General features: G+C 47.6%; 5 protein-coding genes across 5 annotated transcripts in view; 4 read left to right on the top strand and 1 right to left on the bottom strand.

Annotated features, from left to right (window-relative positions):
- Positions 1-30,651: 30,651 nt before the first annotated feature.
- RPRML (reprimo like) lies at positions 30,652-31,014 on the bottom strand (the record flags this gene model as incomplete). Its single annotated transcript, XM_080712161.1, has 1 exon — positions 30,652-31,014. One exon carries the CDS (start codon positions 31,012-31,014, stop codon positions 30,652-30,654), a length of 363 nt encoding a protein of 120 aa, XP_080568287.1.
- Positions 31,015-50,624: 19,610 nt separating this feature from the next.
- Positions 50,625-55,429, top strand: LYZL6 (lysozyme like 6; the record flags this gene model as incomplete). Its single annotated transcript, XM_080713238.1, has 4 exons — positions 50,625-50,763; positions 52,467-52,625; positions 54,311-54,389; positions 55,360-55,429. The coding sequence occupies 4 exons, from the start codon at positions 50,625-50,627 to the stop codon at positions 55,427-55,429; spliced, it is 447 nt and encodes a 148-aa protein (XP_080569364.1).
- A 3,216-nt stretch (positions 55,430-58,645) lies between these two features.
- On the top strand, positions 58,646-71,893 carry RDM1 (RAD52 motif containing 1; the record flags this gene model as incomplete). Its single annotated transcript, XM_080714095.1, has 7 exons — positions 58,646-58,741; positions 59,097-59,276; positions 63,286-63,408; positions 64,324-64,492; positions 66,153-66,251; positions 68,875-68,960; positions 71,786-71,893. The coding sequence occupies 7 exons, from the start codon at positions 58,646-58,648 to the stop codon at positions 71,891-71,893; spliced, it is 861 nt and encodes a 286-aa protein (XP_080570221.1).
- A 4,031-nt stretch (positions 71,894-75,924) lies between these two features.
- LOC308275738 (leucine-rich repeat-containing protein 37A2-like) lies at positions 75,925-113,294 on the top strand (the record flags this gene model as incomplete). Its single annotated transcript, XM_080714094.1, has 12 exons — positions 75,925-76,058; positions 78,908-78,979; positions 80,398-80,469; positions 85,791-85,862; positions 86,681-86,761; positions 97,131-97,202; positions 98,678-98,752; positions 99,922-100,040; positions 102,771-104,575; positions 104,910-105,014; positions 112,966-113,108; positions 113,198-113,294. 12 exons carry the CDS (start codon positions 75,925-75,927, stop codon positions 113,292-113,294), a joined length of 2,847 nt encoding a protein of 948 aa, XP_080570220.1.
- A 19,378-nt stretch (positions 113,295-132,672) lies between these two features.
- Positions 132,673-142,511, top strand: part of PLEKHM1 (pleckstrin homology and RUN domain containing M1) — a gene marked incomplete at both ends in the record, with an annotated part of 49,001 nt that continues 39,162 nt past the window's right edge. Inside the window, 2 exons of the mRNA XM_080713554.1 lie at positions 132,673-132,720; positions 141,905-142,152. Of these exons, the coding sequence (XP_080569680.1) occupies positions 132,673-132,720; positions 141,905-142,152 (296 nt within the window). The remainder of the gene's footprint in view (positions 132,721-141,904; positions 142,153-142,511) is intronic.

Raw genomic sequence — 142,511 nt, 5'->3', positions numbered from 1 at the left:
CTCACAGGCCCTACCTGCCCTACCAGCCTTAGCTTCAGGGCAAGGCAAAATAACACTCAACATTTCCCAGAAGAACTGGAATCCTGGTCAGTATTAGCCCCACCTTGGTCTTGTTCCTTGTGGCCAGAACTGTCTTCTGCCTTACTTCCCCCATTACTGTGTGTGTATTCCATCCCACCTCCCTCCCTCACCTGTCTTAGCAGCAGTATTGACCTTTTCAGGCACATCGGTCATGGCATGACTCATGACGCCCATTTTCTTAATTGTCATAGATTTTAAATGAGCTTTGTGTGTACTTATTTCACACTGTGGTCAGTGGGATAGCCATCGTTTCTACCCCACTGGGCCAAGTGGGCCCTAGGTTTCTAGGAGGGCAGAATCTGTGTCCCCTTCAAAAAGGACCGATGCCCCGCGGAGTGAGAGCAGCGCCCTGGAGCAGGGATGGGCTTGTGGCATCCTCAGACGTCGGTCTAACTGTGGGGAGTTTGAAGTTTCAGCACACCTAGCACAGAGCTCTCCACAGGCCATACGATGGGATTTTAGACTCACAGACCTGGGTGCCTGAGGAGCCTGCAGACAACACTCTTTGGAGGAGGTGTGCAAGTTCCAGCTGAGCCATTTGGACTTGAACTCTGTGGGCAGAAAGCTCCCAACACCCCACTTCAGGTGGCCAGTACTGCAGCATCTTTGCAGCATGTGCCCGTGTTTCCACACTTGCCTTTGTGGCGCTTGCTGGTCTGAGGCGCCTTCGTCCTGCACCTTTGGAGCCAGCTCCCCCAACTTTGGGATCAAACTTATAGAGGTGGCATGTGGGCCTTGGCGCCTGGCAGGGGAGCAGCATCGAGTGTATCTGGAGACCCCGGGGCAGTGAGACAGCTGGGATCTCATGACTAAGCTCAGGTGAGAAACACCTCAGCCTGACAGGGTGCTTCTGCTTCCTGCAGCTGAGAGCAGGGGAGGGTCCCAGGCTGGGAGGGTGTGCCCTCTAGTGGAGCTGGGGCTGAGTTTCTGGCCAGTTGGAGCTGGCTAGACACTCCAGCAGGCAGCCTCTGCCCCCTGGTGTAGGAGTGAGGCACACCCGCTGTGGTTTGATAGCAGGTGGTTTGCTGAGAGGGCTTGACTTTAGTACGTGGATGTTTACTTGAGGTGTGGTCACTTTAAGAAAAGCCAAATTCAAAGCCCAAATAAATAGAAGAGTCATGATGCTATAGTTTCAACTGTGGATTTTTCCTTAAAACCACTTGCCCTATTGAAATTTAAATAGATTCAGTTTGTAAATTTGGATTTACACTCATTGTTTTCAGAAGAACCAGCTGAATAAAGTTGAGATCTATTTTATTTAGAAAATCATACTTTGTAAAAGAATTTGACATTCATTTTGATTAACAACCCTTTTTTAGTTTCAAGGGCTCTCACACACCATTTCAAGACCAAGGGCTTGGCCGGCTGCTCCAGAAACAGCCAGTAAACTTAAATTTACAGATTCCTGGGACTTCTACCATACCTCCTGAAGCAGAACTTGTTTTTAGGCTTGAAGGTAATTTTGATGTGTATGTTTTAGAACCATTCTCTCCCAGACAGAAGGCATTTATTTATTTATTTAGTGTGGCTGGGGATTGAACTCAGAGGCATTCTACCCCCAGCCTGATTTTTATTTCTTATTTGGGAACAGGTCTCACTAAGTTGTGGAGGGACTCGCTAAGTTGTTGAGGCTGTCCTCAAACCTGTGATCCTCCTGTCTCAGTCTCCCAAGTACTAGGATTACAAGTGTGCACCACCACACCTAGCTCCAGAAGGCTTTTATCTTAAAGTTGATAGCTCCCCCCACCCCCGGCAAGGTGATTTTACTTTTTGCAGAAAGGGTCTTACCACTAGGGAAGTCAGGTATGCCAGCACACTGGACTGGAGCCCACCCAGTTTTTACATTCCTAACACATTTCTGCACTGTATTCTGATTGGTGGGAGCTTGGTTTTAAGTCTCATGCAGTTGGCTAGTTCAAAAGATGATAGCATCTGAAAGTGTATGTTGAAGTCGCTCAGCCTACAGGTGTAAAGAATAAGACCTGTCAAGTCCAAAACAGTCTTGATTATAGTCCGCCTTATTTGTTTATAGTCTACCTTATTTCATGAAAGAGCTAAGATAACTTGGGGCTGAAAGTGTAGCTCAACAGTAGAGCACTCGCCCAGCATCTGAGAGCCTCTGTGTTTAAGCCCCAGGATGGCAAGGGTGTGTATATATATAGTACATATATATATAATTTGGGGGGGGGTATGGATTGAACTCGGGATTTCTGCCCTAGAGCTTTACCCCCAGCCCCAATTTATTTTGTATTTGGAAACAAGGTCTCACTGAGTTGCTGAGGCTGACCACAAACCTGCAGTCCTCCCGTCTCAAGCCTCCCAGGTACTGGGATTACAGGTGTGCACCACCATGCCTGGCTGGGGGGAATATATTGAACCAAAACAAGGAAATAAACATCAGAAAGTAAATTTAAGGACCACAACCAAGTCAAATTAGAGCAGAACATCCCTGTGGAGAAAAGCCGGCATGCAGCTCAACCTTCCTGACCGCCGTGGTGTCTCCTGCGGTCCTGAGCCCAGCAGAGCAGCGCGGTCTTACTGGCAGGATGGTGGGATGTTGCCTGTGCTCAGGGGACCTCGGTCCGTGGTGCTGCCAGCTTCCCGTAGCCCTCACTGGGAGTCAGGTAAGTCATTTTCCTGCATCTCCACCAGTCTTCACAAATGCTCTGAGTTAGGGCCACGGTGTCCCCTCTGTGCAGACTAGGGGCTGAGCTCTGGTGGCTTTCTGAAAGCCCTGTAGGGCGTCCCAGAGAAAGGGAAGCCAGATCGCAGCCTGCCTCCCTCCCTCCCCTGGAGACTCAGCTGGGGTGTGGGGGTCAGACTGTATGACGACCAGGGTGGCCCGCTGACCCTGGATGCACAACAACCAACATTTACTGCAGACCATTCCAAACTGTGCTAAACCATTTTCCTAATATGAAAAAGGGTCTAGAGGATGGCACCCTCTTTAGTGGAGGCTGTATCTGTGTCTTGCCACCAGGGGGTGCCATAGCCCCATCTGGCTTTTCAGCCTGGAGTCCTGCCCGGCAAATTTTCTTTTTTCCTTTTTTTTCTTTCCTTTTTTGGTGATACTGAGGATTGAACCCAGGGCCAAGCTACATCCCCAGCTCTATTTTTTATTCTATATTTTGAAACAGGGTCTCAGTAAGTTGCAGAGGGCGTACTAAGAAGGTGAAGCTGGCTGCGAACCTACGGTCATCCTGTCTCAACCTCCCAAGTACTGGGGTTACAAGTGTGGGCCACCATGCCCTGCTTAGATCCAAATTTTTTTATTGAACAGTGACTCTCAGCTGCTTTGGGGGCTCTCGGAGTCACAAAAAGTGACCCCCAGAGCCCCCAGCTAGTTCAAATTTCTAGGACTCCCCTTCCAGCCCTTCCCTTGGCACACAGGCACTGCAGACAACAGGGAAACATTTCACAGCATGGGTGGCCAGTCCTCCCCTGCCTTCTTGTGCCCTTTCATGGGGCACATTAGAGAGGAGGGGATGGGAGGGGAGCAGAGTGGGGTGGATCTGGAGGGTGCCTGACCCCCTTGTGTGTACTTGGTAAGTTCCCTCCCCACCCCAACATAACACACACTTCATCCCTGTGTCCCTCTAGCACCTGGCTCTACACTGGGATCCCTTAGGACCTTTGAGGGTATTTTACCTTGACAATTCCTGATCGTGCATTGCCCAGGTGGTGGCAATGGGCAGGTGTGGCCTGGAGCAGACAGGAACGTCAGTCAGCCCAAGGCTAAGCCCATGACGCTGTGGCCTTCCCTCCAGCTACACTGAGGAACCGCTGCCCTAGCCGAGAGTTTGGGGGGAGGGTGTGCTGTGTGGTTTGGATAGGAGCTAAGTGTTTTGGCCACTAAGTACCTCTCACTGACAGTTGCTGCTGCCTACTGAGTAAAAGCATCGCAGTGTGACAGGCCAGCCCTTCCCTGGCCATCCAGGGCACCTGCAGACCCCACTGCCTCTGCATGGGCCATGTCCTTGGCTTTGGAAGGTGCTGTGCTCTTTTGCATATCTACACCTTTGCATAAAATGTTTCCTTCTGCAAGTGTGACAGATACCTCCACAATCCCATGGAAGCCTCCTCTCCCTCCTCCCCGCCAGGTCTCCTGGGGAATGCGAGCTGTTCCTCACAGCAGGCACCTTTGCACACCCCCAGCTGTGTAGACAGCAGTTAGGCAGGGACTGTTGGGTAAGTGGCCCGCAGGAGGGCACTGGGGCCCCGCCCTGCAGGTGACAGACTTGGAAATGGGCGTGACAGTCCAGCAAAGCTGCTGTGGCCAGGCAGGCCCTCAACAACAGCAATGGGCAAAGTAAAAGGGACAGAGGTGTGGGACCCCAGAGGGAAGATGTGTCAACCAGGACTGGACCAGGGGAGGTCGGGAGAGTGATCATCTTGTTTGCATTTTAAAGCAGAATGGCCTAAAGCCAAGCAACCCCTGCCCACTGTAAGCAGGACAGTTGGCCCCCTGGGTAAGTAAGCTAAAGGCTAAGGCAGCCCTGCATTAGCAGGGCCCCCAGAGGGAGGGACGGGTCCTCTAGCCTTTGGCCTGCAGTGTGGTCTCGCAGCTCCTGGGTGCCTGGGTGCCTGTGACGTGGAGGATCCTTCCAGAATGCTGGCAGAGGCTTGACCAGGCCAGGAGGGAAGTCCTCCAACCTCCCCAGGAGAGAAGGCCACAGCACCAGGCAGGACCTTTACCTTTGTGTGTTCAGGCATTCGGGACTTAGCACTGTGTCAGCTCTTCCAGGACAGATGGGCTGAAACCCACCCTGCCCTTAGTGGTTTGCGGTGGATACAGAGTGTGCACCTGGCACCAGGAGGCAGAGCCTGGCTTCTTCGAGTGGCAGACACGAGGCTCTCCCCTCAGCCCAGCTCTTCTCGTGGAATGAGTACTGCCTGTTCTGTCCCTTCCCTGGTGGACTTGAGGCCCAAATGACCTAGTGTTTGTGACAGACTCCAGAGGTCTGCAGCAGTGGTTCTCAGCCTCGGCTGCTGGCCTGGGATCACCTAGGGCTTAAAAACTCTCACCACTGGGCGTGGTGGCGCATGCTTGTAATCCCAGTACCTGTGAGGCTAAAACAGGAGGATCGCAGATTCGAGGCCAGCCTCAGCAGCTTAGTGAGGCTCTTGGCACCTTAGTGAGACCCTGTTTCCAAATATAAAAATAGTCTGGGGGTATAGCCTGGAGGTACAAAGCCCCTGGGTTCCACCCCAGTACCACAAAAAAAAAAAAAAAAAGAAAGAAAGAAAGAAAGAAAGAAAGAAAGAAAGAAAGAAAGAAAAAAGAAAAATCTCTCACCAACAGAGGCTCTGGCTACTTGGTCTGGACTTCAAAGTTATTTATTTACTTACTTATTTATTTATTATACTGGGGATTGAACCCAGGGATATTCTACCTCTGAGCTACACCCGCAACCCTTTTTGTTTTTTATTTGGAACAGGGTCTTTAAGTTGCTGAGGCTAGCCTCAAATCTGGGTTCCTCCTTTTCTCAGCCTCCCAAGTACTGGGAGCCTCTTGCTCTAAACGTCTTCCAGGGGTCAGGGCTGTTCCTATTCAGTTGGAGAGAGGACACACGCCCCAGGGATGAGGGTGCAGAGCAGCTGGAGTGGGGACATTGACTAGGCAGAGCCTCAGGGAGTGAGGTGACAGGCACCCGAGGAAGAGTAGGGAGCTGGGAGGAAGGGGCGTGGCGCGGGAGTCAATAGACTCCAGTCAGCTGTGGCTGCTGAAGGCGGAGGGCAGCCGCCGACAGGACCGTCTGCCCAGAGCCCAGGGAAGACGTGGCTGCTGCCAGAGGCCAGAAAAGCCCGAAATGAAGCTGAATCTTTGGTGGGCGGTAACTCATCAGAGACGAGCAGGCATGGCTTGGGCTTCTCTCTCCAGGTTGGGCACGGCACCACTTGGGCAGAGGCCGCCCATGCTCCACTCACCTCCTGGCACCTTTCTGCACCTCTGCTAAGAGTTCCCTGTGCCCGGGGCATGTGCTGCAGGCACCAAGACAAAGCACCAAAGAGGGGGACCTCCAGGGCGGGCAGAAAATTCACCACTGCCCAAGGACCTCTGCAGGTTGTTGTGAACGTCACAAGATAAAAGCCTGGAGACCAAGCCCCGACTGCTCCCGGGTGCTGTCCAAATCCCTGTTGCTATGCGCCTGGACTGGGTGTGAACTCAGCGTCCATGGTGATTTATTCCAGGAACACACACACACACACACACACACACCGCCAGCAGAGGGCAACCTCTTTGATCTCTGGGAGGCCCGCAACAGGCAGCCTCAAGAGCTGAATTCCAGAATGGGAGCTGTGGTCACATCCTCCAATGGGAAGACAGTGGGAATCACGTTAAGGTCACTCGTTTGGAGGGAGCTTCGCTTAAGGATGAGGGGAGCCTGGGATAGTCACTTGAAGAAACAAACCAGCTCACACCACACTATGTCCCCTTTTAACACACCAAGTCAATTTAATAAGTATAAGAGATGTCATAAGCCAGGCCTGGTGGCATATGTTTATAATACTAGTACTTATTAAGCTGCAACAGGAGGATGGCAGGTTTGTGGCCAGCCTCAACCACTTAGGCCTTCTGCAACTTAGACCCTGTTTTAAAAGATAAAGCCAGCCGGGCATGGTGGCACAGGCTTGTAATCCCAGAGCTTGGGAGGCGGAGACAGGAGGATTGCACAGGTTCGAAGCCAGCCGAGCTGGCTTAAGAGACCCTGTTTCCAAATTAAAAAAAAAAAAATTATGTGTGTGTGTGTGTGTGTATAATAGGTCTGGGAGTATAGCCCAGAGGAAGAAGGGTTTCCAGGAACCCCAGTACCACCAAAAAAAAAAAAAAATGATATAGCCAGGCATGCTTGTAATGCCAGCATTTGGAGGCTTATACAGGAGGATCGCAGTTCGCAGACAGTCTCAGCTACTTAATGAGGCCCTCTGCAACTCAGTGAGACCCTGTTTCAAAATAAAGAATAAAAATTAGGGCTGAGAGCCGGCATGGTGGCGCACACTTGTAATCCCCATGCTTGGGAGGCGGAGACAGGAGGATGGCACTGGTTCGGAGCCAGCCTTGCTGGCTTAAGAGACCCTGTTTCCACATAAAAAGTAAAAAAAATAGGTCTGGGATTGTAGCCCGTGGGAGTGTATCCCGGAGGTAGAAGGGCTTCCAGGAACCCTACTACCATACACACACACACACACACACAAAAAAAAAAAAAAAAAAAAAAAAAAAATTAGGGCTGGGGGCGTAGTTCCACGTAGGATGCCCCTGGGTTCTATCCCCAGTGCTACAAAATAAACAAATAAATAAAGATTAAGTAAATGACCTGGGGGATTAGCTTGGAGGTAGAATTCCCCTGGGTTCACTCCTCAGTACCAAAAAAAAAAAAAAAAAAAGAAGAAGAAGAAGAAAAGAAGAAAGAAAGAAGAAATAGGACTGAGGGTATAGCTCAGAGATAGAATACCTTTGGGTTCAATCCCCAGTACCCCTGCCCACACACACACATTTAAAAAAAAAAAAAGGATACAGCTGGCACATTGGTGCATACCTGTAATCTCAATACTTGAGAGGCTGAGACATGAGTATAGAAGATTCGAGGCCAAACTTAGGAACTTAGTGAGATTCTGTTTCAAATAATAAAGCCTAGAATAGGGCTAGGGTTCTAGTTTAGAGGTAGACTGCCCCCAGGTTCAACCCCTAGTACCACAAAATTGTAGTAGTAGTAGTAGTAGTAGTAGTAGTAGTAGTAGTAGTAGTAATAATAATAATATAGATAAAAGGGGGCTAGGGCTGTAACTTTGAGGTAGAATGCCCCTGGGTTCAATCCCCAGTATCAAAAAAAAATGTGATGCCATGGAGCAGCAGTAGGGCAGGTGCTGGAGGTTTGCGCAGAGGGTAGGAGCATTGGGGGGCAGGTGGAGGAAGGGGGCTCCCTGGAGGGGAGGCTGGGGGCAGGACAACCCGTGGTTCTGAAGGCATGGAGGCTCCCAAGACGGGAGGCTAGAGGCAGGACAACCCATGGTTCTGAGGGTGAGGAGAGGCAGCTGGGTGGACGGGCGGAAGAGCTCGTTGTCCGTGGGCCGAGTTCGGTGTGGACTGTGTGTAGAGCAGGGAGCATTAAAGTGGAGTGGGCGGGGAAGAAGAGGAGAGGCTGGGAGGTCCTGGAGTGAGCCGATGGAGGAATCCTTAGGTGCCCGGCTGGCACCAGAGGGAAGAATCCTGGTGGCTCCTGCCCTGGAGTCTGTGGACCCAGGACCACAGCCCAGGAAGGGGAGCAGCCTCCTCTTTGGGCTAAATATGCCCAGGAGAGTGTGCTGGGGACCCAGGAGTGCCCCGAGACCTGGACTCTCCCCACCCAGACCAGAGGAAGCCACCAGTGGGGCCAGCCCTGGGGCCGAGGCTGGTGCTGCCAAGCGCCCTGCCTCCTCAAGCTCTGCCAATGGGGCAAGACCTAGCGGGAAGGTGTCAGTATCCGGGTGAGGTGTGGGCCAGCTCTGCTCTCCTGGGAGGACCTGAGCACTGTGGACCTTGGACACGATCTTCTGAAGTTCACCATGGTGTGAAGGGGGTGATGGAGTGGTGTTGGACACAGGGGGGCAGCATGGCTTGGAATTGCCTCTCTCCCTTCCTCCTTCCTTTCTTTTTCTTTTACTAGATATTGAACCCAGAGGAATTCTACCACTGAGCTACACTCCCAGTCCTTTTTTTTTTTTTAATCTTGAAACAGGACCTTGCTAAGTTGCTGAGGCTGGACTCACCTTCCATCCTCCTATCTCAGTCTCCCAAGTACTAAGATTATGGGGGCGGGGTGCACTACTGTGCCTGGCTCCATTATTTTTCAATGTGTCTGAGAGCTCACAGGGGCTGGCGGCAAGCCCCCAGTGACTACTCTTCCTATCCCTGGCCCCCAGCCCGTGCTCTCCGATGCCCCTTGGAGGTGGGGAGGAGGCCACTGGCTGAGGAGGCAGCAGGGGAAGGATAAGCCGGTGAGAGGAGGCAGGGAAAACAGAATCGTTAAGTGTGTGCTCAGTGCCAGAGCCCAAAGCTCTGTTACAAATTGCTCTTTCCTTCATGCTTGTCCAAGAGAAAGGCCCAATTAAAATAACACCTATTGGAAATGGAAGAGTAACTGCGACAGGCAGCTCATTAGGCCCATCTCCGGGAGCAGTCTGGGGGCCCTGTGAACTGCAGGAACCTCCCTGTGGAGTCAGATGGCCACAAGCAGCAAAGGCGCATAGGACGGGGGCTGTCCTGGCATCTCGCCCACCATAGGCCTTGATCAGTGACCGACTGGTCTCTGGAGATCCTCTGGGATGAGGTGGGGTAGCAGTGGGCTGAGCCAGGGGGCTGCCAAGTTCCAAATCCCAGGACTGAGAAACAGTGGGGCTGGAGGGAGTCTTAGGGACCTCCAAGCCTGGGGGAGAGTGGCTTGCCGACCTCCCCAGCCAGCCGACGGTGTATCAGCATTAAGAGTGGGGTCGTCTACCAGGCCAGTGCTCATACTGGAGCCTTACTCTGCTGCTGGGAACATTCTCACCCTGGCCATGCCACCCATTTTGACCACAGTCTATGTTTCTGACCCAGCTACAGCATCACCCATCCAAATACAGCCTGGTGCTACTTCAGATCCTACCATGCACAGCCACCCAGGGGAGCAGGAGCTATGCCAGAGGTTTTTCTGGTTTGAGGGCATCTCTTGAGTTCCTTAGATATTGACAAAAACTGGCATTCACATTGCCAGGTCGAGGTGTCCTTAGGAGGAGGCAACGTAAGTGGACGGAGCCCACAGGCTGGTGGGAACATCAGGGTCCAGAGGTGCCTGCTGGCCGCCCACAGTCAGTGGAGCCCAGTGGTGGGTGGCATTCTCCCCACAATTACCCATTAGGGCGCATCTCATCTACCCAGAGTCCGTTGCCATGACAACATACCCATCGAGTTCATCCTTAAAGAGTCCCCCCTCCACAGCTCTCTGAGCCCAGGCTCCTCACCCAGCTGCCCAACCAGCCCATGCCACTAGATAGCAGGTTTAGCAGTGAGCTGTCAAGCTGCCAGATAGAGCCTCCTGGGAAGTGCCTGGTAACTGACTAGCCCTTGAAAAGGCCACATAATCACTTCTTAATTGGATTAGGAATTCTCTCCCATGGGTTCTTTTGCTCCTGGGTAGGAGCCACCTCCCTCCTCTCCTCTGAGCTCAGCATTAGAGATCTTCCCCCATCTCACCTCCCAGGCCAAGAGGATGCTAACCAGGGCTGCTTCTCCAAAGTCAGGTACTGACCAGGGGCAAAGGAAGGCTCTGGTTTGGGGAGGGGAGAGGCAGGTAACCTCAGGAGGAAAAACTGCCCCAGTCTGGGAACTCAGGTGTCGTCTTCCCTCTCTCCCACCAGCCTGGCCCCTGGCCTCTGCACACCGCTCTTTCCTCTGGGATCCGGCCTCCCAGCTCCTCCTCTCTAGACACCACCTCCTTCACAGCCCAGCTCCAAATGCACTCCCACCAGGAAGTCTTCCTTTCTAAGCCACTTTCCCCTGCAGCCTTGCAAAGTGGCTATATTTGGTTCCCGCAACATAACTTGGTATATGTTGCGTCAGGGAGGGGGGAGATTCCTGAAGTTATTTATTTTCGGAATCTATTTTTCTTTTGGGTATTTTTTCTTTCTATGGTGGAAAATTTTTGTAGTGAGCATATGTTGTTTATCTGCCCAGTGTCCCCTCCTTGGACTACAAACCCTTCTCCCCTGCTGCTGGTAACACTACGTCTTTTTCCTTTTGAAAATCTATTCTGTGGGACTCGGCCGTGGCTGCCTCTTCCAACAGGGGTAAGCACCTGAGGCAATTCTGGGCTACCAGAGGACTGGCCAATTAGTAGGCTGCCATGGTTGGCTCTGGGATGACCATGTGACCATGCAGAGCCAATCAGATCCTTCCCTGGTATTCCTGTAGACTCTGCTGGTTCCTTGACCAATTCCCCGTCGCCCCCACATACATACACCCCTGGTTCTCACTACAACAGTTGGAGATGCTTGGATTTCCAGACTGTCTTGCAACTGGGGGTTGTTAGTCACTGATTCTATAAGATTTGGGCAGGAGTTTTTGGGAGAGACATCTGGGAAAGGGTTTCCAAAGGAATTGACTCAGCTGGCAGGACCACTCTTGTTCTGATTCAAACTGATCACTGTGAGATCAAGACATACTAGCCTACAGGCTTTTATACTGCAGCCGTGTGTAGCAGCTGCCTGAGAATGAAGCCTACCTAGGGAGGTAGAAAGGAGAGAGAAGAGAGGAGAGCGAGAGAGAAGGAGGAGGAGGAAGAGGAGGAGGAGGAGACCTTCCAAACCAGATCTTGACTCCATCATCCAAGCTATACCCTCAGGACTACTCGGTCTTGCCAGCCCTCGACCAGCGGTCCCTGGTTCCATGTGTCATTTGAGTGTCGTGTGTCTTGTCTCTCCCATCCTACCCCACCAGATGGCTGAAGAGCTCTCTGGAACAGGGGGGGTGTCGCCACCATCAGACTAGGAACTGGCTGAGGGCAGGAGATCGAACTCTTCTATTAGACTGGGGATCCAGAAGCTGCCTCTCTTCATGTTAGACCAGGAACTGGAAATCTAAAATAATCTCTCCGTGCCTCGTGAAGCTTCACTGGCAAGACGATAAAATATGGAGTCCTAGCTACAGCCCCATAGAGGTGGAGAACCGGAAGAAGAGGGTGACAGAACAGTCGGCAGGAGGCAGGAGGGGCCGTGCCAACCTTCAGGAGACAAATGATCAGTGGCCCGGATCCCGGTCCATCGGGAAATGCCTTTCGACAGCTCTTGCAGTAGTCTAACTCAGGTCCTGTCCCCTCCTGGGTAGCAACTTAAGCAGAAACATGTGGCCAGGAAAAGCCATAGAGCTTTCCATCTTTCTCTTGTTCTTTGACTCTACATAACAATGAGTCCCTTTATTGGGAAGCTTGTCAAGTGTGAGCAGACGCACATAGAGGGGGCGGCCCTGTGTCTGGCTCTTGGCTCCTGTTGAATGGGAGTAGCCCACATAGCTGACAGGCCATTCTCATTCTCTCTCTCTCTCTCTCTCTCTCTCTCTCTCTCTCTCTCCTCTCCTCTCCTCTCCTCTCCTCTCCTCTCCTTTATTTCTCTTCCTTTCATACTGAGAATTGAACCCATTCAGAGGCATTCTACCTCTGAGCTACACCCCAACCCCTTGGAAGCAGGGGCCCGGCTACGTTGCTGAGGCTGGCTGTGAACCTGCAATCCTCCTGTCTCAGCCTCCCATGTACTGGGATCACAGGTGTGACACCACGCCTGTCCTGTCCTGGCCTTTTCCACATGTTGCCCTGTCTTTCCACCCATCACCCTTGTCCAAAGATTAAAGCCTTTTAAACAGCACCTAGCCCTGAGCAATCATGGAGGAAAGGTGCTAATATGGGGTGTTGAAGAAGGCAACATATTCCCAAAAGAGTTTGGGAAAGCCAGGCGGGGAGGAGAAAGAGTCTGCGTATAAGCTGCAGGCGGCAGGCGTGACAGTAGGGGCTGGAATGGCAGAAAGCAAAGCCATGGCACACACTTGTAATCAGTACTTGGGAGGCTGAGACAGGAGAATCACAGGTTCAAGATCAGCCTCAGCAACCTGGTAAGACTCTTAGCAAACCTAGCAAGATCTTGTTTAAAAACAAAAATTAATAGAGGGTTGGAGGTGTATCTCAGAAGTAAAATCCCCCTGGCTTCAATACCTAGGATTAAAAAAGAAAAGGGTGCCGAGGGCCGAGGCGCAAGGGACACCATGTGCCTGCGGGAGAGGAGGGGACTGAAGGAAGCCTGTGAGTGCAGGTTGAGTCTACATTTGGTAGAAAACCCGATGGGGAGATGGGCCAGGTCCTGGACAGGAGAGAGACATGATAAAAATAGTGCTAATGATCCAGACATCTGTATGTGGGAGGACGAGCACGCTGGGGAAGGGGGGCGGGGCGCACGCCCTGGATGCTGCCTGGGGGGTCAGGAACGGGGTGCACACCGTGCTTATGCAAGTGGGATCTGGTTGCACAGCTCCTCAACTTCTAGACGAGGCTTTGTACTTTAGAGGAAGATGGCGGGGGTGCTGGCTCGGTCTCCGCCAGGGACTGTTGGCCCTAGGAGTCAGCTGCTTCTTGGAGATCAGTTGCTGCCAGAGAGCATCAGTGGGCCGCCCACCCACACGCCACACTGTGCGGCATTTCTTCCCATTGGTAGTGCCCAGCCTGAGAGCATCAGAGCAGACAGGAGTGCAGAGCAGGCTTGCACTTAGCTGAACCAAGTCAGAGGGCAAGGGAGAGAAAGGGAGGGTCGTCAGCCTCCACATTTCCGGGCATCCATATCACGCACCAAATAAGGAGAAAGATGGGGATGCATTTGCTCAATAGCTTGAGACAGAATCTCCATAGCAACAATTACCCAAAAATCTAGTCCTGACAGTCGCAACAGCAGGAGCTAGCGAAGAAGACTCTGGGGGTGGGAGACATGCGTGGGGGCTCAGAGAGTGGCTTCCTTTTCTTCTTAAACTGAAGGAAGTGCTAATGGCAAGAACCAAGGCATCTCAGAGCCTGCCAGAGCCAAGCGTCACTGGCAGCGGGATCTGATAGGAGCCTTAGAGACGAGCGATTCAATCTGGGGACGTGGCGCATGTCTGTAACCCCAATACTTAGGAGGCTGAGACAAGAGGATCATGGCTTCAAGAACAGCCTCAGCAACTTAATGAGGCCCTCGGCAACTTAGTGAGACCCTGTTTCAAAATTAAAATTAAAATAGGCCTTAGGGTGTAGCTTAGAGGTAGAATGCCCCTAGGTTCAATTTCCAGTACCACAAATCCATCAATCAATTGATTTAACGAGTGCTTTGAGCCCTGGGTGCAGGACACTCCAGGAGGGATGTGCTACCCAGGCATGCCAGCTAGGTCACCAGAATGTCACCCCTTTCACCACCCGCTTGGTGGACAAGACTTCTCCCTTTCCTGTAAAGGTCTTGGGTGGGCTGAGAAATGAACCCAACTTCTACGGAAGTCAAAGATTGTAGGGACTTTGAGTCTTTTCAAAGATGGAATGCAAGCCCAGAAAAGGCTCAACCATGACACGGGTCAGGAGAACTGAACTCTAGCCCACTCAACCCCACCTCCAAAATCTGTCCTATCCCTCACTTCCCCAGCGTGAAATGGACAACCTACTTTCAAGAACTCTTATGAGGCCGAGTGAAGAGTGTAAGATGGGAAATGCTTTCACCAAAGTCCAGTGTAGTACTTCTGTGAGAAACAGAAGGCTCGCAGGTTGGAGGCCAGCCTCAGCAACTTAGTGAGGCCCCTCAGCAACTTACTGAGACCCTGTTTCAAGATAAAAAAAAAAAAAAGCCAGGCGTGGTGGCGCACGCTTGTAATCCCAGCATTGGGGAGGCTGAGACAGGAGGATCGTGGTTCACGGACAGCCTCAGCTACTTAGTGAAACCCTTTGCAACTCAGTAAGGCCCCGTTTCCAAATAAAGAATAAAAAATAGGCGTAGGGTGTAGCCCGGAGGTAGAATGCCCCTGGGTTCAATCCCCAGTACTGCAATAAATAAATAATATAAAAATAAAATAAAATAGGGCTGGCAATGTAGCTCAGAGGTTGAATGCCCTCGGCTTCAAACCCCAGGATTGCAAAACAAAGAGAAAACCAGGGAATCCCAATGCAAAGACAGGTGTCCATGTGGCCCCACAGAACAGCCAGACAAAATAAGCCACACCCAGGGCTTTCCTCAACAGGCAGAGACATTTCCTAGGTTGGGGGAGAGCCTGTGGAAAGGACGCAGTGGGCACCTGGAGTGTGGCCAGAGAGGTGCCAGGGAGAGGGGCGCGTGGGGTGGGTGGGGGCTGAGCTGCGCATGCGTTGTCTGCCTCCCACCAGCAGACAGATGGAGATGCTGGCAGAGTACGCTCGAAGGCAGGCTGCAGAGCGCGTAGCATCCAATTTTTATTATGTTTTTAAAAGAAGTTTGGCTTAAAAAGGAAACCCATTCTGTTTCCTTTTTGGAGAACCCCAGATCCAACCCTCCCCACCCAACCCCCACTTTTCAGGTTTTCTCCTTGTCTGGCGCTGGGGTGGGGCCACCAGCTCTGCTCAGATCCCCGCAGAGCTCGAGTTGTGGTCATGTCTCTAGGGAAAGGAGAGGTTTTTCATCTTCATTTCAGGGACCGAGAAAAAAGGCAGTTTGACTCTCTTTAGAACAAAGAAAAGGTTCTTCTGGGTCTTGCCTGCACTCAGAGGCCCAGGTTTTTTGGAGAGGGAGAGAAAAAAAAAAATAACTCTTGGCGGCTTATGAATATTCTAAGTGCCTCAGCCATGTGACTGCCCGCGCTGTCTGAGGTAGAGGACAACCAAGACTCTTATACTGTCTCCTCCCAAGAGCAAGAGCGGTGCCAACTGCTGAGCTGTGCGCAGGGAGTAGCCGGAGCCTTTCTTGAACATGTCTCCTGTTCCGGGGTCTCTCCTTTGCCATTGCACCCTTGACCCCCAAATGTACCCCGCTTCCCTTTTTATGTCTCCAAACACAGAGAAGCTTTGCATCCCTAGAGGTCTGCCGCGGTCATCTTCCTACCCTCAGAGTCAACTTTCTTCCCTCCCTTTCTGGACTGAGCAGGAAGAGGCTGGTGTAAGAGGCCATCTGCAGGAGGCTGGGGCCCTGCAGGGCCGCCGGCCGGTCCAGATATGGTCCTCAGCACTGGGGTCCAAAAGAGTTGTTGGCCCAGGACTCGCCAAAGCAGGTTGCTGAGGCTGGCCTTGAACCCCGTGATCCTCCTGCCTCAGCCTCCCCAAGTAGTGGGGTTACAGGTATGTGCTACCATCCCCCGCAGTGGGTAGCCTCTCAGGACTGACCCTTGCTACCAAACTCAGTGCTGGGCAGCCAGAATGCCACGTCCCAAATCATATGCCCACCAAGGGGCTGCATTCAGAATGCATCCAAAGAACTCTCAGTGGTCTGCTTTGCCTAATAGTTCAGGTCCATAGGTAAAAACGAAACTAGCCCCACATGAACAAAAGTATAAGACAGTTTAACAACAGTTTGATGGAGAAAGTAATTAAGATACAAGAAAGCTCCACTTCAATACGCAAAAGCAACCAAGATCACAGACGCATGCAAGATCACAAGAAAAACCACAACATCAGGGCCAGGGAGAGCCCCAGCATCCGGAGACCGGGAGGCCCTGCCACCAGCATCTCTGAAGTCTGGGTCAGAACAGATTGGTACCCGGCAGTGTATCTACTCTACAAGTTAGACCTGAGAGAAGGGCCTGGGCTCTCCTCCATTTATAGGGACAGCTGCCTGGGCTTTGTGTCCACCGACCAAGGCAAGCCTTTGGGTAGTCGGCCCCAGGTGACTAGCCGTGCCTGGTGGTCAGATGTCCCATTAGCCAGTTTTTTTCTCAGGTGTGTTGGGCTCATGATGTATTCCATGACACACAAAAAAAGCAATACATTAAGGCAGCAGAATAACCAGTACATGTGGTAGAAGAGTAATCGGTACCTCTTGTAGCAAGAGGGCGTAATGACCTCCCCATCACTAAAAGCAAGCTGAGAAAATCAAGGCTAAAAGTTTAAGGAAATTCAGGCACGGTGGAGCATTTCTATAATTCCAGTACTTGGAAGGCTGAGACAGGATCACAGTTCACCCCAGCTGGCCTCAGTAATTAAACGAGGTCCTCTGTAACTTAGCAAGACCTGTTTCAAAATAAAAAAATAGAAACAGGGCTGGTAGTGTAGCTCAGAGGTGGCATGTCCCCAGGTTCAATCCCTAGTACCATGCACATAAAAAAAAAAAAAGCTTCAGGGAATCCAGGTGTGGTGGTGCATGCCTGTAATCACAGTATTTGGAAGGCTGAGACAGGAGAATCACAGGTTCAAGGCCACTTCAGCAACAAAGCAAAGTCCTATTTCAAAATTAAAAAAAAAAAGGGCTGGACATATAGTTCAGAGGTAGAATGCCCTGGGTTCAATTCTCGGTTTTAAATAAAAGAAAGAAAAAAGAAAAAGTTTAAGGGAAGGGAGAGAGAAGTTGAGGGGTAGACTCACATATACACTACAAGTTCAATAATAAGAAAACAAGCAACTCAACTTAAAAACAGGACAAAAGATGCAACATCAGAGCCAAGCATGGTGGCGCACACCTCAACTCACAGCACTCGGAGACTGAGGCAGGAGGATTGCAGGTTTGAGGACAGCTTTAGCAAGAAGTGAAACTCTCATCAACCTAATGAGATGCTGTTTACAAAAAAATAAGAATAAAATAGGGCTGGGAGTGTATCTCAGAAGTAGCATGGCCCTGGGTTCAACCCCCAATACTGCAAACAAATTCATCACCAAAGAAGATATAAAGATAACAGAAGTACAAGAAAAGATGCTCAAAATAATTCATTAGGCAGATCCATCTTCAGCCCACGATGAGATGGCATCACGCACATACTAGATGGCACACACAGAAAGCAAAAGAACACGACAGTAGCAAGTGCTGTCGAGGATGCGAAGCAACCAGAACACTCGCACGTTGCAAAGTGCAGCACACTGTGGAAACCAGCCGGGCGGTTCCTTAGATGTGAAGCATATACTTCCCGTGTGGCTCAGTCATCTCACTTTGGTGTTTACCCAAAGAAATGAAAACTTAGCCGGGCGTGGTGGCACACGCTCGTAATCCCAGCATTCGGGAGGCTGAGACCGGAGGATCGTGGTTTGCGGCCAGCCTCAGCTACTCAGTGAGGCCCCTTGCAAGAGACCCTGTTTCAAAATAAAGAATAAAAAATAGGGCTGGGGGTGTAGCTCGGAGGTTGAATGCCCCTGGGTTCCATCTCCAGACCCACACACACACAAAAAAAAAATTAAAACTTTTGTTCACACATACACTTAAAAAATAGAGGAATATTTATGTTGGATTTATTTATAGTCACCCCAAACGGGATACAACCCAAATATCCTTCAACTAGAGAGAGATAAAAATAAAAAACTTAAATTTAAAAACCTGTGATTACAGCCGGGTGTGTGCAGTAGCGTGCACCAAATAATCCTAGTGCTAGGGAGGCTGAGGCAGGAGGATCCCTTGGGCCCAGGAGTATGAGACCAGCCTGGGTAACACAGGGAGTCCCCATCTGAGAAGAAAGGAAGGAAGGAAGGAAGGAAGGAAGGAAGGAAGGAAGGAGAAAGGGAGAGAGGAAGGAAGGAAGGAAGGGAAAGAAAGAAAGAGAAAGGAAGGAAGGAAAGAGAGGGAGAGAGAGAGGAAGGAAGGAAGGAAGGAAGGAAGGAAGGAAGGAAGGAGAAAGGGAGAGAGGAAGGAAGGAAGGAAGGGAAAGAAAGAAAGAGAAAGGAAGGAAGGAAAGAGAGGGAGAGGGAGAGGAAGGAAGGAAGGAAGGAAGGAAGGAAGGAGAAAGGGAGAGAGGAAGGAAGGAAGGAAGGGAAAGAAAGAAAAAGGAAGGAAGGAAAGAGAGGGAGAGAGAGAGGAAGGAAGGAAGGAAGGAAGGAAGGAAAAGAAAGAAAGAAAGAAGAAAGGGAGAGAGGAAGGAAGGAAAAGAAAGAAAGAGAAAGGAAGGAAGGAAGGAAAGAGAGGGAGAGAGAGAGGAAGGAAGGAAGGAAAAGAAATAGAGAAAGAAAGAAAGAAAGAAAGAAAGAAAGAAAGAAAGAAAGAAAGAGAAAGGAAGGAAGGAAGGAAGGGCCTCTGATATATTCATCCAATAGAATATTACTACACAGAAATAAAAAGGAATGAACTACTAAGACATGAAACAATGCTGGATTCATTAAGTGCCAGAAGCCAGAGTTAAAAGAGACTTGTATTTTGTTTATCCGACATTCAGGAAAGGAAACCCCACAGGAGAGAGAAGAGCTCAGTGGTCTCCAGGGTGAAGGGAAGAGAAGATTTGACACAGCGCAGCAGGAGAGGGTCTTTGGGTGTAGAACTGGTCTGTGTCTTGTGTTGGTGATTTCACAACTCTCAGCATTTTTCAAAATTCATTGAACTATAAAATCCAAAAGCAAATTTTACTGTAGATTTAAAATGAAAACAAAAAGATTTATGATGACTACTTTGGAGACAGTTTAAAAAATGAGAGGGAGAGCCGGGCATGGTGGCGCACGCTTGTAATCCCCGCACTTGGGAGGCTGAGACAGGAGGATCGCGCAGGTTTGAAGCCAGCCTCAGCTACTGAGTGAGGCTCTCAGCAACTTAGTGAGACCCTGTTTCCAAATAAAGTATAAAATAGGTCTGGAAGCGTAGCCTGGAGGTAGAAAGCCCCTGGGTTCCACCCCCCAGTACTGCAATAAATAAATAAATAAATAAATAAATAAATAAATAATAAATAAATAAGCAAACAAATAAATTATTGTTTTAAACCCAAAAGTTTAGGGGGTAGTTTGTTAGCAGCTACAGATAACCAAAAACAATCATTTTCAGTGTGTGCAGGGTTCAGTGCTTGCTAATCATTTCCATAAATGACTAATGGCCTTTCAACAACACTTAGAGGTGTGTATAACTGGCTCCCATTTGACAAATGGAGAAACTGAGTCTTGAAAAAATGTCACACCGATACTAAGGAGTAGACACAGGGCTGAGTCTAGGGCTTCTTATGCGGCCTCCACGCTCCCCTTCATTGGCTTCTGGGGTCCAGCGTGGGCATCAAGGGTTGGAAACACAAGGGATTTCAGAGCGAACCACGCTGCCGGACCTTCCTGGCATGAGCTCCCGTACACTTTCTCCTCTTTCTCTTTTTATTCCTTACTACCAAGGAGGAAAGTGAATTCTGGAAAGATGACCAGATAAGCCGGTGGATGACATGGTTGGGGACTCTATTATAGTTTGACACATTTCCTAACAGGCACTAATTATCTTCAGTGTTCAGTTGTCATTTGAGAACCTGTAAATGCCACATCAGCCCACTGCCTCTCGCCTCCCAGACAAAAGGACACCTGTTCTTGACAAGAAAGTGCCTTGTTCTCCACCAAACATCACACTGGAGAAGCCTGGGCTTCAGGACAGGTGGGGAAGGACCCTTCCCTCCCCAGAGCCCAGGCAAGCTTCTGATGTCTCTGGGCCCACCAGGTGTTAGGGACCAGCTAGTCCCTGCCTCCGTTTCACAGATGAGGAAAGACAGGCCCACACAGAGGTGAGGCTTCACTAGAAACCCTGACAGTAAATATTAGGCAGGCGAGGACACGGCTTCAGGCTGTTCCTGTGGTGCTCTCTCAATGCCATGGCCCTCTGGAGCCTCTTCTCTAGCTTCAAATAAGTTTCTGGGCCTCTTATAGAGGTGTTCTGAGTCCAGCAGGCTCCCGAAGTACTGAAAACAGCCAGGATTTGTTGAGAACAGGACGCGGCCCAGGAAGTCAACATTCAGGACTTCAGCACCACGGACAGCAGCAAGGTCCTCGGATCCAGAGTTTGAGCCCAGATCTCCAAAATGAACATCTCCCACTCTTGGGAATGACAAGAAGAAATTGGAAAAAAGGGGTGTGGGGGGAAATAAATCAAAAGAGCACTTGGCCCTGATGGGAAGGTCTGTGATCTGGCCTCTAACTGCAAATTCTTGAAGGGAGCATCCTACTTCTCTAAGGTGATGTGGCCTTTCAGAAACAATTTAGTTACCATGGCAACCTCATTCCAAGTTTCATCTCCATGGCAATTCATTAGAGTTTTTCACCCTCTGGTATATAGACATGTGACTATCCATACATACATCCCAGAAAACTTGATATAAAATCACATTTTCAAAGTGGAGTATCTCATTATCCAAGTCTGCAGTCAAGAGCAGAACAAAGCACATTCTAGGTTGGACAGAACTCAGGGCACAGAGAAATGACCCAGCCCGTCTCTGGGGCAGCTCTGCCTTCTCGCAGCTACCACAGACCTCTCCTAATCGCTAGAGCTTGCTGCGTCTTAAATGCACCATGGACACTAATAGTCAGTCTCTCTCTCTCTCTCTCTCTCTCTCTCTCCCTCCCTCCCTCCCTCCCCCCCCCTCTCTCTGGTGGTACTGGGGTTCCTGGAAGCCCTTCTACCTCCGGGCTACACTCCCAGACCTATTTTATACTTTTTTATTTTTGGAAACAGGGTCTCTTAGCCAGCGCGGCTGACTTCAAACCTGCGCGATCCTCCGGTCTCCGCCTCCCAAGCGCAGGGATTACAAGCATGCGCTACCATGCCCGGCTAGTCTCTCCTTTTCTGTGTTGTCTCTAGCGCCCTGTTGGTAGGAAAGGCTCAATGTTGCCCAAGCTAGTGAGACATGCTGGGGTGAGGCGGGGGGAGGCTACTCCTTCTGACTACAGCCTCTGCAGCACCCCCAGGGGTTCCCCTCCTGCCTCCCTTATCCACTACGTCCCAGTTAGGGCACCCCTGCAGCTGGTAGGCAAGGTAGCAAGAGTGTCCAGAGAGGAGACAGCCACTGCTTGAAGGTTGGTCCTACCCCATCCTGTCACTGAGCCTCAGTTTCCTCTATTTTGCATTGGGAGGGTGACAAGGGACCCTCCCCATCCTGCCCTGCAGAGGGGCCAGAGCTGCTTTCCTGAGCCCAGAGACACTGAACATCCACGGATGCCGGCGCCCCTGCTCTGGACTCTGGCTCAGCTCTCGCCTGGTGGCCAGAAGCTCAGTTTAGCAGTTGAAGATGGCAAGTGATTCCATTCTGTGCCAAGGAGAGTGTGCTCAGGAGAAAATGCCTTAACATGGAGTTATTTATCGGACAAAAATAAATAAAGAGGCTTGGTGGTGCATGACGAGGAGACAGAGATGGCCCCACGCTCAGGATTTCTAGGCTTGACCTGTGAGTTTAAACTTACAGGCTTGCGAGGCCCCACCTCCTTTCCCATTGTAAGAGAAGTGCTTGTTACCCTTCCCTTGCACCCCCTCATGCCAGCTCTCCTCCACTCTGCATCCCTCCATCACAACCCCTGCCCCAACCACCCCGATGGTGCCATGTGAGAAAACAAAGACAGGCTGCGAAGGCAAATTCATGGGACCAGGTCCTAGGCTGCCGTGGCCTGGTCATACCCGACCCCTCTGAGAGCCCATGATCTTGTCTGTAAGCCCCAACATATAGGTTTGCTGTAAGAATTAAATAACAAGGTGTTTACAAAGTGTCTGGCTCACAGAGAGAATTCAGTAAATACCAGTCTCTCCCCATGTTGCCCCTTCTTCATCTCCCTCATTTCGTAAAGGTGATTGCAGACGCCCTCCTGGAGCATGCAAATGCTTTCTGCAAAAAATGATCCTGAAACTAGGCGTGGAGGCGGATGCTTGTTATCTCAGTATTTGGGAGGCTGAGGCAGGAGGATCACGGTTTGTGGCCAGCCTCAGCTACTTAGTGAGGCCCTTTGCAACTCAATGAGACCTTGTTTCAAAATAAAGAATAAAAAATAGGGCTGGGGTATAGCTCAGAGGTACAATGTCCCTGGGTTCTATCCTCAGTTCCACAAGAAAAGAAAGAAAGGAAAAAAAGAAGAAAGAAAGAAAGAAAGAAAGAAAGAAAGAAAGAAGAAAGAAAGAAAGAAAGAAAGAAAGAAAGAAAGAAAGAAAGAGAGAAGAAAAATTGGGCTGGGAGTGCAGCTTAGAGGTAGAATGCCCATGGGTTTGATCCCCAGTACCACAAAATAATAATAATCATCATCATCATCATCATCATCTTTTTTTTGGTGGTACTGGGGTGGAACCCAGAGGCTTTCTACCTCTGGGCTATACTCCCAGACCTATTTTATATTTCATTTAGAAACAGGGTCTCACTAAGTTGCTGAGAGCCTCACTAAGTAGCTGAGGCTAGCTTCAAACCTGTGCAATCCTCCTGTCTCAGCCTCCCAGGGGTGGGGATTACAAGCGTGCGCCACCACGCCCGGCTAATAATAATAATCTTTAGACAGCTAATGGGAGAGAAGCTGGGACATGAGGACATTAAATATGGTCAGTCATCAGCTGAGATTTTCAGGCACAGGCGCCCATTGGAGCCGCTCCACTTCCCTGAACAGAGGCGCAGAGACCTGGAAACTACAAAATGCCCAGTAATAGGGATCCGTTAAATAAAGTGTGATATGTGCACAAGGTTTAAAAAACAGGTTGAAAGCATTAAAATGATGTGTCTATGGCTATTAATTCCTGACATGAGACTTTACCACCATACATTGTCAAGTGAAAAAACAGTGCCGTATACATGTTCAAAATAGAACATATACTATGAGAACAGTTTTGTAGACAAAAAAATCTCCATCAATTCCTAAACAGATGGAAAAATACATCCAAGCTATTCATAGCAATTCTTTGTAGGATATAGGATGGTGGCTACTTTTTGCCTGTGGTTTTTGATACTATAAGCATTAGTGACTGCTGGGCGTGTAGGTGCACACTTGTAATTCCAATACTTGAGAGGCTGAGACAGAAGGATTGCAGGTTTGAGGACAGCCGCAGCAAATAGTGAGACTCTCATGAACTTAGCGAGATCCTGTTTTAAAATAAAAATTTCAGGCTGAGACAGGAGGATTGCACGGGTTCGAAGCCAGCCTCAGCTACTTAGTGAGGCTTTCAGCAACTTAGTGAGACCCTGTTTGCAAAAAATATATATAAAAAGGTCTGGGAGTATAGCCCGGAAGTAGAAAGTCTCTGGGTTCCACCCCCAGTACCACCAAAAAATAATAATAATAATAATAAAATAAATAAATAAATAAATAAAAATAAAAATTTCAAAACTAGAGCTGGGGCTGTAGCTGGGAGGTAGCATACCCCTGGGTTCAGTTCTCAATGCCACAAGAAAAAGAAAGTCATAAAGACTTGAGTCATAATTTTAAAAGTATGGTGAGGTTGAACTCTGCGGTTTTTGTGGTCTCTTCTGAGCTGGCATTCAAGCACCTGGCTTGGCTTGGCTCCTCCTCAGGCTGGGTCTGTGACTCGGCGTCTCCTGCTGGCCTGGTCTAAAGACATCCTTTCTTGACCTTGAACCTCACATGGATCCAGATAGAACTGCCCGTGCACTTTAAAACACTTTTTTCCCCACTTAATTCACTGTGTTTTCCAGAATGTCTCATATACTTTCTCACTTAAATTCTCCAGCCACTCAGAGTTATCAGTTAATATGCCCCATTCTACAGATATGGAGACTGAGACTTTGGGAGGTTGGCTTTCTCTGACAGCTGGATACTGTGGCCCAGGCATTCTGGCTCAAAGGCTTGTCTCTGCACGTGCCCACCCGGCCCCCTTTCCCTCATCCAGCTTTCGCAGAGTGATCATTCTCAGTCCAGGAGTCGGGGCACACCCTGGTGCCTCCCCCGCTGCCAATGGCGAAGCTTGGGGAGGTAGAGGGGCAGGGCCCAGGGCCTGGCCTTGAGGAAGCTTCACCCTTCCAGTGATGCCTGGGATGGAGCCGCAGAGGACGCAGGCTGCATGTGGGGAGGGAGGGACCACCCCGAGGCGGGTAGCTGCAGCTGCTTTCTTCACAGCCCCACCGTTGTCGCCACCCTCAGAGTGTGTGTGTGTGTGTGTGTGTGTGTGTGTGTGTGTGTGTGTGTGCATGACTAAACCCAGGGGTGTTCTAATTCCGAGCTACACCCCCAGCCCTCTTCATTTTTTTGTTTTGAAACAGGGTCTCGCTAGACTGCCGAATGTCTCACTAAGCTGTTGAGGCTGTCTTTGAACTTGTGATCCTCCTGTCTCAGCCTCCCAAGTACTGGGATTACTGGCTCCTCCTTCCTCTCTCACTTCTCCCTCCCTCCATCCCATTTCCTCTCTGTTCTCCCTTTGTATTTCTCTTCTTTCCCCTTCCCTTTTCTATCTTCCTCCTCCTCCTTTTTTTTTTTTTTTTTTTTTTTTTTTTTTTTTTTTTGGTGCTGGGAATTGAACTCCACCCCCAGCCATTTTTAAATTTTTATTTTGAAACAAGGTTTCACTAGGTTTCTGAGAATCTCCCTATGTTACTGAGGATGGCCCCGAACCTGTGACCCTCCTGTCTCAGTCTCCCAAGTACTGGGATTGCAGAGACACCCTACTGTGCCGGCTTCCTAACACTCCTTTGCTTTTCTGTCTAACGGGAATAAGGAGACATCCTTACATGGAGCCGGGCTCTTGGCCAAGGCAGAGGGGAACCTGGGACAAGAAAGGACCGCAGTGAGAGGGGTGGCGTTGCACACAGCATCGCCAGGGTCCTCGCGGAACTTCCGCCTTGATGCAGCCCACCGCTACCCACGCTCCGCAGGAAACCAGCACGCTGTTTAATGTGGCCGTTGGTGACAGATGCTGGCCTCTGCCCATCTGGCTGCATTATTGTTGACATCCAGAACTCATCCCGGGCTTTCTGCCAGTCATTCCCCTGCAAAGTGAGCCCCAGGAGAAGCCCAGGTTTACCTGTCTCAGCCTCCCAAATGCTGAGATTGCAAGTGTGCACCACCACCCCCGGCCAGTAGAGGATAGACATGCCTAGTCTATCATAACAGCACTGGCTCGCGCTTGGTAAGACCTGGGTTTGCATGTTGCCTCTGCCACCCGCTAGCTGAGGGTGAGACCTCAACCCCCCTGCCTACCCTCACAGCCAGATGAAGATCTTCTGAGAGCTGGTTTCCTGACTCTTGCTTCTTTTATTGTTGATGAAAATTGTTGAAATCTAGTGTTCCCGTGGACTAGACTCACCCTTACCATGCACTGGGGTGTACCTATCAGAGGACCTGAGTTTAGGTAATAGAGCTATCACCGCAAGAGGAAGTAGGTGCTGCCCCAGGACGCTGCACCCAGCTGCCATCTCAGACACCTGAACACCTGGCCTGAGCTGCCAATCTGGACACATGCTTTGTGTGACAAGAGGATCACGAGCTCCACTCAAAGGACACTATCAGAACCCCCCCCCCAAAGTCCTTGGTGGTGCTATTATTATTATTATTGTTATGCCTTACTGGGGATTGAACCCAGGGGCATTCTACCTCTGAGCTACACCCCCATTTTTTGTGGTACTGGGGATGGAATCCAGGGGCATTTGACCTCTGAGCTATACCCCCAGCCCTATCTTTTTTTTTTTTTTTTGCAGGTCTGGAGATGGAATCCTGGGGCATTTGACCTCAAAACTACACCCCCTGCCCTATTTTTTATTCTTTATTTTGAAACAGGGTCTCAGTAAGTAGCTGAGGCTGTCCATGAACCGCAATCTTCAGGTCTCAGCCTCCCAAATGCTGGGATTACAAGCCTGCGCCACCACACCCAGCTCTATTATTATTATTATTATTATTATTATTATTATTATTATTATTTTAGTCTTTTTATTCTTGAAACAGGTCTCACTGAGTTGCGAAGGGCCTCGCTAAGTAGCTGAGGCTGTCCATGAACCGCGATCCTCTGGTCTCAGCCTCCCAAATGCTGGGATTACAAGCATGCGCCACCACACCTGGCCTCCACCCCAGATCTATTTTTTATTCTTTATTTTTAAACAGGGTCTCACTAAGTTGTAGAGGGCCTCACTAAGTAGCTGAGGCTGGCCGCGAAACGACGATCCTTTTGTCTCAGCCTCCCAACTACTGCGTTTACAAGCATGCACCACCTGCCTGGCTACCCTATTTTTTATTCTTTATTTGGAAATAGGGTCTAAGTTGCAGAGGGCCTCACTAAGTAGCTGAGGCTGGCTGCAAACCCATGATACTCCTGTCTCAGCCTCCCAAGTACTGGGATTACAAGCATGCACCGCCACGCCTGGCTCAAGTCCTTGGTGTTAAATGTGTGCGTGCATTCTGCATGCATTCACATGCATGACCGTGTATACCTTTTCACCAAAACTGGAGTGCTGGATGCAGAACATTCTTGTCCATACCCACCACTTCTCATTCTTCATTCTTTCCCCCTTGAAACCGCCAACACTCAAGGATGCTCTCAATCTGCGGCTGAGTTGGAGTGCAGGGAGGGTGATTCTCAGCAGCCATGGCTGCATATCCCTCTGTGTGAATTTGGCTGAGACAAGCAAGTGGGGAATTGAGCAGATCTGGTGATGTAAGCCCCCTCCTGTCCCCTGGTCCAGAGCACATCTTGCTGGTGAGGGTACAGCAGACCGAGAAATACATCCTAATTCAGAGCACAGGACACTGAGGGCTTGATCTGATCTCTGAGACATGGAACCAGCTACCCCCACCTTGAGGCTAGTGCCGGGCCTGCAGGGCCTGCAGCCGGCAACTGGACTCATGCTCACCCCGGCACGGTACGGAGCCCGTGGGAGATTCACAGCTGACACCGGCTGAGCGAAGGCACTCGAGCAAGGCCATCAACTGAACCTCAGTTTCCTCCCCATAAACAAAATGAGGGGGATGGCTGCTCCTCTCTCTGACCACGGCCCTAGCTGCGTGACCTCAGGCAGCCCCTTTGGGCCTCAGTTTCCTCACCTGTGAAATGGGGGTCAGAGTGAACCCTTCCTAGCAGGGGTGGGACCTCAGTGCCTAGCACATGAGGCACTAGACATGTTATTTCCATCCGTGTATGAAAGTGCTTAAAACTCCAAAAATGTTTTGCAAATATGAATTCCCATTTTCTGTTCAGGGATCCCATTTCAGAGAACCAATTCTATTTGACTGAGAAAGAGTTCAGACAAATACTCAAATTGCTAAGTGCAGTGGTTCGTGCCTGTAATCCCAGCACTCAGGAGACTGAGACAGGAGGATTGCAGGTTTGAGACCAGCCACAGTAACCTAGCAAGACTCTCGGCAACCTAGTGAGACCCTGTTTCAAAATAAAAAAATAATAAGGGCTCAGAGGTGTGGATTGGAGGTAGAATACTTCTGGGTTTAACCCTCAGTAACACACACACACACACAATTAGCAATGATCATAATAATTATCTTATTTTTTGCGGCACTGGGAATAGAACTAAGGGGCATTCTACCTCCAAGCTACCTCCGGGCTACAATCCCAGACACCTATTTTTTATATATTTTTTTAATTTGGAAACAGGGTCTCTTAAGCCAGAGAGGCTGGCTTCGAACCTGCGCAATCCTCCTGTCTCTGCCTCCCAAGTGCGGAGATTACAAGCATGCACCACCACGCCTGGCTCATAATAATTATCTTGAGTGTCTATTAAGCGCCGGCTACTTTACACGTCATCGGAACTGGTCCTATTTTGTAGATAAGGAAACAGAGGTTCTGAGAGGTTGAGCTACTTCTCCAAAGCCACAGAGCTAGGACGCTGAGCAGCCAAGATTTTAGACTAAAACCTTAGGCTTCTCTCCTCTGAATCAGCCCCTTGTGCGATCTGGCCCCTGCGTTCTGGACAGGCCTCCTAGGAGAGCTCTTGCTCCCCAGGGGTTGGGAGCTGGACAAGGCTCTCCATCCTCCCGGCACCCAAGGCTCAGTAATCCCATCCAGCGTGGGAATGCTGTGCCTCTTTGGCATCCATCACTCATGACTCAAGAGTTCCCGGCACTGCCTGAAGTTCACATGAGGTGGCTCAGTTAACATCCTGCAGGACTTCAGGGTCTCAGAACCAAGGAGGGCTTCAGATACGGTCCCTCCACCCTTCCCAGCACCTTGTTCCTTCTTGGAGCGTGAGCTTGTGTGTGTATGTGTGTGAGCGTGCATGTGTGCCTAAGTGCACACTTGTATAACATGGGATGGAGGGTCAAACATGCATGCTAGTACACAGACATGTCTTCACTATCCCCCTTCCCCGCAAATCTTCCCAAGGCTCTTCTTTGCCTGTAAATTTGGGAAATTTAACTCTTGAAAAGCCCCCTTTTGGCTCCCATCCTATTTAGAAGCAGATCATTTTATTTAAAAAATTCTGATAGTGTTCATCTAAGGAGCAGATCATTTTATTAGAGAAAATTCTGGTGGTGTTCACCTAAGTCAGCCAGGCAGGCTAGAGAAGACGTGTTCCTCTTGCAACCCACTTCGGGTTCATTACAAGAGCCTGCAGGTGTCTGAACAGCATTCTCCGGGCCATCTGTGCCACCTGGAGCCAGGTGTCCAGGTGGCCTGCATCATCAAAGGTGTTCCCCTGATCAGCTGGGCCAGCCGCTAGTCACACCAAACCATCCCAGACCCCTCCCTCCACACTGCGGACTTGTCCCAGAGACACTTAACAAGCAGTGTCTAGTCCCCTCCTCACCGGTCCGGCCTGTCCCACCAAAAGAACCCACAGGTCTGAGAGGAACAGCAGGATGCAGAAGGGGATGGACTTACTGCCGTGTGGATGATTCTGACCACAGAAGATTGCCCAGGAGCCAGGAAGACCCCAGATCCTCCAGTCAGTGGCCATCTATGATTCTGCTGAGATACTCCCCCTGTCACCTTCTCCCCTTATGGAACTGAAGAGGTTTTCCCTACACCTCTCCTCACAGAGCCAGGAAAGGCTTCGGCCATCTTCCCTCTCCTCCTCCTCCGTTTCCACTCACTGCAAAAGCGAGAGGAGTGGGCGAAATCCATTAGAGCCCCCCCAAAACCTCCCAAGTACAGGGGTGGCTGAGTGATGGGCACAGGGCTAAGGAGGAAGCAGAGGCCACGAAGCCGGGTCTCCTCTCAGGTCACCCAGACCAGCCATTTGCAGATGGCAGAGCTGCCCCCTCTCCTTGGCCAGCAAGCCCCGAGGTTCTTACTGCGAAACCTCGCTGTAAGGGAAGGTAGCAGCCATGGGATCCAGTTGGCACCTACAGGAGGCCGTGGGTTTCCAGCCACTGAGGCATCATATAATGGTAAATTCCAACCCCCGGGAGACATGGCAACCAGAGGCCATTTTCTCCACTTTAACCCTCCTGGAGGACACAAAGAGACTCCTTCGCGGTGTAGTCGCCTACCCTGTATAACATGCAGCAAAACGAGCCCTTAGGTGGGGCTTTTGGTGTGATCACTACTTTCCAAGCTAGATTTAATTTTCCCACTCCTCCGGCTGCCCAGTTGAATTTTATTTTTTCACTATCACGATATATTAATTTTACTGTTTTCCCCTTTTGTGGACTTTATTCATTCACTGATTCGTCGTCCCACCACCACCACCACCACCACCACCACCACCACCCCGTCTCACAGAAGAGACTCAAATTTCCAATGATTTAATTAATTGCACCAACTGTCTGGCCAGACGGAAGGACCTGCCTCCTACGCTGTCGGCATAGAAAACAGTTCCTTTTTCCTTTCCCGGCTTGGGAGCCCCAGAACTAACACCCGCCGTCCCCCCCCCCCGCCCCCCAGCGACCCACAAAACGGCTCTGGCCGGGTCCGACACTGCTGGCCACTAGTCCGCCGGCCTCCCCCCCCCGCCCCCGGCACGCCCACCCTCTCCCACACACCCCCGCAGGCACAGGTGGAGAGCTGCCGGACGCCCCGACGGCTGCTGTTTTATTACGAAATGTCTTTCCAGAAGCGAAAGCAGGCCGACAAGCTCAGGGAAGCTCCGGTTCTCGACCCCCCCCCACCGCGCTCGTGCCCTGCCCCGCGTCGCCCCCACCTGCACCCCCAGGACTCCCCCGCGGGCGACCCCGGCCGCACGCAGCTCCCCACGCACGTCCACCGGCCCCGAGCTTCTTTTTAAAAAAACACAGCTGAGGACCCTGGGCCGTGGGAGTCCTCTGCCGCCGGCGCCCCCGGGGAGGCTCGTCTGTCCTGCAGCCGCGGCGCTCAGTACAGCCCCAGGATGGCGGCGCCCACGTCCTTGGAGGGCCGGCGCTCCTGCACCAGAAAGTTGATCATGCTCTCGGACTTGATGAGCAGGTTGCAGCCCAGGAAGAAGACGCCGAAGACCACGGTGAGCGACAGCACGCAGACCACGGCGATCTGCGCCACGCGCGACACCCACAGGCTGCGCTCGTCGGGCGCCAGCCCCGCGGGGACCCCGTCGCTGGCGGTGGGCGGCGCGCCCCCCGGGCAGCAGTCCAGCCAGGCGCCCAGCCCGTGGCTGCGGTTCCCCAGCGCGGCCGCGGCGCCGCCGCCCACGCCGCCCACCTCGGCCACGCCGCTGCGGTTCAGGAAAGTCGCGTTCATCGCCGGGGTGCACGGGCGGCTCTCGGGCGCGCTCGGGGCCTCGGCGCCTCCGACGCGGGAGGGGAGGCCGGCGGGAGGCCGCCCACGCGCTGACCCCGGCCTGGGCGCGGGGCGGGAGGCGGGCGGGAGGAGCGCGCAACAGGCGGTGCGGGAGCCGAGAGGGAGCGCGCAGCGGTGGCCCAGCCGGAGCCGAGCCCGCCCGGCGAGCCGGACACGCCCAGGCCACGCCCCGACCGCCCAGGCCACGCCCCGAGACCGTCCAGGCCACGCCCACCCAGGCCACGCCCCGCGCGGAGAGCGCGAGTCCCTGGCGGAGGCCCGAGGGTGGGAGGTGCTGGGTCGCCTCCTCTGGCCCGCGAAATTCGACCTTTTCCTGCAGCAACTCCTGTCGTGGGCTAGAAAATCTTCCCAACGTGCCCGTTCGAGGATTCGGTGCCCTTAGCGCGCCAAGTTCCTCTGGAAGCCTGTCCTAAATCTGGTCTCAGCTCTTTCTTTTAGCCGGGGTAGGCTTTTCCTAGACATCAGAAGAGGAGCCGTGACCCCGGCGTGGCCAACTCCGCTGGGTAGTGGCCGTGGGTCTCTCTTCTGTCCCGCACAGCCTCGGCAGAGGACCTTCCGGCTGCTTCCCTCCCCTCGCCCCTCCTCGTGCTGAGAGTTGAAGGGTGTCGCTTGCAGAAATGTTCTCTGCCTCTTCTCCTCCCTCCACCTCCCACTCTGCCCCCATTTGATTTTTTAATTAAAAATAAGTTATTAGCCAGGGTGGAGGCGCACGCCTGTAATTAGGAGGCTGAAACACGAGAGAGAGAGAGAGAGAGAGAGAGAGAGAGAAGAGAATGAGGAGGAGGAGGAGGAGGAGGAGGAGGAGGAGGAGGAGGAGGAGGAGGAGAGGGAGGGAGGAACTGGGGCTTAGGGGAATGAAGGACGATTACCCCAAAAGTATCCAGAGCTTGCTATAGCAACCGACTCCGCCTCTGTCACTTGTATTTCACAGAGACGCAAAGGCAGGCAGAGCAGTGCGAAACTTCACCCGGCTTTGGGTGCACCCCGATGGGGGCTGTAGGGACTCCCTAGAGGACAGGCTCCCTAGACTGGTTAGGAGAACATGATTACTTTCCCAGTTGATCCTACTTCAGAAGTAGGGACAGAGTTGGGACATAGTCCATTACTGATGAGGGCTGGTTGCTTCGGTCCTGGGCTTTTGTTGCAGGTTCCTGGTCAGCGTTCTGTTTTCACACACAGTCTGGCCACTGTTTGTAGATTCAGTCTCTTGGGCTCCTTCGTGTCAGGTCTGGGATCCCGCCCCTCCTGGACCTGGCCAGGCTCCCTGCCCAGGGCTTTCGGCTTCTGCCTGTCCCTTCTGTCCCACTGGTCCCAGCAAAGTTTGGTTGCAGCCTGATGTATATTAACTCTTAATTCTTTTACAGCCCTGACAGGTAAGTGCATTTAGTGATCGATTGCTCCATCAGTCTCCACAAACTGAGCAAACATTTAGCCTCTCACGGTTTCCAAGGGCCCGGGATCTATAGCCGGGATGCCCCTGGCTCCGGGACTCCTGAGGCTGTGGCCAGGGTGTTGTCCAGGCCACAGTGGTCTGCCTGCTGGTGGCGGTGGGCGTGGCTCAGCACTGGCCAGAGGAGCCGCAGTTCCTTGTCACTGGACCTCCTCACCCATGGGGTGCTTGAGTGCCCTGGTGACAGGCCAGCTGTCTTGCCTCAGACTCACTACTGGAGGTTCCTGGGGGTTGAACTCAGAGGCATTCTACCTCCAAGCTACACCCCCCTTCCTATTTATTTTATTCTTTTAATTTTGAAACCGGGTCTTGCTAAAGTGCTGAGACTGGCCTCAAACCTGTAATCCTCCCATCTCAGCTTCCCAAGTACTGAGATTACAGGCATGCTTCACTTACAGTCCCTCTGGAATTATTTTATTCTTTTAATTTTGAAACAGGGTCTTGCTAAAAGTGCTGAGACTGGCCTCAAACCTGTAATCCTCCCATCTCAGCTTCCCAAGTACTGAGATTACAGGCATGCTTCACTTACAGTCCCTCTGGAAGAATGTGCTGGAAGGTGGGCAACCGGCGGAAGGGAGAGGAACAGAAGAGTGAGACTGCAAAATGAGCCCGTTAGCTCTCTCTGCAATCGAATCCTCGCTGAAGGCGTAAGCCTCGTGGAAAGAAACCCTTTGCCCCATTTGACAGGTGAGAAAAAATGGGACTCAGAGAAAAACTTGCCTAAGGTCACAGTGCTGATTAGGGCGTAGCCACGATTTAAACCCTCCTATCTTACAACCAAGCCCAAACACTCTCTAATGGTGTGTGTGTGGGGGGGGGGGGGTTTCTTCATTATTATGGAAAGACTGGAAGCCCCAAGGCCTAGGGAGGGTCTTGGGACTCTAAGGAGGTGTCTGTCAACTGGGTTCCCGCCCCTTCTCTAGTGACAAGAAATCAGGTGCCATGGTAGCGCACGCTTGCGATCCCAGAATTCGGGAGTCTGGGACAGGAGAATCACGGTTTGAGGACAGCTTCAGCTACTTAGTGAGGCCCTCTGCAACTTAGTGAGACCCTGTTTCAAAATAAAGAATAAGAAAAAATAGGTCTGGGGTATAGCTCAGAGGCAGAATGCCCCGGTTTCCATCTCCAGTACTGAAAAAAAGAAAAAAGAAATCAGGTGCCTCTGGGCCCAGCTGCCACCCACACGGGACTATTTTTACCCTCTACCTCAGCGGCTGTCTGTATCCCCAAGCTCTGGAAAGGCCATCTGGGCAGTCTGGCTCTCAGGAGTTGCCACCGGAGACCACATGCCCTGGCGTCCCCACAGCTGTCCCTCTGGCACGCCTAGGCCATCGGGGTCAGTAGGTAGTCCTCTTCCTCAGACTTGGAGGGAAATAAGCCTTCCCAATTAGTACCATTGGCTAGATGGACCTATGGGAACTAAATTGTCTACATCCACAGGGTTTTTTTGGGGGGGGGCATAGGGGAGGGGTGCTGGATATTAAACCCAATAGCATTCTACTTCTGAGCTATATCCCTAGCTCTGTTTATTTATTTGTTTAGAACAGGGTCTCACTAAGTTGCCGAGGCTCTCCTCAAACCTACAATCCTCCTGTCTCAGTCTCCCAAGTACAAATTTTTCATGGTCCTAGGGATTGAAGCCAGCACCTCATTCAGGTAGGCCTTTTTATTTTTTATTTAATTAATTTATTTAATTTGCAATGCTAGGGATGGAACCCGGGGGGGCATTCTACCTCCAAGCTATACCCCCAGTCCTATTTTTTAGTCTTTTTATTTTTTGGAACAGGGTCTCACTGAGTTGCAAAGGGCCTCATTAAGTAGCTGAGGCTGTCCACGAACCACGATCCTCCGGTTTCCGCCTCCCGAAGGCTGGGATTACAAGCGTGCGCCACCACGCCCGGCCTTGGTTTTTATTTTGAAGCAGGGTCTTACTAAGTCGCCCAGGTTGGCCTCAAACCTGCAATTTTTCTACCTTAGCCTTCAGTGTAGCTGGGATTCCTGGTGAGATCCTGCTGCACCTGGCTCAAAAGCAGACATTTTAAATTGTTCACATTTTAAACAAGGTTAATAGAGCACTCTTTGCATGCACCATTTTAATAAAGAGGTAAGGATGACGTTATTTGCATATTTGACTGTAACTTCCTCCCCTACTTAGAGAATTGCAAATAGATGGTCATCACATGACAGTGTAACTGAGATGCCTAGAGCCCTGGAACAGATTTTGTTTTGTGAAGTGGTTTCCAACAGCTCCCCCTCTAGGATCCTGTTTACACTATTCATTTCGCTGGCAACTCTTCCTGGAACAGGCAAAGGTTGCCTTCTGCCCAGTTCCTCTCCAAATGGTCTCACGTTTCAGATTGGCAGAGGGGAAGTTAATGGCATTTTATTGCATCTGGTAGAGAATTATAATAAGCACAAGTTGCCCTGCTCAGCCTTTGCCCCCAGTGAGATTGCCCCTGCAGGATGCCTCCTGCTCTCTATCCTGCAAGGGGGTGGCAGGCAGGCGGAGGCCCCCAGGCTCTACCCCAAGCAGCAGAAGGAGCGCCTGGGGGAGGGGCTCTCTGCAGCAGTGAAAGGGACAGTGCAGGGTAAGAGACAGCTGAGAGCAGAGAAGGGTGTCACAGGTGCCCTGGAACTTCATACCCCAACCTCCTGCCACCTGTCCGATTTATGTTTTAGAGGTCATTTGGATTTCAGAGATCTGGACTCTATTGCTGCCTCTGTTTCTAGCTGGTTCTGTGACCCTGGACAAGTCAACCATCCTCTCTGGGCTTTTTTTTTCGGTACTAGGGATGGAACCCAGGGACATTCTACCTCTAAGCTATACCCCCCAGCCCTACTTTTTTATTCTTTATTTTGAAACAGGTCTCACTGAGTTGCAGAGGGCCTCACTAAGTAGCTGAGGCTGTCCACAAACCGCCATCCTCCTGTCTCAGCCTCCCCAAGTGCTGAATAAAGGCGTGCGCCACCACGCCTGGTTCTCTGTGGGCTTTGAGTGGCTCCTCCATTCATCAAGGGAGCTTGATCAGAAAACCCCCAAAGAAATTTTATTTACATAAACTTATCAATTGGCCAGAGTCTTTCTTCCCCTACTCTGTGCATGGATAAGCCTGGGACCCAGACCCCGTGCCTGCTCTGCTCCTAAATCTCTGCCTGGATCTCGTTAACCCATCTGTCAAATGAGGAGGCTGGTCACTATTTCCATTCCCCAAACCATGCTCTCTGGATCAGTAGTTCCGGGAGGTCTGAAACAGAAGAGACACTGACCTGAATAGGTTTCTTTGCTGCCGGACTTCAGCTCCTGGTGTGCTTAGTAAATGTCTATGGGAGATGCAGTGTGTAGCATGGTCAATGGGACCTTTTTTCTTTTTTTTTTTTCCTCTAGCACCAACTGATATTCTATATTCTAATGCTCCCTTCAGCACAGCTTGGGAGATTCCCCATGACCTCCCTAAGCCTCAGTTGTCTTCCCTATAGAACAGGGATGGCGATGGCAGCTGTCTCCTACAATTGTCGGGTAGGTTAACTGAGGTAAGGGCTGGAAGCAGGCCTGGCGCAGAATAAGTGCTCAGTAAATGGTGGGAGCTATTATTTATAACACGGTCTTTCCTTTCCTGCTCTGACATTCTGTGCTTCCAACGGCAGCGTGTAATTAAACTCCAAAGCATCTGGCTTCCCGAGGAGAAAGAGCAAGGCTGGAGGAAGGAAAGAGGAAGAGGATGCTCCTTCTGGGTTGCCCGTTTGTGCAGCAGCCTCATGCCACGACGGGAATGTGGCAAGACGGACCCCCAGGGACAGGCTCCGGCAGCCGCGGCGGTGAGCCCATTGTCCCCCGTTTGCTTCCCACAGCACGGGGAGAAACTGAGACTGCAGAGGAGAGGGAGGCGACGTCCGCACTGCTTTATGGTTGCTGTGGTTTGAGCATGGCTTGAGGTTCCCCAGGGGTCCACGTGTCAAAGGTGTGGTCGCAGGGTGGTAGTGCCCGCAAGTGGTGGAACCTTTAAGAGCTGAGGCCTAGTGGGGGCTCCCTGGGCCCTGGGGGGCCCTCAGAGGACACGGGGTGGTTCTTTTGTGACGCAGCAGTAGTGCTGGCCCGGCCCTCCCCTCTCTTTCTACCTCCTGCCTCTCTTTGGGTCCACTCGCTCTTCCAGCACTCCACCATGACAGGATGCCACCCGCCATCCTCCCTAGAGGCTGGACAGTGGGACGCCTCATCTTGAACTTTGAACCTTCAAAACTATGAGCTAAATACACTTCTTTACTTGTCTCGGGTATTTCATTATAGAGACAGTAAGGAACAAATACAATGGCTAGGCAGCAGAACTTGGACTGGACATGGCGGTCACTTTTCTTTCTCTCTTTCTCTCTTTTTGTTGTACTGAAGATTGAACTCAGGCACATTCTATGTCTGGGCAACACGACCAGCCCTATTCTATTTTTATTTCTTTATTTTTATATTTTGTGGCACTGGGGATGGAATCCAGGGGCATCCTACCTTTGAGTTACACCCCCAGCCCTATTTTTTTTTTATTATTTATTTTGAAATGGTCTCACTAAGTTGCGGAGGCCTCACTCGGTAGCTGAGGCTAGCCTCGAACCTATGATTCTCTTGTCTCAACCTCCCAAGTGCTGGAATTACAAGCGTGCACCACCACGTCTGGCCTGTTTTTATTTTAAAACAAGGCCTTGCTGGGTGGATGAGAGTCTCACTACTTGTTGCGGCTGTCATCGAACCTGCGATCCTCCTTGTCTTAGCCTCCAAGTACTGGGATTACAAGCATGGGCCACTGCTCCGGGCTTAATCCCACTACTTTTAAATATGTGTGTCATATAGGGAAGCAGTGCAGGGAGAGCTGAATTGGAAAAGGTAAGCAGGACAGATCAGACAAGAAGGGCAGGCCACAGAGGAACGGCGTGTGCAGGGGCTCGGAGGTGCGAGGCCGCGAGGGAGAGAACCAGAGAGAGTGAAAGAGAGTAGGCCGCCAGGCCGCCTCGGCTTCCTCCAAATTGGCGGGGGTGGGAGAGGCCCATAATCAGTCTGATGTCTACATTGCCCCAGATTTAAAACAAAAGGAGCTCTTTCCTACATTTTTCAAAAGTTCAACCGTGAACATGTATAGATTTCACAAGAGGAGGAGAGAAAAAAATACTTTGGAAAAAGAAAGGAACGTGGTCAGCCATGAAGTCCTGAGGAGGACCGATCAAGGAGGCTAGAGCTTGGAGGCTACTTCGATTGATGAGGCAAAAGGTCATGGATAAATAATCCCCCCTCTTAGTGGTGCATCCCAAAGAACTGAAAACTGGTACCCGACCCACATCTGTCCACACCTGGTCAGAGCAGCACTCCTCACAGTGGTCAGAAGGTGGAAACAGCCCGCAGGGCCTTCAGTGGAAGGGTGGATAAGCAAAATGTCATTTATCCATATAACAGGGTGTTATTCATAGGAAGGAACGAAGAACCGACCGATGCCACCGAATGGGTGAACCCTGAAAACACCAGAAGCCACACACAGAAGTCACGTACTGCACGATTCCATGTGTAGAAACTTCAGAACAGGTGAAGCCACAGAGACAGAATGCAGGCTTGTGGGTGCCAGGGGCTGCGAGAGAGGCAAACTGGAGAACGTCTGCTTCACAGGCTGCCTCCTTTTGGAATGACGAAACGTCTTAGAGGAAGGCATAGTTGTACAACATCGTGAGCATACTAGTTCCGCTAACTTGTTCACCTTAAAATGGTTAATGAACGTGGCTGCGCACGCTTGTAATCCCAGTACTTGGGAGGCTGAGACAGGATCACGGGCTCGCGGCCAACCTCAGCTACTTAGGCTTTCCGCAACTTCGTGGGACCCTGCTTTAAAAAATTGAAAAGTAAAAAGGGCTTGAGGTAGAATGCCTCTGGGTTCAATCTCTAGCATCCAAAGTTAATAAATAAATTAAAAGGTTAGTATTATGTTATGTGAACTTCACCTTCATTAAAAAAAAAAAAAAGAGCCAGACATGGTGGAAGGTACTTGTAATCCCAGTGTTTCTGAGGCTGAGACAGGAGGATCACAGGTTCGCCACCAGCCTCAGAACTTAGCAAGGCCCTCTGCAATTAATTTTGTTTCTAAATTTAAAAAATAATTTTAAAAATAGAGCTAAGAGTATAACTTGGGGGTAGAATGTCCCTGGGTTCAATCTCCAGTAACACACACACACACACACACACACACACACACACACACACTTGCACACCTGTAATCTCAATACTAGAGAAGCTAAGACAGGAGGATCACAGGTACAGCCTCAGGAATCTAGCTAGATCCTATTTCAAAACAAAAAATAAGTAAAAAGGGCTGGGGTGTAGCTCATAAGTAGAATGCCTCTGTTTTTGTCTTCAGTAACACAAATGAGAAAGGAAAGAAGGAAGGAAGGAAGGAAGGAAGGAAGGAAGGAAGGAAGGAAGGAGGGAAGGAAAGAAAGAAGGCAAAGACAATGGGGTCCGCGAGACAGTGAGAGGAAGGAAGCTGGGGAGATTCTGGAGCCGACCTCCCCCTTGCACTGGGAGAGGCGGGCACAGGAGTGGGGGCTGGGCTGGAGCCGAGGGGCTCCGGGTGGAGTAGAGAATGCCCGTGGGCTGTGCATGTGACAGATTCAGGCAGATAATGGAAGCATGGACTGGGACTTAGAAGAGGGGTAAGGGCTGGAGAGAGACCCATCAACTGTATGCAAGCCGGGCTACAGGCTGGGATACAATGGTGTGCAGGATAGTCCCTGCCCACAAAGAGCTCCATCCGGAGAGGGGCAGAAACAGAGAAAGTTGGTACTGACAAGCCAGGGAGGAAGTGTGGGCAGAGGAAGACAGCACAGCAGCCTTGGCGGGCGCCAGGAGGGGAGGCTTGCCGCCAGCCAGCTGAACACAGGAGAGGAAGCTCCGCTGTCTCCCTGGCGAGCGAGCCGCGTGGGAAGCCCTTCCCGCCTCTCACACACTCAAGGACCCTGGACAGGTTCCGCAGGGTGAAGGGCGGGGTGTGTCCTGGTGATTCCTATCTCCTGTGTCAGGGTCTACCAGGGCTGGAAGCAACCTCACACTCCTAGGTCAAGATGGCTAATTGCCTGGGGACTAAGCCTGCCCCAAGCAGGCCTGGTGGGACCGGCTCTGGCTACGCTGTTGCATTCAGACTTTAACTAAGTCTTGTCTGGAGGAGGTGGGCGCTTCTTGTTAAACCCCATCTGCTTTCTCTGGAGGAATTGCTCTTCCCCATTCCAACCAGTTACAGTGGGAGCTGCCACTCATCGCCCCCTCTCCCAGACAGAAGGGGACACAGGATCGATTGTGGCTTGGTATCTCTTCTGCTTGGTCTTAGTGATTAGTACAAGGCTGGGTGTGCAAAGGAGCCCTGAGAGACTGTTAGATGACCACCCCAAGAACTTGACTCCAAGGACTCACACCTTTTTTTGAGGGGGTCGTACTGGGGATTGAACCCAGGGGCATTCTATCTCTGAGTTACACCCCCAGCCCTATTCTATATTTTTTAATTTTGAAACAGAATCTAAGTTGCAGAAGGGATTATCCTGTCTCCATCTCCCAAGTACTGGGATTATAGGCATGCACCACCACACCTGGTGACCCACACCGTGGCAGCATCTCTCCCACAAGGATTCTGGGCGTGGCCACGTGACTAAGATCTGACCAATGGGACGACTGTAGATCTAATGCAGAGGTGTGATACATGCTTGCCCCTGGGGCTGGTCCTTTTAGAACATTCACTTTGGGGACCTCGCTACTATGTAAAGAAGCTTTTAGACATCCACGTCATTTGCTCCAGCAGTTCCACCTCCAGGAATTTATCCTATTGCAATGGTTTTCAAATTGGGTTCCTTATGGAACATTAGGGTTCCCTAGAGGTGCTTGTTGATTCTTCAAAAATGATTTTAATGTTACAGATGCTGGGGCAAAGAAATTTTTTTTTATTTTTTATTTTTTATTTTGAAACAGCATCTCACTGAATTACAAAGGGGCTCACTAAGAAGTAGCTGAGGCTGTCCTGGAACCGCAATCCTCTCAGCCTCCTGAATACTGGGATTACAAGTGTGCGCCACCATTTGAACTTATAAAATAGGTTTATGCTAATAGAATAGCCCTCTCTCCTGATGCTTACATAACTTTTATAGAAGTTGCATTTGAAGAAGGTGGTCCTACTTCTAAAAACAACTAGTATGAAACCACTGTCCCAAGAAAACGTTCATTTTATACTAGGAGGTTTAGCTTCAAAGGGGACTCACCATGAGTTGTAGCAGAATTCCGTTAACTATGACTGATGGGCCAAATCTGGACACCACCTGCTTTTGCATATAAAGTTTTATTGGAGCGCAGGCAGGCTTAAAAGTGTAGGCCTTGTCTGTGGTTGCTTTTGTGCCAGAATGACAGAATTAAGCAGTTGCAACAGGGACCTTCTGGCCTGCAAAAGCTGAAATGTACACTACCTCCCCTTCCCATAAATCTTTGCTACTTCCTGGTATAGTAATATAAAACTTGGAACCAACCTGAATGGCCAAGAAAAGGGGGACTGGTCAAATTACAGTATATCCCTTCAACAAGTGGAATGGGAGTCCCCTGTTGACAAATTACGATGTATCACAGTAGCTCTCCAGCTCAGCCGCACATTGGGAGTTTTATTCCTAAAACCCAGCCCTAGCACAGATCAATTAAATTTGACTCTGGGGATAGAATCCAGACAACAGTATTTTTTAAAGCTTCCCTCAGAGATTCTAAGTGCTGTAGGCGAATCTTCAGTGACACAGAGAGATGGCTGCTATATACTACTATGAAGTAAAGAAAAGCAAATTACCTGGGTATGCACCATATGAGTCCTCTAGAGTAAATTTTTACATGCACGCGCCCAATGCACAGACACACATGCATGAACAATAATGCCACACTGACGGTGGTCAGCTCTATCAGAAGAAGCTATGAGAGATTTTGATGTTTTTTCTCCTTGCTTATCTGTATTTTCTGTGTTCTACAATGAGCACTGTATCTCACCAGTACAAAAAAGATGAAACAGAGCTGGGCGTGGTGGCACATGCTTTCTCTGAGAGTAGAGAGGCTCTCATTAACCTAGTGAGACCCTGTTTCAAAATAAAAAACTTAAATAGGACTGGGGGTGTAGCTTGGAAGTAAAATGCCCCTGGGGTCCAATCTTCAGTGAGAAAGACACACACACACACACACACACACACACACACACACACACACACACGATGAAAAGATGAAGTGGTCAACAATTTAAAGACCTCCTTTTTGCTTTGGGAAAACAGAGACGAGTATATGAGCATCTAATTAATCAGACAAGGAGCCCCCAGGCCATTGATGGGCACCCTGCAGCCCAACAGAGGCAGGTCCCAGCCCCCTGGAGCCCCCAGGACTGGACAAGTAAGGCAGGGGCTGCAACCTCTAAGCCTCCGGCCATTGAGAGGACCATCTGCCCTCCTTGCAGGATTAAAGGCATGAATGTACAGTGTCTGGCACACAGTAGGTATGCAAAAAAGGTCGCTTTTTTTCTCCATAAGCAGCTCCTGGAGTCAGCCAGTCAGCCTCTTGCGGTTCCTGTTGAAGGAGCAGGATTGGATGCCAGCACTGGGCCTGCCCAAGTCCACCCGCAGCCCCTGGTCCCTGGTGCTGTCTGCTTGGACTCAGCGTCTCTGCGGCCCCCAGGATTTTCCCGCGCTGCCTTTAAAGATCCCGGCTGCCCAGCAGTGACCTGTTGCCCCGTCATCAACACAACCCATATCCACTCTCTTCTGACTGCATCCCGTCTGCATAAAGTGAGGGCTTCAGTCTTCCGGGGGTGTCGGGGGGAGGCTCCTTTGAAATAAAAATAACAGAAATAATAGCAGGAGACCGCACGTGTGTCTGGGCTCCGGGGCTCAAGCTCTCCGCCCCGACTCTGCAGGTCAGTAGTAGCGTTCCAATCCCACAGGTGAGGCCTACATTTGTGACCTGTGGACTTTCCATTATGCAATGTGATTCCAATATTTCAAATTCTGGTTTAGAGATGGGAGTCTCACTATGTTGCCCAGGCTGGTCTTGAACTGCAGGGCTCAAGTAATCTTCCCGCCTCAGCCTCCCACATAGCTGAGACTCCAGGTATGCGCCACTGTGCCCTGCTTACATCTTTTTAAAGCAAAGAATAAAAAGGCAGCTGTCGCCAGCCACTTCACGGCCTCCTGGGAAAAGGCAGTCTTGTCCGTGATTCATCATCCTAAGGATGCTTTGCAAAGCGCCAAGAGGCCACTGGCCTCTGAGTCCGTGCCTGTCCTTGACAACGGAGCAGAATAACCCTGCCGATGCGTCTTTCTGGGCTGATGCTGTGCTTAGCTACCGAATGCACCCTGGGCTGCAGGAACAGGTGCACTGAACGGTCGGCCCCTGGCCAGGCTCTGTAGCCCCACCCCTGCGGGCGGAGTCACAGGCTCGGTCCTGCCCAAGCCGGAGCCCCAGGACCTAGCACAGCAGAGATGCAGCCAGCCATGGGGGTCTCACTATGTTGCCCAGGCTGGTCTTAGCCCTGGCCTGAGCTGTGAGTGCCCTGGTGGCTTTGGCCTTGTATCCTACAGGTATGTTCTCTTATTTTTTGGTGACAGACTCTGATTTTTTAGCAAGGCCCATGGATATGGGAAATGAAGATGGTTTCCTATCCTCTTTGGGTGTCCCTGTGACTCAGTTCCGGCTAATAGGATGCAGGTAAAGTAATCTGCACAATTCTGGAAATTGCTTTAAAGAAAGGATGTAGCCCAGGGGAAGAAAGCCCCTGGATTCCATCTCCAGTAACACACACACACACATACACACACACACACCCATCATTTGTTGTTGTTGTTGTTGTTGTTGTTGTTGTTGTTACTGGAAATTCAACCCAGGGGTATTCTGCCTATTCTAGACATGTTCCCCCACCAACCTATTTTATTTTTTAATTTGAAACAAGGTTCCAATAGTCACAGGCTGGACTTGAACCTGCGATCCTCTTATCTCAACCTCCTAAGTACTGGGATTACAGGCATGTGCCACCACACCTGGCCCTAGGCAACCACTTTTTTTTTTTTTTTGGTGGTACTGGGGTTCCTGGAAGCCCTTCTACCTCTGGGCTACACTCCCAGACCTATTTTTACATTTTTATTTGGAAACAGGGTCTCCTAAGCCAGCGCGCGCGGCTGGCTTCGAACCTGCGCGATCCTCCTGTCTCTGCCTCCCAAGCACGGGGATTACAAGCGTGCGCCACCACGCCCGGCAGGCAACCACTTTTTAATATTTATTATGATTCTGTGGGTTGGCTGGGCCCAGCTGGAGATTTCTGCTGGCGATAGCCCCATAACTCCCTGGACCTCAGGGTCCTTACACCAAAGTGGGGGTGATCTTGTGCCCCCAGAATGGATAAGATAATGCCTGGATAGCTGTGGAGTCATCCAGGTAATCAATAAAGACAGGATGATGGAACTGGATAATCACCATGGCTGAATCCCAGCTAAGTACCTGGTCTAGGCATGAGCATCAGCAGCTGTAAAGGCACAGAAGGGAGCCACCAGACAGGCCTCCTGGGCAGGACACACCTACCGCAAGCTAGTCTTGCCCCGAAATTAGCATCAATGTGATCGGGCCTCTAGGTTCAGCTATGCATTTATAAGAAGTGTGTTAAGCTACATCACAGGTTTGCAACCAGCAAAACCCGGATGGCAGATAATCTGCAGGATACGTGCCATGCCAACTGCAATAATAAATTACAAGGAAACGCCAGCAGCACACGCCTGCAATCCCAGCACTTAGGAGGCTGAGCTCGGGGAATAGGAAGTTCGAGGCCAGCCTTAGAAACTTACTGAGACCTTTGGTAACTCAAGAGAGACTCTGTTTCAAGAGTCTCAAGAAAGAGTTTCAAGAAAGAAAAATAGGGCTGGGGATGTAGCTCAGAGGTAGAATGCCTCTGCGTTCAGTGCCTACTACTAGTACTACTACTACTATTAATAATAACAATATAAATAAGTAAATTACAAGGAAAAGTCAAATAACTGAAAGGAACCTGTGGATTAAAAGATATTTAGGTTCATCAACCAATCATAAGTTATACATTTTATTTGTATCTTGATTTAATCATTATTATTTGTGTGTGTGTGTGTATGGAGCTGGGGATGGAACCCAGGGACATTCTACCCCAAATTACACCCCCAGCCCTATCTATCTTTCTTTCTTTCTTTCTTTCTTTCTTTCTTTCTTTCTTTCTTTCTTTCTTTCTCTCACAGGTCTGGGGATGGAACCCAGGGACATTCAACCTCCGAGCTAGACCCCCTGCCCTATTTTTTTATTCTTTAATTTGAAACAGGGTCTCACTCACTGAGTTGTGGAGGGCCTCACTAAGTAGCTGAGACTGTCCACAAACTGCAATCCTCTGGTCTCAGCCTCCCGAATGCTGGGATTACAAGTGTGCGCCACCAAGCCCAGCTTTTATTCTTTATTTTGAAATAAGATCTCACTAAGTTTCAGAGGGCCCCACTCAGTAGCTGCAGCTGGCCGAGAACCCGCGATCCTCCTGTCTCAGCCTCCCAAGTACAGGGATTACAAGCATGTGTCACCACACCTGGCTTGGATCTTGATTTAATTAAACAGTTAAAAATGCCTTTTGGCAAAGGCCAACCGGAAAGCTGAGTGCTGGCTGAATGTGTGACAGCATTGCCCACTGTGCGTGGCCGTGGGAGTCCCCTCCCCTGCGCAGACCTGGATCTTCCCATCATGGAGATGAAGAAGAGGCCCTAGGGTCTGGACGGCCTCTTTAATTCTGGCCTCCTTTTTCTTTGTCCTCCCACTTGAGCCTTTGCTCAGTGTCCGCGTCGACCCTGTCCCATGCCCACAGAGGTAAAACAGGCAGGAGAGGACGCGGGGGGGGGGGGGGGGGGCAGCAGCCCAGGGCTCTTGGCTCGGGCAGATTCCTGAACAGAAGGAGCCACCCTCCTGCACGATCTCAGGCGGGCTGGTCCAAGCCAAGGAAGGACAGGAGATGAACTCTGGGAGGACCCGCCCGCCCGTGGGCGTGGACGCCGGGCTGAGTCGCCAGCTCACCAGGGTGCTTGACCTTATTTTCATTCCTTCGGGCTCCTGGCACATTCCTTGGGCCTGAGTCTGGGTCTGGTCACCTGCTCAGGATACCGACAGAGTCAGGCTGCTTTAACAGACTCCTGTAGGAACAAATGAACTGGGTGGCTAGCTGCTCCCTGTCACCTGACCCTAAAGTCCTGGTGACTGGCCTCGGGCCCTGCCTTCACACACTGCAGCTGCTGAAGCATCGACCCGAGCGCAGGACCTCGCACGTGGTAAGCGCTCAGCACAAGGGGGAGAAGGCAAGCGCCTACTGGACCTTCAGGCGCTTAACCCTCTCCTGAAGCTGCAAGAACCTTCAAGCTCTCGCTCCACAAGGCTCGACCAGAATAGCCACCATCTGCTTCCAGCGCCAACCAGGGTAACACGTGAACTGAAGAAGAGAGGAGAAAGACAATTCCGTCCAAGCGAGTACTAGAGGATAGTAGCTAAGCCCACGCGTTGCGGTCAAACCTGGATTCAAATGCCTGAGTTGCATCTGACGGCTCTGTGACACGGGCTGAGTTTCTTACCTCTCCGCAGCTAATTTTGCAAGGATGCTGGGAAGGTGGACCATGCCCTGCGCCCCGCATTCACGCCACGTCCCTGCAGCTCAGTCAGCGGCAGCAATTGCGTAGGGCGCTCCGCTGCCAGCTCCCCTGCCCCAATGCACCTTCTCTCCCTCCCCTCCTCATAAAAAGTGTCGTTGTGGGTGTAGCTTGGAGGTAGAATTTCCCTAGATTCAAACCCTAGTAACCCCCCACCCTCCAAATCTACAGCGAGGTCTCCTGGTGTTGAGGGACCAGCATGGCGGAATCAGGACCAAAGAGAGCATGGTTCAAATCCCAGCTCTTCTGAAAACAAAGCTAATATTTAACCCCACTTCCCAGGCTAAGAAGCCTTGAGGAAGAATTTTTGTAAATGAGTCCCGGGAAGTCCTACTTCCTGTACACGGGCAGCTCCTGCCCTCTGGTGGCCACTGGACAAATTGCACAGCAATTATCTTGGTCCGTTAGGCAAAGAAGTGGAGGGAACTTTCCCCATACTGGGCTCTCGGTCATGGCCAGCCCGGAACTTCTTTTCACAAAGTTTATTTTGTGCAATTATGTTAATTTTTAAATGTTTTAGGCCCTTTTTAAGGTGTTGGCATGCATAAACTGTACCTATTCATAGAATACAAATTGATAACTTGTGTGCGTGGTACTGGGGATTGAACCCAGGCGCATTCTACCTCCGAGCTACACCCCCAGCCCTCCTTTATTGTTTATTTTGAAACAGAGTCTCACTAGACTAATGAGAGCCTCACTACTTGCTGAGGCTGTCCTCGAACCTGACACCCTCCTGTCCCAACCTCCTAAGTACTAGAATTACAGGCACACACCACCACATCCAGCTAAATTGAAAACTTTTGGCAAATGTATACACCTGAAATTATCATCACCCTCAAGATCCATCTTTCCCAAAGCTCCCTTGTGCCCTTGGTCATTTCTCTTCCTGCCCCTTTCACTTCCCCGTTCTCAAGCTACTACTGACCTCCTCTCTGTCATTACAGATCAGCTTACACATTCTAGTTTTCTAAATGAAATTATACCATACTGTGCTAGCTAGCTTTCTGTGACTAGAATGAATACCTGAGACAATCAACTCATAAAGAGAAAAGGGTTATCTTGGCTCAAGTTTCGGGGGTTCCAGCTGTGACTGGTTGATCACATTGTTTGGGGCTGTGGCAGGGCAGGAGTATGTAGCGGAGCAAGCCTGCTCACCTCATGGTGGGGAAGACACTTGCCCCTTGGAGGGCACGCCCCCAATCACCTAAAGACCTCTCACTAGGCCCCACCTCTTAAGGTTTGCAGCACCTCCCAATAGCACCAACTGGGGGAATCAAGCCCTTAAGATACAAGCCTTTGGGGAACACTTAAGATTCAAACCGGTCGGGCGTGGTGGGGCTGACACAGGAGGATCACAGGTTCCAGGCCAGCCTCAGCAACTTATTAAGACCCTTAGCAACTTAGTGAAGCCCTGACTCAAAATAAAATAGAACTGGGGGTATTGCTCGAAGGTAGAATGCCCCTGGGTTTAATCCCCACTGCAAAAGAAGGAAAGAAAGGAATCAAACCATAGCAAAATACTTTCCATATCTTATCCTGTGTCTTCAAAGCCTCAGCAAGTAGTGAGACTCTCATCAACCTAACATGACCCTATTTCAAAATAAAAATTAAAAAACAGGAATAGGAGTATAACTCAGAGGTAGAATACCCCTGAGTTCAATCCCTAGTACCAAAACAAAACTACTGGCCTCTGGCCCTGAACTTGAGAGCTTCCTTCTAGAAGCTGAGCCTCTCCACTTGGTTCCAATTCAAGAAATACAGGTTCGGCTGGGCGTGGTGTAGCACGCTTGTGATCCCAGCATTCAAGAGGTGGAGATGGAAGGATCGCGGTTCGAGGACAGCCTCAGCTACTTAGTGTGGCCTTTCGCAACTCAGTGAGACCCTGTTTCAAAATAAGGCATAAAAAATAGGGCTGAGGAGTAGCTTGGAGGTACAATGCCCCTGGGTTCCATCCCTGGTGCCTAAAAAAAAAAAAAAAAAGGAAAAAAAGAAAAAGAAATCAAATCATAGCAAGATACTTCTCCATAACTTATCCTATGTCTTCAAAGAAAGAAATACAGGTTCATAGACATCCCAGGTCCTTGTGTCTGGTAGCACCCACCAAAACCCCTTGGGGGAAAGTTTCCGGCAAGGTGGTCCTGTTCTCAGCAAGGATGGGACATGGGCAGATAGAACCCTGGCCACCCGGCCGGCTCTCTTACACACGTCAATTTGCAGGGTTCAAATCAGCCTATTTCCAGGAGAGTGATGACGTCACAGAAGCGGGGTTCCAGAAGGCTCTTTAGAACAAGGACAGCCACCAGCCAGTGCAGGAGCCAGTGAGGAAGAGGTTCCCGCCCCAAACCGCCCTGTTCTGCAGATCCTGGGAGCTGGGGACCGGGAGGCATGGGAGAGAGGTAGGCTTCGGAGGGGGTGTGGCTTAGGATGCGCGCGCACGGGGACCCCCGCCTTCCCTGGGAGACCCCGGGAGGCTGGAGCTCCCGCTTGATGGGCTCCAAGACCCCTGTCTGTGGGAACCTTCTGAGTCAGAGTGGCAGAGGGTTGCAGGAGACGACATACTAAGTGGTTATTATTTGCCAGAAATTATAACTTAACTGGGCATTATGTAATTTCACAACTCTGGGGCGAGGGCAGTGAGGAAAACAAAATAAATGTGCTCAGGAAGCAAGCGGGGCAGAGAGCCCGTCCTGCCCACCAGCTGCCCCGCAGAGGAACCCAGGCCTCTGCCCTGTGCAGCAGACACCTCGTTTCAGGGAAACCAACCCCGTGGGGGACACAGCCCCGGCCTCTGTTTCCGGCATTGGCCATTTGGGAGCACACAGGCTGGGTATTTTATACGCTTCCCACCCCGTGCGACTTGGTTTTCTCAGGATTAGACCCGAACTATGCATCTGTGGCCAGAATTCCAGGTAAGCAATATTGTGCGGGTCTCAGGCACCTAGACGTGGATGTCACCTCTAGAGGCACACAGTGCCCCTCTGTCCCTCACTGGCAACGTTAACTTTGATTGCAAGGGCACAACACTGTCTGGAGTCTCCACTGTCAGTGACTGTTCAGTGCAGCTACTAAGTGATCTGTGAGGAGACTCGTAAAAGCATTTACTTATCCAGTTCTCCCTCAAGCTGGCCACCCCTTCAGACTTGGAACCTGTGCTAATTCCTGCACAAACCAACCTGTGTTGGCTGCAAGACGCTAATGGGTACAGGGTTTCATTTGGGGTTGGTGAAAGATTCTGAAATTGACTGTGATGAGTCAGGCGAGGTGGCACACGCCTGTAATCCCAGTACTTGGGAGGCTGAGACAGGAGGATCACAGGTTTGAGACCAGCCTCAGCAACTTAGCAAGGCTCTCAGCAACTTAATGAGACTCTGTTTTGAAACAAAATAAATAAAATGGGATGGGATGTAGCTCAGGGTAGAATGCCCCTGGGTTCAATCACTAGTACCACACACCTACACACAAAAGATACTGACGGTGATGTGTTTTATTTTGTTGTACTGGGGATTGAACCCAGAGGCATTCTTTTTTTTTTTTTTTTTTCTTTTGAGGGTCTGAGGGTGGAACCCAGGGACATTCGACCTCCAAGCTACCCCTCCTGCCCTATTTTTTATTCTTTATTTTGAAACCAGGTCTCACTGAGTTGCGGAGGGTCTCACTAAGTAGCTGAGGCTGTCTGCGAACCACGATCCTCCGGTCTCAGCCTCCCAAATGCTGGGATTACAAGCGTGCGCCACCACGCCTGGCTTGAACCCAGAGGCATTCTACCTCTGAGCTCTACCCTCAGCCCTTTTTATTTTTTTTGTTTTGAAACAGGGTCTCACTAAATTACTTAGGCTGGACTTGAACCTGCAATCCTCCTGTGTCAGCCTCCCAAGTACTGGGATTATAAATCTGTGCCACCAGGCTGGCTGGCCTTGTTTTTTTTTTGTTGTTGTTGTTTTTGTTTTTGTTTTTAATTTTTGTTTCTGTTTTGGTACTGGGGATTGAACCCAAGGACATTCTATCTCTAAGCTACACCCTCAGCCCTTTTTATTTTTTTTAGAAATGGGTCTCACTAGGTTGCTGAGGCTGGCCTCAAGCCTGGAGTCCTCCTATCTCAGCCTTCCAAGTCCTGGGATTACAGGCGTGTGCTGCACACCACGCCTGCCTTGGCCTTGACTTTTGACTGCTGGAGCTGGGAAATGGCTTATGGACGTTTTTGTGCCTCCTCTCCATCCCCTTTTATAAATGTTTAATATTTTATGTGATACTCAGTATTGCTGAAGTAATAAAGGAGAGGAGAAAGACTGGGAGCAGCCAGGTAGCCAGCAGCTAGCAAGTAGGGAAACGTGTCTCTTCTCTCCAGATTCCCCAGGCTCCCAGTAGGCCCAGCCAGCGCCGCCCTCTGAGGATGGGTAGGGCGCTGCTGCTGTCCTTGGCCAGCTGCCTCCTGGTCGTAAGTCGGGCCACCCTCATCCATCGCTGTGACTTGGCCAAGGTGCTGCACACGGAGGAGCTGGATGGGTTTGAGGGCTACTCCCTAAGTGACTGTGAGTGCGGGTCCTGCCGCCCCTCCCCCGGCCACGCCCCTCGGCCTTTCTGTCTTCCTTTGTTTTCCATACATCATTCAAACCCAAGATCAAAAAGTGGCCCCCTCCAGGAAGCCTTTCTCAACACCCAGAGGTCACTAACTGAGCACTTGATGTGCCAAGAATTGTGTCAGGTCCTGGGGATATAGAGATTAAAAAACAAGTCTCTTCTCTCAAAGTATGCCACAGTCTAGAGGAAGAGAGATGTAATAAGCACACATACACTACTACGAGTACCACCACCACCACTACCTGATAGGACAAATGCATGAAGGAAAAATAAAGTCAGGGGGAAGGGGTGACAGGTAACAGTGCTCTGAGGGGAACTCGGGGGAGGGCTCTCTGAGCAGAGACATTGGGCAGTGCTGAATGAAATTAAAAACCTGGTCATCCAGATGCATGGGAGAAGGAAATTTCAAGCAAAATGGAGCTGTCCCTCTGTGCAGGGAGATGAGGCCTTTGACCTGCCTGGAAGGGATAGCGCCCTTTTTTTTTTTTTTTCCCCTAGTACTGGGGATGGAACCCAGGGGCATTCTACCTCCAAGCCACACCCCAGCCCTCCTGGTTTTCCTTCTTCCTCTTCTTCTTCTTCTTCTTCTTCTTCTTCTTCTTCTTCTTCTTCTTCTTCTTCTTCTTCTTCTTCTCCTCATTATTATTATTATTATTATTATTATTATTATTATTATTATTTTGGTGGTACTGGGGTTTCTGGAAACCCTTCTACCTCCGGGCTACACTCCCAGACCTATTTTTTTAAATATTTTTTAAAATTTGGAAACAGGGTCTCTTAAGCCAGCGAGGCTGGCTTCGAACCAGCGCAATCCTCCTATCTCTGCCTTCCAAGCGTGGGGATTATAAGCATGCACCACCACGCCCGGCTTATTCTTTAATTTTAAACAGGGTCCACTAAGTTGCGGAGGGCCTCACTAAGTAGCTGAGGCTGGTCATGAACCCACAATCCTCCTGGCTCTGCCTCCCAAGTACTGGGATTACAAGCGTGCGCCACCACGCCCAGCTGAATAGCTCCTTTTGCTCAGAATTTGTGCATCCGTCTTGGAACACTTTCTCCTTTTCTCTTGTTTTGTAATTTTTTTTAAAGGTATGTATCAAGCTTGGCGTGGTGGCCCATGCTTGTAATCCCAGTACTTTGGAAGCTGAGACAGGAGGATCACAGGTTCACACCCAGCCTCAGCAACTTAGTGAGGCCCTGTTTCAAAAAAAAAAAAAAAAAATCAGGCTGGGAGTGTAGCTCACAGGTAGAATGCCCCTGGGTTCAATCCTCAGGACCACCAAAATAAATAAACAAATACATACATACAAACATACATACACAAATGTATCTTCATTCTAGTACAATAGGCCCCTTGAAGGCAGCATCTATATTTGACCCGGCTGAATGTCCCTCTGGGAGCTTTGCATGGTTCCTGGCATACAGTAGGTGCTCAGTAACTGCAGAATGCAGGGATGGATGGAAGGGCGGATGCTTGGTTGTACTGATGGAGGCAGAAGGACCGAATGGTGAGAGGAGAAGCCCGTGGGTGATCCAGTCCCTAGCCTCATCTAGCCGCCTGGGCTTTGTTTCTTCCTTCTCTCTTCCTCTGCCATCTCCCTCCTCACTCGGCTCGGCCCTCCCTGAATCCTGACCCTCTTCTCCCCGTCCCAAGGGTTGTGCCTGGCTTTTGTGGAAAGCAACTTCAATATCTCAAAGGTAAATGAAAATGCAGATGGCAGCTCTGACTATGGCATCTTCCAGCTCAACAGCCACTACTGGTGCAACGATTACCAGAGCCACTCGGAAAACTTGTGCCAAGTGGACTGTCAAGGTCTGGCGGGGGCCCCAGGGTGGGAGAGGCGAGAGAGGAAACCAGCCTCTATTCATAGGACTTCTCCCCACACACACACCCTGGGCATGCCATGGAGAGGTGGCTCGGTCAGGGAGTCACTTCCGTGAGCAAGGCCCCAAGGCCCAGCTAGTCAGGGGCGTCTGCAGATCCTGCAGCTGGGAGCAGAGTAGCCACAGCAGCCAACATGGGCTGAGGGCGTATGGTGTACTAAACACTTCCCATGCATGAGCACACAGCATTCAGCTTTCCATGCAATAGAAGCCATTTATGGTTCCCGCTTTACAAATGATCAAATGAATCTCAAAGAGAAAAGCGATCGTGGGGTGATAGCACTTGCCTGTAATCCCATCTACTTGGGAGGCTGAGGCAGGAGGATCTTTTGTGTCTGGGAGTTTGAGGCCAGCCTGGGCAATATAGTGAGATTCCATCTCTAAGAGAGGGAGAGAGAACCTAGCAAGACCCTGTTTCAAAACAAAAAATTTTTGCCAGGTGTGGTGGTACACGCTTGTAATACCCGTACTTGGGAGGCTGAGACAGGAGGATCACAGGTTTGTGGACAGCCTCAGATACTTAGTAAGCCCCCCCCCAACGAAACTTAGTGAGACCTTGTTTCAAAATAAAGAATAAAAAATAGGGCTGGGGTGTAGGTCGGAGGTAAAATGTCCCTGGGTTCCATCCCAACACCACAAATTAATAAAAATAAATAATAATAATAATAATAAAGGTTTGGGTGTGGTCCACGTATGGTGGCACATGCTTGTAATCCCAGCATTCTAGAGGCAGAGTCTAGAGAATCACAGGTTTGTGTACAGCCTCAGCTACTTAGCAAAAATAAAAAGACTAAAAACTAGGACTGGCAGTGTAGCTCAGAAGTAGAATGCCCCTGGGTTCCATCCCCAGTTCTGGGGGGGAAAAAAAAAGGATTGAGTGTGCTGGGTGCAATTTCCAGTGAGAGCATGCATGCACTCAGGCATGCAGGCACACAGCCCTGGCACTAAATGCAAGGCCTGTGACTCTGCCTTTTACCTCTCCTCCCTATGCTAATGTTTCTGGGATCTTATCTAATGAGCCCCCCTCATTAGGCAAGACTGCACCTTTGCCTTGACCCTGACCCCTGGGCTATCTGTTTGGTATTTCCTCTCTTTCTGGAAACTCTACAAGCTCTGGGTGAACCTCATCTACCCTGGCTAGGAAGAACAGTAGGAGACTGGTCCAAATTTCAGTTCTTCTGCCCTGTTTGCCCCCACCCCATCCACCTCCAAGCTCTAGCAGCCTTTGTAGAAGTATCTTTTTTTTTTTTTTTTTTTTTGGTGGTACTGGGGGTGGAACCCAGAGGCTTTCTACCTCCGGGCTATACACCCAGACCTATTTTTTAAATATTTTATTTGGAAACAGAGACTCACTAAGTTACTGAGAGCCTCACTAAATAGCTGAGGCTGGCTTCAAACCTGTGCGATCCTCCTGTCTCAGCCTCCCAAGCGTGGAGATTACAAGTGTGCGCCACCATGCCTGGCTATCTTAAAAGGGCCCTGGGAGGGAGACCTTGTCCAACCCAAAATGCTCATGCAGGGCCCTGGTGGCAGACCCTGAGGAGGGCCGATGTCTCTCTCTGTCTTTGGGATTGCCTTCTATTGCCTCACAGATGTTTTCTTTTTCCTTTACAGATGTGCTGGACCCCAACCTTCTTTCAGCCATTCACTGTGCAAAAAAGATTGTCTCCGGATCAGGAGGGATGAGGAACTGGTGAGGAGGGCACAGTGGGGGAGCCCCAAGAAGGAGGATGTGACAGAGAAAAGGGCCATAGATAGGGACCGGTGCTCACTCCCCGCAGGGGTCTAGAAAATGTGAGCCAGTGGACTGGCTTGGAACTCTGGGTCAGAAGACTTGAGTTTTGATCTGTTCTCTGATATTGTATTAAACAACTCTTGGTTGCAGTAACAGAATTACTTGAGCTAGCTGAGAAGAATTTATTTTGAGGAGGAGGTGTCTCACTGGGTCCACCTAAAAGGGGGTGCAGGAAAAAAATGGAACCAAGGCTAAGAATCAGAAACTTTCTATGGAGGGCTTTGCTTCTGCTGGTGCATTTGTTAAATACTCTAGACCAGTTTCCTCTGCTCCCCAGTCCACACATGTGTGAGCTAAAGCACTAAGCAACCATAAGGACTGGCTAGGCTCAGTTTTAATCCAAGTTACTGGGGCAGGGAGTCTGATTGGTTCAACTCTGACCACGTGTTCCACTTTGGCCCAATCACCTGTCGGCGTGGGAGGAGTTAAGCAATACCAACAGGGCTGCCGCCTGGGAGGCAACTGTGAGAATGGGAAGAGTTAGGTGTGTCTTGCAGACCCAAAACAGCTTGGGAGAAGGGACCTTGATGGTTATGAAGGCTGATCCCCGCAGAGGGGAGGCAATAGTTGCACTGGGGATTTTTTTCTCAAGTAACTTTCAGCTCTGTCAAACGGTGCTGTCCACCTTGGGAGGGAGATGAGGATTTGAAAATGTCCACTTAGTGACTACTTCGTGGAGGAGGGCAAACACCAGAGATGAGGGAACTACCAGGGAAGAGTCGGAGGGGCATGGGGGACAGGCTACGGAGCTGCTAGTGTGGGGATTCTGGGAGTCGCTCTGCAGGGAGATTAACCCGAAACTGGATCAGGCCTATGGAGGGCGGCGGCGGGAAGCCGGAAGCAGAAACCCTGTGCTTTATTTCCACAGGGTGGAATGGAGGTTGCACTGTGCGGGTCGGCCTCTCTCCCACTGGATGACTGGATGCCGCCTGGGATGAAACAGGAGGCGGCGCTGCTGTGGAGTCGTCCGGACGCCTGTCCCCGCGTGGCGATTCTTTACGACTTTCTAACTTGCCTCTGCTTCACGTTACTCTTTCCTTCCCACGAGAAAAACTGACCAGAGCCCCGAGGAGAAATGGTTTTCTTAGGCTTCCTCCTTCTGCCCACCCAGGCCCAGCTCCAGGCCCCTCATTCCTGTCATTTACAAACCAAGAGGACCACAATAAATACATGTCTATGTTTCCTATTTATTAAAGCACTTTCCCGGCAAGGAATATGTTCATTTATTCCTTCTTAATTATGTAAATTTTGCAGTAGGAGCGTGCTAGGTTCTAGAAGAAGAACGAGGGAACAACTGCTCTTCAGGTGTTCGTAATCAAGGTAGAAAAAGATATCTGCAGACATTACGATGGATAATGAAATGTATAATAAAATGTATAATTATTCGTTTGAAACTGTAGCAGGATCTGAGTAGTTCCCCTAAAGACAACTATTTTTTAAGTAAAAGAGAAAGCTCAGTAGTGGGTAATGGCTAGAGTTAAAAGTCTGGGATTGATGTGGAAAGAGTAGAGGTAGAGATGGGATGGAGAAATGGTGCCAGGGGCCAATGATTTTTGGTAACTTTGGAAGAGTGAGCTAGCATCTACAAACGGCTTCTTGGAGAGGATCCAATCTTTTTGGAGGGTGCTGAGGTGGAGCAGAACTTGCCTAAGGACAAGGCAAAGCAGGGCATGGTGGTGCACCTGTGTAATTCTAGTACTTGGGAAGCTGAGATGGGAGGATTGCAGGTTCAAGGACAGCCTCAGCATCATAGTGAGACTCTCAGGAACCTAGAGGCCTGACCCTGCACTGTGGATCAAAACAAAAATAAAACAAAAACAAAAAATAAAAAGAAGTGAAGTGTAACTTGAAGGTAGAATGCCCCTGGGTTCAATCCCTAGTACCACACACACAAAAACAAGACAGAGAAGAGACACTTGGAGGACTCCCGCACACACCACCACCCACGGTGTCTAACTACAAGGGGATGTTACCTTGGGCCATTCATGCCTCTATGCCTCTACCTCTGCACCTGAACTGTATTGGCTTAAGAGATTTGACTGTTTAGTGCTTTCCACGCCGGTAAAATGTAAAAAAAAAAAAAAATTAGATTTTCAACTTTTAATCTTAATGCTTAAGAGTATTAGTTTCAGCATCTTTTCATAAAAGTTTTTAGCATCAAAGTTGTAAGGAATTTATACATGTAGGAGGTGGAATGGAATAGGTTTTATTTCATGAAATTAAAATTATACTATACTCATTTTTGCTAAGGACAAGTGAAAACATAAACTAGCATAAATCTAAGGACTGTTATTTATTTACTTATTTATTTATTTATTTATTTTTCGTGGTACTGGGGGTGGAACCCAGGGGCTTTCTACCTCTGGGCTATCCTCCCAGACCTATTTTATATTTTATTTGGAAACAGGATCTCACTAAGTTTCTGAGAGCCTCACTAAGTAGCAGAGCCTGGCTTCGAACTTGTGTGATCCTCCTGTCTCAGCCTCCCAAGCGCGGGGATCACAAGCGTGCGCCACCACGCCCGGCTAAGGTCTGTTATTTAGAAATCACAGGAGACCTGTTCTGAAGGGTCTCTTCTGGTTCTAATACTCTAGAAATAAAGTGTCTTAATCCTTTCTCTCTCTGTTAACTGGGACAAGTAGCCAATTATGACACCTAGAACACCCCTTCTCAGGAACCAACCAGTGCTGGTTCTCTAGCTGAATCCACTCTGATTCTCCTCTGAGTCTCCAAATTCATCTCTTTTTCTCCATCTGCCTCCCAACTTCCCACATCATCCAGTGCCCACAAGCACATGTATACCACCAGAATGACTAGAACAACCAGGGAATTCTCTGTAAGGATTTTGTTAGACATTAATAGCTTAGTGGGATTTATACATACATACATACATACATATGTACATACATACATACGTACATACATACTTGGGATGGAGCCCTATACCTGCAGATCCATTTTATTTATGTATGTATTTATTTATTTGCAGTACTGGGGATGGAACCCAGGGGCATTCTACCTCCGAGCTAAACCCTTATCCCTATTTTTTATTCTTTATTTTGAAACCGGGTCTCACTGAGTTGCAGAGGGCCTCACTAAGTGGCTGAGGCTGTCTACGAACCGCGATCCTCCGGTCTCAGCCTCCCAAATGCTGCCATGCCTGGCTTTTATTGTTTTGTTTATTTTTTGTACTGGGGGTGGAACCCAGGGGCTTTTCTATCCCTGGGCTATACTTCCAGACCTATTTTATACTTTATTTGGAAACAGGGTCTCACTAAGTTGCTGAGAACCTCACTCTCACTAAGGAGCTAAGGCTGGCTTGGAACCTGTGTGATCCTCCTGTCTCAGCCTCCCAAACACTGGGATTACAAGCGTGCGCCACCACGCCCGGCGTCTTTTTCCTTTTTGAAACATGGTCTCACCGAGTTGCGAAGGGCCTAAGTAGCTGAGGCTGTCCGAGAACCACAATCCTCTGGTCTCCCTCTCCCGAATGCTGAGATTACAAGCATGGGCCATCACTCCCAGCTTCGTACCTTAGTTTCTTCTGCAAATAAAGACCACGCCGGCCGGTATAAATATGTCTCATCCCTTGATTCTTTAAACTTGCTTTTAAGGCTCTACCCTAAAATTACACTTGAATAAACCCGGCATGGTGGCGCATGCTTGTAATCCTACCATTTGGGAGGCTGAGACCGAAATATCGCGGTTCGAGGACAGCTTCAGCTACTTAGTGATGCCCTTTGCAACTCAGTAAGACCCGGTTTCAAAATAAATAAAGAATAAGTATAGGGCAAGGAGTGTAGCTCGGAGTTCGAATGCCCCTGGGTTCCATCCCCAGGTTCGCAAAAAAAAAAAAAAAAAAAAAATACACTTGAATAGAGGCTCAGTGGCACAGCGCTTGCCTAATCTGTGCTCTGGATTTGAACTCCAGCGTCACAAAAGCAAAAAATACATTTGCATAGAAGCACTAAACTCTCTGGGTGTCACCGGGTCGGTGTGGCTGGAGTAATGGAATGAATGAACTGGCGGGCGGGAGGGGCGGAGTTCAAGTCGGCCCCGCCCCTTCACACACTCCCTTTAAAAAACTCGCGGGCCCGCCGTGCGCAGGCGCAGTACGGCCTAGGCGTCCTTCGCGCAGGCGCAGTGGCGCGGGGATGGCGGAGTTAATTCCTTTTGCGGTTCCCACCGAGAGTGACAAAACCTTGTTGGTGTGGGAGCTGAGCTCCGGACCCACGGCCGAGACCTTGCACGTGAGCCGGGGCCGGGGAGGAGGGAGGAATGGAGAAAGCCATTGGAGAAAGCCGCTGGCTGAGTTCCAGAGCCCGGCCTCAGTACCCCAACTCTCCTCCCAGCCTCGGCTGAAGGACTTAGCTCTAGAGGGGACCCCGACAATCATCTAGCCCCAACAGATTTTACGGAAACCCAGATTTATTGTGCTCTTCTCACGCTTCTCAGCAAAATGTCGCCTCGTTTGTAAGAGGAAGATGCGTTGACAAAGTCAGCAGTGTTTTGAGGCGCACCCTTCGTGGAGAAGGGAAGGCGCAGTTTTGTTTTGAGAACCAGAGGTTTCATGCGCTTAACTTCGGCGTGGGGTCCCCCCCACAGCATTCTCTGTTCGCAGCGTTCTCCCAGTTTGGCCTTCTGTATTCAGCCCGGGTCTTCCCAAATGCTGCCGTGGCCGGTCCTGGTTTCTATGCTGTCATCAAGTTTTATTCAGCAAGAGATGCCCAAAGAGCCCAGAAGGCCTGTGACGGGAAGCCGCTTTTCCAGAAATCTCCAGTGAAGGTGGGTTTAAATATGGGCTTCCTAGTTCCACTACAGTGAAATGCTGGATTCAATAATAGGATAGGCCGGGCGTCCTGGCGCAGGCCTGGGATCCCAGTACTTAGGAGGCTGAGACGGGAGGCTCGCAGGTGTGTGGCCATCCTAAGCTGGTCCTTTGCAACCTAGTGAGACCCTGTTTCAAAATAAAGAATAAAAAAATAGGGCTGAGGGTGTAGCTTAAGAGGTAGAATGCCCCTGGGTTCAACCCCTAGTACCGAAAGAAAAACAAAAAAACAAAAAAAAACCGCCGGGCTGGTGGCGCACGCTTGTAATCCCCGCCCTTGGAAAGCGGAGACAGGAGGATCGCACAGGTTCAAAGCCAGCTGTGCTGGCTTAAGAGACCCTATTTCCAAATAAAAGAAGTATAAAAATAGGTCTGGGAGTGTAGCCCGGAGGTAGAAGGGTTTCCAGGAACCCCAGTACCACCACCACCAAAAAAAAAAAAAAAGTCATCTTATGTTGCCCCCCCCCTTTTTTAAGTAATGGGGATGGAACCCAGTACTGGGTTCAATTCTGCCTTTGAGCTACAGCCCCTCGTCCTATTTTATTTTTTACTTGAAACAGGGTCTTGCTAGGCTGCTGAGAGCCTTGCCACATTGCTGACCCTGGTCTGGAACCTGTGATCCTCCCAAGAACTGGAATTGCAGGTGTACGCCACCATACCTGGCCTTATTGACCAGGAAAGTCTTGCTTATATTTACTTTTATGTGTACCTAAAATGTATGAGCTTGACAGATGATTGTCAGCTGTAACATAAAGGATGCTTTATCATCATAACTTCAAACTACCTATCAGAGCTTCCTTTAGTTCCCAGAAGATTGAAAACTGTTCTTTAATGCACTGTAGAAACTCTGTTCCATGTTACTATGCCAACCAACTTTGCTTCCCCAGAGTCTATGGAGACTATCTCATTGTGTGTGTCATCAATTCAGCCACCTTTCCTTTTCCAAGGACCTCCTCAATTACCAATTTGGCTACTTGATCTAGCTACTTGCTGCCTATTCTTGTCTGTATTGCTTTCCTCACTGACTTATTTATTTACTTGTTTTTTGAGGTACTGAGGATTGAACCCAGGGGCATTCTGCCTCCAAGCTATACCCTCAGCTCTATTTTTTGGTTTTTGTTTTTTTTGCAGGTCTGGGGATGGAACCCAGGGGGCATTTGACCTCCGAGCTACACCCCTGCCCTATTTTTTATTCTTTATTTTGAACAGGGTCTCACTAAGTTGCAGAGGGCCTCACTAAGTAGCTGAGGCTGTCCGAGAACCGCGATCCTCCGGTCTCAGCCTCCTAAATGCTGGGATTACACGCATGCGCCACCACGCCCGGCTCTAGCCCTCTTTTTTATTCTTTATTTTGAAACAGGATCTCACTAAGTTGTGAAGGGCCTCACTAAGTAGCTGAGGCTGGACATGAATCTGCCGTCCTCCTATCTCAGCCTCCCAAGTACTGAGATTACAAACATGTGCCACCATGCCCAGCTTTCCTCTCTGATTTAACCTTGATTGAATCTGAGAACTCTACTCAGTGGTGACTCCAAGTATACTATCTCTACTTATGCTCCCTGTCCAATACCATTTTTTTTATCCTAGGTACACTTCCTCTAATTGAAATAATTACCTGCCTACCAAGACGTTCTTTAATTTTTCGACTATGAACTACCTCTTTGTAACTTGTGATCCTGTCTCATACCCACTCAGTATAAGTGGTACTCCGGAGATTATGAAACTTGGTATCATTTGTGAGTAATGAGTTTTTAGTGCCCTTTGGACATTGAGACCATTTCGTAAACTTTTGTGAATTTCACAATGTAAAGCCCATCATTGATAGAATGATGAAGTGTTCAATAAATCAGCATATACTTGAGAAGATATTCATAGCAGATGTATTTACTTAGAGCCTTAGGTTTCCCTCCCTCATTGTTACCTACTTTAATCATAAATGTTCTTTAATGCTTTGACAAGGAAACACAGTTTCTGTCTTCTTTTCTTCTTTTATAAATACAGAAAATAGAATAATGCTCTTTTTATTTTTATTTTTTTGGGGGAGGAAGTGGTATTGGGATTGAACTAGGAACATTCTACCTCTAAGCTTCATCCCCAGCTCTTTTTATTTTTTAATTAATTAATTAATTATTTTGTGTGTGTGTGTGTGTGTGGTCCTGGGGATTGAACTCAGGGGTATTCTACCTCCGAGCTACATCCCAGCCCTATTTTGGTATTTTATTGCAAAACAGGGTCTCACTAAATTGCAAAGGTTCTCACTAAGTAGCTGAGGCTAGCTGCGAACCATGATCCTCCTGTCTCAGCGTCCCAAATACTGGGATTACAAGCGTGTACCACCATCCCCGGCTTATTTTTTAATTTTAAAACAGGGTTTTGGAGCCGAGTGTGGTGGTGCACGCTTGTAATCCGAGTACTTGGGAGGCTGAGACAGGAGGATCACAGGTTTGCAGCCAGTCTCAGCTACTTATTAAGGCCTTCCACAACTTAGTGAGATCCTGTTTCATAATAAAGAATTTTTAAAAATAGGGCTTGTGGTATGACTTGGAGGTAGAATGACCCTGGGTTGATTCCCCAGAACTAAAAAAATAGGGGGGGGTTTTGCTTACCTTGCTAGGGTATCACTAAGTTGCTGAGGCTGGCCTCAAACCTATGATACTCCATTCTCAGCCTCCCAAGTACTGGGTTTACAGGCATGCACCATCTCGCCTGACCAGAATAATGTCTTAGAATAAAATCAAGAGAGAAAAAAACTAACCAAAAAATAAGATAAAATCAAGGAAAGGTCTGAGTCACTTGAGTGGAGTCCCCCTCCCACCCCAGTAACAAGAAGAAAAGCGATTGCCAGCAAGAACTGTGGCAAGATTATTAAAGGAAATAGCTGTCTGCACTACTCAAGGGCTCATACCCCTTCTGAAGCTTCTTGGTTGTCCAGAAAAAGCTCCACTTGTTTTGTTTTGGTCCTATTTTGAACCCAGAGGCGTCCTACCTCTGAGCTACATCCCCAGCCCTTGGTTTTTGTTGTTGTTGCTTTGAAACAGGATATTGTAGTCTTTCTGAGTCTTGCTGAGTTGCTGAGATTGCTCTCAAACTGAAATCCTCCTGTCTCAGCCTCCCGAGTACTGTTATTACAGGTGTGTGTCACCACGCCCAGCTAGGAAAGCTCCCCTTTGACCCACCATATAGGACCCTCCTCTACAGAACTGAACATTCAAAAATTAGTTTCTGCCGGGCGTGGTGGTGCACACTTGTAATCCCCGCGCTTGGGAGGCTGAGACAGGAGGATCGCGCAGGTTCGAAGCCAGCCTCAGCTACTTAGTGAGGCTCTCAGCAACTTAGTGAGACCCTGTTTCCAAATAAAGTATAAAATAGGTCTGGGAGTATAGCCCGGAGGTAGAAAAGCCCCTGGGTTCCACCCCCAGTACCACAAAAAACAAACAAACAAAAAAGAAAGAGACATTCAAAAAAAAAGAACTATCTATGTAGGAAATCCACAGTGAGGTATAAAATGTTAGAGAGGTACAGGAGATACTTACATTCTCAAAGGAAATAGTTAATGCAGACGACGCTGTAATAGTCTGGTAGCTTGTACAATCCATAGAGGCGTATGCATTCCTCCTCTAACAGGGATGAGTAGCTTGGAGGGCAGAGTGGCAGGTGCATCTCATCAGCAGGAGTGACTGGATGGGAAGACCCGGATGTCGTCTTTGCTCACTCACAACCCTCTAAGTTTTCTGTTTCCTTAGTTGCTTTCGTCATCACTGTCACCACTAGAGGTCAGGGAAGCCTTCCACTTAATCAGGCCCTGAACATGATGCAGAAGTGGCTTATACAGTGCTCAAGCTGTTCTTTCTATCCTATTTAATCTTGATTACCTTTCTGAAATCAATATCAGTAAGTCTAGGATGTATCCAAAGTAAATTCCCTGGCAGGTTGTGATATTTGTGGGTCCGTCTCTTGTGACTTCAGGTTCGACTTGGCAGCAGACATAAGTCCGTTCAACATCAAACCTTTGCTCTAAATAGCTCACGATGCCAAGAACTGGCAAATTACTACTTTGGTTTCAATGGATGGTCAAAAAGAATCATCAAGGTAAGCCCTGTAGATTTTCTTTGAGTAACTACACTCGCCATTCAGCATTATAATCCTATGCTTTAGAAGGATTGAACAGGGTTGTGGGGAGGAGATGAGAGAGACCACCTACCATTGAGAATAAGTGGATATATCTGAATGGGTCTGCCGTCTAGAATTAACAGTAATCATCTCAGTCATTGGATGGCAGTATCTATAATTTTCTTCAGTGTTTATGGAATAAAAAATGCTTGTATCTAGTAAGTCATTTGCAAATCTTACTTGATTTTAAAGCTATAGGACACCTCGATTATTACCTGGGATTACTGGGAGTTTAGTTTCATTTTTCTACAATAAAATCCTAGGGAAGCTCGGTGTGGTAGTGCATGATTATAATCTCAGTGCTTGGGAGGCTGAGACAAGAGGATCAAAGGTTTGCAGCCAGCCTCAGCAACTTAGGCCCTCAGCAATTTAGTGAGACTGTATTTCAAAATAAACAAAATAAAATAGGGCTGAGGGTGTAGTTCAGAGGTAGAAAGCCCCTGGTTCAATCCCCAATACCAAAAAAAAAAAAAAAAAAAAAAAAAAAATCCTAGGGGGAAGCCAGGTGTGGTGGCACACCACTTTAACCCCAGTAAGTACTTGGGAGGCTAAGACACGAGAATGACAGGTTTGAAGCCAGCCTCAGCAACTTAGCAAGACACCCCATTTCAAAATAAAAGTAGAGCTAGTAGCGTAGCTTAGAAGTAGAATGCCCCTGGGTTCAATTCCTACTATCAAAAAAAAAAAAAAAATCTAGGGGGACTGTGTGCACCCCAGTGATAAAGCACTTGCCCAGCACTTAGCATTTGTGAAGCCCTAGGTTTCATCCCCAGCACTGGGAGAGAGAGAAAAAAAAAATCCTAGGAAGGACCTTTAATTCAAACCTCCTAACAGCTTCAGGAGCTCCCTGACCTTGAAGAAAGGAGAGGCGAAGGTCTTGCAGCAGCACTGGAGAAGCAAAGCCGGAAGCTCTTCTGTGCCTTAGAGGTGGTGGTGCCGTCTTCCGGATGCACGAGTCCTGGAGTTGGTGTTGTGGAGGAGCCTTTGGATAAGCTGGAGGAAGGTCTGTTCTCAGTGTGGGGAGGGGAAGAGGAGAAGAATCTGTTTTCTCTCTTTCTAGTATACACACACACATTCATACATGAACACACACCCATATGCATATAGAAAAGATATAAAACTCAACATGATCTGTAAAAAAAACAAACCCTCACTTTCAGCTACCTATCAGGACCTTCCATCGCTAAGCAAATAAAGTCCTATACAGAGTTTTTGTGCCTACAACATGGGTTTTTACCGTAGACAATACCTGATACCTGGCAGAACCTTTACTTTTTTTTTTTTTTTTTTTTTTGTGGTGGTACTGGGGTTCCTGGAAGCCCTTCTACCTCCGGGCTACACTCTCAGATCTATTTTTACATTTTTATTTGGAAAGAGGGTCTCCTAAGCCAGCGCGATCCTCCTGTCTCTGCTTCCCAAGCATGGGGATTACAAGTGTGCAACACCACGCCTGGCTTTGTGTGTGTGTGTGTGTGTGTGTGTGTGTGTGTGTGGTACTGGGGATGGAACTCAGGGGTATTCTACCTCTGAGCCACACCCCCAGTCCTCTTTTTATTCTTTATTTTGAAACAGGGTCTCGCTGAGTTGTAAAGGGCCTCACTAAGTAGTAGCTGAGGCTGTCCGCGAACCCGCATCCTCCTGTCTCAGCCTCCCAAATGCCGGGATAACAAGCAGAACCTTTACATTTAACACCTGAAAACAGACCTCCTTTCAAGAAGCTTAGAAGGAAGAAGGAAATAATATTTCTCCCATTTTTGTTTAAGTACTTGTCTTACGCCAAAATACCTCTCCAAATACAGATTTCTTGCAATCCTCACTTATCTCAGCGAAATCATCTAAAGATTTCCACAGACTTTTGTGTAAACATTCAGTTCTTTGTCTGCTCACGAAAGGGCTTGAGAAGAGTCAAATACAGACCTGGAAAGGGTACGCTGATTGATGCTGAGTTTTTCTCTAGAATCCACGGCCCTCGGGGTTCGTTAGGTTTTAATTCGGAGGAAGGGCTGTTAGTGAGTGGCGTAAAGTAGGCTGTAGCCGATGCACAGGTAGGGACCACATCAGTCTGCGTTACCACCAGACCGTTCAGTGTGTGATTCCCGTCCTGAGGCGGAGGCTAGGATCTGGAGGAATGTGGCTTCCGCCATTTGAAATCTGATGCGAGACTTGTACCCGCCTCCCGGCTCAGACCTTGCTGCTAATACTTTGGGAACTTCTGGGTTAGGGCAGTGAAAGTGGATCCTATTGGGTGTACTCAAAACGGCCATTTAGTCAAACCTGTAATCTGCTCGCCTTTAATCACTAGAATTATGACTTCAGGATCACGTATGTCTTTGTATCCATTAAACATAGAATGATTCTCATTCATTCAGGTATTTTTATTTATTTATTTATTTATTTTTATTTTTATTTTTTTTGCAAGTCTGGGGATGGAACCCAGGGGCAGTCTACCTCTGAGCTACACCCCAGCCCTATTTTTTTTATTTTTATTCTTTATTTTGAAACAGGATCTTACTGAGTTGCAGAGGGCCTCACTAAGCATCTGAGGCTGTCCGCAAACCGCGGTCTCCTGTCTCAGCCTCCCAAATGCTGGGATTATAAGTGTGCGCCACCACACCCGGCTTTCATTCAGGTATTTTAAATCAATTTGTTTTGGTTGGATTTAGGACCATTGTCATTCCTCATGAAAAGGAAGACAGCTCAGAAGCTTGCTATTCAGAAGGCTTTGTCAGATGCATTCCAGAAACTGTCCATTGTGGTTTTAGGTAAGACTTTCTTGATTGTCCTTGAGGTATCTCACTTTCTTTTTTTTTTTTTTTTTTTTTTTTTGGTGGTACTGGGGGTGGAACCCCAGAGGCTTTCTACCTCCGGGCTATACTCCAAGACCCATTTTATATTTTATTTGGAAACAGGGTCTCACTAAGTTGCTGAGAGCCTCACTAAGTAGCTGAGGCTGGCTTCGAACCTGTGCGATCCTCCTGTCTCAGCCTCCCATCTCGGCCTCCCAAGCGTGGGGATTACAAGCGTGCGTCACCACTCCCGGCAATAAACTCGTTTTGAAGAAGTAATTATGTGAAAAATGTAGATGTCTAAACTTCTCTACCTGCTGGGCATGGTGGTGCGTGCCTGTAATCCCAGCATCCTGGAGGCTGAGACAGGAGGATCGCGGTTCCTGGACAGCCTCAGCTACTTAGTGGGACCCTGTTTCAAAATAAAGAATAAAAAATAGGGCTGGAGTGTAGCTCGGAGGTAGAATACCCCTGGGTTCCATCCCCAGTACCGCAAAAAAAAAAATAAATAAATAAATAAATAAAAAATAAAAAAAATAAACTCTCATGATTTCATTCACTAAATTCTTTCACAGCAAGGATCTGAAATGTATTCTTTGTGAGTTGTGAGAAAAATGACCTCACACATTACTATCTTCAGTTTACAAATGTCGAATGACTTCCCTCTGCTCATACGGAAGGTGTTTGAGCCAAGTCTTCTTTTTCCGTTGCTCGTCTGTTATACAGAACAGTGATTATAAGCTTTGGACACCTGAATTTGAGTCCCAACCCTGTTTCTTAGATTTTCAATGTAATTTTAGATTATATATAGCCAGAGAGATCACAGATCTTTACTGTTTCTCAGCTTTAATCTCTGTCTTCAAAATAGGGCTAGTTAATCCCACCCACCTTCTGGGGGAGATGGTAAGAGTAAACAAGATGGTGAATGGCAGAAGCTCAGGTGCTCACATGGTAATCAGGCAAAATATACTGACTATCATTGTGACCATTTTTTCTCTGAATAAATGGATAAATAAACTGCTGAATTTTGAATTCAGATTCAGATTTATTTATTTATTTATTTATTATTTATGGTACTAGGGAATGAACCCAGGGGCATTCTACCTCCAAGCTACACCCCAGCCCTTTTTATTTTGTTGAGGCTCTTTGTTGAGGGCCTCACTAAGTTGCTGAGGCTGGCCTCAAACCTCTGATCCTCCCGTCTCTGCCTCCCACGCACTGGGATTACAGGCATGCCGCACCACACCTGGCTGTCAGTTTTCATTGATGACACTGGTATCTTGGGTGACTATGACGCTTATAAAATAACCAGCTGCTTTCGTGTGAGCCTTGAGAGTGGTCTTGTTTTGAATGGTGTCCTACTCCCTCTTGAGTTCTACACTGACGTGAATGTTACAGGCTGTGCTCGAAGGAAGGGTTATGATTAGCATGGAGTTCCTAAACAGCAGTTTCCCTGCTTCATAGCCCGAAGGCTTAGAGGCTGAGAACTCTTAGCTAAGTTATCCCAAAGCCTTATCTGCTTGTAAGAGATGGCCCTAGTTGGCTTCAGCCTCCCAACCCGGGTAGCCCTTCCAGTGAAAGTCTGACTTCCATGGTCAATGAGCAAGAATTTCGAACTAAATGTCTAAGTTGCTGTGTCTCCCTAATACACTAAGGTATCACTTGTATAAACTCAAAACTCTTTAGACCAAAAGCCTTGTGATTCTAGTTTGCTTTGAGGAAAGTCGTACTGTCGATAAGGCAAGTGGGCCAGTTTCCGCTAATAAAAGGCCCCAGTGCTTTCTTCAAAGCTTTGTTCGTTTTGTCTGATAGAATTTTGGTTCTCAGGGAGTAGAAAACTTCCCCTTCTTGTGACACAAAGTGTCTACTAGTCCCTGGTCTGTGTCCTAGATTTGAACTTGCTTTGATCCATTCCTAATGTCTTACTATTCAATCGTTTGAACATTTTTATCTCTAACTATTTTACTTCCTATCTCATTCTTTAGTTCCCATCACTAAGATCACATTGTTTCTTGAATCAAACACAGTGGAGATGTCATACTACACCCAACCCCTCCCCCCGCCCTTTTTTGGAAACAGGGTCTCTGTAAGCGACTGAGGTTGGTGCCGAACCTGCAATCCTCCTGTCTCCGCCCTGCAAGTATTGGAATTACAGGTGTCGCACCACCACACCTGACCATTCATAATCTTTTGACAACTAGTTAATGTTAAAAACTCTTGTGTGCCGGGCGTGGTGGCGCAGGCTTGTAATCCCCACGCTTGGGAGGCTGAGACTGGAGGATCACGCAGGTTCGAAGCCAGCCTCAGCTATTTAGTGAGGCTCTCAGCAACTTAGTGAATCCCTGTTTCCAAATAAAGTATAAAATAGGTCTGGGAATATAGCCCAGAGATAGAAAAACCCCTAGGTTCCACCCCAGTATCACCGAAAAAAAAAAAAAAAAAAAAAAAAAAAAACCTCTTGTGTGAGATATGGACTTTCTAGGAAAACACTCCTCTTTTAGAAATCAAAAGTTTATCTCATTATTGGATGCTGCCATGGTATACAGGAAGTTTCAGAATGAAGAAAATTCTAAATTGATTTTTGTTAACTTTATTTCAGAAAGTGGTAAGATCGCTGTAGTGTACAGACCCAGAGAAGAGGTTATAGATGCCAGAAGTGAAGAAGAACTACACGATTTAATTCAAGTATGTGAAGACGAGTGCCCCAGGATTCCACAGCCAGTGTAGCCATGATAAACAACCAGCAGTATCCGGAGGACTTCAGCATGTCTCATTCTTAGGAAAATGGGATTGAAGCCGTTTGGGGGGATAGGGAATTTAAAGTCCTGGCTGTTGACTTTAACTCCTTGTTTAAAGTCTGGAGAGCAGAATTGAGGCCTGAGTCTCAGGACTACTCCAGTTGTGAACTCAAGGGAGGTCTAGGTTTCCTTCTCTAGGGATTAGGGAAAGGGGGCTGCCTGGATACAGGTCTTTTTAGGATTCCTCTCAAACAGCACCCCAGGCATTTGGGGGCGAAATAACGATGGCCTTAAGTGTGATTTTGCTACAGCCTTAAAAAACTTTTATGCCGTGCTGGGAGTTGTGGTAATCCTAGTACTTGGGAGGCTGAAACAAGAGGATCACAGGTTCAAGGCCAACCTCAGCTACTTAGTGAGGCCCTTCACAACTTAGTGAGACCCTGTTTCAAAATAAAGAATAAAAAAACAGGGCTGAGGATATAGCTCGGAGGTAGAATGCCCCTGGGTTCAATCATCAGTAATACACACACACACACACAATTATGCCTTTCGAATATGGCACGTTACCTAAATGTCAACATCTCCCTGTATCTCCAGTAGATGATTTTGCTACTTTTCTGCAAATCAGTTATATTAAAGCCCTTAATTAGAGATAAAGGTTCCAAAGTAATTTCCAAAAGAAAATAGTCACTATTTACTATTAATAGAATGTTTGACAGGGGGGCAAATTAATTATTTTTTTTTTTTGGTGGTACTCGGGGGTGGAACCCAGAGGCTTTCTACCTCTGTGTTCTACTCCCAGACCTATTTTATATTTTATTTGGAAACAGGGTATCACTAAGTAGCTGAGGCTGGCTTTGAACCTGTGCAATCCTCCTGTCTCAGCCTCCTAAGCACGGGGATTACAAGCGTGCGCCACCACACCCAGATGGGGCAAATTAATTTTGAGATTTTTTTGTGTGTGTGGTACTGAGGGTGGGATCCAGGGGCTTTTCTACCTCTGGGCTATTCTCCCAGACCTGTTTTATACTTTATTTGGAAACAGGGTCTCACTAAGTTGCTAAGAGCCTCACTAAGTAGCTGAGGCTGGCTTCAAACCTGTGCGATCCTCCTGTCTCAGCCTCCCAAGCGCAGGGATTACAAACTTGTGCCACCCTGCCTATCTATTTTGGGGACTTTTTAAGTTATACAACCCCCCCCCCCAAAGTAATGAAGTGTTTTATTTTGAAAAGAGATAGTGGTTGGTTGTCTTCTGAAAAAGTACTCTAAATTTTTTTTCATATTAAAGTGTGTGTGTGTGTGTGTGTGTGTGTGTGTGTGTGTGTGTGTGTGTTTACTGGGGATTGAACCCAGGACATTCTTTCTCTGAGCTACACCCCTAGCCCTATTTTATTTTTATTTTGAAACAGTGCCTCCTAGGTTGCTGAGAGTATTACTACTTGCTTATGCTGTCCTCAAGCCTGCAATCCTCCTGTCTAAGCCTCCCAAGTACTGAGATTACAGGCATTCACCACCAAACCCTGGCTTAAAATAGTTGTTTTAATTCAATTTAATTAAAACCAGTCTAGGAAATGTCACCCTTTAAGAAGTCGAGGAAGTCCTTACTAACTACAGAAATGTGATTATAATGATAAATCCATCTCTGAAAGAAGGGGACTTCTAAGCTGGGTGTGGTGGCGAAGGCTTGTCATCCTAGTGCTTGGGAGGCTGAGCCAGGAGATTTTGCAGGTTCAAGGCCAGCCCCACAGCATAGGGAGACTCAGCAGCCTGGCGAGGCCCTGTTTAAAAACAAAAAAATAAAGGGAAGGGAAGGATAGGGATTTAGATCAGAGGTAGAATACGCCTTAGTTCAATCCCCAGCACCACAAAATAAAATAATAATAATAATTTAAAAAGGAAAGTAGGTATGGTGGCACACTTATAATTCTAGTACATGGGAGGCTGATCACAGGTTCAAAGTCAACCTCAGCAACTTAGTGAGGCTCTTAGCAACTTAGCAAGATTCTATTTCCAAATAAAAAATAAAATAGGGCTGAGGGTGTAGCCTAGAGGTAGAAGGCCCCTGGGTTCAATCCCCAGTACCAAGTGCTGAGAGAGAGAGAGAGAGAGAGAGGCAGACGTTTACATGCCGGGGCTGCACCAGAAGATAAACAACAAATCAAATAGATTATTAAAGAGGGCTCTGAAGGAAGTCAGCTGGGTTCTAGTTGTAGTAGTGTTTCAAGAAAATTATTTAAAGCCAGGTGCGGTGGCGCACACTTGTAATCCCAGCATTTGGGAGGTTGAGACAGGAGGATCTCAGTTTGGGGACAGCCTCAGCTACTTAGGCCTTTTGTAGCTTAGTAAGACCTTGTTTCAAAATAATTTTTTTAAAAAGGGCTTGGAGGCAGAATGTCCCTGGATTCCATCCCCAGTACCAAAATAATAATAATAATAATAATAATAATAATAATAATAATAATAATAATAAATGTGAGGCTTTAACATCCTAAGTGTCTTGTGCATGCGACACGGGTAGACCTGAACAGCGGAGCTGTGTTGAGCCAGGGAGGGGGATGCGTTCCCTGCCGGTGTAAAAGTACTTCCCGAAGCCCTCCTGCGGACTATTTTGAGCCCTCGCGGATTCTATGGTAGCCTCAGCCTAAGGGGATGGTGAATGAATGCTCAAACATGGACCAGGTTCCTGAGAGTTTGGCGGAAACGGCAACTTTGTGGAGTGAATATCCTTCCCGTGTGTTCTGCCTGCCGCCCTAACTGGCCCTCGTTTTTCAGGTCAATTGCTTTTCCTGGAAGTACAGCCAAGGGGAGGAAGAATGTCTCTCCGATTTCAGCTTGGAGGAGGACGCATTCAGCCTACCAGAAGTGGACTTGCACTTCTGAATGGCCCCAGAGGCCCAACCCCGGGACCTCTCGGGAACCTCTGCCCACCGGGTCCATTGGGCTGCTGGAATCCCAGAACCACGCCTGGCCGCAGCTCAAATGCTGCCCGGCTATGGGGTGGGGAGCCTCTGCAGCCTCAGGTTCGGGAAGGGAAGCGTGGGTCTGGGGAAGGCAAGAAAGGCTGGTGCTGGCGGGACCTAATAAAGGTTGCGTAAACAAACAAAGGTGTCGTGAATAAAGGGCGGGGCGGGGCAGCGCGCGGTTGCCTAGGTGCGCGAGTGAGGCGCGGCCATAACGGCTTGGCTCCCGCAGGCGCCCCCGGTGCCCCGCTGGCCTGGGTCGGCCCGGAGCCTGCGCATGTCATGATCCTGCTGCGCCTCTGCGCAGCACGGCTCCTCCTCGCGTGGCAGCCGTTGTGGCTGCTGGTCCAGGCAGCTCGTCCTCCAGAGTGGGCTGAGGACCCGGCCCCACTGACCTCCGAGCGCCCAGGGCCCAGGGAGCCCTGGTCCTCGCATTCCTCTCATCTCCCACCCAGATCGTCCCATGCGCTCACGCCCCCGGCGGACCTCGGGGGCTTTGATTATCTGGGGTCCTCTTCTTCCCCCCAGATGTTGGCTCCACCTCACGAGCTGCCTGACAGTCTGCTTCCATTCCTGGACACGGATTCAGTTGGAGAGCTGTCCCCAGAGCCGGATCAGTTTGTGGTTCCAGGTCAGAGTCTGCATGACACGCTCACTCGGCAAGAGAGGCTCCCAGACTTGGTTCCAATGCTACATGGGGATCAGAATCGGGCCCTAGATCTGCCTCCTCAACTAGAAAATGAGGTTCAGAATGTCCATCAGGATGGGGTTGCCGGTCACCAGTCATTTGGAATGCCTATTCCGTCTTTAGATGGTCAGAGTTCAGAAGCCACAAGGTTTATCGCTTCACCCCTAAACCCGAAGAAGGGTCTAGCTCAGCACCCACAGCTTCCTAAGGTTGTTCTTGGAACCCCAAAGCAGTTTTCAAAACTTCAGCTCGAGAAACCAACCTCGCAGGACGATTATGCAGGTTCGAGTATGGATGCAGCTTATCCTGACGGCCTACCTCTGGACTATCAGGAAAGTGTAGATGAGCAAGTGGAACAGTCTCCAATAAAGTCAGAAGACCAAGTTCTAAATCCAGAGACTCCTGAGAAAGTCCAGTCCTCTTCATCCCTACAAGAAGCTGTAGGTCTGCCCACACAAACCCCTGAGGAAGCGGAAACCTCAGCCCAGCAAGACATCCCAGCTCGGCATCAGCTTGCTATCGATCAGGCTGTAGGCCATCCGTCAGTGCATCAGATGGTAAATGGCCCATCAACAGAGAATAAAGCCCAACACTCAAACTTGCCATCTGTCATAGCTAAAACTCCGGATATTGCTGTTACAGTGACTGCAGAGGCAGATAAGGAGGCTCACCCTAGTCTCAGCCAGCAGGTGACTCAAAGCCAGCCTCTAGAGAGTCCTAAGGAGGCAGAACCTTCATTAAGCCAACAAGAGGCTCCAATCCAAAATCCAGAGACCCCTGTGGACAATATACTTGTACCAAATCAAGAGGCTGTAACAGTTCCACCTCCAGGTCAGAATCAACCTCAATATTATGTCTTGCCCAACATTACAAGTAAACCTGCAGATGTGGAAATGACCATAACTTCAGAGCCTACGAGAGAGGTTGAATCTTCACCAATCCAGCAGGAGGCTTCAGCTCAGCGTCCAGAATATGCTGAAGAGGTGTCACCTTCTCTCAGTGAGCAGGAGGAACCAGCCCAACCTTCTGAATCTCTTGGAGAGGGTCAGCCTTCTGAAAGCCAGCCGGAAGCCCCAGCTCAGCCTTTAGAACATGCGGAGGAAGTGGGACTTTCTCCAACCCAACAGGAGACCTCAGTTCAGACTCCAGAGCTTCATGAAGTGATAGTTCCACCTCCTGGCCACCATAACACTCAGCATTCAGATTTTCCCACTGTGACTCCAGATCTGCAGCTTACTGTAACACCAGCACCCAGTGCAGAGGTGGGACCTCCTCCAGTCTACACTGAGGCCCCAGCTCTGACTCCAGAGCTGCCTGGAAATGATGAGCCCTCACTACCAGGACAGGAGGCTCCAGCTCAATCTCTAGAACTCCCTAATGAAGTTGTAGACCAACCTCCAGAACCTCAGGAGGTAACGGTTTCCTCTCCAGGCCCCAGTCAAGTCCAGCCTCCAACACTGGGAAATGGAGAGTTGACTGATGGGGTTGAAACATCGGCCGAAAATAGTAACCCACCTCCATACGCAGAGTTTCCTGACCAGCTTGAGTCTCTGAATGGCCAGCAAGAATACGCAACTCTGCAACCAACTCCTGCTGTAAAGGATGAACAGTCTTCAGTTGATCAAGGGGTCCCCACACAGTCTGTAGAGATTCCTGAGGAACCCCCAAGTCAGCAGGAGATCTTAACTCTGCCCCCAAGTTCCCCCGTGGATGTTGAACCTTCACCAAACCTGCAAGAGTTCCCAGCTCAGGCTCCAGCATCCTCCACAGAAGCTGGTCAGATTACTTTTCCAGTCGCTAATGGCATGACGTTTTCACCTCAAGATCCGGAAATCACATTCAGCGATTCAACATTGTCTAAAACCACAGTACATTCTGAGTCAGTTAAACATGTGGATGTGGCAATTACCATAACTCCATATTCCACGATGGAAGCTGAACCTTCTGAAGTCCAGCAGCAGGGCCCTGCTCAACCTACGGTTCCCATTGAGCAAGTTGGATTTTCTCCAACCCAGTCTGACTACTCTTCCCAACCTCTACAGTTCCCTGAAAATGTTGAATCTTCTCCAGCCCAGCAAGAGGCCACAGCTCAAAATCCAGTTAGCCCTATGGAGACAGAACCTCCAGTCCAACAGGAGAACCCGGCTGAGCCCCCAGGAGCCCCTGTGAAGGTTGAGCCATTGGTAACTCAGCAGGTGTCCTCACCTCCAAGAGCGCAAGAGGTCTCAGTACATTCTGAGACAACAGTTATACCATCAGGTCAGAATCCATCATCACCCGGCGTCACATTTCAACCTGCAGACCTGGAGCTCACCATAACTTCAGAACTCACGACAGAGGCTGAACATTCTACGACCCTGAAGAAGACTACAGCTCCTCCTCCACGGGCCCTCCAGGTGACACTTCCACCTCCAGACCGTGATGAGGCTCAGCTTCCAAACCTGACGGAAGTCACAGTTCAACCTTTTGATCTAGAACTTACCCTAATTCCAGGATCCAATACAGAGGCTGAACCTTCTTCTCCAGCCATGCAGGACACTCTTCATCAGCCTGCAGATCCCATTAAGGAGATTGTAGCTGAACCTCCAGTGTATTATGAGATAACACAAACACCAGGCCAGTATCAGACTCAGCATCCAGTATCATCCAGTGTCAGAGGTCAACCTTCAGACCTGGGGCCCGTAACTCCTGTACCCACTGCACAGGCTGGACCGTCTACAGCCTTGAAGAGTCCAGCTTCCTCTCCAAAGCAACCTGAGGTAACACATGCACGTCTAGGCCAGACTCAGGTGCAACATCCAAACTTAACTCAGGTCACAGTTAAACCTTTGGACCTGGCACTTACCTTAACTTCACAACCTCCTACAGAGGTTAGACCTTCCCCTAACATGACGGAGACCCAAACTCAGGCTCAGGAGCCACTTACGGAGACTACAGCTCAATCTCCAGGGTACAATGAGGGGACAATTTCAACACCAGGTCAGGATCAAGGGCAGAATGTAATGTCACCCAGTGTCACAGTTCAACCTTTGGACCTGACACTTACCACAACTCGAAAACCCACTACACATTCTGTGCATTTAACAGCCCCGAAGAAGCCTAAAGCCTCTCCAAAGCTCCCTGAGCCGACCCTTCCACACCCAGACCAGGTTCAGACCCAGCGTCTGAACCTCACTAGAGTCACAGCGCAACCTGGGGTTACAGGATATACCATACATCATTCTGATGTAAGCACCACCACCGAAATGGAACCGAATATCACCATGAACACCAACGTGTGTAAGCTCTGTACCTGCAAGGACGAGACACTGCTGTGTGTGGGCCTCAGCCCAATTCACAAACTCCACCGCGTGCCTGCGCCAGAGCCCAACGCCTACAACGACACCTTCATTGTCTTGTAAGAATGGCCTTCCCTCTCTTTTTGCATTTGGCCTAACATGGTGGCCTCTTCCTCCAGGTCTGCCTGGGCCTTCCTCATCTCCCCAGCCCACACTGATGGGCGTTTTGCTTTTATCTTTCCCTTGTCAGCTTCTCCTCATCCTCGTTCTACTTATTCTTGGGGCCCTTCTCCAGCCTTTTACTCATGCTTGCCCTTTCCCTACTCCCTTACAGTTTTATTTAGCCTCATCATATCGTTGTTGAACCTTTGCTCTTCCATTTTGACCCACCCTCTTTTCAACTCACCTCATTAATGATGGTACACAGAGTGGTGAAGTCGATTCTGGGGCTCTTAGTAATGATACAACCAAGTGGCTAAAAGTGGGTTCTGGAACCAGACTGCCTGGATTTGAACCAGGGTCTTCATTTATTAGCTTTGTTTTTTGTTTTTCTGCGGGTCTGGGGATGAAACACAGAGGCATTTGACCTCTGAGCCACACCCCTGTCCTATTTTTTTTTTTCTTTATTGTGAAACAGGGTCTCACTAAGTTGCAGAGGGCCTCACTAAGTAGCTGAGGCTGTCTGAGAACCACGATCCTCCGTCTCAGTCTCTGGAATGCTGGGATTACAAGCCTGCGACACCATGCCCGGCTTATTTATTAGCTTTGTGACCTTGGGCAAATTATCCAAACCTGTGACTCATTTTCCTCGTCTGTAAAATGGAGATTTTGATAGATAGCACTTCATAGAATTGTTGTGAGATTTAGTTGAATGAATACATATAATCCTTGAATCAGTGCCTAGCATATATACGAATGTTAGCTTTTAATATTACTATTATCCAGTCCCTCCGTTATGTCCAGTCCCTCCGTTACGTCTCTGTTATCCTTGTCCTTGGAGTTTTAGCTGTAGCATCCATTTCGTGCCCAACTGAGGGTTCCGTACTGTGGGAGACACCAAAGTATGACCTTGTCTCCAGAACATGAAAATGATAGATGGGAAGAAGGAAAAGACGCCGGGCTGGTGGCGCACGCTTGGGATCCCCGTGCTTGGGGGGCGGAGGCAGGAGGATCTCGCAGGTTCAAAGCCAGCCTCAGGCTGGGCGGGTGTGGTGGCACACGCTTGGGATCCCCGTGCTTGGGAGGCGGAGATGGGAGGATCGCGCAGGTTCAAAGCCAGCCTCACTGGCTTAAGAGACCCTGTTTCCACATAAAATACAAAATAGGTCTGGGAGTGTAGCCCGGAGGTAGAAGGGTTTCCAGGAACCCCAGTACCACCAAAATAAATAAATAAATAAAAAGGAGAAGATATATAGTAAATGCTAGAAGAGGATGCAGACGCCAGATGCTGTGATTCTTCAGAATCTAATTACTGAGGTATGGAAGTTAGGAAAAACTGCATGAATGAGTTAAAACATTATTTGGGATTTAGAGAGTGACTATGTTTGTTAAGTAGAGAAAAACAGAGTACGGCCTCTGCAGAGGCGTGGCTATAGGCACAATAGGAATTTAGTAGACCAGTCTGCCTGCAAAGAATGGGGTTGGGAAAGATGATATTTATGAAAAACCTTGAATAGCAGCCACAGGGGTTGAAAAGTTACACACTGAGACCTGGAGCGCTATTGTGAGTTTTCAAGTGAGAGAGAAAAATTAAGACAGGAAGATTGTTTTAGAATCTATATGTGGAACCATGTAGAAGGGAAAGCTTAATGCAAGACCACCCGGAAAACTCTAGCAAAATCTAGGAATAAACTGAGTCAGGGCGGCTGTGACCGGAGCGGATGGAGATCCAGGAGATGTAGCCACTGACTGAGCAGCTGGGGTGGGATGTACAGAAAAGAGGAAAAGCAAGTGTGACTGCACAGCAGTGAGGAAGGAGCGCCAGGCTGCTGGACAGGAGTGTGGCTTTAGGCATTCCTGATCCTGGGCACAAAGCTGTCTTCTGGTTGAATAGAACATCCATGAGGCAGATGAGCAGGCTTGTTTCTTACCTGCCATACGCTGAGGAAAAGTATATAAGCTGCATACAGAGGTTGTTGCTGGAGGGATAAGGACAGAGTTGGTGTGTGTGTATGTGTGTGTGTGTGTGTGTGTGTGTGTGTGTGTGTGTGTGTGTGTGTGTTACTAGGGATTGAACCGTGGGGCATTTTACCTCCAAGCTATACCCCTAGCCCTCTTTTAATTCTTTAATTTGAAACAGGGTACCACTAAGTAGCTAAGGCTGGCCATGAACTCAGATCCTCCTGTCTCAACCTCCCAAGTACTGGGATTACAAGTGTGTACCATTAGGCCCAGCTTGTTTTTGTTTTTTGTTTTTTAAATTCAGCTATCTGAGGAGCTAGGCATGCTGGTACATGCCTGCAATACCAGTACTTTGGAGGCTGAGACAGAAGGATCAGAGGTTCGAGGCCGGCTTTAGCAACTTAGAGAGGCCCTTCCATAAACAAATAAATAAATAAATAGGGTGTGGTGCTGCACATCTGTAATCCAATATTTGGGAGGCTGAAACAGGAGAACGGCATGTTTGAGACTACCCTCGGCAACTTAGCAAAACCCTGTTTTCAAAATGAAAAAAAAAGGGGGGGGCTGAGGGTTTTGACTCAAAGGTAGAATGTCCCTGGAGTTCAATGCTCAGTATCAAAGATAAAACAAAACAGGGCCAGGGGTGTGACTTGGAGATAGAATGCCCCTGGATTCAGGCTCCAGTACCAAAATAATAATAGTAATAACTCAGCTATCTGCAGCGCTGAAACTGAACATGAGGTATTTGACAGCCTATTTTAAGTATGCATCTTTCACTGATACATTCTTACTTTAAAAAGAGGCCAGAGACTGCTTATTCAAGCATATGAACTATGTTTCTTCACAGAAATTTCCAAGGAAACTCTATATCTTACATCGATGAAAATATATGGAAACCGTACCGTTGGGCTGAGAAACTGTGAGTATATCTCTCCAAACATGATTTAAAAAACTTGTATTGTAGCCGGGCGTGGTGGCGCATGCTTGTAATCCCGGCGCTTGGGAGGCTGAGACGGGAGGATCACGCAGGTTCGAAGCCAGCCTCAGCTACTTAGTGAGGCTCTCAGCAATTTAGTGAGACCCTGTTTCCAAACAAAGTATAAAATAGGTCTAGAAGTATAGCCCGGAGGAAGAAAAGCCCCTGGGTTCTACCCCCAGTACCACCAAAACAAACAAACAAACAAACTTGTATTGTAAGAACTTTCTTGGTCTAGAATTTTGAGGTAATACCTCTGAGAAAAAGGTATTTCCCCTCCATATCACAAATCAACCTCTATTGATTAAAATTCAGTGGGTTTTTTTTTTTTTTTTTTTTTAGTTTTATGGGGGCTGGGATAGAATACTTGCCTAACATGTATGAGGACCTGGAAACAAACCCTGGCAGCACATGTGTGTATGTACACACGCACACACACACACACACACACACAATTAAATTTCATGTACCTTCTTTGAAGTTAATAATAAGAGGCAATTTAAATTTATAGTCTATTATATGAGTAATACCTGATTATATTCTTAATGAGTATGAAATAACAGGTATAGTGAAAGCCTCCTTGTGCCATAATACACTATTCTGAGGTTACTCTGGGCTTGGGAGACATCCTTCCAGATCTTTTCCCATGCATTTTCTTACATACATATTTACATATAGCAAAATAGTTTTGTTGTGTGGTTTTATCATTTTTTTATATAAAAGGTAACTTTGTGCAATTTATTCTTTTAGTTCAAAATATGTCTTACTTCCCAGTACATAGAAGTTTGCCTTAATTACTTAAATTGATGCAGAATATCCCATAGTAGCCGGGCGTGGTGGCGCACGCTTGTAATCCCCGCGCTTGGGAGGCCGAGACAGGAGGATCACACAGGTTCGAAGCCAGCCTCAGCCAATTAGTGAGGCGCTCAGCAACTTAGTGAGACCCTGTTTCCAAATAAAGTATAAAATAGGTCTGGAAGTGTAGCTCAGAGGTAGAAAAGCCCCTGGGTTCCACCCCCAGGACCACACACAAAAAATAATATCCTTTAGTACGGCTTTGTCATTGTTTAATAATTTCCCCATTGATGGATGTTTATTAGTGGGTACATTGTTAAATGCATTGCTCCAGTACTTCTTTGTAAACATGGGCAAGTATTTATCTGCAATACATATCTAGAAATGAAACTGTTAGACTATTGTAGATGAGAAATTTTAATTTCCCCCCAAATTTTTGAGCCACCCTATATTCCAGGCAGCAGAATAAGACAACATTCATTTTCCCATACTTTTTTTTTTTACTATTGAATATTATCCATCCATTTGCTAAGCTTTGATTCAGAGTTAACCTTTTCATCTTCCAGAATACTCAGTGAAAATTACCTGACTGAATTACATAAGGACTCATTTGAAGGCCTGCTATCCCTTCAGTATTTGTAAGTTAAGTTAATCATGCTTATCTGAGAGTTATGTTATCTATAAAATGAATAAGAGGTTCAGATTAGATAATATCTAAAATCTTCTCAAAAAATAAAATTCTAAAATTATATAAATCTGTGTCTTAGCCCATCTTTAGCATTAAATACCTCCTATGCATTTTTGGTTTAAAAAATTGTAAAAGAGCCGGGCACGGTGGCGCACGCTTGTAATCCCAGCATTTAGGAGGCTGAGACAGGGGCATCGTGGTTCAAGGACAGCCTCAGATACTTGGTGAGGCCCTTGTTTCAAAGTAAAGAATAGAAAGTAGAGCTGGGGTGTATCTTCAAAGTAGAATTCCCTTGGGTTCAATCCCTAGCACCGCATAATAATAATAATAATAATAATAATAGCAATAATATAGACATAATAATATAGACAAGATACAGATGGAAAAAACTCAGAGGAAAAGTAGTAATAAGATCTGAACAATTACTAATACTCATATGAACTTTATTTTATAACTGCTCATTTGCCATCTCTGGCCTATGGATCAAGTCTAATCTGGTCTTTTTATACAGCCCATAAATTAAGAATGGTTTTTACATTTTTAAGGTGCAATGAAAGAAAAAGGAAAGAAAGAATATGCAATTGAGATGCTATGTGGCATGCAAATTCTTCAATATTTACTATCTGGCCTCTGTAAAAGAAGATTTGCAGCCAAGCGTGGTGGTACGCACTTGTAATCCTAGTACTTGGGAGGCGGAGACAGGAGGATTGCAGGTTCGTAGCCAGCTACTTAGTGAGGTGCTCTGAAAATTTGTGAGACTCTGTTTCAAATAAAGAATAAAAAATAGGTTGGAGGTATAGCTCAGATGTAGAATGCCCCTAGGTTCAATCCCCAGTACCACACACACACACACACACATGAAACAAAAAAGATTTGCAAAAGTTGGATTAGTAGGACAAAAGGAATTAGAGTTAAGTTCAGACTGTTGCCCAAGAAGAAGAAAATATAGGCCATTGCACTAATTTGAATGCTGTTAGCCCAGAGTGTTTTTGACAATTTGACCCAACCACTTAAATATTAAATAATTCACTAAGACAATTATATAACTAATATTATCAAGATTATTAAGTTACTAGGAGAACAGTCTGATATTAAGGATCTCAATGCAGGAACTGTTTGTTATACCTACGCTAAATATAGATACTTGAGCCAGGCACGGTGGCACATGCCTGTCATCCCAGTTTTTGGGAGGTGGAGACAGAAGGATAGCAAACTCAAAGTCAGCCTCAGAAACTTTAGTGAAACCTGTTTTAAAATAAAGAATAAAAAGGCCTGAGGGTGTAGCTCAATAGTAGAATGCTACTGGGTTTAATCCCCATTTTAGTCTCCCCCAGCCCCCGCCATCATACATAGATATTTGTTGTGGGGTTTTTTGTGGGGTTTTTTTTGCAGGTCTGGGGATGGAAGCCAGAGGCATTCAACCTCCGAGCTACACCCCCTGCCCTATTTTTTATTCTTTATTTTGAAACAGGGTCTCACCAAGTTGCGGACGGCCTCACTAAGTAGCTGAGGCTGTCCGCGAACCGCGATCCTCCGGTCTCAGCCTCCTGAATGCTGGGATTACAAGTGTGCGTCACCACGCCCGACTCATACACAGATATTTGAAATGATGGTTAAGTGGTAAGACTTGAAATGTTGACACTAAATAAACACCTATAACTCTTCACTAATCACAAAATAAAAATCTCTCCATCCTTGTTGCCACAGAGGGAATTTTTGCATGATATTTCTGTTTAAAGATAAAAAGATACTATATTCTTTGTTGTAAAAGCTTGATTTTAATTCTTTGACCATGGAGTCCAGAGATATATGTCATTATCCCTTATTAAGCTAATTAATTATTCTTTTAGCAAATGTACACTCTTCTTCCAAATGTAGAGTTGCAAAGTAGATATAAAGGGTCTCATGTGGCATGAAAACTAGACCTTTTTATTATCAAATCTCCTAGGCACTAAGATGATGACTTTTTTTTATTGCTGAGGCTGACATTGAACCTGCGATCTTCTTGTCTCGGCCTCGCAAGTACTGGGATTACAGGCGTGCACCACCATACCAGGCTAAAGATGACTTCTTTTTTTTTTTTTTTTTTTTTTTGCGGGTCTAGGGATGGAGCCCAGGGACATTCGACCTCCGAGCTACACCCCCTGCCCTATTTCTTATTCTTTATTTTGAAACTGGGTCTCACTGAGTTGCGGAGGGCCTCACTAAGTAGCTGAGGCTATCTGCGAACCACGATCCTCCAGGTCTCAGCCTCCCGAATGTTGGGATTCCAAGCATGCGCCACCACGCCCGGCTAGATGACCTCTTTTGTATTGCTCTTCTTGGACACCTCAGTCACCAGGGCTCCAAAACCTCATAAACTTGGTTTAGCCGGGCGTGGTGGCGCACACTTGTAATCCCAGCATTCGGGAGGCTGAGACCTGAGGATTGCAGTTCGCGGACAGCCTCAGCTACTTAGTGAGGCCCTCCACAACTCAGTGAGACCCTGTTTCAAAATAAAGAATAAAAAATTGGGCAGGGGGTGTAGCTTGGAGGTCAAATACCTCTGGGTTCCATCCTCAGACCCGTAAAAATAAATAAATAAATAAATATAAAAAATAAACTTGGTTTAGAGGAAAATAAATTAGGTAGCTGCTCAATGGAGTAGGCCTTTCATTACTAAATATTTTGTAAGCTGATTATTTTACATTGGCACATGTATTTTCATTCATTTAGAAGGGGCCATTCAATCAATGAGAGCTCAAAAAGTGAGTAATAATTGCTCCTAGGATTGGAGCACAAAGATGAGTAAGACAAGTTCCTACAGCCTAGGAGTAGGCTCATAGGGAAACAAACACATACTCAGACGGCGATGCAGCCAGCACTAAGTGGCGATGGCGTGCTGCAGAGGGCAGAAGACGGCCAGCCATGACGCTGTAAACTCCTTCCTCCTGAAATACTCACGCCCCAGCTGCTCAGTTACTTTATACATATTTGAGCTTGCTAAATATTTGCGTCAGTCTCCAACACAGTGGGCAATGCAGATGAGCAAGGCTTAGTCCACGCTTTCAAGGAGTTTATGCTCAGAAGAGATGGGATGCGAACATAACTAGTAAAAGGAGAGGGATACGGGCACTGACAGGCGTAAGTCGTGTCTCGAGCACAGAAGAGGAGAAAAGGCTTCAAACCGGGTCAGGGAAGATGTCCCCAGAGCAATGGTGTTTGAACCGGACCGTGAAGGGCCACTGGGAGTCATCCGAGAGGCATCCTGGGGTAACAGGCACAGCTTGCAACAGAGAGTGGGCGGAAGATGAACACAGGAAGTGTTTGAGGAGTGCCGCGAGCACCTGTAGGGCGCTGGAAGCAGACCTTCCAGGGCTTTGAATGCCAAGCAAGGAGCCACGAGGGGACCATCTGCATGTGCCAAGACAGCCGTGAGCCTTCGTCAGAATCACCAGGAGGACTTGTGAGAACTCCCTTCTGGATGCCACCCCACAGTTAGCAATTCGATTGGTCTGGAGTAGGGCTGAGGATTTGCAGTTTCAAAAGTTTCCAAGCTGGGTGTGATGGTGCATGCTTGTAGTCCCAGTACCTGGAAGGCCGAGACAGGGGGACTGCAGGTTCAAGAACAGCCTCAGCAACTTAGCAAGGCTCATAGCAACTTAGGGAGGCACTGCAAATTAAAAATGATATAAAATAGGGCTAAGGGTGTAGCTCGGAGGAAGAATGCCACTGGGTTCAATCCCCAGCACCACACACACACACACACAAAGAAAATGTTCCCAGATTTGCTGATCTTTGAGAACCACTCCTAGAGAATCTATCTGGTGTCTGTGTTCAGGACTGAAATGGAATGGGAGAGATGGAGGCACCAGTCGTGACAGTTACACCCATGCAGATGGAAGGCGAGGGCAGGCTGGCATCCGCTGAAGCAAGAGACTCACCCGTAGTCAGGACGTTTGCAAATAATTCAGTTTCATGCTGCTTTTTGTTGTCTCACCACTATTCAGCTGAAGCAATTTCCTTCATAGACTATTAAGGCAAGCCAGGCGTGGTGGCGCACACCTACAATCCCAGTGCTTGGGAGGACGAGACAGGAGCATCACAGGTTTGAGGACGGTCTCATCAACTTAGCAAGACTCTGTTTGAAAACCAAAAATAGAGTTGGGGGTGAAGCTGGGAGGAGAACATCCTAGGTTCAGTCCTCAGTGCCAAAATAAGTTTCTGTTCAGGATAGTGTAATTCAGGAACCAGGCGTGGTGGCGCACACTTGTAATCCCAGCATTTGGGAGGCTGAGAAAGGAGAATCAGGGGTTCGCAGCCAGCCTCAGCTACTTCGTAAGTAAGACTTTTTGAAACTTAGTGAGACTCTGTTTCAAAATAAAGAATAAAAACAGGGCTGGAGATGTAGCTCAGAGGTAGGATGCCCCTGGGATCCATCCCCAGTACCACAAAAAAGTATAATTCTGAGTTAGTTCCAAATTACATATTAATTATAGGAGTATTTTTTTTTCCTGAAAATCACAATCCTCCTGTCTTAGCCTCCCAAATACTGAGATTACAAGTATGTGCCACCATGGCTGGCGGTAGTATCTTTTGAATGATATGAAAGGATATCTTTTATTTTATTTCTTCTGGTATTGAAATGTCTTAGAAAAATAGAATTAAAGCAGGAAGGTTGATATATAAATGTAAGAATATTCCTTTTATTTTTTACTTTTATATTTTTAATTTATTTTGTGGGTCTGGGAATGGAACCCAGGGGCATTCGACCTCCAAGCTATATCCCCTGCCCTATTTTTTTTTTTTTTTATTCTTTATTTTGAAACCGGGTCTCACTGAGTTGCAGAGAGCCTCACTAAGTAGCTGAGGCTGTCTGCGAACCATGATCCTCTGGTCTTAGCCTCCCAAATGCTGGGATTACAAACATGTGCCACCACGCCCGCTTAAGAATATTCCTTTTAACATAAAAAATTACACATAGAGATGAAAACTTTGAGCTCACAGTCTTGAACTATAAAAGGTCACCTAATAATTCTCTTGCTCTCAGAAGATTATCTGCAAAATTTATCAAGATCTATAGCTGTATATTTTATTTGTAAAGATCATAAAGATAATCAGGAGAAGGGTGGGCAGGGTGAGGGGCTCTAGAAAGTTTAAGTCCAAGTCCAGAGATTTAGAGTTTAGACTAAAACTACATATTCAGTATTATCGGTTATAAGTTCTCCTCATTCATACTAATTAGATCACTAATAGCTAATCAAATCAATGTTTTTCTTTTGTTTTTCTTAGAGATTTATCATGCAATAAAATACAGTCTATTGAAAGACGTACATTTGAACCAGTGCCTTTTTTGCAGTTTGTGTAAGTTGAAATTTTACAAACTCCCTCGTCACTCGTTTTTTAAGTACAATTAAAATGTTACCTATAGTGAAGCAATTAAGGTGACCAATCAGAGGGTATGGAATAGGGGAGGATGGAGCCTCTTTAAAACGCAGGAGGTACATAAACACATGTAGCAAAGTTAATCACCAAACAAGCATGGGATGGAGGGAGGGGGAGGGAATGGGATGGGGGCTGGATGAGGGCTAATTGGATGATGTGTGCTTGTATATCCTCTCAAGTCTTGTACTCCAATGTGATATATGATTACAATGCACCAATAAAAATAAATTTTAAAAATGTTACCAGTAGAAGGTTACTAAATTATGTCACAAAGATTAGGGTGAGAATGATGACTCAGGTCCAAGTGAGTTGTTCCAGAGCTGTGGTCCCCCGTCAGTGTGACCTCGCACACAGGTGATACTTGGCAGCTGTGGGCATCTATTGGCATCGAGTGGTCAGAAATGAGGATCGCAGCTGGACAGCCTACGGTGTTCAGGAGAACATTCACGTCAAAGCACTGTCCAGCTCAGTACATCAATAGTGCAAGAGTTGTTTTAGAGAAACAAGGATCACTCAACACAAGTACCTATTGAGCGTTAGGCGTGTTGTGGCCGATGTGCTGCGTGTGTCAGTATGAGAGTCTGCGTGTAGCCAGCGTTTTCCACAGTGAGATTTCCTAAGCATATAGATAAAGTACTGAGGTTATGTTTCATCATATGTAAATAGAATCACTGCTGAATAAGAAATGTCCTGAAATGATACCTTATCTTCTTCTTTGGCTTATGTCTTTTTTGTAGAAATCTTGGTTGCAATTTAATCACGGAACTGGGCTTTGGAACATTTCAAGCGTGGCACGGGATGCAGTTTTTACACAAGTTGTAAGTGAAATAGAAGATACATATAGGTTTAAAAATATGTGTCAATAACCTATTGGTTAGCTGGTATTAGCCCTGTCAGGACTCTGAAAAGTATATCTTCAGACCCATTTATTATTTTCAAATGAGGAAACTAAGGTAGAAAGAGGCCAAGAGATCTGTGTAACTTACAGCTGTTCTGCTGTCCCTGGTATGATCTTTGCATGGACAATAGAAGCATCACACAAGTAACTGACATGACCACTGTCCTGGGAGCCCCAGCGATGCCACTTTGATGTGTGAACGGCCCTTGGAATTCCACATGTGAGTTTAACTCTGACTCCTCACATGCGGAGCTCCTAACTGCCTAAATGTTCGCAGCATAGAGCTGCAAAGAATGGACTTCAACACAAAGCGCTCCAGGAAGCAAAAGGTTCGGGTGCTTGCTCAGTGTTGGTTTCTTTTCAATGGGTAGCAGGAAGAATTCTTGAAAACCTGCTGCAGGGCACTTCTCTCCCTAATCACCCAAAACATTATTTTTTTATGAATGATGGTGCACGCCTGTAATTCCAGTACTTGGGAGGCTGAGACAGGAGGATCACAGGTTCACAGCCAGCCTTGGCAATTTAACAAGGCTATCAGGAACTTAACAGGACCTTGTTTCTAAATAAAAAATAAAATAAGATTGGGAGTGTGACTTGGAGGTAGAATGCCCCTGGGTTCAAGCCCCTAGCACAATATATATATATATATATATATATATATATATATATATGCACACACATATGTATATGCACACACTTAATATACATAAATATATAATATAGCCAGGCGTGGTGGTGCACACTTGTAATCTCAGCATTCGGGAGGCAAAGACCAGAGGATCATGGTTCACAGATAGCCTCAGCTACTACATAGTGAGGCCCTTTGCAACTCAGTGAGACCCTGTTTCAAACATAAAAAGGACTAAAAAATAGGGCTGGGGATGTGGCTCAGAGGTAGAGTGCCCCTGGGTTCCATCCCCAGTACTGCAAAAAAAACTATATATATATATATATATATATATATATATATATATTATATATATATCAGATAAATATATATGTGAAGTTATAAATGTTAAGCTATAATATAAAAAATATAAACAAAGCCAGGTGTGGTGGCACACACTTGTAATCCCCATGCTTGAGAGGCTGAGACAGGAGGATCGCACAGGTTTGAAGCCAGCCTCAGCTACTGAGTGAGGCTCTCAGCAACTCAGTGAGACCCTGTTTCCAAATAAAGTATAAAATAGGTCTTGGAGTATAGCCTGGAGGTAGAAAGCCTCTGGGTTCCACCTCCCGTACCACCAAAAAAAAAAAAAAATATATATATATATATATATATATATATATATATATATACATATATATATATATATATACACACACACACACAAAATATGCTGCTCTAGCCTATTCATATATATATGTATATATATGTGTATGTGTATATGTATATATACTTTCTTTCTTGACCACCTTCGATAAGAAGTGTGGTTTATTTCCCTTTCAGCTAAAAAAATTCTATGATGCTCAATGGCCTTAAGTGGATTCTTTTGGTGCTGGTGGGGTGCAACCCAGAGTCCTGAGTGTGCTAGGCAAGCATTCTGCCACTGAGCTACACCTCAAGGAAAAAAATGCTGCTCTAAACCTGACTTTGGGAAAGGCTGCCCACCTGTCTGTGGGTAGATGTGAAGGGTCGCACAGTCCACCTGGACCCAGGGCGGGGGGAGGCCTGCTTGGACCTGCACTGGCTGTCAGTGTAGAGGCTCATCGGCAGTAGCCTCTGCTTTCCCTCGTCGATTTGCTGATGCCTGACTTGGGAAAGAACACTGAAGGTCTGCTTTTCAAGTAAATAGGGATGGGTGGTGGGTTAGAAAAGGCCCGTAGTAGAGAAGGCACCAGCTTATTGTTTCTAGTCTCTGTGTTCATCTTAACGGTAAACTGCATTTGCCTCATGGTGAAGAGAAAACCGGAGTTCACTGGCGTTGGACATTAATACTCATCATGTGATCTGAATTGGGGCTGCACTTCACAAAATAATCCACGGTTGCTTTCAAAGCTTGGCATAAGGAGCAGGTGTGACCTGCCCAGCCACATGAAAGGCCGAGGCAGGAGGATCACTTCAGCCCAGGAATTTAAGGCCAGCTTTTGCAGTGTTGCAAAGACCTATCTCTCTTTTGTTTTTAAAGGCACAATTGTCACAATCCATTGAGTATTGGGGGCTGGGCACCTTTATTTAGGGTCAATTTTTATTTATTTATTTATTTATTTATTTATTTATTTTTGTGGTACTGAGGACTTAACCCAGGGGCATTCTACCTCTAAGCTACACCCCCCAGCCCTATCCTCTAAGCTACACTCCCCAGCCCTATTTTTAACTATTTATTTTGCAACAGGGCCTCACTGAGTTGCAAAGGGCCTCACTAAGTAGTAGCTGAGACTGTCCACGAACCGCGATCTGCCTACCTCAGCCTCCCAAATGCTGGGATTATGAGCATGTGTGACCATGCCCTGCAGGGTCAAATTTTTCTAATAGACAAAACTAATTTGATTGAGGAAACATTTGCCATAATTAAAGACAAGATTCTTGCATCTCTTTCCAAAGGCAAGTTGCCAAGAAGAGATGACACTAATTTTATGACCAATATGGCCAAGCCCTTGGGTGCATAGAGGTTGAAATACTATTTTTCCCTACATTACAAAAAGATGTACAAAGGCCCCAGCTGAGGTGGATTTATCATGAATTGAATGGAGGCTAAGCTGTAGGGCTCTTCACGTGCATAGGCCCCTTCCAAGGTCCTGCTTGAGGCCCTTGCAATTTCTGTATACATAAAGTTTGCATGTTTTTATTAGAAAACACTTCCCCAATTAGGGTAAGGTTCAGGCCCAAAAATATCTGGTTCTGTGTAATTACAACCTGGCAGATCTCTTAAATAAAGCCTCTACTGTTATTGATAAACACTCAGGCGAGCAGTGTGTTAGGATCAGACTATTCTGAACCTGAAAATCCACCTCAAAGATGTGCCGAGATCTCATTAGTGAAATACTACTCTTTGGATGGTAGTAACAATCATCTCTATTCCAGATGAAATCAGGAATGCGATGTATGACTAAAAACCAGCACTGGTTGATAATTCTAAATGTTAAGTGTACTTTTTCCCCTGAATTTAAAGCGCTTCTCCTTTATTCACCTACACAGGTCCAGACTGATGGCTTATTTTTAAAAATTCTTTTAGTCACTTCATTGGTTCTAACAATACAAAGCTCCATGATTTTAGAAACTGAAGGACTCTACAAAGTAGGAAGGCAGGCGATACCTTATCCAGGTAGAGCATATTCACTCGCTGGCTTGTCTATGGCATGCTGATGTTGTGCCAGGAACATAAGCATTAAGAGCGAAGAGGAGGAACACCCAAGCTTTATCCCCATAGAATTACTTATTCCACTATTAAGAATAGCCACGAGGTAGGTGCAGCCACAGCATAAAGGCCAATTGAGCTGTGGTCCCAGACCAGCCCCTTCCAGCTGGCTGGCATCGGTTTCCTACGGCTAGCTGTAGATACACAGAACTTTGCATGCTTCCGGGGATGCTCATCACTTTTTGGCTGGTACTGGAATCCTGGCAGTTTCTTCTCAGATTCACAGAGGTTAGTTGTTAAACTTGTAATGGTTAAAAAGTTTTGAAAGTGTCATATTCAGCAACAAACAGGCCTTTCTTCTCCTTAGCTGCTTCTTATTCTTCCCACCTAGGACACAAGGCATCTTCTCTACTCTTGAAAGCTTAGTAATCCTTCCTCAGCCACATCATTTCTGCAACGCCTACGTTTATTGGGTGTTTAGCGCATCCCAGGCACTATATTAAGTTTTCACACAAATGAGATGACATATTTGTAGAGTAGTGTTTGGCACATGGTAAATGCTCAAAATCTGTTACCTTATTTCATTTCCCCCAACAACTCTTGAAATGATGATGTCCTCCCCATTTTATGCAAGAGAGGGTTGGAACTCAGAGACCTCGAATCACTTGCCTATGTGCACACCACTGATAAGCGCCGGAGCCCCTCACGAACTTGGCAGGTAGTTTCTGTGCAGCTTTTGTCCCTTGTAATAGGAACTGACTGATGACCGCTTGCGCATTGCATCTTGAAGTTGGTTTCATACTTGCATAGGACCTTTGCAGCAGAGAGCTCCATTTCTCCCTGAGAATTCCACACTCCGAGAGCTCCTGGCCGTGCCATCTCTGGGCATCCCGAGTGTTCCTGTTCACTGGCCAGTGTAGATAGGGTGTCGCTACTGCTGAGTGCTGCTCTGGGCCCAGCTCCTGCTAGATGCTTTATGTGTGTTCTTTCGTTTAATCTTCAGATTGTCTGGTGAGGAATATGACTGCTAAGGCTCACAGATGCTCATGACTCAAGTCATTGCAGCAGAAAGTGACAGTCAGAATTTGAACCCAGGTCTGCCTGACTTCGGGGCCCTTGCTGCCGTTGCCATTCCTCACTGCCAGGAAGTTCTCTTCAAGGCCATTCTCCGCACTCCCATTACCATACGAGCTCGCCCTTTCAGATCCCTTAGACTTCACCCTCAGAAAGGGCCGACGTGGTGCAGCTGGAGGTCTTGTATTGAGGAGCTTCATGCGGGGAGTCGCGCCCTCGTGGCTCATGGACCTATGTAGATGAATAAAGGAAAGGGGCTACTCCGTCCCCAAGTGCTTTGAACGTATCGGAACAGGGTCTAGGTCACTCTGCTTACTTCTCTGACTACCTTTCTCCAAGGAACCACTTTTCCCTGCCTGCCTTGGGCCTGCAGCCTAGACAGTTTTGGAGTGTGTCCTATTTTAAGTTTATTTTCACTGCCTGCTTTGGCCATGTTTTCAGCTAAAGCTGTTAGGATCTCAGTACATTCAGGACAGTGATGCCGCTTCAGTCCTCAATTCTTCTCTGTCTCCTCAGTTAATAGAAAGGAAACGTAGCCCATCTGTCTGGACCTGTGTAGAAGAATTTGGAGAAAAAAATATGACAGGTAAGAAATATTCCCTTATTTTGTGAGCTGCCTCTGTTCTGTCTCATTGTTCTATAGCAAAGGGCTAATGCAAAATGGTTTTAATTCTCCTCTTCTGATAAGGTACATTTAAAAAAATAACATTTTTTTAAAGTTTGGCTCTGAGGCAGTCTTTGAAGCTAATAAAAAAAATCAGCCATAGCCAGGTATGGTGGCACATTCCTATAACCCCAGTACTTGGGAGGCTGAGACAGGAAGATTGCAGGTTCGAGGCCACCCTCAGCAATTCAACAACTTAGCGAGACCATTTCAAAATAAAAGATTAATAAAAGGGCTGGGGGTATAGCCCAGAAGTAGTAGGCTCCTGGGTTCCGACCCTGTGCCACCCCCCAAAAATTGGCCACAAAGTACTCCCATATGGGCATCAAGAGGCAGTGGGCTAGGAAGCACACTTAGTTTATCTATAAAGTGGGGAAATGGAGCCAGAAATGGAAATTATCTCTAGCACTGTGAATCCACAAACATCTCGATCTCCTGGCTCATGCAATAAAGTGGCTATAGAGTCCCCAGCTTGAGACAGAGTCACTTCCACTCTGTCTCCCCACCGTTTAGGCACAGCCTAATGAAGAAGAAAATGCTCTCATACTGGAGGAAAAAATAGAGGAATCTAGATGGGTCCATGTTTGGATCCCACTAGTGATAAGTACAAGGATGCCGACATTAGCTGGAAGCCTCCCTTGTTATCAGGAAGTGCTGAGCTGAAGAGGAGGCGCCCCAAGTGAAGCACTGAGCACAGAGATAACTTTGGAGGAAGGACAAAGACGAACCGTTGCTAAACTGCTCTGCTACCTCCCGCTTCACAGTCCTTCTTAGTGGCTGTGGGGAGGGAGCAGGTGGAGATGCAGACGTGGAAGAGCCGCCTGCTGTACAGAGCACACCGTGACCTTACAGGCTTAATGCCCCTCCCCAAAGCAGAGGATATTTAAAGCCCTAGCTTGAGGAATAGTGCTTAACCAGCCATGTCACGTTCACCGTCTTTCTCTTTATAACGTTCTCTTTTGAATATTAACTAACATTACAAGGCAAATAAGTTAATGGGATTGAAACGTATCTGGAAGAATGCACTAGAACAGGGGAGGTCACTAGACAAAAACAAGCCCCGTGGCTCCCAGTCTCACCACGAACTCTCTCTGACTTGGTGTAGGAAGAAGCTGAAACATCACTTCTCTTTATTCCTTCTACCAACATGATTGAATTCATGGCAGTTGGTCTATTGTATATTACAGCATGATTTTTTCCTTAAAAATGAAATACAATCCACATGCCGTAAAAAGAAACATTATAAAGTACAATTCAGTGATGGTTAGTGTATTCATAAGATTGCACAATCACCACTATCATCTAAAAAATAGAATGCAAGGAGATATCAACATATACCCCCAGAATACCTAAACTTTTAAAGACTGATGACATGAAATGTTGGCAAGGACACACATTATTGGCAAAAATGTAAAATAATAAAACTGCTGGGTAAAGATATGGTAGTTTTTTTTTTTAATGAAACTAAACCTAGCTGGGTGTCATGATGCATGCCTGTAATCCCAGTACTTGGGAGGCCAAGACAGGAGGATCACATGTTCGATGCCGGCCACAGCAACATAGAACAAGACTAAGTAAATTAGTGAGATCCCATTTCAAAACAAAAAAAATAAAGCAAAAGAGCAGGGGTATGACTCAGACGTAGAATGCTCCTTGGGTTCAATCCTCAGTATCCTCCGCAATACACACATACCTTTGCTAGTAAATCCTACTTTTGAGTTTCCTCAGGGACAGTTTCTACTGATTTCTTACCCTTCTCTACCCTATGTATGAGCCATACTTTATTTCCTTGGATCTCTCACAATTTCTCGTTAAAAATTTGATATTTTAAATACTAAAACATAAGCAGGGTGTGGTGGTGCACACTTGTAATTCCAGTACTTGGGAGGCTGAGACAAGAGGATCACAGGATCATGGCCGGCCTCAACTACTTGTGAGGCCCTCTGCAAATTAGTAAGACTGTGTTCCAAAATAAATAATAAAATAAGGGCTGGAGGTGTGGCTCAGAAGTAGAATGCCCTTGGGTTTCATCCCTAGGCCACACACATAACATACATACACACACACATATATATATATGCATACTATAATGTAGCAATTCTGGAAATCAGATCCTCATCCCCAAGGTTTTATGTTAACTACTGCCTTTTGTAGCCATTCCTATTTGTTTATAGAGCAGCTTTTCTGAGCTTGTTCTGTAAGGTCAGTATTCCTTGTCATATATGGATGTTGCGGTTTTCACTTGCTCGGCCTGGTGGTCAGACAGTAATTGAACAGAAGATTCCTTAAATGCTTGGAGCCAGTACTCTTCAAGTTTTTGCCAACAGGCTCTGTGTGCATATAGGGGCGTGTCCTCAGTACTCAGCTAGGTAGACTATAGCTCTGCCTTAGCTTTCTTTCTTTTTTTTTTTTTTTTTTTTGGTGGTGGTACTGGGGTTCCTGGAAGCCCTTCTACCTCCGGGCTACACTCCCAGACCTCTTTTTACATTTTTATATATGGAAACAGGGTCACCTAAGCCAGCGCACGCGGCTGGCTTCGAACCTGCGCGATCCTCCTGTCTCCGCCTCCCAAGCGCGGGGATTACAAGCGTGCGCCACCACGCCCGGCCTCTCTGCCTTAGCTTTCAATTCCTGCTTCTATAGAACCTCAAGGTCAAAGTTGAAAGTTTAGGTTCTTCTCTTTTTTCTGCTCACATGCCTCCAAATGTGCACAGCCTTTCAGTTCCTAAGCATGTCTCATAGTCTTCCAGTTTCCCAGGGATATGCTGGATTCTCTCAAAGTTCCTATGGGCATCTTACTCCTCAGCTTTTCCTAGTAAGCTTTTTGCTAAGTGTTTGATCATTGTTGTATTGCTTTGTTCTGTCCTGCCACCTCATGCATTTGACACAGTGAAAACATTTGCCTGTAATTTTTTCCAGGAGAGGCCATACAACTCTCAGTCAGGTCAAATAAAGACTAGCATTTCAAGTGAGTCTTCCAGAGAACCACCGAATCCTTTGAAATGATTCTTAGGAGGAGCTCCAGCTCCGTTCCTCTCCTAGTCCTGGGATATGGGTTGTTTGTCAAGGCTATCACTGAGCTAGAGAGTGAGGTTACAACACAAGTGTTACTGTTTTACAGAAATTCAGCTGTTTTTGTCAAATAGATGCTTCTTGGGTTGCTGTAAGCCTTTAGCTAATTTTTCAGAATTCGGAAAAAGTTGATTTTGACCATTTTTATTATTGTTGTTGCTTTTATGAAGGGATACACTTTCAGATATCTTTACCGTTTTTGCTGATGTTACCTACAACACGGTCTTAAATATCTAAAGTCTCAATCTCTGTGGGCCCATTAAATATTTTATTTTAGGAAATGACTAGGAAAAGTAATAAAAGATAAACTGTAGTTCCCATAAAGACTTTCCCAGATAAGCAAATGAAGCTTAAAAAGGCATTGCTAAATTTAATCCTTTCAAAATCAAGACTCAAGTAACAGTTGTCTTAACCATGACTTTTCTTTTTTTTATTTTTATTTTCTTGTGATACTGGGGATGGAAGTCAGGGACATTCTACCTTCAAGCTACATCCCCAGCCCTATTTTTTTATTCTTTATTTTGAAATACGGTCTTACTGAATTGCAAAGGGCCTCACTAAGTAGTAGCTAAAGCTGTCCTCAAATCATGATCCTCCTGTCTCAGCCTCCCAAATGCTCGGATTACAAGCATGAGCTACCACGCCCGGCTCTGTTACTTTTCTTCATACAGGTTAAACACAGACTTTGAAGTCAGAACTGAGTTCATATTTCAGCTTTGCTTTTTACTGGCTTGGTGATATAGGACAAGTTCTATAACCTCTCAGTGCCTCAGTTTCCTCATTTGTAAAGATGGGATAATAATATCTACCACATAAGGTTATTATGAGGATTAAATGTGAAGTGCTTATCACAGAAGCCTGGTAGCCCAATAGATGTTAGCTGCAATAATTATTATTTTAAAAATGTTCTGTAGAAGTACACTAATGATTCCCGAATAGAGTTAATCTAAAGGTATGTTTTCTTTTCTTCCTGTTTCTTTATTCTTTTTGGTTTGTTTGTCTGCTTGATTTAAAAAATTGAAAATAGCCAGGCGAGGTGGCGCATGCTTGTAATCCCAGCATTTGGGAGGCTGAGACAGGAGGATCGCAGTTCGAGGACGGCCTCAGCTACTTAGTGAGGCCCTCTGCAACTCAGTGAGACCCTGTTTCAAAGTAAAGAATAAAAAATAGGGCTGGGAGTGTAACTTGAAGGTAAAATGTCCCTAGGTTCTATCCCCAGGATCTCAAAAATAAATAAATAAATAAATAAATAAATAAATATAAAAAAGAAAAAATTGAAAAGAAAATCTGTTTCTCTATTTTGCAGTAAAAATTTACATAAAAATGCATTTATGCCAGGTGCAGTGGTACATGCCTGTGGTCAGCTACTCAAAAGGCCACTCAAAAGATGGGCGGATCACTTGAGCCCAGGAGTGCAAGGCCAGCCCGGGCAACACAGTGAGACCGGTCTCAGAGAGAAAGAGGAAACAAGCTCACGCCTTGATATGTTAACCGAATGTTAGTTATTTATTCAATAAACATTAATTAGATACCTAGTGAATTTCAGACAGTATGCCAGGCACAGCAATGACAGTGACAGTCAGGTTCGGTCCCTGCTTTCACCTTTACTGGCCGGAAGACTGGCCAGTGAAGAGGGATCCCCTGCAAAGGCCGTGAGGAGACGCCAGAACCCAAGGGAGAGCGTGACGGCAGCAGAGGCAGCAGAGCTCCGGCCGGTTCCTCCTCTGAGCTTTTCTCTTTGCCCCCCCTTGGCTCCAGAGCCAGAGAAACTGGCCCTCGTTTTCTTCTTAACTGAGTGAATTAGACCGCAAATGGTTTTAAATTTCTAAAGATGAAAAGACAAGTATCTTTGATCACGGAGGACACTAAAAATAATGTCTCCCATAGAGCGAGGGCTTCCTACCAGTGCAGTCACGTCTAGGGTTTTTGACCTGAAAATTCTTTGATGTATTTTTCTTTTGCTATTTGTTTTTTTTTTTTTTCTACTTTATTTTTCTCTTTCTCTTCTCTACTTTATCTTTTAGAGTCTTAAAGGAAGAGGGCTTTATAAATGCTAAGGGTGATGTATGCGTAAAAACCAAAAATGATATTTAACCTCCAAGTTCTTTATCACGTTTCATGTGATCTTGTGCATATCGAAAAGACAGATAATTTTAATTCCATTTCATTTTTTTTTTTAGAATTCTCAGTCGTAATCCTCTGACAACCGTTGAAGATTCCTATCTTTTTAAATTACCAGCATTAAAATATTTGTAAGTATTACAATAATCATCCATGTCGTGATAAGACTTCTGCCCTTCTTGTTTACTTCATCAAAGGTTGGGCGTTTTTGCATTGAGACTAAAAAGTCTTTGTGTGTGTGTGCCTTCGAAGGCATTCTGCCTCTGAGCTACATCCCTAGCCCTTTTTACTTTTACTATTGAAACAGGATCTCACCAACTTGCTGAGGGTCCCACCAAGTGGCTGAGGCTGACCTGGGATTTGTGATCCTCCTCTCTCAGCCTCCCAAGTACTATTACAGGCATGCACTGCAGCTGACTTTTTTTTTTTTTTTTTTTGGTGGTACTGGGAGTGAAACCCTGGGGCTTTTCTACCTCCAGGCTATACTCTCAGACCTATTTTATACTTTATTTGGAAACAGAGTCTCACTAAGTTGTTGAGAGCCTCACTAAGTAGCTGAGGCTGGCTTCGAACCTGCGCGATCCTCCTGTCTCAGCCTCTCAAGCACTGGGATTACAAGCGTGTGCCACCATGCCTGGTCTGCAGCTGACTTTTTAAAAAGATGTAATTTTGCCGGGCTTGGTGACGCACGCTTGTAATCCCCGCACTTGGGAGGCAGAGACAGGAGGATCCCACAGGTTCGAAGCCAGCTGCGCGCGCTGGCTTAGGAGACCCTGTTTCCAAATAAAAATGTAAAAATAGGTCTGGGAGTGTAGCCCGGAGGTAGAAGGGCTTCCAGGAACCCCAGTACCACCAAAAAAAAAAAAGGATGTAATTTTAATTTTAAGTAGTTATTGACAAAGAAAATTATTAAGGAAAGATGTATAATGGGCAAGACAGCCAGCAGAAGAGCAATGTTGAGGAACGCATAAAGATATGGAACATGTAAACACATATAGGAATGCCATCTATCCCAGAAAGCAAAGAAGCATAGGTGTATATTATTTTTATTTTATATTTATTTATTTATTTATTTTGGTGGTACTGGGGGTGGAACCCAGAGGCTTCCTATCTCCAGGCTATACTCCCAGACCCATTTTATATTTTATTTGGAAACAGGGTCTCACTAAGTTGCTGAGAGCCTCACTAAGTAGCTGAGCCTGGCTTCAAACCTGTGCGATTCTCCTGTCTCAGCCTCCCAAGCACAGGGATTACAAGCGTGTGCCACCACGCCCGGCTGGTGTATATTATTTTTAAAAAGAAATAAAAGGAGAGTCAGAGAGAGAGAGAGCTGAATGTATTATGAAAATTAAAAGTAAGATGATGGTTTTAAAAAAAGGTACAGGTTCTACTGTTCTACGCCAAGGTCATTTGATGATACAAATAGTAAACTTAAATGTTTTTAGTAAGAGCCCTCTGGAATTATCTTCTATGAGAAGTAAACTCTGCACCAGCTTGTTTTATAACAAATTCAAGATTGAAGTAATCACAGGTCCTTGAAATATCTTTTCAAGTACAGAATGTTTGTATTGGGGTTCATCATGAATATCTGAGCTTTCTCTTTCAGAGACGTGGGAACAACCCAAGTGTCACTCATGACAATTGAGAATGTCCTCATGATGAATCTTGAATTGGAAAAACTGTAAGTTGCTTTTTTTTCCTGAGTTTATTTTACTTATTTTTAAAGGCTTATTATTTTCTGAAGTTTATGGAGGTATAATTTTCATGTAATAAAATTCACACTTTTTTTTCTCTACTGGGGATTGAACTCAGGGGCATTCTACCTCTAAGCTACATCCCTAGCCCCATTTTAAATTTTGAAACAGTATCTCACTAAGTTATAGAGGGTCTCACTAAGTTATAGAGGATCTCACTAAGCAGCTGAGGCTGGCTACCATTATGCTATCCTCTTGTCTCAGCTTCCCAAGAAGTGGGATTATAAGCATGTGCCACCACACCTGGAAAATTTGCACTCTTTTAAGTGGAGTTTGATGAGCTTGTATAGTTATGAAACTACCACCACATTCGTGTGTGTGTGTGTGTGTGTGTGTGTGTGTGTGTGTTTAGGTACTGGGAATTAATTGTTTTTAGATGCCCAGGGACATTCTACTTCTGAAATACACCCCTAGCCCTATTTTTATTTTTTATTTTGAAACAGAATCACAATAAGTTACAGAAAGCCTCACTAAGTAGCTGAGACTGGATATGAACCTGTGATATTCCTGTCTCAGCCTCCTAAGTACTGAGATTATAAGTGAGTGCCACCATACCTAGCTAACCACATTCCTTCCTTCCTTTCTTCCTCTTTCTTTCTTTCTTTCTTTCTTTCTTTCTTTCTTTCTTTCTTTCTTTCTTTCTTTCTTTCTTTCTTTCTTTCTTTCTTCTTTTTGTAGTACTAGGGATAGAACCCAGGACAGTCTACCTCTGAGCTCTGAGCTACATCCTATTTTTTTTTTTTATTCTTTATTTTGGAACAAGTTCTCACTAAGTTGAGAAGGGCCCCACTAAGTAACTGAGGCTGGCTTCAAACCTGCAATCCTCCTGTCTCAGCCTCCCAAGTACTGGGATTACAAGTGTGCACCACCACACCCACTGCCATGCTTACCCTTTCATTGGGCACCTCCGTCCTCCTCCCTGTTTATTTATAATATTTAAGAGTAGCTATTTGCCACTGGGTTCCTACCCAAATCCCCAGGCCATGGTCCTCAAGGTCCTCTTTTTGTACAGCCCTGTGGTAGCCTTGGCTTGCCTCTTCTACCACTCAAGCAACCTCTTTTCCATTAACTTAATTTTCTGTGTTTTCATTCATAGGATCTTACCTAGCCAAATGGCCTGCTGCCTCTGCCAATTTAAAGCGAATATCGAAGTTGTCTGTAAGACAGTCAAGCTGCACTGTGATGGCGCATGTGTGATGAACACTTCACATTGTCGTGAGTCTGCGTTGCCTGATGGGAAATGCTTTCATGTTTATTTGTTCTTTAATTTTTAACTGCTAATGATACATTTTAAGCTAGTAATTTTTGTTCATTCATCCAGAATTAAACTCCCTAAATTTCTTTTCTTTTTTTTTTGGTGGTACTGGGGATTGAACCCAGAGGCAGTCTACCTCTGAACTATACCCCCAGCCCCCTTTCTCTTCCTTTCTTTCTTTCTTTCTTTCTTTCTTTCTTTCTTTCTTTCTTTCTTTCCTTTCTTTCTTTCTTTCATGGTACTGGGGATGGAACCCAGGGGCATTTTACTTTCAAGCTACTCCCCAGCCCTATTTTTTAGTCTTTTTATTTTATTTTATATATATATATATTTATTTTTATATATTTAATATATAATAATATATATTTATATATATTATATATTTACTTATTTATATTTATATATTTTATATTTTTATTATATATATATATATATATATGGGTTTTTTTCAGTAGTAGGGATGGACCCCAGAGACATTCTACCTCCAAGCTCCATCCCCAGCCTTATTTTTTATTCTTTATTTTGAAACAGGGTCTCACAAAGTTGTAAAGGGCCTTAGTAAGTAGCTGAGGCTGGCTTCAAACCTGCTCAATCCTCCTGTTTCAGCCTTCCAAATACTGGGATTACAAGCATGCGCCACCACGCCCAGTTTAATCTTATTTTTGAAACAGGGTCTCACTGAGTTGCAAAGGGCCTTGCTAAGTAGCTGAGGCTGTCCTCGAACCTCGATCCTCCGGTCCCCACTTCCCGAATGCTGGGTTTACAAGCACGTGCCACCACGCCTGGCCATTATTTTCAAACAGGGTTTTACTGAGTTACAAAGGGCCTCACAAGTTGCTGAGGCTGGCTGCAAACCTGCTATACTGCCTCAGCCTCCCAAGTATTGGAATTATAAGTGAACACCACCACATCTGGCTAAATTCCCTAAATTTCTGAATTGCTCCCTTGCCAAGAGTCAGGCTCTCAGCTATTATTATGTCATGTAATTATATAACTGGTCCATATGCATGTGACAAAGAGAAAGGACTGGGCGAAAGGGCCCGCACTAATGGGCGCACGCTGTATCCCAGGCTATCTGCGTGGTGCTCTGCCTCCCAGTGGTGACTAACTCATATAGTGCAATGCGGTTTGTGAGCTGGCTTTACACGCATTAGGTCTCAAGTGTCCTCTGCTTTATAGGGCAGATGTACATCGATTTTGTTTGGTTTGATTTTTTTTTTTTTGCAATTTTATAAAAGAGTATAAGTGAATCTATTTTACTGGGAGCCTGAGAATTTCTGATTCCATAACCAGAAATTGCTGCCTTCCTCTTCTAGTGAAAAGGAGGGTTCTTTTATTCTTAGACTCTCCAACTCTGAACTTGCTCTGAATCTCAAGCTTTTCTGTCCATAGATAGCTTTAGTGTGTTTTTATCTTTTTCTGTGCATTAGACATATTAGCACTGACTTTATGACTTCCAAAATGTTACTGATTTTATATCCAGATATCTTGAATGCAAGTCTTTGCCAGTGACATGGGGCAAATAATATCATTTTGCTGCTTATATAAAGACAGTCTTACTTATTTTTCAAAATAATTTTTCACCAATTGCATCATTTCTTCTCTTCCAGATGTGGACAGAATAACATTTTTCATCTCTTACAGATGAGGAAAACAAAAAAACATGCCTGGGTCCCTTGTTCCCAATTCTGGGCTCTCCATAAGCCTGCACTCCTCCTGTCTTACAACCCTTACCTCCTCCTCTGACACCCCCCTCTACCACCACCACCAAAAATACTTTTGATTCTCCTGGGAAAGAAACCCAGCTTCACAGTGGTATACTGGACCTTCATGCAGTCCGAAGCATTGGAGGGTTCCCCAAGTAAAGCTGGACGTGTTAGAAGTTAAATGAAAGCAGGGCAGGCATCTGACAAAAATAGTTTTTTCCCTTTTTGCATTTTAGGACCTCAAGTAATATTTATTCAGCAATTGCCATTCTTCTGTAGATATATTGAACATGCCACATACTCACACAACCGGGCAAATTAAAAAAACTCCTTAGCCTACACCCCAGGTCCCTGCCCATATGTAAGGGAAGAACCAGGGTGGATGTAGGTTTTTGCTTTGCTTTTTGCTTTTTCCTGGGTAGAGCCTTCCATTACTGGGGCTAGGATATAAGGGCGCAGGGACCAAGTAAAGTAGCTGGGTGGGTGGGCTCTGATTTAGCATCCCTGGTCCTGCTCCCCTTTGCGGAATGTCCTCTGTTTTGATCATCTGTGATGGTAGCAAGAACCTGGCACTGCAGAGGTGGAGAGGGGACACCCCGTGCCCCCTCTGCGCCCGAGGCCAAACGGTACGGGGTGTGTGAAGGAGCACAGCTGAGCCGCAGAGGCTCGCTGGGGCTGCAGAGTTCTCTTCCAGCCTTGGGCTTTTATTGAGTACTGGGCAGTTGGCTTTCCTACATAGAATTCCTGTATTTCATGCTATGGAATGTTCTAAATTAAGTAGCCACTTTGTCAAAAGCTGTCTTTTTCTTTTTGTTGTTGTTACCATTTCATAGGTTTAAGTTTGGGTTTATTTTTCTCCCTTCCAAATGACACTCAGATATTTGCTAGCTCCTAATTTATTTGACCGAGACAGATGGCTATGGTCTGACACAAAGCTGCCCATCAGTCTTCTGTTATCAACAGCAGTCTCTTCTGTTTTGACAGCTGAAGACGAATCTATAGGGAATTCAGAGGGAGAATTCATGAAGGTGTTACGAGACCGGAAGAAAAACACCAGCACCGAGCTGATAATTGAGCCCGAAAAGTCATCTTCAGATAAGAGTAGCGTGGCCTTGACAGGCTTCGTCAACGAGCAGCTGGACTTTAATGATGAAAGCGATGTTATTAATGCCCTGAATTATATACTGCCATATTTCTCAGAGGGAAATTTAGAAGATGTAGAATCCACGTTATTACCATTCATTAAACTGCTCTTTTCAAATGTACAAGATGGAGAGGGTTCCTTGGATTCTTTGAAAAACAGCACAAGCAGCCCCTCTCTTAAGCCCACATTTAACAATTCAACGTACACAAATAAATTGAAGAAACTGTATTTTTTGGAAAACTTGTTAGATGCAGAAATTCAGGAAAAAATCGATGAGGTTAAAAAGAAAGAGAAGACCGCCATGCTTATGCAGTCTAGCCTTTTCGGTCCCAAATTCAAACGCCAGATCTTTCAAAAGGAACTGGAAACTGCCCAGCCACAGGAAAACAGCCCGGCAGACATCGAGAGGATGGAGAACAGGCTGCAGAGAGTAAACAGAGTCCTCAAGGGGCCAAAGGGCATACGGAAAAGGCACTTCAACGAAATGAGAAAACCGAGCCTCCAATGGAAAGAGAACACCCGTCCACTTGTGGACAAGGCTCCCGAAGAAAGAAGGCTCGGGAGGCCCATCTCAAGGGAGCTGGAGCGGCTTGACGTGGTGCGGAGGCCCAGGAAGTTGGGGGAAAACTCCTTCCTCAAGGGGGCCTCCTTCACCAAGGGACATAAGGCCGCGGTCTCCTCTTTCCTGAAACAGTACTCCATGGGCAAGTCTTTCTCCTCCACTGCTGCAAAACACCGCTCTGATGTTAGAAACAGAACAAAAGACTTAACCTACACCATTTTTGTTTTAGAAGACGCAAATGCTAGAGTTAAAAACATGGAGGCCACGAGACCAATCTTACATCCCCCCCAGATTCGCCGCTTTCATAAAACGAACTCTCTTACGGCCCACAGAACACCTAAGGCCAAATTGAGCCAAAAGTTCCGAAAGGAAAATTCATACAGTAGACTGATGCTTGCAAAGAGGCCCCCATTCCCTGCAGTGAGGAGCCTCATTAATTCCCCTTTGGGAGGAGCCTTTTCATCTTCCGGGGACCTGAGTTCCCGGGGGAATCCTTTTTCAGAATTATATGCTCTCTCAGAACCTTCTAGAGAAAGAACACCTGTAAAAAAATATACTGCGACAGATACTTCTAAAGAGAGCCTTTCTGTGAAAAGTACTACGATGCCAAAAGAAACTACCCTTAAAAACACAATGTCCAAGGATCCTGCTATTGGGAATACCACTATGGCTGGAGTCAACATAATACCAACGGTTACACAGACCAACGAGACACAGTGGGAATACTCCAGCACCGAGTCACCCAGAGAACACACCGTCACTTACCCACCTCTGTCATCCCCGGGTGATCAGTTTGAAAGTCAGCTAAACCAGCAGCTCCGGTCCCTCATCCCCAATAATGACGTGAGAAAGCTCATTTCTCACGTCATCCGGACTCTGAAAATGGACTGCTCCGAGCCCCGTGTGCAGCTGGCCTGTGCCAAGCTCATCTCCAGAACGGGTCTTCTGATGAAGCTCCTGAGTGAGCAGCAAGAAGTCAAGGTGTCCAAGGCTGAATGGGACACCGAGCAGTGGAAAACCGAAAACTACATCAACGAGAGCACAGAGGCCCAGAGCGAACTGAAGTCACAGGGCTTAAGCGAGGTGAGGTCAACTGCCCCACAGGAGGCCCGGCTCCTTTCCCCATCCAGGGCGTACCACGGAAGCGCCCAGGCAGGAAGACCGAGGGCTCCTAGCCCGCCTCTTGTCCTGGCCGCATAACTTTGGCCAAGACAGTGATCCTCACTTCGCTCCTTCAGAGAATCAAGTGGATCTAACACACAAGATAAACTCTAGAAGAAAATGTGTGGTAATAAGATACGTAACATATCAGATTTGGGATGTTCTGCAAGGCACTCACCTGGAAGAATAGGATCTTTCAATAATTAGCTTTCACCCCTCTTTGTTATTTAACAAAAATTCTTTTTTTTTTTTTAAGCTCACAAAAGAAGTTCCAGGATACGGCTATAACAACAAACTCATCTTGGCAATCTCTGTGACAGTAGTAGTGATGATTTTGATTATAATATTCTGTCTCATTGAGGTAAGGACAAGTAATTTATGTTTCCAAAATGGATTCTGTCTTTGTAATAAATTCAGGACCCACAAACTGAAAGTCAAAGCTATCCCCTCCCACTACTTGACTAAGACTCAGGTTATGCTTTTTAAAAAACATTTGTTTGTTTTGCTTTTTTTGTTTTGGGACTAGGGATCAAATCAGGACCATTCTATCTCTGAGTTATACTCCCACCTTTCTTTCTTTTCTTTCTTCCTTCCTTCCTTTCTTTCTTTCTTATTTATTTATTTATTTATTTTGAAACAAGGTCTCACTAAGTTGCTGAGGTTCTTGGTGCTGAGGCTGGCTTCAAACCTGTGATCCTCCTGTCTCAGCCCCCCAAGTACTGGGATTACAGGTGTGTGCCACCATGCTCAGTTCACGTTGTCCTTTTATTGAAAATTATATTTCAGGGATTTTTGTGTGTGTGTGTGTGGTACTGGGGTTCCTGGAAACCCTTCTACTTCCAGGCTACACTTCCAGACCTACTTTTTATATTTTTATTTGAAGCCAGGCGTGGTAGTGCACGCTTGTAATCCCCGCACTTGGGAGGCTGAGACAGGAGGATCGTGCAGGTTTGAAGCCAGCCTTCGCTGGCTTAAGAGACCCTGTTTCCAAATAAAAAAATATAAAATAGGTCTGGGAGTGTAACCTGGAGGTAGAAGGCCTCTGGGTTCCATCCCCCAGTACCACCACCAAAAAAAAAAAAAAAAAGAATATATCCTATATTTTTATTTGGAAACAGGGTTTCCTAAGCCAGCGCGGCTGGCTTTGAACCTGCGTGATCCTCCTGTCTCCGCCTCCCAAGCACAGGGATTACAAGCGTGTGCCACCACGCCCGGCCTTGAGGATTTTTTTTTAAAGGTCTTCACTCCCAGAAGTTATCTTACGAATTGAAATCCACATAAAAAGCCACTAGACTATTTTGAGAAATTAAACCTAAGATGGCCAGAGTTGACATAATAACAAAATTTCTCCTTCCAAAACTATATCAATTGATGTGTTCACCAATCACTCTCATTCTCCCATGACTCCTTTCTTTGTCGATGATGAGAGATGTATAACCCCCACCCTCGTGGAGCTGTCACCACCCTAGGGAGAATGGGCAGGGCCAAAAGAGAAATAGTGCACCTTGTAGATTCACTGAATTCATGCAGCCTCCCCCTTCTCCAGTGTGGGAGGCGTTGTCTAAATAGGTTCAGTTAAAGCACTGCAGCTGCCGGGCTTGGGGGCGCACACTTGTAATCCCAGTACTTGGGAGGTTGAGACAGGAGGATTGCGGTTCACGGGGAGCCTCAGCTACTTAGTGAGACCCTTTGCAACTCACTGAGATCCTGTTTCAAAATAAAGAATAAAACTTAGGGCTGAGTGCCCGGCGTGGTGGTACATGCTTGTAATCCCAGCATTTGGGAGGCTGAGACAGGAGGATTGTGGTTTGAGGACAGCCTCAGCTATTACTTAGCAAGGCCCTTTGCAACTCACTGAGACCCTGTTTCAAAATAAAGAATATCCGGGAGTGGTGGCACACACTTGTAATCCCTGCGCTTGGGAGGCAGAGACAGGAGGATTGCGCAGGTTCAAAGTCAGCCTCTGGCTTAAGAGACCCTGTTTCCAAATAAAAATATAAAAAATAGGTCTGGGAGTATAGCCCGGAGGTATAAGGGTTTCCAGGAACCCCAGTACCATGAAAGAAGGAAAGAAAGAAAGAAAGAGAAAGAAAGAGGGAGGAGGGAGGGAGGGAGGGGAAGGGGCAGGGGAAAGGAAGGAAGGAAAGGAAGGAAGGAAAGAGAGAAAGGAAGGAAGGGTAGCCGGGTGTGGTGGCACAAGCTTGTAATCCCTGCGCTTGGGAGGCTGAGACAGGAGGATCATGCAGGTTCAAAGCCAGCCTCAGCTGGCTTAAGATACCCTGTTTCCAAATAAAATATAAAATATGTCTGGGAGTGTAGCCTGGAGGTAGGAGGCCCCTGGGTTCCATCCCCAGTACCAATAAATAAATAAATAAATAAATAAATAAATAAATAAATAAATAAATAAAATGGCTGGTGGTATAGCTTTGAGGTAAAATGCCCCTGGGTTCCATCCCCAGGACTTCAAGAAGAAAAAATAAATTAAAATAAATAAATAAATAAATAAATAAAACAAAGAATAAAAAATAGAGTTGGGGATATAGCTCAGAGGTAGAATGTTCCTGGGTTCAATCCCCAGTACTGCAAAATAAATAAGCCTGGCATGGTGGCACACGCTTGTAATCCCCGCGCTTGGGAGGCAGAGACAGGAAGATCGTGCAGGTTCAAAGTCAGCCGCGCTGGCTTAAGAGACCCTGTTTCCAAATAAAGAAGTATAAAAATAAGTCTGGGAGTGTACCCCAGAGGTAGAAGGGTTTCCAGGAACCCCAGTACCACCAAATAAACAAACAAATAAAGCTCTGCAGGTGAGTCCTGTATCAGGCTACCCCAAGGAAGGTCATATTTAAAATAGATTGTTCCTGGAGTTTGCCTGTGTTTACCATTTGCTTGATTTCATAATGGCTTATTACTATTTTTGATAGGCAGGTGCTAGACTATTAAGAGTAATTTAATAAGCTGACAATCTTGATTCTACCCTGTCAATTCTTTTTTTTTTTTCTTTTGGTGGTACTAGGGGTTGAATACAGGGAATTCTACTTTTGAGCTACACTCCAATCCTTATTTTATTTTTGGTTTGAAACAAGGTCTCATTAAGTTGCTGAGGCTGGCCTCCAACCTGAATTCTCTTGTCTTAGCCTTCTGAGTCCTGGAATTACAAGTGTGTACCACCACACCCAATTTACCCTACCAGTTCAACCACCCACCTTAGCTAATTAGCTCATTTACCTTTTTTTTTTTTTTTTTTTGGTACCGGGGATGGAACTCAGGGCCATTCTACCACCAAGCGACACCCCCAGCCCTATTTTTTTGTCTTAGTTTGAAACAGGGTCCAGGGTCTCAGTGAGTTGCAAAGGATCTCACTAAGTAGTAGCTGAGGCTGTCCACGAACCACGATCCTCCTGTCTCAGCCTCCCAAAGGCTGGGATTACAAGAGTGCGCCACCACGCCTGGCTTTCGAATTTACCTTTTCTACTGTTTTGGCAGCCCTTCATTCTAGCCATAACAGCCTACCACCATACCCCAGTCTCACTATGCCCATTCCTCTGCCCACCTAAAATCCTCTTATTTCACCCTGCCTGTAAGTCCCATGAATCTTTCAAAAGCCAACTCAAGTTCATGTTTCTTCATGAAGCCTCCCTGAATACTCTAGCTCTCCTGGTCCCTCTATGAGATTCGACTCCATTTCTTGTGTCCATGATGAGACGTTACCCTCCCCTGAGAACATAAAATTCCTGGGGGAAGGGATGCTTAAAAGATGGCTGTTCAAGAGAGAAACACCAAGGCCAATGCTTTCTAGAGCAGAGCAGAGATACATAAGGGCCAGATGGTTTCCTTGTGTGTCAGACATGAGTAGAACCCAACTGGATATATTAATATATCCATCAAAATACACGTGTCCACAGAAGTGCTGGCTCAGTAGAAAAGGCGAGGAGACCAGTGTGAGGAATGCCCACGTTAACATCGTGCAAGAGTAGCTAGGGAGCCCGGGGCAGCAGACGCGGTGTCCATTCCTCTGGACAGACTGCCTAGTGGAAGAGGGGAGAGGAGATGGATGAATGTGGCCACCTCGGCCCTTTCTGTGAAATGCCAGGCTCAGCTGATTCCTTTTGTTCTCACCAAGTAGCTTTCTGATTGTGCTTGTGTGCGACGTACAGCCCTTTCTCTACAGAGGCAAGTCTCTGGTGATGTAGACGGATGCTCTGTTTGGAGCAGAAGCAGGTCCCATTGCCAGGTCGTTATCTAGCATTCTGATTTTGGGTCAGTCCTGTGCTATCGATATGGTGAGACTGCTCTCAAAGGAAGACTGAGTTCTCTCCTGGTGAGGACATGGTTGAATTTCTGAGCCTAAGAGCTGGGGACCAGCACAGGGTCAGTTTGCAGAAGCCTCTGGGAAGATGATTGCTGGCCATTGCATGGGTGGTACCCTCTGCATACCCAGGTGGAACATGGCCTTTTTGGACATTTCTATAAATTCTAATACACTTTTAATTTGTACATACAGTTCACCCTTATATTTGCATTTTTTAATATTTTCACTATTTCCTCACCTCCACATAAGTGATTAGCACTGTGAGAATAGGGAACATACAGTGTTTTGTTTTGTTTTCAGTACTGAGGATTAAACCCAGAATCTTGGGCGTGGTGGGCAGATGATCTACCACTGAACTACATCCTAGCACTTTTCAATTTTATCTTGAAACAGGGTCTCCTTAAGTTGCCCAGGATGGCCTCAAACTTATGATCCTCCTGTTTCAGCCTCCCAAAGAACTGGAGGCATACGCTACCACACCGGGTTGAGCATGTGGTGTTTCACCTGTAGCCGATGGTTCATTCTTCCTCCACTGATCTAAAAACACTATCTTTATCTGGACTCTTTTTCCTGATCCAGGTGTACCAGTATCATACTACTTAATTCCAGATACTTTTAAGTTGTTTTGAGTTATATGTTTCAGTAGGGCAAGCTCCTGTTTGCTGATCTTCTTTTTCATACATTTCATAGCTATTTTTGCATATTTTATACAACAACTGTCAGCTGGTCAGTGTTTGTTAAAAAAATTGTCTTGGGATTTGAATAGGAATTCAAATTGAGCTTGAACTGTTGAGTTTGTAGATTAATTTGAGAGTTGACATCTTTATAACGCTGTAGAAACATCATGTCTTATGACATACATTCATTTCTTCTAATGTCCTTGTTATGAGCAAGATATGCCATTAACAGAGACCGAGCACTTTCACGTCTCTCCATAACGTCAGGATTTATGGAAAAGCAATAAATTCCCAAGCCATGCCACGTTGATGGGTTGCTCTTCATGGAGCAGTGGTGGGTCCCCTGGTTGCTGTTGACTAGACAATCACAAATCTATTCTTCCCAATCTTAATTCTAGTATCTATGATGCGCAGGTCACTCATCATACTTCATACGATGTTATATATAGATTACAGAAAGGCTAAGAAATGGGATTCAAGAGACTTTGTCAAGAGCAAACGCAGACAGTAGATATGAATGCAGAGAGGCACTGCGGGTGGTTGGGTAAGAGTTTAATGACAACGCTTCAGTTGTCAAAGCTCCGTCAGAGTGTCAGCTTGGAGGGGCTGTTTCTATGTCTCCTGGCACAGGCAGGAGGTACTGTGCTGAGCTAAAGCCCAGGACAGAGAATCAGAGGTTCATAGCTCTGCTGATCTTCCTGGTCAAGGCCCTGATCAGGTAGTGAGACCAGTCCTGGGGTCCTCCTTTTCTGGGTCTCAGGTAAGGGAGTTATATCTGGTGAAGTTGATAAGCTCCTGTATCTGGCATTCCTGATAGAATTTGAGATGTCCATGTGCCCAGGGACTCCTGATCTAGTTTGATAAGTTTTTATGAATGAGTGCCTTGTGGTTGCGCTGGATAGGTGGTGGTTGTTAACTTTACAAAATGAAGTAACTCAGAGCAGGGCACAGCCTGCCGTTCACTGGTCTCGAAGTTTACTGTTGTTGTTGTTGTTGTTGTTGTTGTTGTTGTTGTTGTTGTTCTTTGCAATACTAGGGATGGAACTCAGGGGCATTTGATCGCTGAGCTACAATCCCTGTCCTATTTCTTATTTTTTACTTTGAAACAGGGTCTCACTAAGTTGTGGAGGGTCTCACTAAGTAGATGAGGCTGTCCACGAACCGCGATCCTCTGGTCTCAGCCTCCTGAATGCTGGATTACGAGTGTGTGCCACCACACCTGGCTAGAAGTCTAGTGTTTTGATCACATAGATCATACACATCTTCTGTTACGTTTATTTAGCCAGGCATGGTGATGCACGCTTATAATCTCAGTGCTTGGGAGGCTGAGACAGGAGGATCACAGGTTCACAGCCAGCCTCTGCAACTAAACTATGTAGAGTGGACATGTCAAGTTATTAAAATGGTAGAAATCATGTCCTCAGAAAAGTTATTATCTCACGGAGTAGGTAAGATTTAAAATAAACAAAATTAAAAAAAATTTCAAGATAGTGGCCATTACTATGGATACTCATGATTGCATTTCCTTTCCAGATTTATTCCCATAGAACAACATCAGAGGAAGACAAAGAAGGGTCCACAAGGTAAATATGAATTTGACAATCTTTAAATGAGAATCTTAAAACTAGAGGAGAACTCATCAGTAAAACCTCTTACAGTGAGGAAACTGCTGGAGGTGGGAAGAATTCTTACTCCCTCTAGCGTCTTACCTAGCTCCTGCAAAATTAGTTACCCAGCCAAAGCTGAGGTGGGCAGGACTAACACAGGTGCGTCTGCTGTCACCAGCTCTGGAGGAAAGAGGGTGGGAAGGCCCCAGGTATTAGGGTGGAGACAAGCCTTCTTCACGGATGGTGGGAGGTGGAATGTGTGTGTCCTTCCTCTAAGATGGCAGGAAAACTTACCTTCTCACCCCACTCAATTCCTTTTACTCAGGCATCTAGAATTTTAACGAGGAAAGACCTTAGACAGTAGTTTGTCTCTTCCTTTTATAATAAAGAGATACAGAGAAAGGAAAAATATCTTGCTCTGTGGTCCCACTGCCAGGGAGTGTGAGAAAGAAGATGGCTTCTTTCAGCCAGGTATTTCTCCGTTGATTACACTGCATGTGGTGTGAGCTACATCTTATATCATGAGTCAGTGTGCAGCTCCGTGAGAAACCCATAGTCTCGGAAGCAATGTACTCTGCTCCTTTTTTTATTCTGTTTGTATTTTAAAAAGTGATTGTTTTGGGAAGAGTTTTGCATGCCTGTGATCCTAGAATTTGGGAGGCCTGAGACAAGGATCGCAGGTTGGAGGATAGCCTCAACAACTTAGTGAGACTAGTGAAACCCTGTTTCAAAACAAAAAATAGCCAGGCGTGATAGCACACACTTGTAATCCCAGTACTTGGGAGGCTGAGTTAGGAGGATCATTGGTTTGCAGTCAGTCTCGGCTACTTAGTGAGGCTCTCCACAACTTAGTGAGAACCCGTTTCAAAATACAGAATAAAAAATAGGGCTGAGAGTGGAGGATATAGCTCAGTGGTAGAATGTCCTTGGGCTCATTCCCCAGTACCGCATAAAATAAAAATACAGGGCTGGGCAGTTTAGCTCAGAGGTATGGGGTTCAGTCCCCAATATATACAAAAAAGGTCATGTCTTCTAGTTCTGTCTCCTAAATTGATTTTGCAACTCAACCACATACATGACAGCCTGCAGTATAAAACTGTGTGAGCTAGACAACTTTACTAGTTGGACTCAGGCATTTGTTTGATATAATTAAACGATAGAAGCACCTTCTCCCTTACCCCTCGCCCTGGCCACCAAATGATGCATGGGAGACGTAGTCCTCAGAGAACCAACCTGAAGGGCTCTGGAGACAGGAAGATGCTCTGCCCAGAGGGTTGTGCAGTTTTTTCACTGCACAGAGTACTTAGCCAAGAGGGCAAGCAGAGCCGATAGGCCTGCCGGCGCTCCATGCCAAGCCAGGACAAAGGGCTCCCCAGAGATACTGTGTGGCAATTTGGGACCCAGGAGGAGAGTTCCTGGAAACCTAGCACACATGGAATTGTTTTCAAGATCCCAGGTACAGGGTGATTTTGCGCATCGTGATTATGGGCCAAAGTACGGGTTTTGTCCTAATATGACCAACGGTGTACACTGAGAAAGACATGTAAAATGAATCACTAATTATTTTGTGCATATATTTTCCTCCAAGGGGCTTCTTCGGATTTCTGAGGAGGAGAGGGTCAGCAGAAAGTGAGACTCAGGTATACTTGAGGAGGACCCAGTGCTGTGGCCAGAGGTGACCAGGGAAAACAGAATTAATATCCCCTTTCTATTCTCCAGGAGGGCTTCTTCTGGTTAAGGCGGCCACTCTGGCTTAGGGATATGTACAGACCTCTCAACGCCACACGCAAGAAAAACATGGCACAGAAGCTCCACGACAAGGACTCTTCTGATGAGGATGAGATTTTTAATAAGGATGCAGGGTAAGTGGCTGGGGCTGTTTAAAATTCCTATCGAAAACAGAACAATCCTGACTGCACCTGTCAAGAGTAAAAGCGTGTCCTTCCTGCAGGGAGCTCAGCGAAGGCCCGGTAGAGGAGGCGCCTGCGGAGGAGTCGGCGGCTGAGGGGGGGGAGAGCGAAGCACCGGAGGAGGCGGCCACGGACTGACCCGTCCTGCCTCGGGCGACCGGCAGATTTTATTTTCTATTATTGGCTTCTCAGCAGTGCTTGTAAAATACTTATTTTTCTCATATTAAAAGGTATAAAATTCATAACCAATTCTAGTCATGTGGTAAGAAATTAAGATGCAATTAGCTAAATATGCGTGTGCAAATAATGAGGGCACAGGCCGTGAAATGCAGGGCTGCGGCTGGCACCCCCCAGGGCAGCCACGCTTGAGCAAGAGGCAGCCTAGGCAAGGTCAGAGAGGCCACTGGCCCCATTCCCCGGGGGACTCGGACACTGGATTCTGGAGACTCATCGCTCCATGAGGCGCGGCTTCCTAAATCAAATACCGGTGGCTCTGCTGACCCTCCACTACTCAGCAAGAACCAGAGGTTTCCAATACGCTTGCCTCCCACCCAGGGGACGGTCCACCTTTAGAGACTGGAATCATGGAGCCTACTGCCCTGTGGGGCTACGTCCTGTCTTTCTTCTCAGTCCCTCAAATTCACATGCAAATGTGTGCCCTGTCTTGGTCGGGGTTTTCCACACTTGTAAGCTGGTAGAAATTCACAATGGGCTGGGTATGCTGGCACATGCCTGTAATCCCAGTACTTGGGAGGCTGAGACAGGAGGATCACAGGTTGGTGGCCTGCCTCAGCTACTTAGTGAGACCCTCCACAACTTAGTGAGACCCTGTTTCAAAATAAAGAATAACAGCCAGGCATGGTGGTGCAGGCTTGTAATCCCAGCATTTCAGAGGCTAAGACAGGAGGCTCAGGGTTCGCAGACAGCCTCAGCTACTTAGTGAGGCCCTTTGCAACTCAGTGAGACCCTGTTTCAAAATAAGGAATGAAAAATTGGGCTGGGGGTGTAGCTTGGAGGAAGAATGCCCCTGGGTTCCATCGTCAGTACCAAATAAATAAATTAACTAAAGAATAAAAAATTGGGCTGGGGGTGTAGCTCGGAGGTAGAATGCCTCAGGGTTCAACCCCCAGTACCGCAAATTAGTTAATTAACTAAACAAAATAAAAAATAAAAATAGGGCTGGGGGTGTATCTCAGAGGTAAAATGCTCCTGGGTTCAATCCCTGGTGCTGCAAAATAAATAAATAAATAAATAAATAAATAAATAAATAAATAAATTAGACAAAAAGCTGATGAGCTAATCAGGAAGCAAGAATAAAGATTTTGTACTGCTTGTTTTCCCTGTCTGGACCAGGATTTCAGGCAGCTCCAGCTACATTATTTCATATTTGATATACCAAGTGAGGCTTATTTTATTTTATTTTATTTTGGTGGTACTGGGGTTCCTAGAAGCCCTTCTACCTCCGGGCTACACTCCCCACGCCCGGCTCCAAGTGAGGTTTAGATCATAGTTTTTATGTATTGCTATCTCAATACATAAGATTCTTATTAGTCCCAAATGAAGCTGTAGCCATATTTCTAAGTTAAAACTCCCAAGAGTGAGATTCTGCTCTGCCCAGCTGGTCCTAGATGGGGAAGGGTTGGTGCCAGAGTCTAGAGTTTCTGCCTGGCCAGGAGTAGGGATATGTCCTCAGAGCAGGCATGTATCCTTGACTGCAGCCCAGAGGAGGAGGGGTGTCCAGGGGTCAGATGGCACAGACATGACAGCCTGTCTTCCTGATGGGCAGACTATAGCTCAGAAGACCATCTCTTAATGGAGACCTGAGTGATCGGAAGGACACAAGACCAATGGCCACTGCAATGAATGAAAATTCTGGTTTTGGTGAAACCTGTCAGAGAAACAAAACTTAAAAAAAAAAAATGGTGAGCCAGGTGTGGCACACACTGTAATCCCAACGACTCAGGAGGCTCAGGCAGGAAGAGTTTGAGACCAACCTGAGCAACTTAATGAGATCCTGTCTGAAAATAAAAAAATAAGAAATATCTGAGAATGTAGCTTAGCAGTAAAGCATTTTTAGGTTCAGTCCCCAGAACTGGGCAATACATGGCTGGGCAAAAATGATCCAGAAAAGAGGTGTGTCAGTTCAGGGGAAGGAAAATTGGACAGCCTAGTAAGAGTCCATGACAAAGATGGCACTTGCGTGGTTTGGGTTATAGGCCCGGCACTGTGCCTGGTGCTGGGGACAGAACTGGCTAGGACAGAGTTCCTTTCCTCAAGGGGTCCCTAGCCTGGGAAGGGGGACAGACGTCGGACACCAGAGTGACTGTGCACCATGAAGTGGCTCAGCTCTGGGATGGCGAGGGTGTAAGGAACACTTTGGAAGAAAGGTTGTTTGGTGACAAGAGGAAAGACATCCTACACAGAGGGCAATACAAGGGCAGAGGCACAGGGCCTCGAGGTGTGCTCACAGGCGGGCAGCCCGGCGTTCCCAAGCACCGAGTGGAGGACCAGAATAAAAGGCGGTCACGAGAAGCAGCCCAGGTGACAGGAGCCCGATGCCAAAAGCCCTGGCAAAGGCACAGGGACTAGAGGATGAACTACCGATGGTTTAAATGGAAAGAAGATGCTGGACGTGGTTGCGCACACTTGTAATCTCCACGCTTGGGAGGCTGAGACGGGAGGATTGAGCAGGTTTGAAGCCAGCCTCAGCTGGCTTAAGAGACCCTGTTTACAAATAAAGATTATAAAAATAGGTCTGGGAGTGTAGTCCGGAGGTAGAAGGCCCCTGGGTTCCATCCCCAGTACCAGCAATAAATAAATAAATAAATAAATAAATAAATAAATAAATAAAGGCAAGAAGACACGATGGAGCCTGGGTTGAGAACAGCTGCTCCCCATGGCAAGGGAGTGGTGAAGTGTGCTTCCTGTGCTCCCAGCACCTCCATAGAAAGGGGGCGGGGTCACTGCAGTGTGCCTCTGCATCCAGGCACAGTGCCCAGAATGTACTCAGAAGTTCCCTGGCACCTGGCACCCCCCTTTTTGGTAGGCTCATGGGTGTACGAGGCTCTTTAAAATGGAGTCAGCCGGGTGTGGTGGCACACGCTTGTAATCCCCACGCTTGGGAGGCGGAGACAGGAGGATCGCGCAGGTTCAAAGCCAGCCTCAGCTACTAAGTGAAGCTCTCAGCATCTTGGTGAAACCCTGTTTCCAAATAAAGTATAAAATAGGTCTAGGAGTATAGCCCGGAGGTAGAAAGCCCTGGGTTCCACCCCCAGTGCCATGCACACACACACACACACACACACACACACACACACACACACGCAGGGAGTCACATGGATTTACGTGGTGGAGGTTGCTATGTCGGACACCCAGGAAGGTGTCATTCTAACAGAAGCAAGTCAGGTACTGGATGCTGCTGGCATGCCTACATCCCTAAAGGCAACTGGAGAAATGCCTCAGATTGATCGTTAGTGTGTTCTGGAATATTCTCACCAAGATGAACACTGGGTAGTCTGCAGGTCATGATACACTATCACTGAAAACAAAACCCCATTCAAAAGGGCAGCCAGCCAGAGAAAAGATGTCTACAGGCAACTGCAATTTCTGAAAATAAAGTCTGTGCACCTCTGTTCTCAAACATCCCTGGGAAGCCTAGATAGATGGCTAAGCCTCAACACCTCCCCTTCCAGGCCTTACGCCTGCCCCTCCTGAGTCATCTCCAACACCAAGGTACCTGTTTTAACAAGCCTTCACTCGCTCACTTGATTACCAGAGAAAGACAAGGAAGCGAAGCGAGGTGGCAGAGGTTCTCTGGCTTCTTCCAGGCTGGAGGTAAGTGGAGAAAGGAGGGTGGGAGACCCAGGGTGGAGCACTGTGAGGAAGGCCGGTGTCTGCTTGAGTCTGGGAGGGCACAACTACATCCTACTCTTGGGCTCCCAACAGGGGTAGCACTGCCTGGTCTGGAGGTTACACAACCTGGGCCCCTCTTTTTTTTTTTTTTTTCTTTCTTTTTGCAGTACTGGGAATGGAACCCAGGGGCATTCTACCTCCGAGCTACAGCCCCAGCCCTATTATTATTATTGTTATTATTATTATTATTATTATTAATTTTGAAACATGGTCTCACTGAGTTGCAGAGGGCCTCTCTAAGTAGTAGCTGAGGCTGTCTTTGAACCGCGATCCTCGTATCTTAGCCTCCCAAATGCTGGGATTACAAGTGTGCGCCACCACACCCGGCTGGGCCCCTCTTTTAAACATCACCTGGGAATGCAACCCAGTGAAAGGAAGTGCCCAGCACTGTGGGGACTCGTGTTCTCTATTAGCTCAGGAGTCCTAGCGAGGCAAGAATCATGCCTCCTCCTCTGCCTGCAGCTCAGGCTCCTTCCCCTAATGCCTAGCACCAAGCCCTGCTCCTCAGGATGACTCAGGAATATTACAGAGTCCGTGTTACGCTCTTCCTTCATTCTCCCCATGTGATTTATTATGAAATACAGACTGACTGGTGGTCAGCACCTAGTGCTAAGTATTTGCTCCATAAGCTGTAAAGAGACTATGCCATTTGGAGTTGAGCGCTGTAGCCAGATCTGTCTGACTCCAAATCCTGAATCTGCTGCCTCCCACCGGGACCTCCAGAAGACAGAACTAAACACCAAAGCAGGTTAGTGGAATTTCTCTCTCTAGTGGTCATTTGAAACTGGAAAGATTCTCCATCATCTGAAATACCCTCAGAGTCAGGCTGTCGAAAGGCACCAATTTAAAGATCCACATGGCTCACAGACAATTTTAAAACAGTGAGATTTGCCACCAAAGCTCCCACTGCTCGTCCCAGTCCTCGGGCCTCTCTCCTGAGGCAAAAGAAAGGCCAACCCCAGATGTTTTACCTTAATTGCCATCTCCCCAGGAGAACTTGAGTTTTTAAAGAAAAACCACTTACAGAGAGCTGTGATTAGCCCTAAAGAATGCTGCCACCACCACCAGGCGCAGGCCATGTGGGTGAAGAGTATATTTCAGGACAGTGACTCATGATAAATTGTTTTCCCCAAGTCCCCCAAAAGGGACTGTTTAATGTCACGCTATCTCAGTGCCGCCGATAAAAGTGGAGGGGTAGGGAACAGAGGACTGTTGTAGGTGTCTTGATGATAACACATGTGGGAGATTTTAGAGCGCATTATAGAAAATGATGGTCCATGACTCTCCAGGCTGGGTAGAGGATTGTCTTCATGATTTGTAAGAGGGTATCCTATAGTAATTTTAAGAAATGTGGTCGTCTGGAGGATCTCCAAGGTATACAGGCATTGGTAAGTGAACAAAGCAGAATCGAATACAGTGTATGGGATGAGACCACGTGTTGTGTGTTATCTGTGCAGAACCACGTAGTTCCATGCAGTAGCCACGAGCCACATGTGGGCATTTAAATATAAACTTAAGCTATCCCAGCGCTTGGGAGGCTGAGACAGGAGGATCGCACAGGTTCGAAGCCAGCCTCAGCTACTTAGTGAGGCTCTCAGCAACTTAGTGAGACCCTGTTTGCAAATAAAATATAAAATGGGTCTGGGAGTATAGCCCGGAAGTAGAAAGCCTCTGGTTTCCACCCCCAGTACCACCAAAAAAATAAATAAGCTAGGTGTGGTGTGGCATGTCTGTAATCCCAGGGAGGCTGAGACGGGAGCATCACAGGTTCGGGACCAGCCTCAGCAATTTAGTGAGAGCCTGTTTCAAAAATAAAAATTTGGCCAGGCGTGGTGGCGCATACTTGTAATCCCAGCATTTGGGAGGCTGAGACAGGAGGATCGTGGTTTGCAAACAGTCTCAGCTACTTAGTGAGCCACTTTGTAACTCAGTGAGACCCTGTTTCAAAAATAAAAAATAAAAAATAGGGCTGGAGGTGTAGCTCAGAGGTAGAATGCCTCTGGGTTTCATCCCCAGCACTGCAAAAATAAATAAATAAAAATTTTAAAGTAAAAGGGCTGGAGTATATTTCAGAGGCAGAATACCCTTGGGTTTAATCCCCAGTACCCATAATTAATTAATGTAAATTTAAAAAATTAAAGTCATCGTCTAAGTCACACTAGCCACATTTCAAGGGCTCAGTCACCACGTGAGGCTAATGGCCGCCGTACTGAACAGTGTAGAAGACTCTTCGTCACTACGGTTTGGATGGACAACGCCGGCATCAAATACCTCTGGAAGGGCACACAAGGCACGGGTAATGGTGGTTGACTTTAGGGAAGGCACTGGGAGGCTGCAGCACCATATGCCCTTCTGTGTCTTTTAAATTTTATATCATGCGTTTCATGAAGCATTGAAAATAAATTTGAAAAATACAAATTGGGCATTAGGAATTCCTATAAGGGGGGGTCACTGTACTGGGACAATGGTTCCCACCAAATTACTTTGTGATTTGCCTAAAACAAAATAAGCTAATAGATATGATGGTTCACATTTTTTTTTTTTTTTTTTTGGTGGTGGTATTGGGGTTCCTGGAAGCCCTTCTACCTCCGGGCTATACTCCCAGACCTATTTTATAATTTTGAAACAGGGTCTCTTAAGCCAGCGTGGCTGGCTTCAAACCTGCGCGATCCTCCTGTCTCCACCTCCCAAGCGCGGGGATTACAAGCATGCGCCACCACGCCCGGCAATGGTTCACATTTAATTTTTGTTCACAGTTTAATCTTTTTAACGCCTGCTGACCTTTTTCTGTTCTGAGGAGCTCACCACCAATAAGGTGAGTAGGTAGCAGAGGAACAGTAGAGGAAGACCTCAACCAGCTGCCATGCATGGGTTACATCTCCTTTCTCCCTCCCTCTTCCTCCTCCCTCCCTCTCTGGGATACGTATGTGGGTCATTGTGATTTCGCTCCATGTGAATAATCAGCAGCCTCAGTTCCTGTTGGTAAGGATGCTCCCAATTCCATAACAGAAGGAAGTGTTCTGTGGCATGTGCAGCTTCCAGTGACCCTGCCCCTTGAGCAAGTTTGAGAATGGGCAAAATAGGAGATGAGGATCCTGTTTGGAACTAACCTGTACCCAGGCTAGTTAAGGCGGGAGGAGCTGGGGACTGTGTAACACCACATTTTTAGAGGAAGAATGTACGCAGACTGGAAGTAGACAGGAAAATATGTTACACTACTCCAAAGGTGACTTTTGAAACTGCAGATTTTTTTGGAGGGGGAAGCCTATCAGCAGCAGGAGGCCTCTGAATACATGTGTGCACAAAACACTGTTTGCAGAGCAAATAAATCATGTGTCTCCCACAAATGTGTGTGTGTGTGTGTGTGTGTGTGTGTGTGTGTGTGTGTGTCACTAGGGATTGAGCCCAGAAGCATTCTACCCCTGAGCTCCATCCCTAGCCCTATTTTATATTTTATTTTATTTTGAAACAGGGTCTCACTAAGTACTAAGGGCCTTGCTAAGCTGCTGAGGCTGGTCACAAACCTGTGATCCTCCAGCCGGGCGTGGTAGCACGGGGGTAATCCCCCGTGCTTGGGAGGAAGAGACAGGAGGATAGCTCTGGTTCGAAGCCAGCCTCTCTGGCTTAAGAGACCTGTTTCCAAATAAAAAAAAAATATATAATAGGTCTGGGAGTGTAACCCAGAGGTAGAAGGGTTTCCAGGAACCCCAGTATCACCAAAACAAAAAACAAACAAACAAAAAAAAACCTGTGATCCTCCTGTCTCAGCCTCCCAAGTACTGGGATTATAGGTGTGTGCCACCACACCCAGCTTACAAATATAATTATTATATCATTAATAGCAATTATACGGTGGTGCACACCTGTAATCTCAGTGCTTGGAAGGCTGAGGATCGCAGATTCAAAATCAGCTTCAACAATTTAGTGAGGCTCTCAGCAACTTAGCGAGACCCTGTTTCCAAATAAAAAAAATTAAATAGGGCGGGGGGTATAAGCCTGGGTTCCACCCACAGTTCTACCCCCCCCAAAAAAAGTAGCAATCGTACATTAAGTGTGCATGTATGTTATCTCATTTAAATCTACCTGGGAGGTAGATATTATTCTCTCCCATGAGAAAACAGAAAATAAAGCCCAAGATCAAAACGTTATTACATTAGCTAGGGCTCTTTATGTTCCAGGTAAAAGAAATTCAACAAAAATATGCTTTTAAAATGGCAGAGCCAGGTGTGGTGGTGCACACCTGTAATCCCAGTACTTAGGAGGCTGAGAGAGAAAGATCGCAGGTTTGAGGACAGCCTCAGCAAGCAGTGAGACTCTCATCAACCTAGTGAGACCTGTTTCCAAATAAGCAATAAAAATGGGCTGGGGGTGTAGCTCAAAAGTAGAATGCCCCTAGGTTCTATCCCCAGTACCACACCAAAATAAAGAAATTAATAAATAAAATGGTAGACATTCTATCAGCTCATATAAGGGAAGCCATACGGGCTTAAGGCTGGCTGCATCCGAGGCTCATGCATCCTCTCCCTGTCTCTCAGTTCCACTCGCCTCTGTGATGGCTTCAGACGTGAGAAGTCTTGGGCCCCAGGTCTGCAGGGGTGGGGGCCATCAGTAATTCCAACTCTCTACTGCTAAGGAGGAAATGTTCCGAGAAAAAGCTCCCTCGAAAGGCCTCTGATTGGTCTGCTCAGACCATGAGTCAGAGCAGAGGAGGCCCTGATTGGCTGGCCATGGTTATGTTACATTTTAGGGTGGAATCTTAAAACAGTAACTTAACCCTGCAGAATCACAGGGAGTGGAGGCTTATCCCACCAGTAAAACAAGAGAGAGGTTCTGTTACCATAAGATTAAAGCTAGATTGAACTAACTTTTAAATCCAATCTCAACAATTTTTCACACGTCCATAGATATTGTGAACCTGGGAATCTCTTCAGTTCTACTCTCTGGTTCTTCGCATTTTGCAAGTGACTTTATTATTGTTGTTCAAGTCATATGATAACATTAGATTTTTTTCCCCTCATTCAGAGTCTGACAGGTGAGTTCATGGTCCATGTATGAAATCTTTAGTGGAAATGAGCAATATGTGTGTGTGTGTGTGTGTGTGTGCATTTGTGTGCAAGTCCTTCTCTTCCCATTCCCCCTACCCACCTCACTCCACTCCAAAGACCTCTGCCTTCCTGCTAGAAGTAGACAAGCCTGCAGACTTACCAGAGACCAGGAGCCTGAGAGGTAAGGAATTCCTGAAAAGTGGACAAAAGAGTGTTGTGAGTTTCCCCACAGGTCCTGCACTCAGCAGCTGTGCAAAATGCAGTGGAATAACTGAAGAACATTGTTTGATTTGTGGGGAATGGGTGCTTGTGCCAAGGCACCAATGCTTTGGCTGTTTCATTATGGCCAGAAACCCTATGTGGAGCGTGTGTGTGTGCGCGCGTGGGGGATTGATCCCAGGTGGGCTCTACTCCTGAGCTATACCCCCTGCCCTTTTTATTTATTTATGCAACAGGATCTCAAACCTGTGATCCTCCTGCCTCCGTCTCCCAAGTACTGAGATACAGGCCTGCAGCACCACACCTGTCTAAAAAAATACTATCCTTTTGACAAGGTAGTTAGATTTCTCTAGAAAATCCCTTACTATATGCTTGTTTAAAATAAGTTTAACACCAAGATAATAGTTTATATGTCCTTATTTTTATTTTTATTTTTGAGGTACTGGGGGTGAAACCCAGGGGCTTTTCTACCTCCGGGCTATACTCCCAGACCTATTTTATATTTTATTGGGAAACAGGGTCTCAGTAAGTTGCTGAGAGCCTCACTAAGTAGCTGAGGCTGGCTTCGAACCTGCATGATCCTCTTGTCTCAGCCTCCCAAATGCTGGGATTACAAGCATGAGCAGCCAGGCCCGGCTATATGTTCTTTTTTTTTAATCTTTCTGCTCAACCATCATCTGTACTGAATTTGCTGAACCAGCTACCCTGAAATTGAGGAGAGAATGTTCTCACTCCTGGAAAATTACTGAACCTGAAGCCTCAGGACTGGGGGGCGGAGGGAGGACAGAAGGGGGATCCCCAACTGCCGGCTTGATTCATCAAAGCCGCCACTGAGGCCCCAGCCTTTGTGGAGATATGAGTGATACCTTCCTTACCGAGAGGGCGAGGGAACACAGGACCCTTGGCTGAGGTCCGTGCTGCATGTTTCCAAGAATTGGCCCGTTCCCCAGTCGCCCCTGTGCTCTCTTAGGACCTGCACGTACCTCTTCCCACCCAGCCCTAGTCTGCAAACGGAAAGTGCCCCAAGCACAGTCCCTGCGGACGCCTCAGCCCTGCCCTTCGCTGGCTCCTGTCGCCACTTTTGACATTTTTCTTCTGAGTCCATTTGAAAGAGGCCTGTCATTTGTACGATGGAAAGAAAGTAAAAAGTACATGGCCGAAAGAGGAAAAGCAGGCCTCGGGGATTCACGCCCGGCCGGCTGATGGGCGTGTTACAGACAGCAGATACCCAAGGGAGCCCCGAGGCGATCGCGTAGTTTAAGGTGCAGTAAAAACCGGTGTTTTCCCGGCTCCTGAACGCCAGGCGGAAGTCTCCAACTTAGGCCCGGGATCTGCCCGCCGGATTGGGCTGAGGTTCTGGAGAGGCAAAGATAGGGCGTCCCTAGTGCCAATCACAGTGGTCAGTCGTTGGATGAGAGAGGCGAGTGACAGCCCCAAAGTTGCACAACTGGTGCAGAGGCCGGGCGGGTGCAGGGACCCAGACGCCAGGCCAAGATCTACTCTGACGCAGATCAGGGGAGACAGGCAGCGCAGACGTGTTCCGACCGGCGTCGGTGACCTAAGCTCTCCACGCCTGGCCGGCGTGTTGGGGTCCGGAGCCACCCGTACCAAGCACCTGCTGCCGCGGCTTGGCTCCCTGCGGCCCTGGCTAGCGGCTGGCCCCGCCCCCGGCTCCTCCGAGCCCTTCGATTGGCTGCTCGGCCTAGGGGCGTGGCCAGAGCGTCGCGCCAGCGTGATGGCGTCAGGGCCGCCGCGCCGCTTCCTGTTGTCAGTGGCCGGGAGGCTGCTGCGTCGGCTCCGAGGTTGAGCGGCTGTCGCGGCCCGGAGCGCCCCCGCCCCGCCCCGCCCCGGCTCCCTTTGGTGAGTCGGGGGTCAGGGGCCGAGGAGGGCAGCGCAGGGGCGGCGGGGCCGGGACGGGAACGCGCGGTAGGCCCCCACCCCTCGCCGAGATCCCAGACCCCTGGTTGCCTTGAGGCGGTCCGGCTTCGGAGCCCGCTGCCCTTCCCGGCCCGCCCCTACTCCAGCTCCAGCCTTCCGCGGCGCTGCCACTGCCGGCCGGCCCCCTCTATTTTCTCCCACCCCTGACCGGCCTCAGCTCTAGCTCCCGTTTCCTCACCACCGCTCTTGGGTAAATGCAGCCTTACTCGTGACCCCCTCCTTAGCTGCAGCTCTGATCCGGGTCACATCCTTTCGCCCCCTCTTGTCTCATCCTCACCCTTCGACTCCTCTGGCAGTCCTCATGCTCCGCCCAGACCTCCCCTAGACCCACAATGCAGGTTCCCCCTATTCTGGATCAGCTTTCTTATCCCCAGCACCCCTGCTCAGCTCCCCAAGGTCTGCTCATTCCCAACATCCTCTCTCTGCCCCCCTCTCAAAGAAGACCCGTCACCAGATTAGGCACCCTGTTGCGCTCGCCTCGCAACAGGGTGCCTAACTGTGATCTCAGCCTTCTCCCAGGACTTGCATCTTCTTGTCCTCACAGACTCAGCCCCTAATATATTCGCTCATCATATACTTTTTTCTTGCCTGCCATCCTCTGGACACCCCACCCCTAAGTCTTTGCTAGACTCTCGCTGCCTCAGTCCTTCCCTCGCCCTCTCTTATTAACAATGAGACCACCATGCCTCCTCACCTCTACTGTGCCCATGGCAACTCCTCACCCCAACTCGGTGCTCCTTCTTCCCTTGACCTGGCTCCCTCTCAGCCTGAGAACTTAGCGTAGAGCCCTTACCAACGCCACCAGCTGCCCCTCAACCAGATGCAGGCAGACTTAAGAATCCTGATTGGTAGCGCCAGGCATGGTGGCGCACGCTTGTAATCCCCGCGCTTGGGAGGCGGAGACAGGAGGATCGCGCAGGTTCAAAGCCAGCTGCCCTGGCTTAAGAGACCCTGTTTCCAAATAAAAATATAAAATGGGTCTGGGAGTGTAGCCCGGATGTAGAAATGCTTCCAGGAACCCCAGTACCACCAAAAAAACAAAACAAAACAAAAAGAATCCTGATTGGTGTGTGCAGGGCCTCCCCTTGTCTTAGGCCAGAGGTTTCTCCTGGTGTCTGATGCCCCATACCTGTCCTCAGGATTGTTTTCTGGCATTCATATTAAATTACTTGTGCTGGATCTTGGAATGATAGTGTCATTCAAATACCTAGAAGGTGAGGGATGGCCACTCACTCAGCTCACTCACCCCAGGCAGTGGAGCCATCACTTCCTTTTGTTGGTGTTCTGGAGAACCTCAGGGAGTGCCACTGTGTGGGGTTGGCTCCAAGCACAGAGCCATGTCCTCGTCTTGTGCGGGCACTTGTGAAGGATCCTCTCCCAGTGCTCCTCCCTGCCAGAGCTGCCTGGAGAAGATATCAATCACAGCATTGAGCACAGGAGATAGGATGTATATCAGAGGCATGTTACATGTTGTAAGGAGTAGAGGTGAGTGGTCCAGAGGAGGCTGAGACCTAGGTGGGTACAGAAGCTGTTAAACTGCTTCACTTTTTTGGGGGGTGGGTGGGTAGGGTAGATCATTGAATTTTAGCCATTTAAGTTTCATGAACACAAGAAGCTGAGTTTTGTTTTTTTTTTTTTGGGGGGGGTGGGGACGGGGTCTAAGTTGCTGAGAGCCTCACTCAGTAGCTGAGGCTGGCTTTGAACCTGTGCGATCTTCCTGTCTCAGCCTCCCAAGCGCTGGGATTACAAGCGTGTGCCACCACGCCCGGCCCTGAAGCTGAGTTGTGTTTTGTTTTGTTTGCTGCTAAGGGAGAGGGATGTTCCTGAGGCACTTAGGTCCTGCTTAGCATTTATAGTTTATTGGGAGCTTTTGGGTGCACATTTTCTCTGAATTCTGATTCGGTTTCAGAAGTGTTGGCCATTCGATAGCATTTTGTCCTTCTTGGTGTTGTGGGATAGAACCCAGGGCTTCGCATGTGCTAAGCACTGTGCCACTGAGCTACACCTTCATCCCTGGTGGCATTTTAAAGGGCCCCAAGAGGATCCGTTGTCTTTGCTTGTCTCTGTGGTCTCTTTATTTTGAAAACTGAATGCAGTCTACTTTCAGTATCTTCCAGTTAAGATACAGTTATGTGCAGAGTGTAGTGGTGCACATCTGTAGTCTCAGTACTTAGGAGGCTGAGACAGGTTAAGATGCAATTATCTGCTGGGTGTAGTGGCACACATCTGTAATCCCAATACTTAGGAGGCTGAGACAGGAGGATCTTGAGGCCAACCACAGCAACTTAGTGAAACTCTGTTTCAAAATTAAAAGGGCTGGGAGTATATATTGGAGGTAGAGTGTCTCTGGATTCAATCCCTAGTCAAAAAAAAAAAAAAAAGATGCAGCTATGCTCAGATGCGCTGTGCTCAGGTTTGGTGGGCATGCCTATAATCTTAGTACTTGAGAGGCTGAAACAGGAGGATCACAGGTTCAAGGCCAATCTCAGCAACCTGGCAAGGACCTCAGCAACCTAACGAGACCCTGTTGCCAAATAAAGAATAAAAAGGGATGGGGGTGCAGCTTGGAGGTAGAATACCTCTGGATTCAATCCCAAGTGTAACAAAAAAAAATTTAAATGCAATTATCTGCATGACTTTCAGCCTTGTCAGTAGCTTGATTTAACGGCAAGGGTTCCACAGTAGCCCACCACTTCAGAGTGGCATGCCTCAACTGTCCGTGGCTTGTGAAATGGACATCCCACTCTGTGCCGCACCTTTAGTCATCAAGTCATTCGACAAGGGTTTTTTGATCACTGTGAGTCCAGCACTGTTCTAGGGACTAAAAATGCAGTGGTGAGTGAGTCAGGCAAAGTTCCTGTTTCATTCAGGGTTTGCTCACTGTTAGAATTCTACCGCACATAGGACGAGAGTATGGGAGAGATATATAGTACTGAATGGAAAAAAGAAAGGAGGAAAGAAAGATAATGTTCACAGACATCACAATTCCTTGGTCTGGAAATCATATGTTAGAAGCTTCTCACCCTCCCACATATTTAATTTGAAGTTATTACTTCAGAGGTCTTATCCCCGCTTCTACCCCTTGCAGGACGTTTCTCCAGAAATCCAGCTTGCTTCAGGTAGAAGGAGGTGCTGGGCTAGCATGATGGCACACTTGTAATCCCAGTACTTGGGAGGCTGAGACAAGAGGATTGCAGGTTCAGGGACAGCCTCAGCAAGTAGTGAGACTTTCATCAACCTAATGAGACCCTGTTTCAAAATATTTATTTATTTATTTATTTATTTATTTATTTATTTATTTATTTTTCTTTTATGGTACCAGGGATTGAACCCAAAGGCATTCTACCTTTGAGCTATATCCCTAGTCCTATTTTTTATTCTTCATTTTGAAACAGGGTCTCACTATGTTTTGGAGGGCCTCACAAGTTGCTGAGGCTGGCCACGAACCTGAAATCCTCCTGTCAGCTTCCCAAATATGGGAATTACACGCCCAGGTCTGTATAAAAAAAAAAAATAGGTCTGGAGATGTAGCTCTGAGATAGAATGCCCCTGGTTTCAATCTCCTGTACCAAAAAAAAAAAAAAAGAAGAAGAAGAAGAAGAAGAAAGAGGAGGAGGAGGAGGAGGAGGAGGAGGAGGAGCAGCTGTTTACTTATTCAGCACTCACATGTCTGAAAGATCAGCTGCCTTTCCTAATCAGAAGATAACTTTGTCATTCTCCAACTGAAATAACATGACTCATCAATTGGTACAGCAGCTAGATGGCGTCAGCAGCAGGCTGTTGTTCTGGGTAGCCAGGTGCGCGGCTCAGGCAGAAGAGGGAAGGCTGTTGGGAGCGGCTGAGGTCTCTGAAGAGAAGCCGTCACTGTGGACTGCTGTTTTGAGAGCGGTGAAGCCAGGCTATTTCTTTGGTTGATGTAAGTCTCATCTAAGCCTTTCTTCTCTTTTCCTTCTTCCTCCATTTCTGAAGGAAGTGAAAATGGACATATTATACATGGAAGGACAGGCAGTGTAATAAAGAAAAACAACCAGGACAATAGCTTCCCATGTGCTGGAACATTTTATTATTAGTAGTAGTAGTATTAGTAGTAGTAGTAGTAGTAGTAGTAGTACTGAGATTGGAACCCAGGCGCATTCTACCTCTGAGCTACACCCCAGCCCTATTTTTTATTCTTTATTTACAAACAGGGTCTCACTGAGTTGAAAAGGGCCTCACTAAGTAGTAGCTTGAAGCTATCCTCGAACCTCGATCCTCCTGTCTCAGCCTCCCAAATGCTGGGATTACAAGCGTGTGCCACCACGCCGGGCTGTGTTGGAACATTTTAAAAGGCCAGCTCTGATACCAGGCGTGGTGGCACACGCTTGTAATCCCCATGGTTGGGAAGCAGAGACAGGAGAATCGCGCAGGTTCGAAGCCAGCCTCGCTGGCTTAAGAGACCCTATTTCCAAACATCTCCTGTACCACACACACACACCACACAAAAAAAATTAAAAAAATTAAAAAATTAAAAAGTTATTAAAAAAATAAAAATAAAAAAGGCCAGCTCTGAAACTTGGGTACCCTGTAAAGGACCTGGCTTCCCCTGCTTGAGGCTATAAATCTGATTAGCAGTACTGTATCTTACTGCAGATTAACCTTATTCAATAAAGTACAGCTTCTCAGTACCTCTGAAGAGTCTATAAATAATTGTTTAAATTTAAAATTAAAAAATGTTTTTTTTCTGTACCAGGGATTGAACCCAGGGGCATTCTACCTCTGAGCTATACCCCCATCCCTATTTTTTATTCTTTATTTTGAAACAGGGCCTCACTGTGTTGTAAAGAATTTCACTAAGTAGCTGAGGCTGTCTGTAAACCACAATCCTCCTGTCTCTGCCTCCCAAATGCTGGGATTACAAGAGTGCGTCTCCTTGCCCAGCTTAAAAACTTTAGTTTTAATTTGCTTAAAATTTTTTTTGGCTTGAAAATTTTCAAGCTAAGGAAGGAAGAAAGTTTGATTTGATGAAAGGAGTGAGGAAACCAAAGAGTTCTGTTGCATACCTGAAGCTCATTTCTGCCTGGCCTCAGTTTCCTCTTCTGTCAAATAGGGATGACCAGCCCTCGCAGGATTGTTCTAACAATTAAGTGAAGTTGGAGCTGAGATCAGAGAAGCTTGCTTCGTTCACACTGGAAAGCCATGGAAGGGCAAATCAACGCCTACCCTGGGTGGAGATAGACTTAGTGGGATTTGGGTCTCCTAAAGGGCAGGCGTTGTCTTTCCCCTGGTAATGTCTCCCCAGTGATGTTGAAGAGCCCTTGGTAGTGCTGCCAAGTTCTTTCCCGACCCCCTTCAGGTCTAGAGGCCACGCCTCTTTCCAGTTTGGTGCTTGATGTCAATGAAGTTGTTATGTTGTTGTTGTTGTTGTTGTTGTTGTTGTTTGGTTTTGGTACTGGAAATTGAACTCTGGGACATTCTGCCTCTGAGCTACACCTCCAGCCCTTTTTGGGTTTTTATTTTGAAACAGGGTCTTGCAAGGTAGCCAAGAGTCTCACTAAATTGCTGAGGCTGGCCCCTAATCTTCAATTCTCCTCTCTCAGCCTCTCAAGTACTGGGATGACACAGACATGCGCCACCATGCCCAGCTGTCAGGGAAGAATAGCTCAAGGACAGGAAGTGACACCAGCCCCATTGGATGGTAGATTTGGGGTCTGAGCCACTGACCCCGCAGTCAAGAAACCCAAGGCCTCAGTTCCCACCAGTGAGGTCCTGTGTCGTTCACAGTCACATTCCTGTTACCCTGAAGCACTTCGGAGTAGACTTGAATAAGTAGGGTGCTTTGGCTTCCTACAAAGAAACGTAAAGGTGTCCTGAGCTGTGGCTGGAATCCAACATCTAGGTCCATTTTGTGAACTATGAGATGCCCTTCTGATTCTTTTTCTGGCTTTTGTGGCACTTGGTCTTCGGCAGAAGTTACTAGTCTTCCTTCAGGCCGGCTCTGACTTCAGTCTTAGCTTGGGGTTTTTGCAGATGGTTACGTGGCCAGGGTGCCCACTCCTGGCTAGCCTCTGCTAGTGAGTACTCTATTACTGCCAGCTAATTAGTTAATGAGGCCTTAATGGGCCCAGGCTATTATTTAGAGTGTTAAGGCCTAAGCCCGCAGGTCCTCGCCATGTAGTTGGCTAAGGAAAGGGCAGCCCTGGAGCTTGCGGGCTCCGTCCAGGAAGACCTGAGGGAGAGCTGGGATTGTGTCTCGGGGTTGGTGGAGCCCAGGGTCTTGGAGCCAGGAGCTGCAGTTTGCCTCTGCAAGGGTAACCTTGACGGAACCCAGCTTCCAGGATCCAGCATGTTGCCGGTGGTGACATGTTTGACCATAGCACTTACCCCTTTTCCCGTCGATCCGATGGCTGGTGTGTGGAGCTGGTCTCAGGAAAAGCCCTGATAGTCCCCAGGTAGCCAGAGCAGAGGCGGTGAGTGGTGAGGCAGTCAGCCAGGGCCCAGGGCTCTTCCCTGCCTCTGTTGGGGCCATCTTCCACCCACGCCTGCCCCCCTCTGTGTGGCCTTAGAGGTCCACCATGGGTCCTAACCCTTAAGCCCCATTTACTCTCTGTAGCCCTACATGCCAGACTGAGTCAGCCGCTTCATTGATGGCTGCCTGCTTCTCCCCTTCCCAACCTCCTGCTCCCCTGCTTTCCTGGAATCTGAGATTTCACCACTGGTCTGTGTGTGTGGGGAGGCACTGGGAGTGGATCCCAAGGACGTTCCACCTCTGAGCTATACCCCCAGCCCTATTTAATTAAATAAATAAATTAATTAATTAATTTGGTTGTACTGGGGTTCCTGGAAGCCCTTCTACCTCCAGGCTACACTCCCAGACCTATTTTTACATTTTTATTTGGAAACAGGGTCTCCTAAGCCAGCGCGCGGCTGGCTTCGAACCTGCGTGATCCTCCTGTCTCTGCCTCCCAAGCGCGGGGATTACAAGCGTGCGCCACCACGCCCAGCTTAAACACCATCTCACTGAGTTGTTGGGCGTCTCACTAAGTTGCTAAAGCTGGCCTCAAACCTGTGATCCTCCTATCTCAGCCTCTCAGGTCCTGAGATTATAGGTGTGCACCGCCTGGCTTCCTTCTGGGCTGACCTTAATGTTCCCTGCACCCCCTCCCTGGCCCCCAGCTGAAGCATCCTCCTCCCAGCCCACCTTCGGATCTCTAAGATGGCACTGACTCAGGAGTCTGGGGTTTGCTTGAGCTGAGATTGGCATCACCATAGGGGCTGGTACAGAGCCAGGCCATTATCAGCCATGGCACCCGTGATAGTTCCTTGACCTAGGTCAGCTTCCTTATCTCTCTGATAGAGATAATAAAATGGGATTCCCAGGGTGATTAGAGCATAAACAGCCCAGTCTAGGGGGCGCTGCTTCACTTTGGTCACTTCTTTGGGCCATACTGACTTGAGAACAGAAACAGCCTTAATAATTGTTTTTAATCCCCCTGCTACTCAGCACCGTGGTGACTAGAGGTTTGTTTAGATATGAAGGTGCCCACTCAGCCCAGCTTGCTGGGGTGGGGCCCGGCCTGCCAGCAGTCCCCTGGGGCTCAGGCCAAAGGAGGAAGCCAGCTGCCCAGGTGGTTGGGATTGAACTATTAGTACACATGTATTTTGGGCAGTGGCATTTTTTGCTTATAGATTTGGGTGGCTACATCCATGGGGACTACAGATGCCATTTATACCGGGCAGCAGGCCAGTGCTGGGCATTTTCTACATTCTCACTCTCCACCTGCGAGATCGATAATGTGCCCCGGTGTGCCTTGCTGGTATGGGGCAGACTGTGGTCTGAACCTGTGCCGGTCCTTCTAGACCCATCCTGTGCTGCTCAGCTAAACCCTCGCAGCCCAAAGGAGAGGCAGACATGTGGCAGAGAACTGCCATTTGAAGCCGCCCTGCGTGTACTTTCCACCGCTGAGCTGGTGGACCTGGGCTGGGACGGGAGTTGGGGGCTGTTGCAGCGCCCAGGCTGTGAATGTGCATTGCGAGCCCTGCTTCCCGGTCCCCACTGGCTGTTGGCACCTCAGCTGGAGCCTCCCCCTGCTGCCCTAAGCAGCCTTTGGCTCCACCCGTCCCCATGCCCCAGGCCAGGCAGCCTGGCAGCGTGTATTGTGAAGAGCCCTTACCGCCCACTCTAAGCCTGCAGGGCTCCTCGCCTCCCTGAGCGTCTAACTTATTTCCTTCCTTAAAATCCATCTCGGTTTTTACTTTTGTATACTGCTCAAAGACCTTTCGGTTGCAGTTTGAGTGAGACGGTGACCGCGGCCGCCTGCCTCTGGGAGGGGACGCGCTGGGGAGACCGGGAGCATGCTCATCTGGCTGCCATCTGTCCCCACAGGTGTCATGTGAGTGTCCTCGGAGCTGCTGCCTGAGTGGACATGCTCTCAGTGGTGGAGAATGGACTGGACGCCCGGGCCGCCATCCCGGTAGGCAGGCGAGGGAGGACGGAGGTTGGGGAAGGGCTGCAGAGGGCTGCCGTTCAGAGCTTTCCTCACTCTGAAGGGAATGGGCACTGCCCAGTGGAGGCCTCGGGTTGAGAAATGGTTACAGCAAAAGCAGGCTCAGAGGATATCCTGCCCTTCCTAGATCTTCTTTTTGGTTATAAAATAGAAATTTGTTTTAAAAATATCAGGGGCTGAGACTAGTCTAGCTCAGTAGTGGAGTGATTGTATAGTGTATCAGGGAAGGGCCCTGGGTTCAGTCCTCAGCACTGCAAAAAAAAAAAAAAAAAAATGAAATTAAAAACAAAAACAGAAGAAATTATGGTAGGTTACTGAGAACCAAGGATTTCCGGTCAGACCTCCATCTAGTCTTCCTCCTTAGGCCATGATTGGGTCACAATTTACAATTTGGTCAAGATATTGATCTGATCTCAAAACAGATTCCTAGGTACTAGTTTGTTGTTTCAATAATGGGGGTAAATTGGTAGCTTTCATATGTCTTTGAATATTTCTCACTTTCCAAGATTTTTCAAATTCAGTTGTTTGTGATCAGTTCACCAGATCCCGGCAGACCCTCTGCCTTGAGCCCTTTGACACGCGCTGTTCCTGGGCTGTCTTGGGCACTCTGTGGCCTGGCTCTGTCTTGGGGGGGGCAGAAGGTCAGACACCTCTGGGCCAGGCCCTCAGCAGTATCCTGAGGTGGCTTCTTGAGAAACACTAGGAATTTCCTTTCCTCCCCATTCGCTGCTACTCCCCAATTCAGAGAACTTTCTACTTGGAAGGAACTGCAGCCCTCAGAGATGTGACTTCCCCTCTTGGCCGCTAGAGGGCCCTTCCCCACCTGACCTCCCCAGGCCCCGCCCGGAGCTAGAGCAAAGTCCTGGGGCCCGCCAGCCTTCTAGCAGGGACCAACTCCCTGAGGTCATAGGTTTCTAATAGGCTAACAGGCATGCCTATTTATTCCTGCATACCCTAACCCAACACCTCGTAGATGCTCAGAAGTGTTTTTACTTTCCATATAATCTACTCATAATATCTTACTGTTATTATTATTACTTTTTTTTGTGGTACTGGGGATGGAACCCAGGGCCATTCTACCTCCAAGATACACCCCCAGTACTATTTTTTAGTCTTTTTTATTTATCAAAACAGTATCTCACTGAGTTGTGAAAGGCCTCACTAAGTAGCTGAGGCTGTCCACGAACCGTGATCATGGGATCACCGCCTCCTGAATGCTGAGATTACAAGCGTGCCACCACCATGCCGGGTTTTTATTATTATTATTAATTATTAATTATTAAACAGTTTCACTCTTGGGCCCAAGTGATTCTCTTGCCTCAGCCTACCAAGTGCTGGGACTATAGGGTTGCACCATCCTGCCTGACATAATAGCTTGCATATAAAAGAGCATTTAAAATTGGGTTTCTTCAAGATTAAGAACCATCTTTGTCTGTGGTACTAGGGATTGAACCCAGAGACATTCAACCTTCGAGCTACACCCCCAGCCTGATTTTATTTCTTATTTGGAAACAGGGTCTTTCCAGGTTGATGAAAGCTGTCCTTGAACCTGTAATTCTCCCGTCTCAGCCTCCCAAGTACTGAGATTATAGGCTTGTGCCACTATGCTAGCAAGATTAAAAATGTTTGTGCTTCAAAGGACACTATCAAGAAAGTGAAAAATTGTATCTGTAACCCCAGCTACCGAGAAGGCTGAAGCATCAAGCGATCAAAGCCACTGAGACAGGAAGATCACAAGTTCAAAGCCAGTCTCCACCACTTAGTGAGCCTGTCTCCAGTATCAAATGGGAATAGAAAGGGCTGGAAATGTAGCTCAGTGGTGGAGCACCTCTGTGTTTAATCCCTAGTACACACAAAAAAGGAAGTTAAAAAGATAACCCAAGAAAGAGAGAAGCCATCAGCTGATAAGGGTTGAGGGTCTAGTGTATTTGGAATATATAAAGAACCCATAACTCAACAATAAAAAGAAATAATTCAATTATAAAATGGACAAAGGAGTTAAGTAGACTTTTCTCCAGAGAATATATGAATGGTACTTTGTATAAGTATATGAAAAGATGCTAATTATCATTACACTCAGAGAAATGCAAATCAAAACCACAGTGAGATACTATTGCATACCCACTGGGATGATTATAATCAGAAAGACAGATAATAGCAAGTATTGGCAAAAATGTGGAGAAATTTATCTGGTGCAATGGCACATGCTCGTAGTTCTAGCTACTTGGGAGGCTGAAGCCGGAGGATTGTTTGAGCCCACAGGAGTGTGAGGTCAGCCTGGGCAATGTAGTGAGACCCCTATTTATTTATTGATTGATTGATTGATTGATTGATTGCACTACTGGGCATGGAACCCAGGGACATTCTACTTCCAAGCTATACCCCCAGTCCTATATTTTATTCTTTATTTTAAAACAGGGTCTCACTGAGTTGCAAAGGACCTAAGTAGCTGAGGCTGTCCACAAACCTTGATCCTCCTGTCTCAGCTTCCCAAATGCTGGGATGACAAGCATGCACCACCATGCCCAGCTATCCCATTTCTTTTTTATATGTATGTGGAACAGGGATTGAACCTAGGGCTATTCTACGTCGAAGCTATACCCCCAATCCTTTTTGTTTTTATTTTGAAACGGGATCTTGCCAAATTACTGAGGGTCTCATTAAGTTTCTGAAGCTGGCTTCAAACCTGCAATCCTCCTGTCTTTGCCTCCCAAGTACTGGGATTAAAGGTGTGCACCATCACACCCTACTCCTATCTCTTAAAAAAATAAAAGTAGAGAAATTAGAACCTTTAGACATTGCTGATAGGAGTGTAAAATAGCCACTTTGGAAAACAGTTTGTCAGTTCCTCAAAAGGTTAAACATGGGGCTTTATGTTACTCAACAATACTATGAGTGGTTGTATATCCAAGAAAATTAGAAACATGTCTCTCTACACAAAAACTTGTACATGAATATTGATAGAAGCATTATAGCCAAAAAATAGTAGCCCAAACATCCATTCACTGATGAATGCATAAATAAAATATCATGCAATGGAATATTATTTGGCAATAAAAGAGAATGAAGTATGATACACACTACAACATAGATAAAACTTGCAAATATTTTGATAAATGAGAGAGGCCAGATATAAAAGGTCACTTGTATGACCCCATTCATATGACATGTCCAGAAGGGGCAAATTGGTAGACAGAAAGTAGATTGGTGACAGCAGTCACTTCCAGCTCCCCTCCCCAGCCCCTGGCAACCACTAGTGGACAGTGTTTCTTTTGGTGGTGATGAAAATGGTCTAAAATTAGATACTGGTGAAGGGTGCACAGTACAATTCTCCAAATACACGAAAAAACATTGACCTCTATTATTTAAATGGGTTATTAAGGATATTTATTTATTTATTTTTGGTACTAGATATTGAACCCAGGAGCGTTCTGTTTCTGAACTATACTCCCAACCCTTTTTATTTTTTACTTTGAAACAGCATCTTACTAAGTTGCTGAGGCTGGCCTTGATCCTGTGATCCTCATATCTCTCAGCCTCCTAAACATAGAAATTACAGGCATGCACTACCATACCCAGCTAAAATGGGTGAATTTTATGGTATATGAATGAAAGCTCATTTATTTATTTATTTTATTGGTGCACTATAGTCTCATATCATAATGTGGATCATGTTGAGAATGGCAGATATTCACACAGTACCTGGTGCCCTCCCCCTACTTCCCTTTTTTTCATATATATATATTTTTATTTATTTATTTATTTATTTATTTTTATTAATTTATTTTTTAAATTGGTGCATTGTAGTCATATATCAATCACATTGGAGTACAAGACTTGAGAGGATATACAAGCACACATCATCCAATTAGCCCTCCTCCAGCCCCTATCCCATTCCCTCCCCCTCCCTCCATCCCAAGCTTCTTTGGTGATTTACTTTGATACATTTGTTTATGTACCTCCTGCGTTTTAAAGAGGCTCCGTCCTCCAGTATTACATACCCTCTGATTGGTCACATTAGTTGCTTCACTATAGGGCCCTTTCTATAGCTCAACCTCTTCCTGTTGCCCTTTTCCTCCTAGTTATTGCTGATTAAGAGAAGTGTCTGATTGATATTTTCTGCGCTATTTCTCTGTGCATGCTGCGTTGCAAGTACCGATCCCACTCTTGATGGTCCCAGTAGTGGCCTGGCTACTCAGTGGACTGATCCAGACCTCGCTGGCTCAAGCAGCGGCCTTGCCTCATGGGAGGCCCCAGTTCTGGTCTCGCTGGCCCCTGCACCGGTCTAACCCCTAAGCTGGCTTTGGTCCCAGCCTTGGAGGCCGCAAGAGTGAACTTGCCTCACGCCAGGCTCCGATGCTGGCCATTGACCCCTGCACCGGCCTAACTCCTTGGCAGGATTCCAATCCCGGCCTCGGAGGCCCCAGTACCGGCCTAGCCTCACGGCAGGCTCCAATGCCGGCCTCGTTGGCCCCAGCACCAGCCTAACCCCTCGGCAGGTTCCGTTCCCGGGTTAGGAGGCCCCAGCACTGGCCATGTCTCACGGCAGGCTCCGATGCTGGCCTCGCCTCACGGCAGGCTCCGATGCCGGCCTTGCTGGCCCCAGCACCGGTCTAGCCCTTCAGCAGGTTGTTATCCTGGCCTCGGAGGCCCCAGTACCGGCCTTGCCTCATGGCAGGCTCCGATGGCCAGCCTCGCTGGCCCCAGCACCGGCCTAACCCCTCGACAGGCTCTTATCCCGGCCTCGGAGGTCCCAGTACCAGCCTTGCCTCACAGCAGACTCCGATGCCGGCCTCACTGGCCCCAGCACCAGCCTAACCCCTCGGCAGGCTCTTATCCTGGCCTCGGAGGCCCCAGTACCGGCCTTGCCTCAAGGAAGGCTCCAATCCCGGCCTCGGAGGCCTCAGCACCGGCCTTGCCTCACGGCAGGCTCCAGTGCCAGCCTCGCTGGCCCCAGCATTGGCCTCACCCCTCGGCAGGCTCCAATCCCGGCCTCGGAGGCCCCAGTACCGGCCTTGCCTCATGGCAGGCTCCGGTGCTGGCCTCACTGGCCCCAGCACCGGCCTAACCCCTCGGCCGGCTCCGATACTTGCCTCGGAGGTCCCAGCACCAGCCATGCCTCAGGGCAGGCTGCGATGCCGGCCTCACTGGCTCCAGCACCGGCCTAACCCCTCAGCAGGCTCTTATCCTGGCCTCGGAGGCCCCAGTACCGGCCTTGCCTCAAGGCAGGCTCCGATGCTGGCCTCACTGGCCCCAACACCGGCCTAACCCCTCGGCAGGCTCTGATCCTGGCCTTGGAGGCCCCAGCACTGGTCATGCCTCATGGCAGGCTCCGATTCCGGCCTCGCTGGCCCCAGCACTGGCCTAACCCCTCGGCAGGCTCTTATCCTGGCCTCGGAGGCCCCAGAACCGGCCTTGCCTCAAGGCAGGCTCCAATCCCGGCCTCGGAGGCCCCAGCACCGGCCTTGCCTCATGGCAGGCTCCGATGCCGGCCTCGCTGGCCCCAGCACCGGCCTAACCCCTCGGCAGGCTCTTATCCTGGCCTCGGAGGCCCCAGTACCGGCCTTGCTTCAAGGCAGGCTCCGATCCCGGCCTCGGAGGCCCCAGTACCGGCCTTGCCTCACGGCAGGCTCCGATGCCGGCCTCGCTGGCCCCAGCACTGGCCTAACCCCTCGGCAGGCTCTTATCCTGGCCTCGGAGGCCCCAGCACCGGCCTTGTCTCATGGCAGGCTCCGATGCCGGCCTCACTGGCCCCAGCACCGGCCTAACCCCTCGGCAGGCTCTTATCCTGACCTCGGAGGCCCCAGTACCGGCCTTGCCTCATGGCAGGCTCTGATGCCGGCCTCGCTGGCCACAGCACCGGCCTAACCCCTCAGCAGGCTCCGGTCCTGTCCTCGGAGGCCCCAGCACTGGCCTTGCCTCACGGCAGGCTCCGATGCCAGCCTCGCTGGCCCCAGCACCGGCCTAACCCCTCAGCAAGTTCTGGACCCGACCTCGGAGGCCCCAGCACAAGCCTTGCCTCATGGCAGGCTCCAATGCCGGCCTCGCTGGCCCCAGCATCGGTCTAACCCCTCGGCAGGTTCCAATTCCGGCCACGGAGGCCTCAGTAGTGCCCTTGCCTCACAGCAAGCTCCGATGTCGGCCACTGGCCCCGGCGCCAGCCTAACCCCTCAGCAGGTTCTGATCACTGTCTCTGTGGTTATTATTTCAAAGGTTCCAGGTGTAATGTATCAGATCTCTGCCTCCCCTGAGTATTGGCCACTGGCATTGCCATTGCCTCCACCGTTTCAAATCCTTCCCAGGCTCTTTTCCCACTCTGAATGTTGTCCAGTGTTCCTAAGCATGCGTGATGGTAGCATTCGACATTTGGTATAATTTCTCCAAAAAAATAAAGTTGGTAAGATCCGGTTTCTGCTTCTCCTGAATACAAGTCTCCACCACCATCGCGGAGAACTCTTTCAACACCGCATTTCTCCTTGGTCTCCGCTAAACTCTCTCCTTACAGGTGATGTCTGAGATTCTTAACAATATAGAGAAATAGCAGTCCTCTTTCAAGGCAAATTTTTCCATAAGTTCCAGTGGATTTAGATAAGTTTTGTCTGCATCTCCAGTGTCCTGGCATCCATAACAGCTTTCTTACCTCCTCTCCGATATTTTTCTTTATCTTTTTCTGTTCTGGGCCCGGTTTCTCCAGGGGTCTGGCGTGCTACTCGCAGTTCGGCCTGGGGCCCAGAGTCGCGCAACCCGGGCCCCATCTGGCGTGCCCTGCGCGCGACCCCCGCCCAGAACCCAGCGTCTTACTGGGCCTGGTTTCTCCAGGGGTCTGGCGTGCTACACGCAGTTCGGCCTGGGGCCCAGGGTCCCGCGACCCAGGCCCCAGCTGGCGTGCCCCGTGCGCGACCCCTGCCCAGAACCCAGCGTCTTACTGGGCCCGGTTTCTCCAGGGGTCTGGTGTGCTACACGCAGTTCGGCCCGGGGCCCAGGGTCCCGCGACCCGGGCCCCAGCTGGCGTGTCCCGCGCGCGACCCCCACCCAGAACCCAGCGTCTTACTGGGCCTGGTTTCTCCAGGGGTCTGGCGTGCTACGCGCAGTTCAGCCTGGGGCCCAGGCTGGTGTGCTGCGCATGACCTCTGCCCAGAACCCAGCATCTTACTCTTCCCTTTTTATTTTTATTTTTATTTTTTTGGTGGTGCTAGGGTTCCTGGAAGCCCTTCTACCTCTGGGCTACACTCCCAGACCTATCTTATATTTTTTTATTTGGAAACAGGGTCTCTTAAGCCAGCAAGGCTGGCTTGGAACCTACGCAATCCTCCTGTCTCCGCCTCCCAAGCCCGGGGATTACAAGCGTGGGCCACCACGCCCAGCTTCCTACTTCCCCATTTCCCTCCCTCATGTTTCTGAGTGTCCATGTAACAATGTTATATTCACATGTTTATACATAGTTGCATGTAGCATTTCCATTACTTGGCTGAGGTTTCCCCTCCATTAGCTGGAATTACTCTGGTATCCCAAATGCTCCCTAGCTTGAACATATTAGAGAAAACATATGTCTCTTCTCTCTCTATGCTTGGCTAGTCTTACTTAACATGTGTTCTCTGGGTCTTTCCATCTTCTTACAAATGACATAATTTTGTTCTTTATTGCTGAGTAGAATTCCATTGTGTGTATTTCCCATAATTTCGTAACTCATTATCTGTTGATGGACATCTAGGTTCCATATTTTGGCTATTGCAAATTGTGCTGCTGTGAACATGGGTATGCATATATTACTGTAGTTCTCTGATTTCACACCCTTTGGAAAGATACCCAGTAGTGGTATAGCTGGATCATATGGTAGACCCATTCCCAGTTTTCTAAGGAATCTCCATACTGATCTCCATAGTAGCTGAACTAGTTTGCACTCCCACCAATAGTGTAGAAGAGTTCCTGGAAATCAGACCAGAGACTGTGAAGCTATTAGAGGAAGGCATAGGTTCAACACTTCAACATAGGCACAGGTAGCAACTTCCTCAACAAGACCCCCAAAGCACAAGAAACTAAAACAAGAATTAACAAGTGGGATGACATCAAATTAAAAAGTTTCTGCTTGTCAAAGGAAATCATCAAGAATCTAAAGAGAAAGTGTACAGAATAGGAGAAGGTCTGTACCAACTACCCCTCTGAGAGAGGGCTAATATCCAGAATATACAAAGACCTCAAAACACTTTATTCTAGCAAAGCAAATAACCCTATCAAGAAATGGGCAGCTGAATTGAATAGACACGTCACAAAAGAAGAGATGAAAATGGCCAATAGATACATGAAAAGATGTTCTACATCACTGGCCATCAGGGAGATGCAAATCAAAACTGCACTGAGATTCCATCTAGCCCCAGTCAGAGTGGCAAGCATAAAGAAGTCATATAACAACAAATGTTGCCAAAGAGGTAGGGAAATCTCTTTTTTTAAAATTTAACTTTCCAGAGAATATTAACATTTACGGATCTGCCTAAAAACCAAAATAAAAGTGTAAAATATTTATCCATAATCCTATCACCCAATTCAGTTTTTCTACCCTAAGTTGCGGAGGGCCTCGCTAAGTAGCTGAGGCTGTCCGCGAACCGCGATCTCCCAGTCTCAGCCTCCTGAATGCTGGGATTACAAGTGTGTGCCACCACGCCCGGCAAGATTGTTCTTAATGTGACTGTACTCTTGTATTCTTGTGGGGGTTTGGAGATGTGACATGAGGCCTTATTTCAAAGCAACACTTTTGCTTCTTAGCTCATTGATTCTCTGCGGAATCTTGCTAATGTAACTGGGAAGCCTCACCTCTGTCCAAAGCTTTCATAACTGTAATTGTGATGTAGCAGGTATTTAAACATAGGATTTTATGGCTATAAGTTCATTGAAATTTGATTTAGACAACAAAAAGGATCCACAACACAAGAATACCAGTAGTTATATCTGGGCAGTGTTAAGTGTAGGGTTTCCTTTTTTCTTCTCTATGCTTTATCTCTATTTACTATAATTAATGTGCTCATTTCTTAGAAGGAAATTATAGATTCATACAGAGGGGCGTGTGCCTGTGAGTACATGCATATTTGGCGACAGGCCAAGGGACCATCTTTGGGGTTTGCCTCTAAAGGCCCGTCTTTTGTTTGGCACTGTCTAGGTCATCAAGAAGAAGCTGGTTGGATCCGTGAAGGCCTTGCAGAAGCAGTACGTGTCCTTAGACACGGTGGTCACGAGTGAAGATGGAGATGCCAACACCATGTGCAGCGCCCTGGAGGCTGTGTTTATCCACGGCCTGCATGCCAAGCACATCCGAGCAGAGGCCGGAGGGAAGAGGAAGAAAAGTGCCCACCAGAAGCCTCTCCCTCAGCCCGCCTTCTGGTCCCTCCTGAAAGCTGTCACCCACAAGTGAGCTCAGCTGGAGAGGTTTGGCCTGGGGAAGGAGCCGCTGGCAGAAGCCAGCAGATACTCAGGGTTATAGTGAAGAGATGGGAAGAGGCTGAGCTGGACTGTGTCTTATGGAAAGGATTCTCTCCAGACCTTGATTCTCTAACAACCACTAGACCTTGTGACATTGAGACCCTGAGACATTCAGCCCTGGGCAAGAGCCTGTGGCCGCCTCATACCTCAGGGCTGGTGACCTTTCCAACCGCACCTGGCAGAGTTCAGTAGTTAAACCAGCCTCAGATATTTACTCTCTGGCTCTTTATATTAAAGCTTGCTTGCTGACTCTGCCTCTGAATATTTGAATATCTGTGCTATCAATG

The sequence above is a fragment of the Muscardinus avellanarius genome (assembly GCF_963383645.1).
Source record: "Muscardinus avellanarius genome assembly, chromosome: 16".
Lineage (NCBI taxonomy): Eukaryota > Metazoa > Chordata > Mammalia > Rodentia > Gliridae > Muscardinus > Muscardinus avellanarius.
The sequence above is the reverse complement of the archived record's forward strand: the minus strand, read 5'-3'. Positions and strand labels throughout refer to the sequence as shown.